At 38.0% G+C, this 144,179-nt stretch overlaps 3 protein-coding genes and 1 long non-coding RNA gene across 4 annotated transcripts; 2 read left to right on the forward strand and 2 right to left on the reverse strand.

Moving 5' to 3' along the window:
• Nucleotides 1-2,419: 2,419 nt before the first annotated feature.
• On the forward strand, nucleotides 2,420-40,119 carry tfpia (tissue factor pathway inhibitor a). Its single transcript, XM_053329266.1, has 7 exons — nucleotides 2,420-2,572; nucleotides 24,709-24,909; nucleotides 34,593-34,769; nucleotides 35,723-35,800; nucleotides 36,235-36,303; nucleotides 39,207-39,395; nucleotides 39,914-40,119. The coding sequence occupies exons 1-7, from the start codon at nucleotides 2,485-2,487 to the stop codon at nucleotides 39,976-39,978; spliced, it is 867 nt and encodes a 288-aa protein (XP_053185241.1). The 5' UTR covers nucleotides 2,420-2,484; the 3' UTR covers nucleotides 39,979-40,119.
• Nucleotides 40,120-43,676: 3,557 nt separating this feature from the next.
• On the forward strand, nucleotides 43,677-70,706 carry calcrla (calcitonin receptor-like a). Its single transcript, XM_053329261.1, has 13 exons — nucleotides 43,677-43,809; nucleotides 62,721-62,829; nucleotides 63,547-63,700; nucleotides 64,025-64,132; nucleotides 65,149-65,261; nucleotides 66,047-66,138; nucleotides 66,243-66,369; nucleotides 66,685-66,838; nucleotides 66,986-67,046; nucleotides 67,305-67,371; nucleotides 68,133-68,351; nucleotides 69,034-69,075; nucleotides 70,221-70,706. The coding sequence occupies exons 2-13, from the start codon at nucleotides 62,755-62,757 to the stop codon at nucleotides 70,440-70,442; spliced, it is 1,434 nt and encodes a 477-aa protein (XP_053185236.1). The 5' UTR covers nucleotides 43,677-43,809; nucleotides 62,721-62,754; the 3' UTR covers nucleotides 70,443-70,706.
• Nucleotides 70,707-115,100: 44,394 nt separating this feature from the next.
• On the reverse strand, nucleotides 115,101-117,441 carry LOC128368159 (uncharacterized). Its single transcript, XR_008321952.1, has 3 exons — nucleotides 117,407-117,441; nucleotides 116,514-116,539; nucleotides 115,101-115,394 (listed from the first exon to the last, which is right to left on the reverse strand). It is a non-coding gene; the product is annotated as an uncharacterized LOC128368159 (long non-coding RNA).
• A 3,752-nt stretch (nucleotides 117,442-121,193) lies between these two features.
• Nucleotides 121,194-133,878, reverse strand: LOC128368320 (protein FAM171B-like). The gene is made up of 8 exons (XM_053329110.1): nucleotides 133,698-133,878; nucleotides 128,547-128,780; nucleotides 127,362-127,454; nucleotides 127,019-127,177; nucleotides 125,436-125,606; nucleotides 124,090-124,206; nucleotides 123,631-123,754; nucleotides 121,194-122,263 (listed from the first exon to the last, which is right to left on the reverse strand). Exons 1-8 carry the CDS (start codon nucleotides 133,876-133,878, stop codon nucleotides 121,345-121,347), a joined length of 1,998 nt encoding a protein of 665 aa, XP_053185085.1. The 3' UTR covers nucleotides 121,194-121,344.
• Nucleotides 133,879-144,179: the final 10,301 nt, after the last annotated feature.

Here is a 144,179-nt window from a genome sequence, read left to right on the forward strand (position 1 = left end):
AACACTGAAGACAAATGCTTAAAATGGGAACTTCAGTCCAAATTTAAAATATTGGAGAAAAACCCTCCTCCCTGCCTCCTCCTCCTCCTCCTGAAGCTCAAAGCTCACGTGCGTTTTTTAGGTCAGATGAAATCTATCTCAGTTGATCCAGCTGTTTTGCTTGCTTCCATGGCTGCAGCATGCTGTGTTTCTGTGTCATTGTTTCATATCTGACAACCCGAAGTGTCGAACTGAGCAACAACCTGATCTCACAGGAATAAAACAATGACCTATAAACACCACTTTAGGGTGGTGGCCCACTGGCACATAACATATTAAAATGACTTGCCTGATCGTGGTGATCAAGTTGAATGGACAGTAGGCAGAAACAGGTAAAAACTAAAACAGACATTCAGCACTAGAATAGATATTTCAAAAGAGAACATAGTAGCTGTAGTATTATAATCACAGAAGCCAGTATTTAAATTTACCATGTTTCCTCAATCTCTGATCTTTATGAGGTAATACATTAAATATATTACACATTGTTCCTTTAAGAGCAATAGTATAAACAGTATTTGACAACAGCCAGCGTAGAGGTGTTCAGACATGTACAAACGAACCATTAACACTTAATCCGCACACTGAGCTAACTGAATTGGCACTGAAAGCACTGGCTGCTCTGCTATGATAGACAGCGTGTTACTTTTTGGCAAGAAGCTTCACTGACAGCTCGCTCAAGACATAGATTCAATCATGATGCATGAACTCAGGTGCAGTGTGGTGGTTCGTCTTTAACGGTGCTTCGCATAGTTTTGTACTGAACTGAAGGAAATAGTTTGAACCAGCAACACACTGAATATAGCCTGATACTGAACAGTCAGAAAATGGCAAAGTGCAGTGTAATACACAGAAAATGGGATTGCTTAAAAACTACTTTATGAACTACATAGTCTGACTTTTCCAAGGTGTTCAAAACAAGGCAGTGAACTTTATAATGAAGGTGTTTTCCTTTTCAGCCACAAGGGATGATTGATGTTGGCTGATTGGGCACTGATGTTGGATGATTTCCAAATGACCCCAATAATATTCGATAAGGTTGAGATTTGGGCTTATTTGCTTTTGTTCTGAGAATTGGATAAGGAGATTGATAGCACTTTCAATATTGTACAGTAAATATGAAGCCACAGCCAGCAGCAGGCTAACTAAGCTTAGCACATACATATTACTATTAAATATTACCATCAGCACCACTAAAGCTCAGTTATTAACACATTCAGTCCCATTAATTTAATCACCTCACAAACCTAACAGTAAAAAAGAAAATCATCTGTAACACTTTACAACCTCATATTTAGCATTTATATACAGTGTAGATGTAATACATTGTTTAAAACATACTATAATGTAGTTGTGAATAGATATTGTATTTGACTAGAACTCTTCCTATGGCCAAATATAAGTGGATATTGATTTCATAATAATTATGATAATAATAATAATAACATCAAATAACAAATGTCATATCAATACTTATTAAATCCAGTCAAGTTACTTATTTATATATTCTCAAATCACAAATTAGTCTCAGAGGAGTTTACAGTCAGTGCAGCGGATGACACCCATCTTCAGACTGATAAGGAAAAACTCCAATAACGTGGCTTTCATGACAGTAAATTAATGGATTTTTATTCTCAAATCCACCTGGGCACTACTGCAGTTAAAGTCTCTGTATTTAACATAGTGTGTTATGTGCTTTATTTAACACAATTTAATTCATTCATTTTTGTCTTGAAGGTGTTATAGGTGCAAAGGGGCTGGCAAATAATTTCATTCTATATTTACCAACTTGAAGTTCAATTACAGTATGTGTCACAACTTTAGACCTGAAGGAGTTGAAGGGCTTTTTTAAAACCCTATCCAAAGAAATTGACTACAATTTTCTTGAATGAAACATACAGCAGCGTCCTGAAAATGGGCTTCAGCCAGGCGACAATTTCTCCTCAAAGTGTTGTGGAGGGTTGAAAAGATGTATACTGGGGTCAGTTTTGCTACAGTCCATTGCGTCTCAACAGAGAGGAAGAAAGAGGGAGTGAACAGACTGTGTGTCTGTGAATCAAGTTTTCCACTGAGATGCTGCTATGAAAGTTGTACATAGTCTTATTATTTTTATTAGGCCATAGCATACACGTCATACACCTTACAGGCATGTGACAAAATGATATGAGGTGAAGACGGGTAATATGATAACATAATATAAATAAATAATTTACTGGTATTTATTTAAGATATGAGTCAGGAGGAGAAACGTTATATTTCCTTTTGTGGCCGTGTCCCTCCAGGAAATTACAGGGAATTTCAATTTCACAGTGCCTGCAGACTGGCACAGTGTTATCAGACGGAAGTACGCACCCACACATACAGTACACAACTTCAGCCCTTCAACTTGATGAAGTTTTCCTCTTAACTTTACATTCAGTGTGGATCAGCGCCCCGTTCAACAGCATGGCTCAAAGCAACAAGTGGTGGATTTTGTGCTCCGTTTCACTCGCCTGTGTCGCCACTTTTGGCTCTTGCAGCAGAGATAGAGAAGGTAAGATGCTTGAAAAAAAAATACAGGTATGTGAAGATTAATATTTTTTAACTGTGTTGACCGTGTTTTACAACCAGACTGAACTGTGCCACAGTTTATGGGAAAGTTTTCGTCCCGATACGCGTGCGTAACTGGAAGCTGAGTGTTAAGTTTGTCGCCTACATATTCACACTTATGGGGCTATTTATCTTCGCTTCACTTCATTTATGATATAACTTTAGATTTCTAGTGCAGTGCGTAATATTTTCATCATATTCAGCGTAACTGCGTTGCTATCTTTTTTTTCTTTTCTTTTTTTTTGCGTAAAAACATTTTCCAACTAAATATTTGCGCCTCAAAGTGACGCGTAAAACAGGCAAACACCTTTTAAAATAGTAAATACAGCATCGTGCATGGGTTGATAATGTGTAATACTCCACACACTGATAATACCGGACCCATATACTACTACTATATTCAGCTTTTACTGTAATCCTGTCCACAGCTGACCCACTATACTGTGCTCGTTTTGTTGTGTTGGAGGCCCTTTAAGTCCTTATTAGTGAGGGGGAGAGTTGTGGTGTCATGCAGGGCCAAAGTCCACACCGACAGCAGTTCTCACACCGGCCACGATCAACACCTGAACCGCTTGGCACCTCCTCCTGTCCTGTCATGTTCCAACAGCAGCTTCGCAGGCGAAAATGAGTCTGTTGGGATTGAATGTCTGAGACCCAACAGGCGGTGAGAGGCATAGGGGTCTGCTCCGGAGTGGATGAGAAACTATAATACTCTACTCCTCTACCATTCCTCCATCCCTGAGAGCAAATACTGAGCTGGTCTGACTTCACTAATGAAAGCTATGCTCTTAAAAGGAAAGTCTGGAAAGGCCATTGAAGTATGTTAGGTCAGATATTGGCTGAAGGCAATTGAGAGGTTGTAATATTCACTGTGTTGCTTTAATGTCAATGTCTGTAATTTTCTTATCTGTCAGTGAAATACAGCCTGTTTTACACTATGCATTTCCTTGAATGGAAGGACCATCGGCTTTCTATGAGGATAATTCATAACAGAGAATGAAGGCTTAAAATCTTTGGATTAAGAGAAAAAAACAACATTTTATTGTCATTTAAGAAATAAATAATCTTTTTGTGAGTATTGTTTTTAAATTACTTAATTACACTTAGTCCCCTATGAAGCCTTTTAGTGTATTTGTGTTAAAAGTACTGCTTTGTTAAGGTCCATTATGAGCAAAGACAGGTTGGTTTGCTCTTCATGCTTCATGCTTGGCTTCATGCTTGGTTAGATTGTGTTAGATTTGGTAGATTAACCCCTTAGTAAGGCCTGGGGCAAAACTGAGCTCTGGGTGGCCACATACTAGTTATTCATAAGTATATACATTCAAGTGCCCTTAATACAAGCTTTAAAACTTTGCACAAGCAGTCCTTCCTAACAAATCCCTATAGTCTCTGTGGTTCATACTATGACTTTGCTATTTAAGAAAAAAAGGACAAATGAGTTTTTAAAACTATTGAGTCACCACTTGGGTACCCTATTCTGTCTGCCAGAGGGTAACAGCTCATACTCAGAGTGGAAGGTTTTTTGTTTTCCGTTGTGCTTGCATAATGACAATAGAATTATTGACTCTTGACTCCGAGGACATGGGGTGCATCAGCTAATATTCTCTGCTCCTCTGAGCGTAGACTACTCGAATATAGATTGAAGGGAAGTGTTGTTCTTTTTTCTCTATGACCTTCATGGTGGTCTGAGCAAGACAGGCAAGGCTAGATTTTAACTGTACTGAAAGGTTACTATAACATGCCTCTGTCCCATACATGATTAGGCTCTCCAATTAGACTGAAGCCTGACGCATAGGCATGGGCTTACGAGATAAACATATCAATATGGACACCAAGATACTCATGAGAGACCATACCTGATTAATGGGAGTGTTGTTGATAATCACTGGGCTGTGGTCAACTACTACCTCAGGGTCAAACACCATCTATTCAGTTTTCTTCACCAGTGAACACAATTCTAGTTGTACCTGTAGTAGGCTGAAGTATCATTGGCACTGTACAATAAACAAAGGATAGCAGTCATCAGAGAATTTAAGTATGTATTTATCCTGTTGTATGCTTACACACTCATTTGTATATAATGTGAAAAGCACTGTAGCGCTCACACATCCCTGTAGGGCACCTGTGCTGATTGATTTGTGGTCAAAGTGGGTGTTGTTGACCTTTACACGTTTGATACATTCTGTCAGCAAAGAGATTATATCACCTGCTTCATTTTCTGAATCAATAGATGAGACTGAACAGTGTTAAAAGCAGACTAAAAACAACAAAAAGCAGGCTTGCATAAGTAAATAGTAAATGGATTGCATTTATATAAAGCCTTTCTTGTCTTTCGACCTCTCATTCACACACATAATTATACATTGATAGCAGAGGCTGCCATGCAAGGTGCCTACCTGCTCATCAGCAGGAGTTTTTAATGCTTATTCACAAACAATAGCACACTGGGAGCAATTTGGGGTTCAGTATCTTGCCCAAGGACACTTTGACATGCAGACTGGAGAAGCCGAATCGAACCACCGACCTTCTGATTAGTGGATGGCCTGCTACCTCTGGGCTACAGCTGTCCCCTAAGGAAAACCTGGCACCATGCTTGAGTCAACTCCTCTGCAGAAAAACAAAAAAATCCGCTTGTTGGCTTTCTGGACATCATCCGTGGTGATCAGGTGACTTTTGATTGGTTTCATGTTAATCATTTTGTTCTATCATGTCCTTTGCTGCCTCCGGACTCAAACAATTCATCAAGATCTTTTCGTACCATTTTTAAACTGCGTGTGGTCAGAATTTCTGCAAGCTGCCTCTTTCCTGTTGATACAGACCTTCACCTTTTTTTGCTATGTGTGGTTTGTTGTTGGAATACACAGTAATGTCTTTTTTTGATGACTATGCAATTTACACAAAGCTTGATATAACCAGTTAGCATCTCAGCAGCCTCATCTATGTTGTGAAAAATCTTCCTGTTAGTGCACATGAGGCATTCTTTCGGTATCTTTTTGCTATCTTTGGACCACACTGATATTGTTTTAACTTGTGGTTTGCTTTGTTTAAACATAGTCTTGTATGTTGGTATGAACTGTGTTATAGTCAGAGTTTCCCAGGGGTGGTTTGGGTTTTTAACATTCCCATAAAATCTTGTTGTCTCTTGTTTTACATGTTGATATTGATTAATACATCAAAACCAGGATGAGAAAGCTTGGGTTTGCAGTGGTTAAGGTCACCCAGAATTAAATAGGGGCCCCAGGTGTTCGATGCAGCTGATGGTGAATACAATCTGCTATGTGGGCTGCAGCTCTCACCACATTGCTGCTGGCTGGGTGGAACATGGACCACACAGAAGATAATGTTCCCAAACTCCCTCGGGAGGTAAAAGTGCGTCATACTTTAGAAGAAGAAATTTAACATCAGGGTTACAGACAGTTTTTCTAATTGTCTATTGTTTGCATCAGTTGTTACTAACAAACACACAGGCGCCTCCACCCATGTCCTTCCCTGGTGGTTTGTTTCAGTCTGAGAGAGAAACCCTCAAAACTTCAAGCAGGAACTAGGGGATATCCTTGTGGAGCTAGGTTTCTGTGACACTTGATTCACTTTACTTAAAACATGCCTTTCATGGATCGGGGGTTCCTCCATGTTGCTTCTGAATGAGAATGACCTTGCATTGCAGAGTATCATGGAGGGCAATAGAGGTGTGTTTCTCCGTTGTCTGAGCCGCTGTCTTATCCCCTCCTTGTCTGCTTCTTCTCCACTGATGTCTCCATCGTTCAGGCTACACTTTCACAGCTGCGGGTCCGTCTAGGGAGTTAATTTAACAGAGCAGAGCGACAGCAGTCTCTCTGGTGTACGAGACAGGTAGCTGAGGTAGCTGAGTCACCACGCATGCTACAACTGTTTGGCATGTTGTGGAGGAGAACTTGTGCTAAAGTTGCCATAAAGTAGTCGACCTAATGTTACTGCTCACAAACTCGAACAATTATTAAAACAATTAAAAAACGGCCAAATAAAATGAATAAAATGCAGTAGCACGTAAGCAAGCAGAGCCACCAGAAGATAATAACAGAATCTTTGAAACTAACATCAGTATCATTGGTGCATGGGGTTGGTAGACTTCACTAATCGTCTCACGGAGGCGTAAACATTGTGTCTCATTAATTTGTGGAGAAATTTAATTAGATGCTCACTTGCTGTTTGAAGTGGTCCTTTTATTAGGAAGCCTCGGGCCATAGACAGAAAGGATATTGTGCAGCATGTGCCATCTTAATTAGCATTTGCAGTAAGAAGTAGACTTCAGAAAAGTACTTTTCTAAACTGTCACTAAAAACCATTTGACTCCATTAGATAAATACACCTATAACTGGAAAATGTAGACACTCCTTTGCCTTGCCAATTATTAGTTGTTACCTAATGTTTTCTCCACTCATCAGCATGCAAACCTAGTTTCTTTAATGAGAAAATGTTGGTTTCCTCTCAATATGAATCTCACCCAGAAGCAATTTACACTGCAGCAAAAGGGGTTGCTCTATCTGGGGGCGATACCAGCGCTATAATACAGACTACTAATGAATCAAACTGTAGAAATTGTCTCCAAATGATGCAATTTTTTTATTCTCTGTCACTTCTCTGCATATACAAGCATACATCTATTCTCACTTTCTATTTGAGTTTAGTTTCTGAATTCTGTGCATGGTAGTTGTTCAATCTTGTTAGTTATTCCTCAGTTTAATTTATATTTTTGGGTTTTCTCATTCTTATTCATTTCATTATCTTTTTTAGTTAGTCGAGCTGTAGACTAAATTAGGACTTCGAACTCGACTTGCAAGTTAGACTTGGCTCCATTAATACTCAACTTATTTTGCGACTTGAAGAGAAAGAGCTGAAGAGATTTGACTCGATGACCCATAAATACTGAAAATGCTGCACTGTGCACAGCGTTTCCTGTTGGGCTGCTGCCAAACTGTCATGGATAATTAATAGCCTAAGCGTTGCACATGTCTCCATAACATAATATACACTTTCAGTTTCAGTTACTCACATCAGAATTAAATAGAGAAAACTAAATTAGAGAAAGGAGAGCAGACTGCAGTACTCTGTGAAAATATGAATACATATGAATAACATTTTAAAATATGAAGTTGTTTCAACATAAAAAATAAATGTGAGTTACCAATTCTGCCTTACTGTTAACTGAACTAATACTATCAGTTCTTAAAACATGGAGCGTCAACTTTACTCGCGTAAGTTGAAGAAACTGAAGAAAAATTTAATTCAGCAAACACCTGCTAATGCTGAACTGCTTGAGCCTCCAGTGAGGCTTGATTTCCATTTATGTTTAGTCTTTTTTCATTAGAGAAGCAGCTTTGAGAATGATTACCTCCTGAAGTATGCTGCTTAATCATTAAAGGTTTTACTAAAATGTAGACACAGATTTATTGAATTGAAAACTCAGGTAGTGTGAAATATAGAACTTTACAATGCTCCAAATGGACACAAAGTGATCATAATGCTTTTTTTACACCATTAAACATATTCAAGCCCTAGGCTTTCATCAGCGTTACTCAAAACACTGCAGTAACGTTGAGGAAAGCCTCGGGGCTGAAACACGTCCGTTTTCGTGCTGCAGTGCATCATTAAAGAAGTGATATACACTTATCTGTGAGTGCTGATAACTCCATTTGTTATCTTTGTGCTTTCGGTAGGCTGCATGGCTGAAATAATAGCAGTGGAATTGAGCAATTTGTTCCCTTTTTGTTTTCATTAATAGCAGCACTCAAAGTGGTCTTTGTTAGTTATTTCTTTAGTTTCCTGATCATTGGTGCATGTGGCCTAGTATTGACGTTCCCAGTGTGCTGCCTCTGTGGGTTATTGTACTACCCACATGCAAGGGGTTGAAAACTGCTTGAGGTGACTCCTCTAGCTACCACACTGGTAGTATAGTTGTTTTGTGTTTGGTGTATCATTATTTCAACACTTTGCAATTATATGGTGTTAAATTATCCTCAAAACAAACCTGTGCACATAAAAACCAGGCATGTGCATGTGATATGAGCAGACTGACCCTCTCTATGCACTCGCTATTGATCAACACTCACTCACTTGTCGAGTTGACTTTTGAGATTTTGGAACAGTCTGCTTTAATCAGGGACTTTGAATACCAACCATGGCCTTTGATTGGCTTGTTGTTTACTGCCAGACAGTCGCCTGAGAGAACACAGAGAAACATAAATAAAGATATTTAGTGGAAGAAAAGGCAGATTTCATGGATATCTCTTCATTTTGACTATATTAGACCATATCCAGATCAAAAACCACTATCCTTAGACTTGTCAAATCTGGACTAGATTCCCAAGAAGACTTTAGAGACTTATTAAAATATAGTTTCAGAATTGTGACACCTTTATTCTTATTTCACTGATCTTGCAGCTTGGAATTCAAAGCACAATTTCACGTCTCTCTATTTCATTTGTTATGGCTATGTGGAGCTCCACTTTCTTAAAAAGAAAGATAGAAAGTCTTATTTTTCACCCTTTGAAATACAATCACACACTATCTTTACAGAGTCAGTTTTCTAATCTGTCTAATGTGGAATACATTAAAACAGGGAAATATTGTTCAGTTTGGTTTACTGCTCCTAGATACTGTTTGTGTGCTCTTATCATGTGCACGGACCTGGTTTTATGTGCATGAGTCTTGACACTAATTAAACACCATACAGTAAGTTTACAGTATAGTATAAAATGATTACTCATACTGTATATGAGCACTAAACTGGATAAGGATGCCCCCCCCCCCCCATAGCTGAGTGGGAGGCATGGCTTCATTATGACACTTGTATTATGTAATCTAATTGACACAGAACAACTTGTGATTTTGCTCAACTATAGAGAGCCACAGCCTGTAGAGTTCAAAAGTCCATGCTGAATCATCTGCTGCGTAATATAAAATAAAGGGTAACTTGGTGTATAACAGCAGAAATTTGAGTTTAGGCTGCTTGTTAAGTTGAGTTTTCTGGGTACGAGGGAGTGTAATGAAACAAAGACAATACAAGAGAGATGACAATACCAATAAGTGAACTTCAATCTTTTTTGAATAAACCGTAACACAACGTATTCACATGTAGAACACCAATTCTCAAGAAGGCCTTGCTCCAGGGAAATTTGTTCAGAGCATCAAGCCTCCCACTTCCTGATAAAAGGGCGACTGCATTATAATATGGTGACGATGTGTCCTGTGTGAGAAAGTGGCTATCCACTCGGGCTTGGCACAGCAAGGGAGATGACGAATGCACTCAGAGGAGCATGAGTCGCAGGATAATCTGTGTATCTTGTGCTCCATCGCCTGTAGAAATTTGATTGGTCAAAAACAAGACACTTGAGGATCTCTCGTTGGGGTCTGGGAAACTGTGATAGACATTTTTCACTATTTTAAGTAAAAAAAATCTAAATGAACTGATAATGAAAATAATGGTAAGTTGCAGCTTTACAGTGCATGCCATGTCATCCTAGGAGGGAAGTGAAGCATGAATTATTAAAGTGCATTATCACTTAATCTTGCTTGTATTACTGATTGACATCAGCTGTTTTGTAATATGCAATCATTGGCTCATTCACAGTTTGTGTGGTCGGTAACATCATATTCATTCAAGTGTTCAGTATGGACATTATAACTTATCGTCTCTACTGTTCATGATAATGAAAGTGTAGTTTGTGGTCACATCACCCCAACCTCCTCATTGTGCAGTATTTTATATTGTAGCTTTAACTAAGATCATTTATGCTTATTATAGGAGAATTAACTCTTGTAATCAGAATAATCTGTCTGTATTCTTTGATAGCTCTCTCAAACACCAGAGCCTTTTCTACCAACTTGAAAACCATTTGCTATGAATGGTTCCCTTTATTTCAGTTGACAATGACTCCTTTTGATTTCAGTTTGAGCTGAGAGCATGCTGCACTTTGGTATAATATCCCATTATGAACACAGATCTTAAAGAATAAAACGATCACAGATTAGATTGATAAGAGCAGGTGAAAGGTCAAACTGTTTCACTCAAATTGAATCACTCAGACAGGAGTGGTACAGTCTCGATAAGACTAGAATAAATGATGGATGGATGCTGGGTCTGATGTAAGAATTTTTAATGTGTAAATTTACACTGATTGCTCTGATGGGAGTCAGATTACTTCAAATGAATTCTCACTTCTCTACTTTAATAAACTTAAAAACTTTGGTTTGTTAAAAATTGGCTCAAATAGTGATTGTATAACTTGAGGGAATGCTGTGTTTACTTTCTGGTTGGGGTGGTTTTAATTATTCCCGAAGCAAAAACAAAGTAAACCTTTTGTTCAAATGTTGCTTATTGACAGTCTGTGGACAGTGTGCAGCATCTTAAAGGACAGTGTGTGGACAGAGGAGTCTGCAGTGATGGATACAGTATTAGTGGATCTCTGTAGCTTACAAGAAGCTTCAATTTCTGAATTTTTGACATATGCCTGGATAAATATTTTACATTTTGTAAATTTTGCATTCATGGGTGAATGACACCAAAAGGGATACTAATTAGGGATGTAGTCCTGTCACATTGCCTTCATGACTCACACATTCATCAGAATATTTTCTGAGCCTGGGAACTATTTCCAAGACATTGGAACTGGCCGTCTGCTGATGGATAAGGGTATGGTAACATTTCCTGTATGAGTCGTACAGACGCTAACTGTACGCTTTATTTAAGGGTGGAGGTTTCAGGAAGTTATGAGTCTTACAGGATAACAAACTTGTGGAAGATAAGAGTTATGTTAAGTCAGTCTGGATGTACAGATGCTTAAAATGGGAATATGGCTTGAGATATGTAAAGGCGTTATTGTGTGTTACTTTGTTTTGAATATGTTTGGCAAGGAGTGTAAGAAATTGCAAAGCAAGTTTCAAGGTTATGTCAGCGCTGCCACAAAAAATCACTCGAGTAGATATTTGACATTACATGACAGAGAAAATTACCTCTCCTAAAAAGCAAAATGTAAGCTTTGTTCTCATACACAGCAGCAAATGCCAGTGTATACTAAAATTCTGAGGAATAAAAGAAAGGATGAAATGAAGTCACTTTCAGAGCAGAAGAACTTGCTCATAGTTCTTAAGAACTGGTGACATAACCCCCCTCCTCGCTTACTGTGTCCACACTGCAGGATCTGGGAGTGCCAATAATAATAATAATAATTCCATTTTGCAATTCTAAGAAATTCTAGGGAATGTTTTAGCTCCTATTTCAGGATAGGTACTTTCCCAACAAAAGAGGGAAACCTGAGTGGCATAAATATATGCTGAGTGGTCCAGACATACGTGTACTGTACATTGATTTTTTTTAAAAACATGTAAAACAAACACATAGTTTAAATTTTCACTTTTTCTTCCCAACTTCCAACATTATTATCACAAAGCCCACGAAACAAACAAACACAGCTCTGATCATGTTGGTTTCTTTCAATAGAGAACATTAATTCCTGCATATTGTACTTTTTTTTTTTTCCTCTGTAATTGTAACACTTCAGATATATAAAAAAAATGGCCTCTTTGTTCTCCTCTCATTTTAGACTGAATAAATTGCTGCTGCATCATTTATGAGACAAAACAACATTTCAGTCATTAAAATTGTATTTGCTGTGTTTTGACAAAAGGTTTTTGTTCTTGTTTTGTTAGTTTTAAATCAGTAACCTTTCTAGGCTTAAAATAGGCACTGTTTTCAGTATTCATCTCTTTCTACAAAACTGGTGACTCGTCCGTAATCTTTTCTGATGCAAATTCTACAATAATCGCAGGAACATGTGAAGATAAAAAAAAATCTCAGTTTAACTTGAGGTGTTTCATGTTTAATCATTTGCTTCCTACGTGTGAACCCATCAGCAACAAGGTTAATCCCTCACAGGAAAGCATGCTGTCAAACTAAACTCAGTCTCATTGAAACTTGCCAATTGCCAATGAAAGAAGCATTCCCCCCTTTTTTCTCGTTCGTATTCTTTGAATGATAACCTACATCACAGGAAAGGACTACAGTATTGATCCTCTCATCTAATCAAGAGTGCATCTACAGTACAACCGGTCGAGGATGACATTTGTACAGACGGGGAATGAGCCACTTGGTCTTGCTTTCTGTCTGTCCCATTGATTCAGCTGTGTAATCAGATCCACATCAAAGGAGAGAAGGCTAAGACACAAACATTCACGGCTGTAGCTGTAAAGTGATTGAAAGTCCATTAAAAATATGAAAAATGACAGCTTTATTGTATTTAGAGTATTGAAGATTTAGGGGGGGAAAAAACAGTCATGCAAAAACTCAACATGCGATGCTTGTAATTTAAAAAACAACAGGTTTTTATTATCTAATGGGTGATGATCTCAGTGGCTGCTCTTGAAAAACCTAATGTGTGGTCCTATCCTGCAGGAATCATGTGATTTCCTGCCAGTGACACGGCTTACACATTGCAATGGTGTGATGGTAGAGATGGGAAAAGGCTTATATTGAATTCATACTGAATTCATGGTATTACAGTGAGATAACACAATATCACATTATTGCAAAGACTGAAGTATGGATGTTTTAAGATTTGAAAAGTGAAACCCTGAAGAAAACGATTAGATTTCCCAGCAGATATGTAACAACACTCAAGGGCTAATATTGCGCCTTCATGTGAACAGTTTGTCATTGTTTGAATGAGTGGCCGAGAATAAATGAATGATATGAATCTGAATATGAATGAGTGGTAGAGGAAGGGTCCTGGGTGATAGTTTCTTCAAAGTATACTAAGATAAAATATCTTCTTGTTATAATTATTCAGCATAATTAAAATCTTAAATTACTCTTCTGGTCGCTCTTCATTGAAAATAATAGGAGTCAAAGATTATTCACCTCTCCAGGAACTCTATATGCAGTACAGTATGCATTTCCTTTATATCTTATTCAAGCTTTTATTGTTTGGTAGAACATTGATATCCCCTCAGTATAGACTAAGTAGAAGTCAAGCTACTTAAGACCAGAACATTACATTGGCCTAATGGCTGTGCAATATGTCTTCACTGCCACTTATGGATGCACTATTGAGAGTGAACTGGATGAGATTACTTTGCATGCTATGTGTGTGCTACATAGGCGACCCTTATGCATTGATTTAAAATGTGTTTGTGTGTATGCTGTAATTAGGATTGATCTACAGTGTGATGAACAGCAGCACAAGGTGACAAAAAGGACACTGTCCAACAGTGTAATGTAATAGCTGTGCCTGAAATGATATATATATATATATAATGACATATGGCTGGTTTCTACATAGCATTTCCATCTATTTCAGGTTGCAGTTAATTTGTTTGAACTTTGGCCTCTGTGCTGTCTGGTATGACATCATGATGACCAAGACCGCAACCCTGTGTTTTCCCACCGCTGCCTCTGAGTGCTGCTCTCTTGGAGAGAATCAGAGAGTTATGATCAGTCTGGTGGCTCCTGATGACAACAACACCACAGTACGTGAGAGTGAATAACCTACAATGGTGCAGGCTTGGCTGGTCTCCCATTTTTGTGGGTCAGTGTCTTAAACAAACAGTGTCAGAGGGCAGACGCCAGCACAGGTGCAGCCACTCATTATATTGGCCCTAAAAGGCTTTGAGATTGTCCCCTTTGGTGGTGTGGACTGTTATCTTTGATCATTCCAGTGTTGTCCTTCTTCCACAATGTGTTGGACAGAAGCCTCTGAAATTCTACTCCAGCTTAGTTTCATCCACTTTGAGTTGTAATTGCATGCAGGAAATTAGTGTACAATGAGATTTTCCTCACATCTCTGGTTGAGATAATCTAATATCCAACACAAATATAAAAAAGGAGCTTAGTGTGATTTAAGTCTTAAAGATCAGAGACAAATAAATCATTTGGTACATGAGCTGGATAAACAAACAGAGTTTATATACAGGAGATAGATATTCAGAAGCAGATGGCACTGGCACTGAAGCTCCATAGACATTCCACAGAGTAAACACAACTGAAACACTTAAATATTTTACTGTCAGGTCTAAAGTACTTGTTAAAAATTCACTCCCCCTTAATCATATTGTCCGGCTAGCCAAGGACTGATTTCCATTGAATCTTTTCTCTCTTCTGTTTCCTCTGTTCTCTGCTCCTTGAAGCACACTTGTAACAGATTTTCCAAGCATTTTAAATGAGTGGTTTGAACACCTCTGTTATTGTGAATCATTCGGTTGTTATTGCTAGGGATGCAATGAATAATTCACTCAATGTTTTATAATTGGGACTCCCTCAGTTTGGCAGATGGTGTCTTGGTACTTCTTCCCCCTTGAGGCCTGTGCGACTTATGGTAAACGTATGTCCACGTCATCATTTGCCATATGCTCCTTCTGGGCTGAGAAGTTGCCATCTTCTGTCAAGAAGAAGAAGAAGAAGAAGAAAGAGCTCAACACCATTTTGCTCCTACAGATGCATGCTTGATTTCTTTGCAAAGGCATGACCAGTTTGGGGATATCTGTCACCAACCTGCAGCTCAGCTAATCACACACCCCCCTTAGAGCGTAGTCCAGGAAATCCACTTTGTACAATTGATTGGCTGAAAACCAGCCGAGACAGACTCTTAATTGGCATTGAGTGGGATTGTTTGGTTGGGCAGCGCTTGGACTTTGCAAATGTCAAAGCACGGATTTGGCAGAATCACTGAAGCAAGAGGGATTTCTGGTTCTCACTATTGTTCTGTTATCGAGAGCAAGTGGGAAACAGGTAGGGGCTCAAGTAAGATATAGCAAGGAAAAGATAATGTCGTTGCAAAGGGAGGGTGTGTAAATTTCCACCACTGAGCTGACATTGGAGAAAAGAGAGTTGGATCTGATAAAAATGAAAAAAAACACCTTTTCCAGTTTGCAGCTGCTAGATACAGAAAAGTTCAAGCCATAAAAAAGCCAGACAGAAAGTTTTGATTTTTTTTCTGTCCAACAAAAGCAAGACAAAAACACCTTCAGAAGTTGTCGCTGGAAAAAAAGGCAAGCCGAGATGAAATCTGGCTTGGCACGGACAAATGGGTCTACAAAAGCTATCGAATTGTGGAGCAACAATTAATTCACTCAATGCATCCCTCCTCCCTCACCACCTGCCACACCAACACGCAGGCTCTGATTAAAAATGCATGGATCTCACAAGCCTTTTAGATAATTAAGAAGGTTTCCCTGCAGCACTACTAGGGTAAAACTGAGAGCACTGTCGCAATCTTTTTTAGCAGTACTTGATAAAATACATGATGGTTTGTACAGAGATCTGCAGGCCAAGTTTATGGTAAAAGATATTGTATGATCTTTCATATCATTGTACCATGAGTGCCAAGTTTTTCCATATGGGGTGTTTCTAGGAAGAATCCAACCACCGATCCTGCAGAGTTTGTGTCATGCTCTATGTACTGAGCCATACAGGACTAAGCTTGTTGCTGCCCTACCACAAGTAGGTGACTCAGTCTTCAGGGTAGCCCCCAATCCATCTCTCAACCACACAATGTGGGCTCTCAAAGCTTTATTGTTCATAGAAACAGCGACAGATTTCTCCTGGAGGCATGAGCATGTCCATGTTTCAGTGGGATTCCTTTGATATGCTGGAGAAAGTGCTTTGGATGGTACTTGAAACCCACTTTGATCTCCTCACATGAAGTGCCATGTAACTGCTGTATGCAAGATTACTGCGGGAATGAGGTCATCTTTCTATATAAGGGCTCAAAAGTCAATGTCGGGTTTGCTAGCAGTTTCTTTTTGGCTCGTCCGCTCTTTAGAAGCTTTGTAGTCACTCACACGACCGTGATATCTACCCCCTTACTTCTTTTTAGTGTTGTGACAAGATGTTCACTCTTCTTGTATTTCATCCAATTTCTCAGAATCCCCTATCGTAAAATCTAAAGTGAATCCACTGTTTCACAATACTTGCATATGTTAACGTCATGAACCACAGTGCTCACAAGTTTGACCCAACACAGCAGCCCCAGTTTTCTTTCTGAACTTTGTTGAACTGTGGAGTTTATGTGGTAAAAATGCGAGTAAAAGAGAAAAAAATAAGCCATTTATCATTATGACATGATTTTATATGCCATTTGAATAAATATAATAGTAGTATAATAGAGTTGTTTTTCTTCTCTGCATCTGTTCTATATAAAATGAAGTACTGGTAATGTTTTTTTTCGACTCAGAGGTCTGACTATCACATAGAGAATTGTTGGTGAAGGTGATTTTAAATAAACAACCAACATCTTTGAAATACAACATACTTGTACATAGCATATAATCTAGATTTAAATGACCTAGATTAGTAGAGATTTGGGAAAACAAGACATTTTGAAGGCACTTTAAACAAAAAAACAAGACACCAGATTTAATGTCTTGCAAATACAGTAGTCTATATACAGTAGATACATTCACAACAGTTTACCATCTCAACCAAAAGCAGCATTAACAAGCAGATGTTAGGTCATTTAAACTGGCTCTGGTTACAGGATCCTTGCATCTTACTGGGCAATGCGAAAGGATAACCTGAGATAGATATGGCAACCTATTGGTAAGTCATCATCCTTGAAGCCTTTTCCTTTGAAAAAATTAAACACCCACGTATGTTTTTGATGAGATGAGTAAGAGGCCTTCCTTTATTTATTCAGTTTTTCACACATACTCACTCTCCTGTCAAGCTCTTGGAAGCAGTCACTCTGCAAGCCAGGAAAATATCTTTGCCCCAACATTTTTCAGAATTCGTTTGGAGGCCAGCCTACAAGACATGACACATGACACACAGTGACACCGTATTACTTGGCCTCTTGACAGATGAATGTGTCTTGTCAATATCTTTGATAAATATGTTGGGAGACATTTGTCAGGAGCTGAGATGTGTCTGCCAACATATGGTCCTCAATTACAGCAAAAAAAATGAGACAGCACGATACTGTTGAATGATCAGCTGGATTTAATGGTCACTTTTGGTACTGCTAACTGTGGTCAGATGGACAGATAGAAGCTTGCTAGCCTAACAATATTTCGGTAAAATGTAACCCACAATGCAGCAGTCTACAGAACAAGAATTTTGTGTTTGTATGCAGAGTTTTTGCGTCAATACATTACTCTGTTCAGAGCTCTTTGTTGTCTTTTAAATAGAATGACAACCTTGAATCCCACATACAAAAATAAATGTAATACATGTTTTTAGAAAATGTCACACATACTAAGACACACAAATACATACACTCATAGTAGCCTCGTTTGTTCAGAGTTCAACTGTAAAACCTAGGGACAGGCTCTGACTCATCCTCAGCCCTTTGTCCGCTGGCCTTAGGGTATGGCTCTGGTAAACAATGATAATGGCTCTTACATTGAAAGACTATCTACACTGGCGCACTTGATGCACCCTTTGGGTTTCTTCACCAAAGCACACACGATCACACATCCCTCTAATTTAAAGGAATTTGTACTCTTCACTTCAAGAACCATTTAGCAAAGTGAGTCACTATAGAAAAGGGTGTTGACTAGCAACGGTGGTGACTAACTTGACTACTGATAGAGTTGACCTTAAGATTGTATACGTGTGTCGAATTCGAACAATGTTGTGTGATGATCACTTAAGTTGTGTTTACTTTTTTAATGTCAAAACCTGAATATGCTGCCTCTGGTTTTATCAAGTGTTTAAATGCATTGTATGTTCTCGTTATGTAACCAACTGAAAGTAATGGACTGTGATTTGGGACAATGCTGAGAATCCTTTGGCACACATTTTAATGACTGGTTAAACTAAAATAACAATTAAGAAAAGAAAACAGAATTCTTAACACATCCAGACTCTCATAGCTTCGCCGCAGAGGTTTTCGGTGCAGTTTGTTTGATATATCACATAATTCTAACTGGCAGCTAAATTGTTGTAGTGAAATCAAGTCAGTTTTGATTATATAACTAAATATCACATATTCGCCTCAGAGGTTTTTACAAACTGCTCAACATACAACAAGTTCTTCAACAAGTTGCTTCTTTTTGGAACATTTAGAAGAGGATTTAAGACAACAGCTGATGATGATTTTAGTAATGAAACTAATACCAGACTGAAAATCTGAGTTTCAGTGCTGTTTATTGCACCAGGATGTGTGCAACACCTATAAACAAAGCTACCTGTGACGTCACGGGGTACTAAAACTCCCTGGAGTACACTCATACATTACTGCAGCATGGTTACACGTTTAATCACCAGATATGAGTGGATGGAAGATTTTCAGATGGTGTAAAGTTGTACTTGATACCTACATGATAACACAGTAATCATGGATGTGACTCACTTTGAATTTACACGTCATCCTCACATAAACATTAATAATAATCAATCATTAATAATCTAAATTATTAGTCATGTATTTTAACGTGAATTTAGATCCAGATGCTGAAATGTGTTAAGAAATATGATATTATTGATATGATTAAATTACACGCTCCACTACTGTTAATATGAAGTATTTTGCAATCAGCACCATTATGTCTCTGATGTTACCATTTCTTGAAGGCAACATGTAACACCTATATGATTTATGGTCTAAATTCATCTACAATCCATTGAGAATTGGACTAGAAGTGGCCACATAACAAGTGAGACAAACTATGAAAACATGTAGTCTAGCATGCTCATGAAATGTTGAAAATTATATTCTATTAAGCTTTTTTTTTTTGACTAAAGTTTGACTAAAACTAATATCAATAATCAGGTTGCCAAATTAAAACAGCTGCTGGTATGTAGGCTCTCTTCAACAAAGAAAACACATCATAAGCTCACTACCAGCTGTTTCCAAGGGCTTTTTTCATAATATTCTTATTATGTATTGTATTGTTATTATTGTGTTATGTACAATATTCTTGCCTTTGTTACAGTGAGCTTTGTTTAGGTTGTTGTTTTTTTGGTTCAGGATTGTCACCATCCCTACTCAGTCTGTTGGGAGAAATGTAAAGTTTAAAGGCTGCAGAAGACTTAACAAATGGGAGCTGTCAACACAGTGGCACTGCTCTGCTCCTTTTTTTTCTATTTTCTTTCTCCATCTGTCTCACTTTCTTCAGCTCATCTTTTTAGGACATCGTACGTTACTGTCATCTTGATAACAGTGTGTGCTTTATGGTGTTTTATCTTTAACAGAATCATCCATGACTTGTTTGGCTTTTCTTTCTGTGTTTTTTTTTCTTCTTTTTTTACTTCATAGCTGTTGTGAAGTTGATGCTTAAGTCCGTTTCGCTAAAGGACATAGAAATGAAGATACAGGATAATCTTCTGGTACACTAAACAAGCTGGGACTGGGCCTCAAACTGATTCAACCTGCCCAGATTAGGAATTACAGGGGTGCTTGGCACAGTGCAGATATTGAGTAACTCAGATCTTTATCCAAGTGTATGTGCAAATCTTGGCTGAGCTGAGCCTGTCAGCAATACTCAGGAGACTACCTGCCAATGGAAATTTGACGCATCTAAAAGCTGTTTCCATATTCAGCATCGTCCATATTTCAAAGACCTGGTTGATTTGTTGGTTCTCTTCCAAGGTTTTTGCTGATGCATTGTTTGACTATATTTATTCACCTTGTGTGACTATATTTATTCTAGATGACAGATCTGGAGTTTTGGATGAATTTGGGGATTGCTCGGAAAGGTTTCTGCATTCAGAGCTGTCGTAAGAGATGTGCTAATACGTGCAAATCTGTAAATGCAAATGAGTTTATATTAAATCTATGTGTGTGTGTGTGTGTGTGTGTGTGTGTGTCTGTGTCTCTGTGTCTCTGTGTGTGTGTGTGCAGTACTGTGAAAAGATTGTAGGCACCAAAAGTAAATGCCATATAGTTTTTATTCATCAGATTATTAACTTCATACAAAGTAGGTTGTTCAAAGCATCTGGGATATTCTGTGGATTTTGGCATCTCAATTTGCTGCTGTCTCTTCATGAAATGTCAGACTGAATGTTGAGATCAGGTGTCTATGGGGGCGAGTCCATCTGTTGCAGGAGTCTTTGTTCTTCTTGCCGCCGAGGATAGTTCTTTATGCTGTATATTTGGGGTCATTGTCATGCTGCAGAATTGTGACCGATCAGACCGATCCTGTGTGATGGAGAAGAATCTATACATCTAAAGTGCCTAAAGGTTTTCTACAGTATTGTGTAAATAGGCTCATTCAATACAGTTGACTGACTGTACTGGTCAATGGACACTGCAACCTTCTACCTAGCTTCTATCTATCTTCTAAGTTTATTTACATTCCATTTAAAAGCATATTAATTTTATAAAGAGGTCTTTTTTTTAATGAATGAAATTTGTTACTGGTTAACTGAACTGACATGGTGCTGCTCCAAGCTGCAGTTCATAAGGTAATACAAAATCACATGCTTTTATATCACTGTATGAAACTACTGAGCAGCCTCATATGAGGGACTGCCTGATGACACCAAGAAAGTTCAATACAGGGATGGATTAAGCTTCAAATTTAGCTCATAATTAAATCTCAGACTATTCTACGGTCCAGTCAATACAGTGCATAGAGTATATATTAAGAGTAAGAGCAAGTCTGCTATGCATGAATGTGTCCATAAGGTGCACATTTGCATATCAATTTCTAGTTTCAGTGCAGATAAAATGATTTAATTTGGCCCTTAACATTGTCTCTGGTTGTTTCTTTTGACCCACAATGCCTTTTGTCTAGATATTGGACTCCAGTGATTGAAGAACACACGGCTATTGTACCTTTGTCTGTCTCAGAAAATAATAGTACAAATCAATATCAAATGATCCTTGGGCAGTGAAATTCTGGCTTATTTAACATTCCTATTTATGAGAGTCCAGTCTGTACTTTTGCCTCTCAAAAGAAATTATTCTGTTGCAGCCATGGTAGCTTCAGGCATCCAATCACAAAGAAAAGAGAAACAATCTCAACTTGTCATTATATCTCTGTAAAGTTTGTTCAGTGAGATTCAGCAATGAGGTATGTTTACATAACCAAAAAGACTCAGATGGCCTGTGTCGCTGTGTAATTTCTACCAAGCTAGACGACCCAATCTGCTACGGCTTATCAGCCTTGACAGGAAGAACGTAAATAAAAAATACAGCAAGTCTCTGCAGGGAAGCCATGCTGCCCTCACCTCACATCCCACATTCAATAGCAATACCACAGGTCTGGTGGAAAGAAGTAGATTGGGAGTATTTGATAGGTTTCCCCAATCCCTGGTTATAAATTGGAAGTGGACAGGAGGGCAAGTTGTAGTGGCGAGCTGCTGCTCTCATTACTTTGTCTGGCAGAGGGATTGTTTGGTGACTGCTGTGCTGAAAGGCCAGGGCAGGGTGCTTACCATTAAGGGATCTGTTTTGATGGAACTTTGTACCTTGCGGGAAAGATGATTTAATGTTTGCTTTCTAAGCTTTCCGGGCACTGTGGAAAAAACTGAATTGGATAATGATTAAATTACCTTAATGGTTCAAAATGACAAACATAAGCCATCAGGTTAGTGTTTAAAGAGAAGCCCAAATGCTCAGTCCAAAAACACTAAGGTTGTTTTCAGATCAGTTTGTTTGCTAGATTTGTTTTCAGATCGAAGCAAAAATGCAACAAAAATGCATTACTACAAGCCACGTGAGAAAGTTTACTCTGTTCATCTGAGTTGTGTCTGGACCAGTAGCATACATGTAAACACAGGAACAAGGTCCTGAAAAAGGTCCTCTGGCCAAAAAAAACATTCTTTATTGCGTCAGTCAATGTCCGACCTTGATTCATTCTCCCACTAGTTGCTAGAATAGAGGATCCGACATTGAATGCACCATGTGACCAGACAGAGACCATATCCAGATGTTGGCACTAGAGGAATTGTTAATATCAAAATTAAGACAGTTCATCCTCTGGCTACCATGGATAAGTGACAGAAATCATGGTGATCCATCCAGTAGTTGTCCAGACATTTCACTAAAAAACATGTCAACCTCATAGTGGTAAAAAAGTAAAATCAGTGGATACATCCTCTGAGGACCATAAAGCTCAATCTCAAATTTCACACGGAGAAAAAACTAAGCAAAAATGCAACAAAAATGCCAACTACATGACACGTGCGAAAGTTTACTCTGAGTTGTGTCTGGACCAGAAGCATAAATGTAAACACAGGAACAAGGTCCTGAAAAAGGTCCTCTGGCCAAAAATAACATTCTTTGTTGGGTCAGTCAGTGTCTGACCTTGATTCATTCTCCCACTAGTTGCTAGAAAATGTTGCTTTTGCTTATCTTCATCCCAGTATGCAAAGCGCACCTTAACTCAAACTCATAGGGTATGCCTAGTTGTTGGGTCAGATAGAGGATCCGACCATGAATGCACCATGTGACCAGACAGAGATCCTTAAAGGGTCTAGGTATAGTTGTTTTGGTCCAAAGTACGATTGCAGTGATTGCACTTAAAGGAAGAAAATGAACCGATGAGTCAGATTCCCGCAGGTCTGAAAATGCCCAAAGTCAATAGCTACCTTAGTGGATTTGTGAAGTGCAAACACTGAAATGTTTTGAGCTATTGGTCTATCAGCACAATAACATGCTTACATGCTGATGCTTTGCAGGTTTAATTTCACAATCTTAGTTTAGCTTTGTAAATCAAAACACTGGACAAAAAAAATATAATTTTGACCCGATGTTGGCACTAGAGGAAAAGTTACCATCAAAATTAAGACGGTTCATCCTCTGTCCACCATGTATATGTCACAGAAATCATGACGATCCATCCAAAAAAATGTCAACCCCATGGTAGCAAAAAAAATAAAATCAGTTGATGCTCTGTCCGCTGGGGACCATAGATCTCAATTTGAAATGTATTAGCACCCCATCAGCCAGTCAGTCTGAGCAAGAGTAATGGACAGACATGGCTAAAAATGATTATTGGCTTAGTGTTTAATAAAAGCACAACCCAAAACCTACATCCACATTCCAGCTTTCACTTTTCACTTCTCCTCTCTGTTATAATGTTTGGAAAAATGCAGTAAAAGTAGAAATCATTGAATAACAGATCATGTAACATCAAGGTTATTTAATGTTAGGAAATTCAGGAAAAAACTCTCTCAAATATTGGCAGTCAAGCTGCGGCCATCTGCAAATCCCTTTGGACAGACATCCCTCCCTTCTGACTGGGTGTTGAAGTAACCGTACTGGTGCAGGCGGTCCTAACAGAGACCTGACCTAAATACAGCAGGGACGAGACCAGAGAGAGCCGTCTCAAAGTAACTCGCTCAGATAGTGATTTAACATTTACAACAGTGATGAGTAGACCTCCAAGCATTTAATTTCACCTATTTCTTGGATCTGACAAAGCCAGCATTTATGATTGATGATGACAGTGGGGAAGTGTGTCTATGCAGGTCTAATTCATTGTCTACTAACTATCTATATCTAACTATATCTGATCTTGACAATTATGAGTAATGTGACCTTAGTCTCTGTCTAGCAGAGTCTTTGCCATGCCCCCTATTGATTTAACAGACTCTGCACAACAGGGCAGTTCATTTAAAACACAGTCTAATCTTCCAGGCTCTCAATATGGTCAATACACTGCTTATCTTCTGCTACTGTGCAAACTAATGCAATGTGCTGCATTCTGTGAGATTTCCACCATTTTCATTCCAGCTACCACCTGCACCTCCCTGGCCATACCTTATTCGCAATATGACAATAAAAATCACATTATATACCTGCATCTAAACCAGAATTTATTTTATTAAGGAAATATATACTTTAATTTAAGTATGTGGGTTAGTGGGTTCCCTGACTTTCAAGACATTTGCATGTTTTTAATTATTCAATCTAAATGTTCAGTCAGGTCACACAGCTTACCATGCTTTGCCATTTACAAACCCTTCACACAGTCTCACTCTTCAACCAAGTGTCTGAAAACATTAAGCTGTCAAACCATTTCGACTCAAGGCTTTTGGAAATTATACTAGCTTGCAACTTTACCTTATCTCAAAGCCTGAGGTTAGAGTTTGATGCTATGGCCTAATTTCTTTTCTTGGAAAAGCTGAGTGCTAAACGTTGTGTCTTCTTCCCACTTTGGCAGATGGAAGGAAACCCGAGCTCTTCATCTTCAATGAGCTGTGCGCCCTGAAGGATGATCAAGGGCCTTGCAAGGCCATTAAGGACAGGTTCTTTTTCAATGTTGACACCGGACACTGTGAGGGGTTTGAGTATGGAGGCTGTGGGGGAAATGCCAACAATTTCGGGACCTTGGAAGAATGCGAGGAGATGTGTGTTGTCTCAGGTGAGTCAAACTCTTTTGCTAATACTTTAGTCTACATTAACATCTCTGATATTTGGTGAAAAGATTTAACTAGAGATATACCAGTGTTACTGATATAAAGTTACAAAAGGATTGTTTTTCATTATCACAGTATACAGGACAGAGATGCATTGTAACTTTGCATTGTTATATTGTTAGGAAATGATCAGTTTTGTTTTCAAGGACTGTTTCATATTAGATTTTATTGCCACCTTGGGCATAAAATTCTATTAGAAAGTCATTTTGTTGGTGTGGCGTTAAAATGGAACATCGCCAGCACATTAATTTTGAACCGTTATGCTGGAGGCATCTGATTAATGGAGAGAATTAAGAGGCAGTCAGTACTGTATTATTTATAGGTTACACAGAATAAATTGATAAGAAATTGAAATTGAATTAATTGTTAATAACTAATAAGAGAGAGTTCAAACTCTGAACAATTGGATTTCCCAACTGTCATGTCAAAGAAGTCAACAACTCAGACTGAAAATGGATTTTGAATATTCTTTAATTTGCCAGAATGACAAAGAGTGAAACACCTGACAACAGATGCTGGACATGTGCAGCTATGAGGAAACAGTTATATTGTAAAATATGAAAGAGGCAAAGGCCAGCATTAATAACCATCTGTCCTGCTTAATTGTGAAAATAACCTTATCACTCACTGTAAAGTGACTTGCACAGTTACTGTTGCTATGCATTTCTGAATTTAAGTACAGCACAAATTAAGATTATATTGGCAGCTACGACAATTAAAATCTAAGGCAATTCTTGTAATAATGGGTCCTTGACTTTGTTGCTACCTTTGCTTTATCCAGCTGAAATGACACCTGTCACAAACGGCTTTTATCAGCTCCAGAGTTGAAAGGAAAATATTTTTACATCTAGAGTTTCTCTATAATCAAAGCTGGCTACTACTGTATTTGATGACTACACGAATGATATATCACAAAGATTATAGATAACATTTGAGGGTGTGACAGCACCCAAAACATACTTGGAGACGTATTATCATTATCAAATATATATCATATGTTTCACTTTTGCAATCAAGATATTATGCAATAGGATTTACCAATGAGTTTTGCAAATGTCTCATGTAAATCCCCTCAAATCCAATAAGATGCAGGACAAAGGCATTATCCTATTTGATTATATTAAATAGGCCTGGAGGAGCGTCTAGACAGTGGATGTTGCTGTATATGACAAAACATTATTGTGAGCAAATGTTGTGGTATCACTTAACAAAATGTACCAAAAGCACAATTTCATGTTACCAGGAATCTGTGTGCATCAACATATTTTGACACCTGTTAGTAAATGTTAAAAACATAATTACAGGCAATATAATATTTTATTATACAGCTAGATTAGATAAGAGTTATCACTGGGAGGTAACTGCCTCAACCAAGTGCGCAAACATAGCAATAAATATCAAGCAGGCAGGAGGGACGCGTACCTCGAATGAATCATTTGAGATACGTATAAATTACATAGTACATCGATAGTTCCATACAGTGTGTTTTGCATCTCTAATTGTGTGTGCGTGTGTGTGTGTGTCAGTATGTATGTGTCTGAGTCTGTTTCCTGCTTCCTCCATACAGAAAATAATGTGCCTTAAACTATGATTCACTAGAAAAGATCTTGATTTTTTTGGGGTGTTTTTTCAGTACAATTAGAGTGAAATGAGAAATGTAGCTGAAAATACTTTTCCCACTGGATTCTCAGTGGGTGGGAAAAATAACTATGGATGTGCTCCCAGGTAAGTGTGGAGTTCAAAATAGACATGAAAACACTGAGATATTTATAACAGGGTTTTAGTTTATTTTCACCCTAAAACATGCTGGGCCTAGATAATACAATTGGAAGAGACATTTATCATATTTATCAGTTATAATTTAATGTGTTGTTGTTGTGTTTTTAAATTTTGTTCATCAAAAATGCTCATTTGTGTTACTTAGGCGCAAAGCAGCTATCAAAGATATTTTTGTTTTGTCTAATGGAAAAATTTCCTCGACCATCATCATCGCTGTAGGTTTCCTTACATTCAAAACCACAGCTGAGTACCTCAAGTTCAAGCATGTTGAGTGACTACACATTGAATGTTAATCTGTGGTGTGGTGTGACTAGGTAAACGGATACATACCAAAAAAAAGCTAAATTACCATACTAGACCCTATTTTGTACTGACAATTTTAATGGGATGTTTTATAAGAATATAAGGTCACTGGACAAAAAGAATCCTTCTTTCATAAATAACTCTGTGTAGAGGGGTCAAATGTGGGCGTGTGTGAATAAAAGATAAAACCTTTATTTATTCAAGGTAATTTCACCAAAAGCAATAGTCCAATTTCCAATAAAGCCCTCATCACATTCACACAGTTACACATTCATACTTCCACATTCATACTGCCCAGTACAACCACAGTCTGATCTGCCAGCCACTGGAGCGGTTAGGGTTAGGGTTAGGCAACTCGGTGGTGGTGATGAGGTAGGGGCAGGCTCTGTTTTTCACATTCCCCGCCTGGGGATTGAACTAGCAACCCTTCGGTCACAAGCCACTGCTGCCTGATGGACTAAAATATCAACAGTCACAGAATCCTGATTGAACTTTGCTGCATCTTCCCTGATCAGTTAACAGTGGGAGCATGATGATACCTACTAAGTGCAGTCTTGACAGTACATTGTGTCACTACCCACCGCACTGCACTTAGCTTTTGTTGAGTGGGAAGTCAGTAATATATCATAGAACTGCTGCTCTTGAAAAGCAATCAAAGTTGCCACAATTACACCTTTCACATCTGGCAGTTGAATTTATCCACTGTAAGATTAGGTGTTCAGTACTGGCTGGGTTCAAAAGCACTTCAGCTGAGTGGAACAGTGCTGAGGTGTGTGTGTGTGTGTGTGTGTGTGTGTGTGTGTGTGTGTGTGTGTGTGTGTGTGTGTGTGTGTGTGTGTGTGTGTGTGTGTGTGTGTGTGTGTGTGTGTGTGTGTGTGTGTGTGTGTGTGTGTGTGTGTGTGTGTGTGTGTGTGGTGTGAAAAACCATTGCAAGTCCACAAAAGAAAACTGGGGAATGGTAAAAGCCCTTTGATGACAAACATTTTTTTCTACCGACCACAAGAGGATGTACAGGATATAATGGTATCTGTCATCTTCAGCTGGCAAACAGTACGCCTCCAATATTCTCTGATTTACATTAAATATGGCCTTGCATGCAAAGTCATAACACATTTATCAACGTATTTAGATGGCTTGTTATTCTTTAGTGTGGCAAAGTGCTTTCTTGCTGCGATAAAGAATAACCTTCACCTTCTTATTGCATGCCATGGGAGGCATTACCCAGTCAGACAAGAAAAATCACAGTTAAATTTGCATCCTACTGGCACTGCCAAATACAGTAGATGCCTTTATTTTATGTCCCTCTACACGCACACACATCTGCACTGTAAAAAAAATAAAAATGGTGTGGATATGCTACCTCCAGTTGATGCAAAGGTGTCATTAAATGAAAAGTCTCTAAGACGCTTGTATCTTTTTGATCATAAAGAAAATTACACTGCATAAAACAGAGCTATAAAAGTAATACATTTGTACCATGGCATTTAAAGGGCAGTTTTCATGGCTATATTCATTTCATTTCATTGCTTGAACAAGAAAGAGCCTTGCACAGCACATCATTACTGGCTCATTGTGGTTGTTTTTTATCCAAATAAAAGTCAGAGTTGCATGAGTGTGTCCATATTTGCCGGGCTGGGGGGGGGCGACCTTGGGTTAATGGTTAGTCAAAATAATAACTGAAAAAAAATGGGTTGTGTCTAAATTCAGTACCACGCATAAATACCTGAGTAGGCTTTGACAATCTAGTGTGTTTACCTGTGGAGTTTTTAGTACTTTAGTACATCAGACAGAGATGTGAGCACAAGGACAGCACATATTCCTGCCATTGTTTTTTTATGACATTCCCCTGATCAGCGTGCAGAGATGTAGCAATTAGCCCACAAAGGTAGAGAGGAAGACTATTAGTAAGCAAACATAGATGTAAGCAATGCTTGATTTGATATATCACTTTTTAAATGTTTTATGTGAAAGGAAATGCAACCCATTGTGTTTGTGAGAGCTCAAGGATAAACACACAAAAAACACTTCAACATAACATTAACATTTATTTATTTGTTGTTGTCTTTTTACAAGCAGACTCCACACACAGGGTACCATTAACACAAATTGTTGGCATGCACATTGGAAAACGCTTCATTTCTAAGTTAACACTTAATAAACATTTAGACACACAAGAAGACCTTGGAAAACAAAGAAAACCCTCAAAAATCTCTCATTTGTGGCGTTGAATTGGCAGTGGACACTCAGAGTTGTTTGTGTGAACGTGTCAGAATTGTATAATTTCCTGTAAATATAAAGCAAGATGATTTTTGTATATACTAATTACCAAAACAGTACAACCACAAAGATGTAAATACTGTGCAAGTCATATTTAGTAAGAAATGGGGACTCAGCTTTCTTTTAAAACAACAAACATGACTGTCATGATGCAAACAAATTAAGCCATTAATGAGAAAATAAGATGGCCTTGAGCTGCAGTAAAGTCAGTGTTAGCTGGCTAGTTAAATATTATTAAATGTATAAGTGCATTTATAAATTTAATGTTAACCTAAATTAAGAGCAAGCCTTTTCATTTACACTGATCAACACCCTTCATGAATACTCTGAGTATGCTCTTTAACACATATATTTGTTCTCGTTATTGCCTTACAGTATGCCGTTTCTTCTAAATTATTACAATATTTGAACCTTTCTTCATATAAATACATACATTAACTTATTAACTCTATGGCTGACACTTATAAGAGGAGGAGGCTAGGTTTCCATGACTGGTTTTATGTACAGTAACAGCTTCAGGCACGGCACGTCTAATTTACAGAAAGCAGATCTCAAGACATGCATGTTATGTTGTGCATCTTGTGCAGCAGGGCTGGTAATATTTAATCAGTGACATTTTAATCCCTACAAACATTACACACTACAGAAACTGAACACACGCTAATTTGAATTATTCAACCTACCCATTAGTCATGCATTTCCTTGTTTCTTACACAAGATGATACGTTCATGCCCAGATTTACAAGAATTTTCTTGTAAAGGTCACAAACCACTCTGACAAATGTTCTGGTTTCCTGTCTCTCTGGGGTACTTTTTTTTTTCTTTTTACCTCTACAGCATAACGAAGGCTCTGTAGCACTGATGTAATACTGAAACCCTAATGAGTCATAACCATGGTGTCACAAAGTGTCCCTGTGGTCCGCTGTTCCTCTACAGCTCTGTCTGAAGAGGTCAGAGACACAAACATTGTTTTTGTCTGTGACAGTTGCAGTTTTTTGGCTCACGGCTTTGACTCAAATCACAGATAAGTAGAAAAAAGTAAGTAAAGGAAAAAAGGGAGCACAACAGCTAACAGCACAAATAATATGATGTTGCTGGAGGTGGCAGAACTGGGTGTGAATGTTAAAGAAGCCTGAACTGGAATAATGTGAAAGTCTGCTTTGCTTAAATCACATAATCTTGAAAGTAATTCCAGCCCTTGTATTGTAGCAGTCTCTGCCAAGATAACGGGTGCACTCATGTTTACCTCCCTACAGAGCCAAGATTGCAAACATTGACCTTTAACCCTTTGTGCTTCAGTCTGACAAACTTGATTTATTCAGCACTTTACAACATGCATAATAAAGTAATCAGAACAATAATAATGATTTAAAAATGCTTATTTTTCCTGGAATATGGGTAGGTCATAAATGTTGTTAAAACCAGTGTTTTTCTGTGTGATTGGATTATGTTTGTCTCCATCCAGTGGTCACAGTTATTTTTACTCCTGTATTTGGCTTCGATTTATTTCCCATCAGGCTTCAGTTGCCTTTACCTTTTCTCACAGGAGGCTTGACCAAGACAGTCTCAGCACTTTTAGAAAAGAAAAACAAAGACCTTTCCTTTCAGAGTATGTTCAAATATATCAAAGGAATGTGAAGGGAGAGCATAAGGAGTGAGGGAACTGTTGAGCAAGTGAGGAGGAGTGATAGCAAGCATGCAAAGAGAAAATAAACTATGATAGCACAGCTCCAGCCTGGATCAGCATGGTGCCATTATTAATTTTCAATACACTGTCCTAAAAAAAACTACCCTGGTTATGCCACTCAAAGGAAGCCCAAAATGAAATAAAAACAAACATGAAAATGTTTTTTTGGTCCTAAACAACTCAGACTTCTTCTTAAAAATCATCTGAGCCTGTCATAAATGTTGAAGTCTGCTTTGCTGAAATATTGAGGTTCTCTTTGGAGGGCATCCAAAACTCTGCGGACCGTATGATTCACACCCAGTGCTTGAAAAAAGAGCTGACCGATAATTCCCCTCAAAACACAAATCACCTTTTCCACCTTCACAGCTTTAATAGAGAATTGTGTTTCTGAATTATTCATCACTGTATTGCTAGAGAGAGAGAGAGAGAGAGAGAGTGCCATACACCACCCTTTGACACGTCTCTATCCATGTGCTTTTAAGCCAAAGTCACCTCCTAACATGTATTTAAATGTTACAGCAAGAGCATTTTAATCACTTTCACCCTTCTGTCGAGTGTGGTTATTCAAAGACTTCACAGATAAACATAAACCAGACACAGTTTGTAGTTGTTGTCCAAGTTTTCAGAGGTCAAAAGTCCAAAGTCTCAACAAATTCTAATTAAGCTTCTAACAAGTGTGATTTATTTGGTGTTTTCTTTGCTTCGTAACCAGTTAATCACACTATTAGCTGGAAATTGTGGGGAAACTTGAGTCTGTTCAAAGGTGAAAAAATCCCTCATTAACACTTTGAATCATGTTTGTTTGATCCAAAAAAACAAACTGAAGTGTAAAAATGAGTTATTTCTGGTTAATGTGGCCAACTGTGTCTTGGCCAGGAGCAGTCATCACTAGCTCCTAATGTGTATTAGAAGATAGACCAGGCTAATCGTTTCCCTCTGTTTCCAGTCATTGTGCTAAGCTAAGCTAACTGGCCGCTAGCTCCAGGGTCACATTCACCTTACAGTCAGTGGTATGAATTTTCTCATCATGCAAGAAGGCAAATGTTTTTCCCCAAATGTTGAACTAATCCTTAAACATTAATGTGGATACTAGACCAGGGGTCTTCAACGTTTTCCAAGTCAAGGACCCCCAAACTGATAGAGAGATGGAGCGGGGACCCTTAAATAAAACAAACAAATAAAAAACCTGCTGTTTATCCCTGCAGGGCATTTACCTTGCTGATAAAAAATAAATCAACCATAACATACTTCTATTTCCATTACGTGATTGAAATAGTTGTAGTTACTAGATTTGTGATGTAGCACCAAACTATACAAGAGTTAAGGTTTCTACGTCTTTGTTTGTTTTTGGCCTTTTAGCCTCAAGACTTGGTCTGTGTTGCAAAATCAGGCCTTTATTAGGCTCCTTTTCAGATTATATATTACCACTGCATGTGTTAACTGACAATGTAGTGCCCTTTATTCATATTTAAATGTATTTAAATCCATGTTTCATATTTTATTTCCCCCTTAAGCAGCTTTAAAGTTACTAAAATCACTCCACTTTGTCTGCCAGTATCATAATGTGCACCATGTTGCTCCAGCTCTTTATTAAAGCTGTTTGATGTGAAATGATGTTTTAAATCCTAGACTCCCATGTTTTTTTATGGCTGCACCAATCCAACAAATGGAAACATTCTTAATATCTTTTGGCACTTTCCCCCCAAATTCAATCTGACATATTGGTTTGATATTTTTGGAAACTGATCCACCAACGGGGTCAGAGAGGCTTAAGATGTCAACTTATTTCACGGCCTCAACAATCTTTGGATGAAAATATCTCATCATTGTCATTTTAGATGTGAAGATGCGGCACATACATGTGCAATGACGGATGGAGTCACCTTCCAGCCTTGTTATTTTATTGCACACCACAGATATTTAAATTACTAAAAAGTCCAAAGTCTGAAATCATTATCCATCTGTGTGGTGGACTATCAACCACGAATGGATGCCGGCTCTATACTATGTTGTTCACAAGTGGTGATTAGTCAGCCGTGGCTTGTCGGCTTGCACCTGTCTTGGTTGACAATGCCAATAAAGTCAGCTGGAATCCGGGCCAGTCCACCAGCGTTTCACACCATGTTTGTGAATGTGTTACTGACTCAAATCAAGCATGAGCCTGTCACTAGCCTGTAAACTTTTTTTTATTGTTTTGTGATTGCTTGTCAAATACACAACAGGCTTCAGACAATCCTCCACAACTCCACAGTCTTTACTGTTGAGTGCTCCTCACTGCAGAAGAAACCGATAACACTGAAAGTTACAGACGAGTGTTCAGGAATAAAAAATGAAAAATGAAAAAAAGGAATAAAGGTTGGAATGAAAAATAGATCAGAATTACCATCAAGGAAAAGTAGACTAGAAATAAAACCTTTATGACAATGTATATGTTGTGTATATGACAATATGTATGACAATGTATATGACGATGTATACGTATATATCTATATATATAGATATATACATATATACAGAAAATCCAGAATTTAGGTGAACATTAAATTGAAGCACAGAGCTATAAGGCAATAAAATCAATACTCCTCGACTAGAGGATGGTAATGTATGCATCCTGCGCTAGGAAGTGAAACAGAGGGAAGAGGTAGAAGAGATATATGACAAGAGATAAAGAACAGAGAAAGAAGACATGGCAGAGGAAGTGAAATGGTTTAGTGGGAACCAGGGAACATAAGAAAACTCTTGCTGGAAACAAAGTACTGTTCAGCTTGTAGTGGGCGATTGGGAGTGTTTCTAAAACCTAGAGTGGAAATGTCACTGTACCGCTGGGGAGAGAGGAAGTGGGCTGGCTGTGACCAAGTGGCCAGTGATTGCAAAGTGGGTCATGGCCTGCAGTTCATTTAATGCTTCTTGAATTGTACACAGGCTATGAGCAGTTAAACCTTCCCTCCCTGGGTTTCCACTACTGTGTTTCTACACTTCTACCTGCTTGCTTTGGTTTTGGTTTCAGTGTGTTTTGTTTGTCATTCACTGCTCACGGCTTTGCATTAGATTTAAATTCCTAAAGTGAAACGTATCACTGGTTTTGTAGCGAGATATTTTACACTTTAAAAAGCAATTCATCAATCAGTACAGTTTAAATGCTTTCACAGCAAAAAAAAACACCCGGAAAATTCAATCCAGCCAGTGAAGTACGACTTGTGCTCTTTCAATTTGTTTTCATTCCACTTTCTCAAGGAGAGTCGATTTCAGAGCCAATGGAGCTTTGACTTCAAAACAAAAATGACAATAAATTGAAAAGTAGTTGATGCAAAAAAGTGAGGATGATATTGTATAATGCACAATGAAAAGGCCAGTTAGGCACCACTGCCTGACTCTTTCTTTCTTTCAGACCACAAAATAAATATTGAACTAAACTATGAACTATCATACAAATTGATGACAAGATAGAAACAAGGCCATTTCACTTATTCACTATTTACTTTATTATTTTATTCACTTCTGCAACATGGTAATTCAATTCCTTGATATTGTGTTTTTCTTAATTTCTTACACAGTGTTTCTCTCTCCTTCTTCCTTTCCTAGATCACAAGAACCCATGTCATCTACCTGAGGCTCCCGGTCCCTGTCGAGGGCTGATGTCTCGCTACTTCTTCGACACCGCAAGTCAACAGTGCATGCATTTCTTTTACGGCGGTTGCTTTGGCAATGCCAACAATTTCAGGACCATGGCGGGGTGCCAGGAGAAATGTCAGAACCCAGGTAGGCCAGGTTGAACTTTTGTCCTCTGACAGTAAATACTGGCCAACACCCAAGCTGTCAAGTGGCATTGTTAGGTTTTACTACAAACCACAAATACACAATCTGGAAAGCATGTTGTGATTTGGTGGAAATGGACTGTATCTTTAAAAAAAAGACTTTAAGAAGTCAGACTTCAGGAGAACAAAGGGGACCTGAGCACACTGATTAATTCTCAGCCTTTAATTGTGCAAACAGACATTTTTACCTTGTCTTTCTAATCTCTTCAATTAGAAATAAAATTATATTTTTTCTGCTTTTACCTCAAAGCAGTATGCAAGTATAATTTATAAACTTCTGGGTTCACAGTCAGCCGAGGCACAGCAGATCACAGTCTCTGCACAACAAATGAAAACTCATTTCAGAGTGGCAGCATAATCAAAATAGTCCTACCTCAGAAAATTAACTTTCTGATGAATTTTAGCTGACCATGAAATCACACTCCACCTTGATTTAGCATTTAAATCGTTCCAAAGTGACCAAAGCACACTCAATTATGCTCAACTTAGGCATGACTTAAAAGTCATTTAGATATTGAAATTGTCAAAGAAAATAACAAGCAAGTTACTCAACTGTGACCAATTCCACCAACAGCCCATGTTGTACTGAAAATCAATTGGAAAGGCCAGTGTAATTTTTTTTATTTTCTATGGATGACACATAGATAACTCTGTCTTGTTTCATTAGTACATGTTATGGAGACCAACAACCTGTCTAGCCTAATACTAATGAAATTAATCTTGCTTTAATTATGATTGATCACTGAGTTTTAATGAGATTTGTTCTAAATATAGGCTGATTTAAAACCCTGGATCACAATCAGTGGTTCCTTGGATGATTGTTATGTGGATATCAGTGGAGACACATCGTTCCAAATGTCACTTTTCTGGTTTCTTTTTGTGTTTTGGTTAAATTAGGAAAACCCACCAGGGCACCAGACGACCGAAGACATCCACCAAGAAAATCCAGTCCTGTGCAGCCAACCATCTCAACTGGTAAGACTGAATGCACATGACACACTACTGCAGGTGTGGTTTGTTAAAACCCTCCTGTTGTCCTCAATTTTGACTTGGGGGGAGAACAGGTGTCAAAAATGACATACAGTATTTCATTTAAATGAAGCCCATTGACCATAATTTCTCCCAAAAACTGTGTGTAAAACCTGTGGAATGAAATTTGGTAAAAAGCTGTAACACAGAATTGGGTGATAATTTATACCTTATGCTTTATAAACAGTCAGAACCAGAACAAAAGTTGCATGGTCGATGGGAAGACAACAGGATGGTTAATATTCAGTCCCCCAATTCTAGTTCTGTACTTACCAAACAGGATTTCCTCACCTCAGTCTCAGAAAGAAAGCATTTCCCAAAATATTGAGCTATTCCTCTAAGTGACTGATCCATTGACATATTATATGTTTGTTTCTCAGGGAATATGACTATAAGCGAACGCCAGGTGCAAGTGCAACCGAATAACACTAATCAAAGACACCCAAAAGGTAAGAAAGTATGATGTGTCCAGACAAAAATATTTTTAGATTAGATGTGATTCCATGTGAAATCATTGGAAATTCACCTGGAGTGGTTTGGCAGGAGTCCGCATGAGTTGAATAATGTTTCAATTTGAGAAAAAACATTGAGCTTATCCCAGGGTTTTGTGAATCTAGCATCCCTTGAAAGAGAGATTGGAAAAAAATTTGAAAAAAAACTGAAGTAAGTTGCTTGCTAGGTTATAAGTAACCTCTGTACAGTCGGTACATTAGTGGTTTGGGCCGTATTGGGATTCAGCGTTAACAAATGAATGCAAATAATGAGCGTTTTTCTTTGCTTTCTGTCATAACACAACAAGACAGCTGTTTTTCAGTCTCAATGACAACATCATAGTTTAGTCTACTGTGTTGAGGTTCAGATTTTAGTTCATTCACCTTAATCAATAAGGAAAATGAATTAACTTTTTTTTTCAAGATTAGAAAAAAAAGTCTTTATTGTCATCATATAAACACAGACATCAAGGCATTGCGTGCGGTGCAGCTTCATTACAGAAATCAGAGCAGCAGACATCACCAGGGACAGATTAACGGCTGTAAGGGGTAATTAAATCACTCATCATGTCCTCCGAGTAGGCAGTACTTGCTGAATTCTGAATTATGCTCAAACCTCAAAGTAAGCAAATCCTGATAATTTATTAAACCGGTGTGAGCTGCCAAAACTTTAGAAAAAAGTAATAAAAAATGTCAAGGTGCAGTGCTGCATAGACAGTAGACAGCTTGCAAAATTGCTTCTGTTGTGAAAGGCAAAGGGCAGAAACAGTGCATCAGTGTCTCCTTCTCACAGCCCATTTGTCACATATTCCCTCTTACTAATTTTCTGTGTGTTAGGAGTGTGGGGGGTAGGGGCATATATCACGGTCACTGTGCTCCAGCAAGAGACCCTGGCCTGTTTCCTTCGACTCTTTCAAAAAGTTATAATTTTAAGAATCCAATTTCACTCTTGTCAGAAAATATCGAGAAGGAAAGATTCAGGATGAGTTAGCCTCAATAGTTCTGCCTCCTTATCAGGGTTTTCTGTGTGTGCATGTGTGTGTGTGTGTGTGAGCGTGTGTGAGCGTGTGTGTGTGTGAGTGTGTGTCTGTGCGTGTATGTGTGCGTGTAATTCTCCTATGAGATTGACTCCAGTATGTGACAAAATATCTCTCAGAAACAATGTCGGCTTGAAAGTCAAACTTCTTGAAGTACTATAACAATGAATTATTCACGTCAGGGCATAATATTTGGTAATGACTCCTCTCAGTTGAAACATTTGAATCTCAAAGTCATAATAGCTGGGAAATTATTATAGAATTGGCATATATCCTGAGTATTATTATACAACTGATGTTACAACGTTGAAAACAAACACTGACATCTTGTGGTGATACCAAGAAGTGCAGCTTCATGTTACCCTGGGAAAAGCTGTGATATACTCTCCTGTGACTAAACAGAGGGACATAAAGTAAATTACAAAAACTAAAATAAACCAGCTGTGGTTTCAGGATCCTAAAAAAAACATCTGTTTGGAAATTGGCTTTGCAGGCGCTCTTACTATTTATCTACATCCAGCCATCCATAACATAGAATAATTTACTTCTGAGGGTTTTACTATTATGCAGTTTTGTATTTGATGGAGTCTGAGTTGTGGGCTTGTGCATTTTGGGTAATGGGACACCATAATTAAACTATTTTTTACAAGATTAATTTTTTAAAAAAGTATTAAGACAGTTGTCTCTACATACTCCACCAGTGTGATGTTCAGTGTCTGCTAAGTACTGAGGCCATCTTACAATTTTTACATACATTTATTTTATTTTTTTGATGTTGTAATATAAGTAAAAATCCACTCTCTTGCATTCAATAGCTTTCAACCACATCTCACAGCTTTCATTTGTGAATGGAGCTGGCTCAGGTGTTTTAAGTTCACCGTTGTGTATTTAATGAATAAATGGAAACAGTCCAATGATTGGCATGAACCCACATTGTTATAGAGGACAACAACTGGAGTACAATTAGTTTCACATCTGTCTCATGAAGTCATTCTGTTCAATGCTTTGTTGCTATTATGTCAATAATAATAATACTAATATCAATATTTACTCACATCTTTGTCATAATTAATCAATTCCCCACATTTTATTATTGTTAAAATTAAGTAATGATGAGGTCAATATTGGATGTTTCCCAATGGTTACTACAGTAAACCCACTATAGCACAACTAGTTCTGTGTACACCCACGAGGGATGTTACATAACACATGACAGATGATAACTTATACAGCCCTGTGGGAAGCCATGATAGCAACTCTCACTTGCTCAAATCTCTCAGTGTAAGTCTGAGAGCCGGCAGACACGTCACACTGAAGCTTATGTGTGAGGATATGAAGCCAAGAGGAGTTAAAAGCTGAGAGATGCTGAGAAAAAAAAAGAGACAGGAGTGATTCTTAATGCTCTGGAGGTGCTTTAGGACATCTTCCACACACTTCCTGAATCTGTAAACAAACTGGAATGAGTTATCCAAGCACATGATAGACTGTATCATTTCAAGGATCAATGGACACTTAAATAAAACAGAGTGATCATTAATGCTATTAATAAACTTCATGCTTTTCCTGCTCAAAGTGTCTGTTAAGGCTTATACTGTCATTTTGTCACTATGCTATTTGCTGGTTTGTTATAGTAGTAAATATCTTAAGGTTGTAAAATGTTTATCAGACATATAAATATGTTAACTTGGGTTAATTGTGATGGAAATTTGTCACTATATTCTGACATTTTATAGACCAAATGAATGAATAATGGTGAAAATATTGTTAGTTGCAGTCCCAATCAAGATATTTTGTCTCTTACTGTTACTGTTACTGTATTTACAGATTTTAAGCCAGCAGATTCATGCCTCAATCCTGTGGAGAGGGGAACCTGTGATGGCACAGAGAAGAGGTTTGCATACAACCCCAAGACCAAGAGGTGCCAGGTGTTTGAGTACAGCGGCTGTGGAGGAAACAAGAACAACTTCACTCATCGGAGACATTGCATTAGGAAGTGCATTAAAGGCATAAAGGGTATGACATTTACAATAAGATTATTCATTATTTAAAGGGGGCGTTATGCTTTTGTGATGTGAGATTAACATGTAGAGACGCTACCTGCAAGTCAAAATCCAGGGCTTCAACCTGCATTGAACACTTCATTTGCTTCTACATGATATCAGCTCGTCGCGCAATCGTACTACTATAGTTTGTTTCATGGTTTGTTTACGTATCCTCCAGAACCGGCAGCATTGTCCCAAAGGACAGATGCTGAACTGATGGACTCTATAAAGGGCCGGTATAAGATAAATAAGGAGTTTTTAAAAATGTAAATCATGCAAAGATATTCCAGTTGAGCCTGAGATGAAAAATATAGACCTGTAAATGAAGATGTAGATTTTTGGGGATTTTTAAAAGTAAATCATGAAATTAACTTGTATTATTCCTTTTGCTGCTACTGTTTAACAGACATAGAGATTTGTTCTAAAGGATGGTTTCAATCAACATTTTTTTCCATTAATTCGGAGGACCTGTCTTTTTTTCTCTCGCAGGTGGTGAGATGCAGATCCGAATAAGGAAGAAAAATATTGACAACATTCTGTCTCGCACTGTCTGAACACTTGGCTCTGCAGTATAGCCTTCGCTACTTTGGAGTCACCTGTATTTATGTCTTTTTTTTTTTACTTCACTCATATCTTATCTATCTTGTTTTGTAGTCCTACAATACTTGTTTAAAAGTTAAATCTAATGCACCTGACTCTCTTTGTAGTGACCACATCAATTATCTTTATTATTCACTTATCTTTATCATTTCATTATCTCATTGACAAAGAACATATTTGTTTTGTATGTATCTAATATAGCAACTCATTACACTGATGCTCTGTATATCTATGCTTTTGTCATTGAATATATTTGTTGTGTTTTTGTTTTTTTACACATTCAAGGCTCCATTATGATCATACTGATATACAGTTCTTACTGTAATTTTAATACCAGAATGAATGCTTTTATATGCATATACTGTACAGTGACTGATGTTTTTGTTTTTTTCCACAATGGCTGTGATATAACTCCACTATTTTTAATCAATGTGAACAACAGCATTAGCAGATTAAACTGCGGGAAAATCCTTATTCCAGGATCAGCGACAACAATATATTGATATGTTCTCAAGCAAACACATCAATCAAGATAACCGTGTCCTCACGGGGATAAATCAATGTGAATAATGCGATGACTGCTTTACTTTTGTCAGATTAAACATGTTTCCTCTTTTTTAATCAATAATATGCAGATTCATAAATCACTATTGCAGTCCTGCTTGTGGTGTTGGTTAGATAAAACAGAAGGGGGCAGTGTTGTGTAAAATATGTTTTCAGAGAGGCGCTCAGTACTGGATGCACTTGGCTGCACAGTATTTGCTTCAGTGTCTTGTTTTATAACCATGGCTGTAATGATTTGGACTTTATATAATAAATTTCAATTATCATATGCCTGTCTTTTGTTTTCTTACATTAATTTGTAAAATAACACAGAAACAGGCTGGTATACATTAAAACACCTAAATGAATGTGCTAACAGAAGACTCATGATGGCCTTTGATGTGATTTTAAAGGAGAGAAAATGAAATGAACATTTGGTTATGTCATGATCCTCGTTTTCTTTTTAAAATGTCTTTTATAAACCTAACTGCATGTTGTATAGGCCTATTGTCAACGTCTTGATGAGAACAGTGTTATGGCTTTGAAATGATGCAGTGGTTTAAAATGAAGTATTTACTATTTTGAGACAAGTATACCTGAAGTCACTGAACTATGCCCAACTGTGTCTAGCGACCTTTACTAGTTATCATAGTTGATTTTTCTTCAGCTGTAACTACCACAAAGGACAACTTTGGAGGTTTTAGTTCATTCTACAGATAGTCACTATTTCAGAAGGTGATTCCAGCAAGCACACTACTCCTTTCTGTGGCCAATAAACACACACAAAATGAAATAATTGAAATCAGTTCAACTTAAATTTGTTTATAGCCTAATCGGTACAACATACAGTACATCTGCCCCCTCGTGTTGAGTTTGTCCCTACTAATACTTACAGAAATACCTGTGTGGAAAAAGCGTTGCAACAGCATTTATATCTTCATGTTGGAGAATAAAAAAATAGTTAAACACAGCTGAAGCAGTTATCTGTGTAAAAATGTAAATATTTTAATATAGACATTATATTAATGCAATATGAAAGGGATCACAAGGGATTATCTTATTGTTTTGCCTTTATGGCTTGCAGCTTCTGCTGTTTTGGTTGATTCTCTTTGTTCTCTGTCCAATTTTTAGAACCACCACACAGCTGTTTGTGCCACCTGCCCAACACCAAACAGCAGACAGACAAGGTGAGAAACTAGCAGGAGAGCATAACAGACCATTTCACAGATATCGAGCAATTTTTCCTTCAGGGCTGGGTGGAGACCAAAACAGAGCTAAAAGGTGAAAAGGTGACGTCCAACTGTGCCTCGTGACCTTTAATAGTTATCTTGTTGTTTGCTTTTAGGCTCATTTTACAGCTAAATCTAGTCATTTTTAAAAAGGTGATTCCAGCAAGCACACTACTCCTTTCTATGGTCAATAAATACATTTACATACATATGACATATGAACCTCTGCCCTGTCAGCATTCAGGTTTTTCCTACCAGAACTTACAGTAATACCTGGCAATGTGGAGAAATCTCTGCAACATTATTTATATCTTCAAGTTGGGGAATAAAAGTCAAAAATGTAAATCTTTCACAGGGTTCCCACTCTTTTCTTGAAAAAATTCTCCAGGATTTTTCCAGGACATGTTTCAGCTGCTACAGTATGACAGATAACTAAAGACGCCACACACTAATAACTGTTTCCCACAGAATTTTGAGAGACTATGTTGGAGGGATCACAGTCCAACTCTCTAAGGGGGTGGGGGGGCACATTCCCCCAGAGAACAATCATCATTCTGGTAAACTCTGAGAGCATCATTACGAGAATTATCAATTACATTATACAATCACTTTCCAGGTTTTCCAGAATTCGTGGAAACCTTGTTTTAATATTGACAGTATATTAATGAAATATGAAAGGGATCTTTCATATGGAGCATTTTATCTTATTGTTTTGCCTTTATGGCCAGCAGCTTCTACTGTTTAGGTTGATTCTCTTTGTTCTCTGTCCAATTTTTAGAACCACCACACAGCTGTTTGTGCTACCTGCCCAACACCAGACAGCAGACACACAATGTTAGGAAATAGAAGGTGAACATAGTGGAGCATTTTGCAGCTACCGTGCCTCTTTTCCCTTTTGGTGGAGAACAAAACAGAGCCAAAAGGTGAATAAGTGATGCCCAACTGTATTTAACAATATTTAATAGTTATCTTTGTTGATATTACTTCGCGGCTGTAGCGACCATAAGCAACAGTATTGGGATTTTGAACTCAGTAGTAGTAGTAGAAGTAAATCTACTCAGAATTTACAGTAATACCTGGTAATGTGGAAAACGATCTGTAACAGCATTTATATCCTTATGTTGGGGGATAAAAAAAATAGATAAAACACAGCTGAAGCAGTTAACTGTTGACAGTATATTAATGCAATATGAAAGGGATCACTCATAATCACAAACCCACATAGCACTGTGATGCTGCAGTGCCCTTTCATATGGAGAGTTTTAGCTCTTTGTTTTGCCTTTATGGCCTGCATGCAGCTTTATGGCCTGCATGCAGCTTCTGCTGTTTTGATTGATTCTCTTTGTTGTTAGTCCAGTTTTTGAACCACCACACAGCCGTGTGTGCCCCCTGCCCAACACCAAAAAGCAGACAGAGAAGGTGAAGAACTAGCAGGTGAACACTGGAGCATTTGACATTTTTTCCTGGAGAACAAAACAGAGCTAAAAAGGTGAATATGGTGAGAAACGTCACTTGAAATTAATGTTGCTTTATTCTGCTGGATGTGCAACTATCTGCAAATAGTTGATAATATTATGATATTGTTGTGTAACAGCTTGTTGATTTAATTAATAAAATACAACAACATCCATGTAATTGAAATCAGCATTTGATGCCTTCTATCAGTATTTCCTGCTAAAGTAACCTTAAGCAAGACATGGAGTCTTGGGAGGGAGGGAGCTGTGCAGACTGTGGTGAGTGCTGCATTGGAGTTCAGTGGCACCTCATCATGCGCTGTGAAAAACTCGCCACAGCTCCCAGGCTCTCAGTTGTAGGATACAGTGTGATGTAACAGGAAGTAGTGGGTTGCCTTCCAACGTCAACCTGACAGCCACTTCAGTTGCGCTCACTGAGCGCCGGAGATCCACCGTATCTGCTGCTCTGCAACGAAGCCGAAGACAGAAGACGCTCCGGGGATTGCCTTGAGAGTTTATTCCCGCTCAGCCCTGCGTCGCTTTTGGATATAACTCTCCGGTAGGACGCCCTGAAAAAAGGGAGTACAAATCGTGCTCCACGCTGCTGTGTTTTCTGAGTCATTTGATTTGCAGTCACGTCGAACAGCGTTAATGCACAGCTGACAAGGCGATTCGTTCATCGTTATCTGTCTATGTCTCCATCGGGGTCATTTAAACTGTATCTCGATGGATTACAGAGCAGAGGCATGTGCATTAACAGAGTGTTGTTGTTGTGTCCTCAATCCAGAACAGAGCGAACAGCATCCATAGCCTGGTCCAGTTAATCTGCCTGTAAAATATGGATGTGATAGAAGGATGTCGTGTGTGTGAGGTTAAGACTAGTGTGCCATCCAAGCGCATCAATTAGGTCCATCTGGCTCACCTTTGTCTGCTTTACGTTGGTTTTTATACATCACTGTGTGTTACATTTGATGCCGATTGATGAGATGGTTCTTTGTGGTTTCACTCAGTCGTGTATTCCAGTTTTGAGGTAATGCGTAAAAACGTTTTTAAATGGAGCAAAATTACGCAGTTTACTCTCAAAACGCACACTGCGAGTTATACAGTTCTCACGTCGGCGTGCATGCGGGTGACTCAGTTATGGTTGACTTCAGCCACGGATTGCTCATGTGTACAGTGTACCTTACTAGACTGGACATCCATGCCAATGATTAAAGAATCACCATTCTAGTATACGGAGGAATGCGATGCATGCAGGGTTTTCAGAGTGATTGAACTGGAAAGCAACAGTGATTCTGCTCCATTCAGCACGGGGGCATTGATGTAAGCCGTGGTCATGGTTGCTAAATCATCTGCATGGTTACATAAGCAGCAGATTTGGACATGCTGGAAGTTTGTGGGCTGGACAGTGGAGGGAAGAGATGATGATGATGATGATGAATGATGGTGGTTGATGAGGATGATGATGTGTAGGAGGAGGAGGATATGATGACGGTGTTCACCATTGGCAGAGTTTACTGTGCTGAGAAAAGATGCACTGGAGTCATGATCAGGGAGGTGGCAGAGCAGAGGTAACTCCCAAGCTAAAGCCGATTGGTTAGTCACAGCCTAGTTTCGGGACATGTGTGAACTCATTTGTGTCAACACTTCAGATTTGATAGAGTACTGCTGCATGCTGCACACTTCTCACGGTTTTGCTATGATGAAACTGAGCAAGATAACCTTATTATGCACCATGAAGCAAATGTTTACATACACTTGTAAAAGGTTTTTTTCTGTGATTGCATGATTGTGGAAATGTGCATATTTGTCACTAAAACCTAAATATGATTATTTTAAATGTGTTGTGGGTCTTCTGTCAAAATAAAAATAATTGATGGATCAGTATAACACACACAGAAACTTGTAGGATATCATAAATGCTTGTGGCACAGAAGAGGAAGTTCTAAAATTGCATTTAACTAATGAGATTGTCTCCCTAAATCCTGCCAGTAATTATGATCTACTATTCTTAGTCTGTATAAATAGGGTTTGTTTGATCACACTCATTAGATTAAACCACAAATAAAATGATGGGAAAGTCCAAAGAGCCCAGTTCAGATTTTATAAGGAGTATTATCGTCAGCCAGGGACATCTTGACCTAAACAGATAAGAAAAAGGTTAAGTTCTGGAAATGACAGTAAAAGCACTCAGTTATGGAAAAATCATGGTTAAAACCTCTTAAAAGGCAGAAGATTAAAGCCCTTGAAAAGCTGATTTAAAAAGTACTTTTTTGATAACATTAAATATTAATGAACGAATAAGCACTCAATGTTAAAGTTTTGGGGGGAAAAACAGCTAGGAGTTATTTCTCCATTTTAAAAAAATTGAATAATCTCCTTCATCAGGACTGCGTGGGTGTGGTTTGACCAGATTTGATTCAGTGGATATATGAGCCAACAAGCTATATAAACAAGCAACCCATTGTCATCACATCGCATCGATTCAAATCTTACTTAATTTTGACTGGTGCACAGACATGTGTGACATCACCTCCGACTTCAAATAATTGAAGAGAAAACTGAAAAAAATCTGTCTAAGTAATTTGTGTTCATGTCTGTGGTTGAGAAAACATGTGTTCGGGTTTTTAAAACTCAGTCACGTCTACTTCTAGACTCCATCACTAGTACTAAAGGGATTTTCTTAAAAAAAAATCATCTTCAATATTCTTGAAGGGGTAAAATTATACACTAAAAAGATTTTAGAAGACAGAAACAGAATTTTGTGCAGAAGAAATATGTTTTTGTCTGCTTTTCCAATCTGTTAATCATCACTCAACCCTTCAGATTTATTTGTGTATACTTGTGGAAGTCCTGCCCCCACATTAGGAACGACTGCTCTACAGCTTACTGTCCATATCCCATGTAAAAAAAAGTAAATGATTTAATATGAATTGCTATTACGCATGATCATGATTTGTAAAGTTATATGACAGAACTACCAAAAACGTAAGCCTGGAAAAAATGAATTGAGAAATCAGGACCATTTCTCCTGCAAATGTGTCAAAGCTGCCAGTTGTCAGCACTGTCAATTGAGCCTGTGAGGCCTCGTTTCTTTTTTTTTGCTCTGACATCTACAAATGACCAACATTAACTACATGAGCATGATTGTGCAGTGGGAATGTCACGCCACTCATCAGATTCAACCCCCGAACTATCATGCTGAGTGTTTACTGCCTGAGTCCAAAAAGCAGCTATTAAATATGGGCGAGACAAAAGTCTTGGCAGCATAGCTTCCAAACTCTTGCAATCTCCATGGTGTGGTGACTGTAATACTGAAGCGATGGCATTTAAAAGCTGTGCCAGTGGAATCTCATTCACACTGTAGCTGAAGATTATACAGCAGCTCTGCTGTGGTGTATAAAGGTTGAATTAAGGATAATTTTCTTTTGCACTCACAAGCCACAAAGAAACAATTGTTATTCTGTATTTTAACTTAGAAGCTGCTGTTATACTAAAATGTCTTTGGTGACACTGTGTGACAATTTTCAGGCTGATTAATCCTTTTCCTTTGTGTGTATCTGTGAATCAATCTACATTATGTGTGTGCTCTTGCAAACGGTCTCCTCATCAGATGGGTGCAGAGGCCGCCCCATTCACAATCACTAGAGTGATGACAAGTCTAAGGAAACATAACCCTTTATAAATCATCCAGGCACAGAGGTCTTCTGCAGCCTGCTTTTTATTGATCCTCTGCTGTGTTCCTTATCCTCCTGTGGACACTATAGCCCTCACATACAGTATAAGGGATCTAAGGTTTAATAAGGGATCTCCCCTCAAACACATTCAAGTTGAACCATTATTGTGTTACAGCTCAGATCAAATCAGCAACCCTTTTATACATTATATGTCTTTTTCTGTCTGCTTACCTCAGCCTTAAGTGATCATATTACAAGCACAATGTACATATGCATCAGTCTCACAGTTCTCCCCTGAGGTTCTGGATTCAGTTTCAGGGATGTGAAACCTTTTGAGGGTAATTTTTCCGCTCATACATTATGGAGGGTCATTTTTTCCTAACCAGTTTAATTTCAGCGCTCAAGGTGCCTGACAAGACCTGTCACACTCTGATGTCTTCTGAAAAGCGACATCTGGGCAGCTTTGTCTGTACGCAGTGGTTGGCAGCGCGAAGCTGCAGTGCTTTATGGAGGAGAGAGGACAGTGGAAAAGAGGCTGTGCAGTTTCTAAGGGTGTTCCATGTTTGTGTGAGCTAAACAAACTGTCAGTGACACAGGCTTCCTGATTTACTGTGTGGGAGGGGGCCTCTGGCATACAAAATAGAGGAAATTGTCCCTGTGAAGCTCAGCGTGTCTGTCGTCCGAAGATGAACCTGCAGTACTGTATTTGACACTTGTTTTCAGGAACTGTAACCATTACTTCCCCATAACACAACATTACATTATTGTATTTTGGGGGAATTTGATGATGCATTTAAGAATTATTAAAAAGTGTTGACATATCTGGTTTTAAAGCAACCTTTCCAGTCAGTATTCACCACTTTGGACCCCTCCTCCACACTGCATTTTCTGCTGCTTTAAGCAAATGTCTTCAGCAGATATTTCTGTTGGATCTCCAATTAGTTAAGTTACTCTACTGTGAAAATGTGACTGTTATTATTGTTCAAGTCAGGCTGCCGTAAGCTATGCCAAATACCTCTTTATATTATTGCAGTTAATTGGTTTCCAAGATTTAAAAAAACTAACTTCCAAATTACTTTTGTTCCCCTTTAAAAAAGAAAAGTGTAGTTTTGTCCATATTCTTCATAGTGGTCATTATCACAACTCATAGTGTGACCTGAAGAAAACTCCATGTTCAACTGGCGTAAGGGTCTTTCTTTTGTTCTTTGTTTTCATTAAAACAAAATCCACGAGTAGATGATTATTTTTTGCAGACTGATGAGCTTTCAACACATAATATTCAGTTTAATATGTTTAATTTCATCGCACTCATTACACTGTAACATTATCTCGGCGGGTAATTCACATTTTATACAAAATCCCAAATATTGCATGCTATATACTCTGTTTCCATAGTAGCTCACTGTTGTAAGTGGCTAATTGTTTTTGTTACACAAACTCAGGATACAAAGCAACTTGAGCCTGTTAGTAATGACGTGAACAGCTCCCTTGGAGGTCAAGTCTAGGGCCTGCAGCAAGCACACAGAGGATATTCCTTGGCTTCCTTGGGGTTGTCTTAAAACAGCAGTGAATGTGACCAAGCTCCAGAGTTATTTCTGTCGTGGCAATACCAGTGGGGAATCTCTCATACCAGTTCTAGAAGACCCTGTATACACTGAAGACTACACTATATAGCATATACACTATATAGTATGCTGCATATACAGTCTGATCAGTATCTGTGTGAAAGTATGTCATGTGGTTTACCTTGGGGAGTTTGAGAATCCCTTTTACTAACATAGGATGTGAGTGCATTATGGCGCTTTGGGAAATGTCTAGATGGATTGATGGACACTTAACTTTGGGAAGATTAGTAAAGGATGCTCGACCTTCTTGCAGACAGATCTCAAAGGGCATCTTCCGGGGGTTTTATAATGTTTCCATCGCCAGGAGAAAAATAGCTGATAATTGAACTGAAGTATTCTTGATGAAACCCACAGATATAAACAACCATTTCCTTAACCCCCCCTCCAAAAAAAAAAAAAAAAAAAATCAGAGAGAATGTGTGAACACTCACAGTTTTCTGCCTGTAAATCCTCTCACGGCTGTATACCAGTTAATGACTACTAATCACTGCAACAAACACAGCCAGTAAAACCTGTGAAAACCCACAGTCTTGGATACAGGAATATCAACCAGAAAGGGGGGAAAAAACAGTTAAGAAATTGTGCAAGCCATTGTGTAAAGCTGTCAACCTGTCTCTAGCCAGCGCACATAAAGAACCTGACAAAGAAAATCAAGTGACCTGTAAAAATGTGGCTCCATGTAGTGGAAAGAATTGGTGGAATTAGCTTCACTTTCCCATCAGACTCACTGTACTGTTATGCCCCAGGTTAACCATGTGAGCACATACTCAGGTTAGGCTATTTTTAACACAGCTTAGAAGCCCTATAGTCACATCAAAACATTTATATTAACACCAAGGAGAACCACCAGCAGCTATGCAGGTGCAATGTACCATGGTGCCCGGTTTATTTTTAACCAGTGTATTTTTATCTAGGTATTTGTACTATTTTTTCATTTGCGTAGACGAGAGGCCCCTGGAATAAGATCTCTTTTCTTTGATACTTAGTACTCTTAACCCCCTTTTAAAGGTAACATAAGACCACCCCAGTGTTTGTTATGTTTTACTCATTTTTTTCATGTCACGCTTAAATAATGACAATAATATTACAAGAAATTAGATTTAAGATGTAGAGGGAAAATTTAAGCTACTAGCAGCATGTTCAGCATTGTTGAGTGTCGTCTTTTAATCAAATGGTTTGACGTCTTTGGAAAACACTTATTCGATTTCATGCCGAGAGTTAGATGAAAAGATTGGCACCGGTCTCGTGTTTGATGGGTAAAAAAATGTAGCTGTAGTCAGCAAGCTAAGTAAGAGTTAATGAAATCTCCTCTTTCAACGTCTGAGGCTTTGTTCCCATTTGTTTCTGAAATCAAATCTTGAAGACAAACTGTCCACATTTGCAAGTGATCACATTGGATTTGTGTGTCCAGACTCGCTAACATATCTGCACGGCTTGTTGTGGTAATGACGAAAGTGTCAGTAACTACATACGCTGTTGACGCGGCTTTCCAACGCAGAAGCAAGAGAAATGGAGATCCATCGTCCCCCACCCCCAAAGTGCCTGGAGACAATTTTGTATCCAAAAAAACACATTTGATCTGGCAGTCTGAACAAGGCCTAAAGCTCAGTAAGTGTAAACATGTAAAGTTGTAGTGTCCACAGGGTTTTTTACACTTTTTTATTTATCTCTTATCAGTTACGTTGTTTCACCCAGGGACTCCCATTGGTTTAATTTTTTGGATGATGGAACAATCCTAAGGGAACCGTACTCTCAGCAGTTGTTCACTTTTGGGAACATTGTTTTTCGTGATGTTGAGCAGTCGATGTTACAATAACACTGCCTCTATCTCTAATTGGTGCCCACTGTTCCTCTTTGATAATGCCGCTGTGTTTGGCAGTTGTCCAGGGTGTCCTTTCCTTTCTACGCGAGTTAGCTCTGGACCTTCGTGACTCATGTACCTGCTGTTGAATTCAGACACTGATTATCTGACATTGATTGAGCCCTGCTATCAGCTTTCTAATGTTTTCAAAGCTCACTTTAAACTGTCAGATCTTTTTTTTTTTTTTTTTAAACAATACATATTATTCATCTCAGTATGACTCACCTGTGTCACTGCCTTTCTTATGAATGCCTAAAAGTGCAGTTTAATGATAGTTATTTATCTCATGTGTATTGTAGAAATGTGAGATATACTGTACATGAAACATTGCACTCATGTTCATCTATAGAATCTCTACTGTGGTTTTCAGCTGTGTGTTCGTAACATTTTCAAAACACCTTTTCCTCCTACAGTGTTGCCCTAATTGCTACCAAACTTGGCAGGAACCCTTCATGGTCTAAAAACTCTCATTGAAAATCGTTGCCCCCGGCACCGCTGTGTGTTTTAGTGTCTTTTCACTCCTTGTTTTATTTTTCTGGCACTAAATTTGGCTTTCATCAACCTTGTTTCTAGCTAAAGCAGGCAACACTTTTCAGCAAAAAAGAAACTCCAATGAACCCACAGTTAGCAAATAACTGGAGCACACGGCACATTTAACAGCTAAGTAGATAGGAATTTGTCTCAGGAGTTAGTCACAGATCAAAACAGCATCAAAGAGAGAATATTGGACTCAGATTCATCAGACAGACAAAAAAAAATCAATGTCAGTTTTACCCCGTTTCTCTTTGATGTGAAAACTGTTTGCGAACATGTTAATCTTAACAACACCTTAAGGTGATAATGTGTCAGTGTTATGTTTCCAACTTGTTTCGCTGCCCTCAAGTGGACAAAAAATAAATAAATGTTGTTTTATAGTTAGAGCCAAAGGCAGTGACGCTGGTCTGGAGGCAGATGAATATACTGACTGTCACAATATTTTATGATTAATGTCCAAGCCACAAAAAAAAGCTATATTAGCGACAGTCAGACTCTTCTACCAGACAGAACAACCCCAGAGAGCTTTCATTATGCATGTAAATTATTATCTCTACAATAGCTGCTCATAGCTACTGCCACAGTGTGGTTAAAGATAAAAAGGCAAAAAAATATGTTTAAACCTGCATGAACAGATTGTTTTGGCCGCTTGGGGACAGCGGAAACAAGTACTTAACACAACATGACATAATCATTCATTAATATTTAAGCTCACGTGTTGCACTTGTTTTGTAAACAGTTGCTTATTTATGCATCCAGCAGTCACGGAGCAACATTATTATTCATTTGGAGTCATGTTTCTGTCCACGCGGTGAGTCTATGTTCAATATTCAATATTCTCTTAGCCTGTTTTTGCTCTCTACAGAACTCCTAAGGGAAATATCTGGCTCGTTAGCTGCTAAATGCTTCACTATGTTCACCAGCTGGCCGCTAACTGTCTCTGTCTGGTGTTTGGTGCTGAGCAGGTAGTGTATCGCAGGGGTTTTTTGAGCTTTTCTTCTAGAAACAGCTGCTCAAAGAAAAGTTGTACCTAGACAGATAAACAACAGTTGCTATAAAAGCTCCATAAACCTGAGGTGAGCTGTAGAATCAGGAGATAATGCTCTGTAGGTTCATCAATGTGAATGACCTCTCTTACATTAGACATTGTAATTTGATACACTGTTATAGAGAAAAATATTAGTTTATTTAAAGGACTGTTATAGTAATGGCAAGGCAACAGGAATGCTTGACTAAGGTTACAGAAAGGCTACTGGTACTGTTAACCAAGCAACCAATCAAGCCAACATTTTAATGCCATCAATCGATCCAGCCTCCACACACTTACTGTCCACCTTGTTATAAAAAGAGCTCACACATTATGTTCTGCTTTGGCACTGAACTTGGGATGTAAAATGAAATGGGATGTAAATCACGTGCAACAAAATCTTTTAAGGTTTGTAAATCCTCAGGATATTGGGCTTCATCATCTGCTCTTTGACCATACAGCCTCAAGCGGCTTGAATGACGATGGTGACTGACTGTGTCACTTTACATCTGACATCATCTACAGTAACAATATTCAGCACCAGTGTATGTGTGTCACTTTTCTAATTTCCCCATGAGCTGCATTAGTATCAGAATACAGTCTTTTCTTCTTTTCAGCACCACAGTTGTGAGTAGATCCATGTGCTTGCCTGGAGAACATTGGCATGTTGGCAATGAGGGCGTGAATGCGATGACATGAATACTCAGGCATCTGGGTTGTTGTCTGCAGTAACACCACTGGACCACTGGAACCTCCCTCTTGCCATGTAAATGCACAGAATATTGCGTGCATCGGGCGAACTAGGTTGATCGAGAGTTGAGGAGGTCTTTTCACGCAACAAAGACGACTCCTCCCTCACAGCTGTGTGGGATTGTTATTGTTTTCCTTGACATCTGGTGGTGCCCCTGGCAACTTGGAGACTCGCATGAGGTCTGCTCCCATGTCCTGGGCTCTGTAACATCAGCGGTTGAGATGTTCAAGAATGATTCAGGCATTATTCCAGTCATATGCAAGAGATTATCCAAATGTACAGCTGATCCCAGGGGGGGAAATGTCCACTAGCTATATTTGGTCATGTTGATTGAGAGAGGAAACTCTCAGGGGGGTGAGATTATCCAAATGTGCAGCTGATCCCAGGGCAAATGTCCACTAGCTATATATGTTGATTCAGTTATGTTGATTGAGAGATGAGGCCCTCAGAGAGAGTGTGCTACCATGCCCTTTTGAAAAGCTTTTCCTCCTGTGCCATTCACATACCTGCCATCTCTTTAAGAAATGTTAGAATTTCCTGCTTTGTAGACCCTCCGTCGAATCATCAGCTCTCATTGTGCCCACAAGATGACAGAAAACAGTGGGAGACCATGGTTGCTTGAAGCTGAGCCCATTCCTCCCTCCTTGTCCACATCAGGACTTTCAAAGAGATTTTATACAGATGGAGATGAGGTGATGATATACAGGTGGATGCTTTGTATCAGAGAATTAGTGCAAATGCAAATTATATGAGTAAAAAGATCATGGGAAGCCATGTTAACATTTGGCAGCCATTGGTGGAATCAAAGAGAGGCTATAAATAGTTTTAAATGATCTCATTTGCATTGTTGTGATTTTTAAAAGCAAACATTTATATGCACAGATAATTCAATCTGGATGCAGAAGATCATCTTGCTCATTAGTCTGGGGTGATGTACTTTGCTAACACCTGCACTCCTCAAGCTGTATCTCCACAAGCGTGTTTGATCTTAATGTAACCTAATCCTGTCTGATAAACACTGCGCCTTGAGCCATGTGTCGCACGTGGTGCGTGTAAAGAGAAACTGAGCTTGTCAACGTCTGAGGAAACAAGTCTGCAGTCTGTCTGTAGCCCACATCAGACTGACAGTGAATTTCAAAAGATAACATTTAGCAGAGTTTTCCATGAGCGTCGGCTGGCGGCCAAACAGACGACTACTCATTGAAGTCCAGCCGTCTTCTTTATTATATAGAGTCTAGTAAAATAGTTTTGATTAACAAGTTGCGATTAGTTACGTGTCTACATTTACGACAGCTAACCTCCGCTTCAAAACATTGCGAGTATGGTGATAGAGAAACGTGCCTGCCTGTCTGCCTATCTGTATCAGTCCCACCCCCACACGCTCTGTATGTCAGAGAGGTTGTGTCTTGCCAAGTAGACTGCAGAGGGTCCTCTACAGTGTTTGGACAAATATTAGCAAAATAATGGATTGCGCAGACAGGCTACTTTGGAAAGCACACTAACTATTAAAAAAAGGGTTAGGGTTAGGTTACATATGCCACACAGACGTTTATGGGCTTAATGAATGAATTAATACATTATCTTTATTTGCATTGCGTTTTTTACAGCAGGATTAGGGTTAGGGTTAAGATGCATTGTAAACACACTTAAACAGGCAGCATTGTCAAAGTAACAGGCCTGTGTCATATGAAGGAGGAAAATGTAGAATACCTCACACTGTCATTTTACAGTTTATAATGTCCCTGAACACTTTTTGTATTTTTTGCCATATATATGACATATGTTTTTTCACATGGTTATCCTGTCATTGAGTAATTTTCTCCTTATTTATTGAAGATAAAGATGACGAGAAGTTGATTCTGTAGATTCACAGGATGGGAGTGAAGTGTTATTTTAGAGTTATTTTGGGCATAGGCAAGGCAAGGCAGTTTTATTTATATAGCGCATTTCATACACACTGGCAACTCAATGTGCTTTTCATAGGCTTACTTTATATATAATTGATGATGTAAGCTAATATGTAGGCTAGATAAGTCGTCAGATTAAAATCATGTTTCCTCCATAACATACATATCCTTGTTTATTCTGGTTGAGTTAAAGTGCATTTATGTTTTCAGTAAAACAACAAATTCATTAAAACTGTCATTGTGGCATGTTTGGATAAGCCTTACAGCGAAGATGCCAACAAATAAATAATAAAGTCTATAGATTCTTAATTGTAAAAGTTCTGATCAGTCAGGAATACAGACTGTGTGACAGTACTTCACTACATGCTTACACGGGTAGGCAAACTCATTAAATTTGCATGAATTAAGATCAGTGTGTGTGTAATGGAATAGTGGCATTAGAAGGTGCCAGAGGCGACCAAATTTGGGCTTTTACAGCCATCCCCCTGGACCTGGACTGTTTTTCCCCCACTGGCTGTCTTCTCCATATCCTTCTGGAAAGCCCTGCTCAGAGATCTTTATGATGAGATGCAACACACACATGCAGATGATGTCGAAATCTCTCAGTGGGAGCGTATTGTGATATTGCCAAAGAGGTGGTGTATGCTCTTACATCAGTGCATTTTATTGAGTTGATTTTTTTCTTCTTCCATACATTTTGTTCAATATGTCACAGCGATTTGTTGTTATGAAAGAGTGACCTCCATCCTCAACATGTGCTTCAGCTGAACTTGTCAATATATTTATTCCATTGATCCATGAGCTGTAGCTGTAGCTTTAACCATTTGAACATGACAATAAAAAAGAAAAACAATGACTTGTAATTATCTGTTTAGACTTTTAAATTGTCAGTGTATGAGCGCACAGGCCGTGTCACGAACTCCAGTGAGATGGTGTTTGTTTGAGCCCATTGCATTCCCTTTTGCCCCAGCAGTAAACTAGGCTATTGTTCTCTTTGCTACCGCGAAATGGATTAAACAAGTCAGCCACATTGAACACATAACGTGGCATCAAACCACTGAGAGATATTGTGAGGAAGCATTAGATTTCTACACTGTGGATGGGAAAATCATTTGCTGACGTAAACGTTCTTTACTCAAGTGAGGCAGTGAGGCAGAGGCATTGTGTAAGAATGAAACATCAATTCTTCAACATAGCTTCGAATTAGGTGGAATTCATTGAAATGACACTGAGCAAATACAGTAAACAGATGGTTTTTAACCATGCTCGTGACGTGACTCTAGAGATGGAAATGTCCGTGTGTTGGTCGGTTGGTTGGTCCGATCATTTCACAACTTTTATGCAGACTGAAATAGGCTTGGGCGATTGGACTGAACACAGTGTTATACAAGCAGAATAGCCTCTTTAAGGGATAGTCCAGTGTGTAGATGGTTTGTGTAGTGATAGTGTAGCTGTAGTCAAGAGAGAAAGAGTGAGTGTGTGACATTGAGGCAGTATAGCTATGAACGTACTGTAACCCAGAAAAAGGAAACCTAGAATGTATCAGCAATTGCCTGTTGTTGGGCTGACAGTGGTCAGTAGATACTGTTTGAAAGCTGGATTGTCATGACATTTTGTACAGCTGTTCCACAGAGGCTAAATCCAACTGACTACTGACTACTCTACCACTACCAGCACTACCTGAAATGTCTTGAGAGCTATTAGTTAGATTGTGGTAGAATTGATTTAATTTGTCCTTATGTCTTACTGAAGGTATCTAGATATGAATTGAAGCTACAGTCCGTTCTGGACATTGAATATACTGTAAATGCTATGTGGTATAATTCTAAGCTTATGTAAATCTAACTGAGCTTGAAACTCAACCCTGCACCAGAGATTCCCTGACACCCACAGTTTGGTCAAAATGATACAAGACTGCAGGTCATTTGAAATTCGACACAGAAAGCACAACTGGGCTTTTTCCCTCTTTGGCTGTTTTCTTTTCTCTTGTTTATAAAGCAAGCACAAGATATTTACCAGTGGCCAGCTGTGTGTTGGCCTTTCAAAGACTGATAACATATTCAAGCAAACATTACGTTGATTGAGTATGGTATTTATGTTTGCATCAGAAAGCATACATTATCAATCGCCTTTAGCCCCCGTGAGCCTTGAGTCTAATAAGAAAACGCCTTTAATATTACATGGCTGGCACTAATGTGTTTCAGCTGGAAGCCTTCGTCAGGGGGGTTGACATAAAGTACAAACACAGAAGTAGCACAGGACATGACGCAAATGACTTGCAGGTGTAAGACACAAGCTACAGAATTCACACCAGAAATCAATGAAGAAACTGGTTTATTCCACCCAATATTTATTTTCTTGTTGCAGAACTAATGCTCTTTCAATAATCAGATTATCTTTATTTGGCTCAGATAGTAAATGTGCAGTCTCGGTGGCATTAGAAAGGACAAAATCTGACAAGTACATAGTTCACATATTGATTGTTAGTGCTTATGCTTGCAAGGACTTGATTAATTGTCATGGCTTCAGCCTCCGCTCTTGTTAAACCTGTATCCTGCTATAGAACCAGGCAGTAATGAAGTTAGAGGTCCTCACCAGTCTAATGGACATCCGAATGCCACTCAACAGAAACTCGGAGTGTGGGGCGCCAAACATCCTGTGAGGGCAGAAGGATGTTTACAGCACAGCACAACATCTCTGCAGACACAGTGGGAGTAGATAAGTACAGGCTGAGCTCTGGCTCTGGGCGACAAGACAACAGATGTTATGTATAGGCTGTTTTCCAGGTATCTTTTCGCAATGCTGGCGGATGCAATAGGTGATCAGCTCTTGTGCAAAGTGCGCATGACTAACCACTTCTGGGAAACACTGCGGATAATAGTGGACCACCCACAGTTTGCACTGATTTGTAGTTTGATTAAATGATATGATGATATAATCAATAATAACGTGTAATGCCTCCATGAAGGTTGATCTCTTAACCTTGAGCTGCAAGGCCAGGTTTAAAAAATATGTATTATGTGTAAGATTTTTAAATTGCCAACTCTCTTTTATTCATCTTTTATTTCATTCTTCCACTTTAGGCTTTGTGTTCTTTATCCCATTGCTGCTGTTGCTACATTGCTGCTCTTATAGTAGGAAAAACTCATTATTTTGATTATGACATTTTGATTATTATGAGTTTGTGGTTATTGATTTATGAGGTTTTTTATGACTGCTGTCAATGTACTACAGTAAAAAAAGCATTAAAAAAAAACTAAGTTGAGAACTCTCAGATTGTTCCACAGCTGTGTAAACTAACAGAAATAGGTGTGAAGATAACAAGTATTTCTAACCTTGTTTACTAAAATGTGAATGGTCACGCTTGTCCTTTTAGATTTTTTAATCCCAAAATTAATCTGTCTTGATTCCTATTTTTGCTACTTAATTTTTCACTTTCACCAGCAAAATGAACACAGTTTGTTACCCAGATTTTCATAGAAACCCATCCGGAGATAAAATGCCAGTGAATCACAGACATGTTATCCACTTATCCTCATGTGCATGCATCACTGATTGTTTGTAAACAGGAAACCTGTCTGTACTTAACCATCATCATCATTAAATGACCACGTATCTTTTGTGGCCTGCCACTTGCCAGTGACACTACATATTCAAAACATTTGTTTCCGTCATAAATAAGGTATTTATGTTGGAGAAACTAAAAGTATAATGCAAGGGGTTCTCACCATGTCAAATGGTTTATATTCAGATGGGAGTGGCCAGTTTTTTTTTTCCATTACCACGTTGAGGATCAGTTTTGTCAGTTTTTTCATATGACACAATGGCATTACTTACAAAAGCTACATCAAAGAAAACAGGATGCAAAATGCATCACAAGTTTCAAGAAAACAAGCTGTGAGTTGCATTCAAAAAGCTATTGCGAAATGACTGTGTGACGCGTGTTCTGGGTTGCCATCCACCGAGATATGTCCTCTGTATCAGTCTGCTAATGTATGAAAAATAGCCCTTGCCAAGAAACAGCTGGGGAACTTGGCAACGCGGTGGGCTGTGTGTGCATCTGTGTATGTGTCTGTGTGCATTTTTGTGTGTTTGCATGCACGCATGTGCGACAGAGCAGCTGATCTTTTCCTGGCTGTTTCTAATTTGCACATCACCATAATGTTTTACAATCCCACTTTCAGTAAAGCCCTCCCCCTCCTCTTCTCTCCCCGGTGCAGTGCTTTTTTAATTCTGAGCAGACTTCAGGAGGCACGGGGCCAGTCCCTCTGGTGATTGAACTGCAGGGAGACTTGTAAGAATCAACTGGGTCAAATCCCTCAGTGATGTACTGACTAATAGCCCTTTGTTTTACCTCCTTGTTTATTTATCAGTGTGTTGTAAGACTGTATGATTAGGTCTGTGAAAATTGGCTTTTTTCAGCAACTACACATATGAATATTAAACCTGCTTGTTGCATAATCTGGAGCACTAAACGTATGTTATTCAAATGTCAAAAAGTAATCTAATAATAGTCTATTTCCACTCACTTTCTTGAATTATTTCAGTATTTAATTGCAATTTTTCAACTAGTATTGCAACTACAATATGAATTAGAGTTATGTTCTATAAACGGCAGGCATTTGTGGTCGACACAGTTTAAAAAATATGTTTGTTCCAAGCATAACCACAAATATGTGTTAACAGAATCTGATATAATAACAGAGGTTTCTCATTAAACTTGGTTACTTATTGTACTTGACATTACTCAATAATGTTGATATTTAATCATGATGTTCAAATGTGGTATTATATTTGTTTATATCAGCTACATTGTATTGCTAATGACTGGTTAGCCATGATAATCCATGTTTGGCAGTGTATTTTATTGGATTGATAACATCTAATTGTGCTGATTAGCCTCACAGACTGCTCCACAGCTCTGAATGCTGCAGGTCCTGATGGATTTAAAAGTGTCAATGCTCTTTGTTTACACTTGGCAACAACTACCTATACTTAATAGTAACTGAAATTGACATAAAGAAATAATTTATATCATTACCTTGATTAACAAAATATAATGCCCACTCCTTGTTTGTTTTTTTTCAAACTTAAAATGCAGCATTTCTTCTACTACAAAAACATCTTTGATCAGTGAACTGTAAAAGAAACTGCAGTTCACCAGCCAAGATTTCTAACTGTTTTACCAACTCACACATTCATTAGTGACAGCCAAGTATTTGCCAGCACAAGCTTAAACTTTCTCAAACACTTCTCTCTCTGCAGTTAAGAGATTATTTTTGTTATGTAAGTGATAATTAAAACTGGGTTTCTTTCTTATCACACTTTCAATATAAAAACAATTCATATTTCTGCTCTATTCTATAAGCAGAATCATATTTTAAGCTGTCCCAAGCTGTTAAAAAAATGACCCCGTTTCTTGTAAGCTGTAATTTATCAGTGTAAAGTCCTTTGTTTAAAATCTTTTTGATGTTAATGGTAAGAAGATATTTTTGGGTTTATAGGCCCTGCTACTTGTGGATGCTCACTTTTTAAAGGCCAGTGTTTCACATATTGTAGTGTTGGTGTAATTGTTCCATCAAATTTAATTAGACTTCAGATGCTGTGAACACCAATGATGATCTGTTCTTGTGGGGTTTGAAAGATTTTATTAAATTTAGCTTCTGAATGAGCTGTAATCTAATCCTGTATGTAATGTGCCTACATGTATGTCATCCTGGGTTGAGGCTCTCTGCCCAATCCCCCACCCCCCCCCACCCCCACCTTCTTTTTTGTTCTTCAGCTGCTAGGAGAGAAAAAAATGCTTGTTATAGATGTTCACACTGAAAGCAATGCTGCCACCACACACAACCTGTTTTGTATGAGGTATTGTAAAACGTTAACAACTTGCTCCTGGTTATCTTGGGTGTCATTATACAGAAAAACCCATGACTTAGGCTGTTATATATTTATGGCAAAAATAAGAGACCAAAAAATAAAGGAAAACAAAAGAAGACATTTTAGTACAAGCTAGAGAGCAGCCAGACAAAAAGCCACAACATGGGCTTCAAAGACAAACCAAGAAAAAGCACTAAATGCTTTACTTTAAGTGGCAGCCTCTGGAGTCTGAACAAAAGGAACTAGAGCATTTGCTGACCTGCTAACTTTGATAGTGAAACAAAAGCGGTACCGGAGTACCCAGGATTCAGTACACCCACTGTTTTTCAAAGCCGATTTGTACAACCTGAGGGATATGTTTCCATTTGAATTTCATCTCATCTGCTGTGCAGCAGCCATGACGTGAAATCCCAGTGGCCTGCAGCAATGCTTCAAACAGTTTTCTGCCATTCTGCTTTGATGAGACGCCAGCATCACCTTCAATAATTGTACAAAGCAGACATGGCTCACAAAACACATATTGCAATAAGGACATGGGATTTAAAGTCAGTTGTACTTACATTACTTTTATCAAGGAACCTGAACTTTCTTAGATCTAAGAGGTTTTCTTTGGGCTGGACCCAACTGGTTATTTTGTCAGCTGTGGTGTTCTGTGATCACCAAGCCAAAATACTAACATTATGGGGACATTTAAGTCCGAATTGACCTACATGTACAGTCAGTGTTAGATTTTTGAGTCTGTTATAGTTACAGGTTGGGATTTCGACAGATCATATCTGGTTGAGTTAGACCCATATCCTATCAACCCCGAACCATAGGGTTTGTTGTGCTTAAAGGGGACATGTGCTGTTTGTGATGTTTTACGCTGTTTTGAAGTCAGATGCCTGCGTTAAGTAAGGTCATAGGTACAAAACATGAGGTGATTGTGAGTAAAAAATACTGCCAGCCTACTCTGAACGCTTCATTTGCAATGTTACTTCTACTTCCCCCTTGTGAAGACATCAGATAGTTCGAGCATGCCCAGAAAGGTTGTTCACATTGTCCTTTTAACAATAACAAAAAAGAAGTGAAATCCTACTACTACTGCTTGTTTACATAGCCTCCAGACCTGCCCAAAGTCCGAGATGCAGCACCTTGAAGCTGGCCAATCAGAATAGAAAGGAGCTCATGACGACGGGGGCTTTATAGAGGCAGGAACTGAAATGGCTTACTTCAGGCAGAGGTTTTGGAACACTAGATCATGTAAATATATACCAATGCAGCCTCAGACTATACATATTGACCTGGAAAAGTGCACATTACATGCCCTTAAACAACACTAATTCATTTTTCACATTCTGATCCAGTTGCTTATTGATTATTGTGAACATGTTAGATCCTTTGCAGCTTAAAACAAGAACATTGACGTCATAGTTGTGAGTGCAATAAAAAACCCTCCACTATAGAATGTATTATTTGGTAATCCAGACGTTAATGCAGAGGCACACCTCAGATAAAGGTCATTTCACTCCTTCAATGTTCTCTCTTCTTCCATGACATTACAAATCACTAACCAATAAGGATTTGGTTGTCCTCATGCCACTTCATCCATATGTGTCTTTTCTCTCCATTTTTTTCCTTTTTTGTTTTTTGCAAAATATATTTATCTGTTTTGCTTTTGTTGTCCATCATGGGTGTGTATTTCCACTGTAGTACAGTCCCATGTGATTTCATGCGGTTGCCTGGCAACATGACTTTAAAGTTAGTCTACCTGAGAATCAGTGTGTTGTCCACTGCATTTGATCAGTCATTGAGTATGAGGTTATATCTGACTGTCATGATGGAAATAAAACCAAAAAGATCTCCACACTGTCAACTATTCACTCACTTATACTAAAGTTATTAAAGGATGAGTTCTTCAAATCTGCCTTTAAAACAGCAGTCACAGTGAAATAGGGTTCATTTGTACAAGTGACTCTTTTCTGACTCCTTGAAAATGACAGGTCTTTATTCCTACACACTTGTCAGTTAGACTGAACAAATAAATCAGTGAAATAAGTGTTTATGTAGACAGTTAAGTGAAGGTTTCAATAATCGTACAGCCTGTCCTCGGGTTAAGTGACTGTGACAGTAACAATTTCTCACATGATTGAAGCCACTAATACTTTCATCAATATTATTTGTTCCATTTCAGAGAAATCTTTTCACTTAATAATTTATTCTCCATTCCAGATCTGCAGCTGGTAAGCCGTCAACCAGCTTTGACATGGCCAAAAGGAAGATGGATAGCATCGGGCGGAACGGGATGGTGGCACTTATGCTGCTGTGTAATCTAACAAAGGTAGGACAGCTTGTGGAGAACAACATTCACACAAGCAAAAATTGAAAACACACAAATGCTGCAGTCTAACCACTCAGCTTTTACTTTTTTTTTTGACCCACTTAGACTCATTCACTGTATGTCAGTTTCGGTTTTTGTTGGACATGTATTAAAGCTAGAAAAGGCTGTTTTAGGTTGGTATTAGATCTGTTCAAAAAGAACTAAAAACATTTGGTTGGCAATATTTCTTCATAGATGTCATGTTTTCCATTGAACGCAAATAGATTTAATGAAAGTCTGTTTATGTTGGACTCCCTTTCCTGCCATTATGAATAGCATATGTTGACTATTCTGTTTTAATCCCTATAGAGTCTGAATACACAGATGAAATTGGGTACAGACAAAAACTGGTATGTTTTTGTTTCTAAGGGGAAGCTAAGGATTGCTCCAAGAAAAACAGCCTGTTTACCTGTAAAAAAAATTCTCATAGGCAAGTCATTAGGGATTCTGATTTTAGGGTTGTCCTAGGTTACTTATTTTTAAATAGAAATGACACCACAATTACAAATTTCCAAGCCTGTACTAAACATAAACATCTAATGTGAAGCAATAATGATCATGTCTAATGTGGCCTCCGTGCGATATTGTCCAGAACTCCCGTTCACTAATCGGCCTTGGCTTAAATAAAACAAACAGTTGAGGATATTTACCATGTGTCTTTTCTCTCCTTCTTTGCAGACTTTTGTGAAGGCAAGCCTAGAGGTCAATGAAACCCAGCAGCAGCATCCCATCAACGTCTACCACGACATGGGACTCACCAGGAACAAGATAGTTACAGCACAGTTTGAGTGCTATCAAAAGATAATGAAGGACAATACTAACAACAGACAAGGTTGTTTTCTTAGTCACACATTTCTGAACTTCAAAGTAATCTAGGTCGAAAGGCAGAGAGCAAACACTAGCTGCAGATCTTAAGCTAATTAGGGCTTAGTGGTAATTTAATGATGCATATGTTGTTCAAATAGGGAAGACAGAAAAATATCAGTCTTAATTGTGAAAGTTTTGAAGTAAATAAAAAGTGTTTTCTGATATTTCTGTTATATATTTATAGCATTGTTACAGTCAAACTTAAATGTGTCTTCATGAAAACTTTCTACTGATTAAATCAAAAGATCATTGTAAGTTTTAAATAATAACATTTTCTCTTTGGTTTCAGAGCCCATGTGTAATCGCACATGGGATGGATGGCTGTGTTGGGACGACTCCAAGGCAGGTGTCTCAGAGCAGCACTGCCCAGACTACTTCCAAGATTTTGATCCTTCAGGTGAGATCCACGACTTACAGCAGATATAAAAATGCATTTACACCAGTAATTTTTTTACAACGGTTCTCCATGAGAAGTATAGGTCAAGCACTAAAAATAGCTGATCCTATCTTTTGTTAGATGCTCCCTGCCTGGTAAACACCAACATCTTTCAAATCACATTATCAGTTATTTTCAGTCTCAGTCTTGATAAAGGTCACAGAGGACATAATAAAAAACAGATCTACTCCTTGCAATTATTGAATTGATTGTCATGTGAAAATTGGTCCCTGTATCTTTGAGAGTCTCCAACCTTTATTTTGAAATACAGCGAAGTCTTTCCTTGACCCAAACTGTAGTGCAGTCTGTTAAGAATCTAGCATAATGAAAAGCAATTGTGAAACATAAGTTGTCATGGTTATGAGGAAGTGCTGACAGGAACATTTCTACGCGCTGTATTTATGAATGTTGTTTGAAGCGTCATAAACTGTCTATGATGCGGGTTTCTCAGGCTTTTATGAGCTTTCATTTAATTGTATTTTCATGTGTTTCCATGTGTGCAGGGATTTTTATCCATCAGTTTGTTTATTACATTAAATATGTTTTAATTTCTAGAAGACTCTGAGCTGAAACTTAAGAACAGCACATCCCTCAACAGGATGTTCAGATGTTTAATTGGATTCAGTCCCTCTACTCACTGCTCACAGTAGTGTCATGCATATTAATGGGTTTGTTTAATGGAGTTCTGTAACATAACTGAACTTTATAGGGCTCCAGGTAATAATCATCCAGACGACTTTTTAAAAGTCTTAAGGGGAATCTTTTCTTGACTTTAAGATGAAATGGACTTTCATATTTTATCGTTTACCTTATAGCTCCTAATTTTCCGGCGGCCTTGCTGTATAACACAGTTAATACCAAAACGCATCATGCAAGATTAACCCTACAGGATAATCCTTATTAATCAGTGTGCCAAAGCAACCAGTGTACATATGCAGTGCGTGTGTTGACTTTTTTCATATCATTTTCACCAGCAGAGATGGTAACGAAGATTTGCACTGACACTGGTCATTGGTTCCTGCATCCTGAGAGCAACAGAACATGGACCAACTACACCCGCTGCAATGAACACACCAATGAAGGCAGAGTGGTAGGCCACTTTCATGCATATGAAATATAATGACATATGTTAGGGTTAGCACTGACTGACTTTATATAGAAAAGCAGCCACTGTATATTTGCAGTGATAGTAAAAGATCACTATTGTGCGTATCACATGGTTTATTTTTTGTTGCTGCATACTGTTATTTTTTATATTATGTTTAACCGTGTCAAGTCTGTCCTGAGTGTGGCACGATAGAAGAGACAGTGGAGTCAGGGTTAGGGTCAGAGGATGAAATCAAATCAAAATGGTTCTTCCTCTGAGGAGCGTGCTCAGGAAGTTTCATGGCAATTTACCCACTTTTAGTAGACCTATGTCATATGTGTGTACATTTTGGCCTAAAGGTGATGCTAACAGAGAGGTCAAGAGGTTACAGCAAAATTCATCATCTGGGGAATAATTATACAAAGCAGGTTGAAGTTTGTCCATTATAGTATGCTGTTCCTTTAGGCGGATCTATTAAAGGAGAAATGCTTATCAGTGAGACAGTGCTGAGTGGTCACCAAAATCATCACACAACCTTCTCTGGGGACCAAGAATAACCAATCCAAAACCATTTCTCACACATTTCCTATTCAGAGCAACTATTTAACATTTAATCAAGTTAAAGTAAAATAAATTAATGATGTACTGTAGGAGTATAGGATACATGTTCTCTTTGACAGCGTTTTTTATTGAAACATCAAGCTGTACCCTGATAACAGATTGTGCACAATATGCATGTTCAGTTGGAGATCCAGATAATCTAATTTGTTTCTTTCGTTTCCTTCCAGACTGCAATGAATCTCTTCTACTTAGCCCTCATCGGACATGGACTGTCATTGACCTCCCTCTTCATCTCTCTCGGAATATTCTTCCATTTCAAGTGTGTCCACTTAAATCATTTGAGCGTGCTTTATAAACAGATGTTCGTCAGTCCTTTCATGAATTAATCGACCCTGATGTAATCTATACTTTCTCTTCCCGCAGGAGTTTAAGTTGCCAAAGGATCACTCTTCATAAAAACCTCTTCTTCTCTTTTGTCCTGAACTCTGTGATCACCATTATTTGGTTGACAGCAGTGGCAAACAACCAGGAACTGGTGCAGAGGAATCCAGTGAGTTTATTTATTGTTTTTACAATAATCACAGTCATTTCTTTTTACATTTATAGAATAGATTTCTCTACTGGTCCATTTTCAGTTATTCCCTTTCTTTTCCTAAATTCAGTCCTTAAACATAAATGAGACTAAAAGCTGCTCTAACAGCTGCACTCCTGGGGACTGGGGATTTAATTAATTTTTCAACACTATAATAGCTACATCGCTTTATTCATTGCGCAGAAATGTGAGAATACTGCACAAGGAAAATAACAGAAGCAGAGTAAAATATGCCACCATTCCTATTTATTATTCATGTTTTTTCTTCCTCAGACAAGCTGTAAAGTGTCCCAGTTCATTCATCTCTACCTGTTTGGCTGCAATTATTTCTGGATGTTGTGCGAGGGAATATATCTGCACACTCTCATCGTGGTGGCTGTGTTTGCTGAGAAGCAGCACCTGATGTGGTACTATCTTCTAGGCTGGGGTACGTGAGGAATAATCCCTGTCAACACATCATCAGTAAAACACAGTCGCGTATGTGTGTTTGTGTGTGTGTGTGTGTGTGTGTAGGGAACTGTGATACCTTACAGCTTAAGCTACAAGTGTAACTAATTAACTGTTGTTTTTGAAGGTTTCCCTCTTATTCCTGCTACCATACACGCCGTTGCTCGAAGTTACTACTACAATGACAAGTAAGCACTGAATTAAAAGGCACACAACAACTATAATAAATAATAAAAGTACATAAACACAATGCAGATGATTTGGCTCGTGTGATATTCTGTAAATATCCAAAAGATTGTTATAAATGATCAGCATCTCACACATTTTTTCACAAAGCGTTCAACCTAATGAATTCCTCAGGAAACCTATTGATTTGTATCTTGGCTCATGTAATGCATTAATACTGTAGTGTAAACGTTTCTCTGTTGTTCTCCCCTCTACTTTAGCTGTTGGATTAGCTCCAAAACATCGCTACTCTACATCATCCACGGTCCCATCTGTGCTGCTCTCTTGGTAAGAGGCTTCAGTCGTTTTCCCTGACACCAATCAATTACAGCAAAGTGAATCACATTTCTGTCCATGTATCTATTTGTGGACTGATTTTCATTGCGCAACGAGCAACAATAAGCTGCCTTTGTGGGGGGCCCTGCAGCAGGACACAGTTTCATAGCATGCATAATTATGTTTGTCTTGTGAAATCAATGCATCTGCCCCTCTAAAGATCCACCCACTGGTCCCCAGGCCCTTGTTGCATTGTAGGAATTCACCTAATCAGCACACAGAAAACTGGTGCCTTCAAGACTCTCCAAGGACTAAATGTTCTGCCTCAAACAACCTTTACTATGATTTGTTAAGTTTTCAGGACCCAAAAAAGTCCTCGGTGTTGTTTCTCATAATGGAGTCTTTGTTTAAATCTTACTCATAGTGTAGGGAAGAAATTATAAGGCAATTAACTTCTTCGTTTCCCTCCAACACTCTCTGGGTCTGTCACATGTAATAAATTTCACTGAAATGTTTGAATAGAGCATGTGGCTGAAACATTTACAGTGTTTATAGGGAATGTCATAAATATGATTTCCTGATTGCAGCCATAATGAAAAACCTTACTAATAATGCTTTTTGTATGGCTTTTACTGCCTGCTTGAGGTTTATTTCTGCAGTGAGCTCATTGGCACATATTTTTAAGGTTTAAATAAGGCAGAGTAATTACAGTCTTTAATCAAATAATACACAGAATCATTTACAGATTTTCTTTCTGTGCTTTTCCCGCTCAGGTCAACTTGTTCTTTTTACTCAACATCGTGCGAGTGCTTATCACCAAACTGAAGGTGACCCACCAAGCAGAGTCCAGTCTCTATATGAAGGCGGTGAGAGCCACCCTCATCCTGGTGCCTCTTCTGGGAATTCAGTATGTCCTACTTCCCTACAAGCCGGAGGGACGGGTTTCCTCTGAAATATACGACTACATCATGCACATACTAATGCATTACCAGGTGAGACATGTGGTCTGCATGTGGTAGAATTTGTGTTTTAAACTGTAGAGTTGATGGTCAATGTGAAAATTGTACATTGACAGCTGTATGTCATACCATTCTATCTAAATGCATTCCTGAAATATATTTTTAGAAAGGTATTCAAGGTCTACTGTCTGTTGCATGCACTACACAATCCCCAAGGACTGTTTGTGAGGTCTCCTTGTCCTTGCAATATGCATATCATTTTAAAAGAAACTCAATTACATGTAAGTTGCTCTCTCCTCAAATGCCAGCAAGCCCATTTACTGAATATGACGAATTCTGACATGAACTCCAACCGGGGCACAGACCTCATTATTGTTCTTAACTTTCCGTAAAAGCCAAGCATTCCCATCAGCCTAGATAGATACCTTTGTTTGTGTTGTAACTCTGGGGAGAACAGCAGGAAGGAAAGCATGAATTATCTGAGCTGAAAGGGGCTGAAATCGGTCGGCTGTTTGCTAGTTCTTATCTGATCATCCTGAACTGTCCTGATCACCTACTGAGCAACAGGCTCTAATCAACTCACAAAACAATGTGATCTCAGTGGTTCAGCACCTCAGGATGCCCGCTGAAGATTATTGATTGTTGATGTTTAGGACTAATTAGGAAGGTGTGTCTCATCCTTCTTTTTCATGTGTTTCATTTATGTGAATTTCAGGGTTTGCTGGTGGCCACCATCTTCTGCTTTTTCAACGGAGAAGTAGGATACTCTTTTTTATACGTTTTTATACACACACACACACACACACACACACACACACACATCCATACTTACCCTTAGAGATCAGGTATTGACAAGGCTCGTGGCAGGGTTAGTCCTTACGGGCTTTGTTGGAGACCAAAGGTTATTTACCTTTGGCAAGTAGCCATGGACTGTGCACTGATTACTATAAATTATTCAGGTGATTGATCTGTATACAAAGCACCTTATTGCCTGAACTGTTTTACAAGAGCCACTTAATAACTATCCTTTAAGCTAGAAAAAGGGATGTAGTGGAGCCTTACTGCTATTTTCTGCAATGGATCTTTTTATAATGATCTCAAGTTCATTACACTTACAGAAGACAGTTAATGTAATGTTGTGTCTATACAAAGGAATATAATTTATATTTATTCATTTAGAGCTTTGATCTAAATCTGTGTGTTGAGTAGCCAAACTTAGCATAAAAATAGAAGCATTGGAAACATCTGGCCTGCATCTGTCAAAAATATAAAAATGATGCCTACCGGCACTTCTAAAGCTCATCCTACTTACACAAAGTGTGTGTATATCTAAAGCTTGATATATCTTGTTCCTCTGTGCTCTGTGACCTTCATTTTTGTCTAAAAACTTTTTTTAAAAACATGCCAGCAATCCAAACCATTGCACAGGGTGCCAGATATCCTTGGTACTATTTTGATGTTACTGCATGCATACTGTGACAACATGACACTGGCAAGCTGCTGACAGTCACTCTACTTGTTTGCAGAGAAATGGTTGCAGCACAACACTCCCTCTAAAAGCCCAAATAGTTGTTTTTTTTCTCTTTTCGCGATGCATCACGTTAATTATTGAGCTTTAGAGGTGTTGGGAGGCTTTTTTTGTCTTAGAACTGTTAAAACTAGCCATTTCTCCCTCCTTTCAGTCATTATGCTGAATTAAATTAACCACATCCTGACTTCAGCTCCATAGTTAGTGCACAGACATGAAAATTGTATCATTTATATCAGATATCATGTAATTTAATTAAATAATAATACAATAAAGCTTTTTTGTAATCAATTTTCCTATAAATTGTGATTTAGTACCAACTAATGCTTCGTGAGCAGTCCCATTAATATCTGAAGTGTGGTTTCTTTGCTCAGGTCCAAGCGGTTCTGAGGAGGCACTGGAACCAGTATAATATCCAGTTCGGCAGCAGCGTTGGGAACCACTCAGACGCCATGCGCTCCGCCTCCTACACAGCTTCATCCATTACTGAGGTACAGGGCTGCTACAGCATTGACAGCCACACAGAACACATGAATGGCAAAGGCTTCCACGACGCAGACGCCTCCATCTTCAAATCAGACAACCCCTTCGCCTGAGGGCAGCACTCTTTCCAAGCTATGTCCAGCCCCCACACCCCTTCCCCCAACCCACAACCCCCCTTTTCCAAACTGCAGCATGTTTGGAGCTCCGTGGCAACCAGGACAACAGGGACTGAGAACTCATCCCCTCTTATAGATACGATGTGGGAAGCAATACTTAAGGAAAAGGATTGTTTACCCACCAGAAGGAAACTGACACCTCTCTGTCACACGACATATAGGCCCTTTAACAGTACTGTGAGGTGAGCTCGATACAACTATTCCTGCGCTGTTTCGTCTACAATTTAAAAAAACTGAACTGCTTCATGCGGACTGAGATGCATTCTGATAATCACAATATTGTTGCGATCTCTCTGCCTAGCAAAATTGTTTTTAAATGGATGAATATTAACTGTTTGACTGTCCTTCTGGGATCATGTCGTGCACAAAAAGCCTTTGGTTACACTGTAAATTCTTTTGACATGGTTAGTGCCAAACCAAGAAATCCTTGCCTGCCTCAGTTATCATTATTATTATTATCACTATGATTATTATTATTTCTTCATTACATGGCGGAGATAGGAAATAGGTCCATTTATAATATATTAAAGCTATGTTATATCTTTCAAATATTAAACTTAATTTATCTGAACATATTATTGTTGATAAAATGAACATTAGATAAATACCATACAGTATTTATTAAAGTTGACATGCTACATTTATTTTTTTTTCAACGTTAGCTAATTAAATACCCTTATTACTCGTTACCAGCTTCACATAAACTTTCAAAGCATTTATTGTTTGTTTCAGTATTTGTCTTTGTGTGCAGTTAGTTCTACCATTAGCCCACAGGCTACATTTTTTTTTACATGATTTCAATGTTTGAGTGTTTGAGTTTGAATGTTTAAGTGACAACAAAATAATCTTATCACCGAGTAGCCATCATGAAATCACATGTTCCCTGATATCTGCTCATTACACTTGAATGTAAGTTTAGAAACCTGGCCCTGCTCAATATGAATACGTCACATTCCCATTCACTGCTGTCTTTAGCCTTACTCCTCTCAAATGATTTAAATATAATACTCATCCATACACCCATTCCCAGGTGTTCAGACCGACAGCACTGCGTTAAAAAAGACGCTCAGGGCTGCATTGGTGGGGAAGTGTTGCTATAGATTAATGGCCAGTTTGAGTGATACATCTTTCAGCTTTAAAGTATAGCATCAAGTTTTATCAACATGCTAACGTATTTGTATGTTTTGAGAATTATTGGTCATTGCCATCATTCCTTCTGTTCATACTGGCCGTGAAGCTCTTCCCTCGTAGAGTGTGATGCTAATTTGAAGCTAATTACAGCTTCAGCATTTCTGAGTCATCCAAGTCAAGCTTGTAACTTCATGCTAGCACTTAAAATAAACCTGCTAGCTTCTAGTTATTTTTCCACTGTTTTGTCCAGGTGGCAAAGAAAGCTACATGCAGCTCACACAAGTCAGCAAAGAAACACAGTCCAGGGAGACAAAAAAAATGGAAATTTGTGCAACAAAGATGCTAACATTAGAGGGTGCCGACTCAATTTGGAGAACTCAGAATGCGTAGTTCAGCTTCAGCTAAACTTAGCACTGAATGACACATTATATTACGTTAGCATTAGCGTTAAAAGATAGCTTCACATTTCATACATGTATGGAGAGGGAGATTTATTACAGCAACCAATAACTCTGTTAACATATATGGATACATGGCATGTGAGTATTGTATTAAGATAAAATGTGAACCTATTCTTCACAGTTTATCAGATGCCAAAACACTAGAAAAATCAGGGACTTATAATACTGCTAGGATACATTTTACAACTTTGAAATCAGTTAAAAATGAAAACATGTTCAAATGTATGTATATAGCCTATATACTGTATATATTAAAACATCACAATAAAACAGCTATTTAAACACAGTGGCCTCTTAAGAATAACAGCCGCATCCCTCCATCACTACATTTCTGTGTTGTCAGATGGCAGGAAAAGGTTGAGGCAGATTTAACCTTTTTTTTTTTTTTTTTGTCTTTCCAGATGATTCTGCGTTTTTTGTTTTTTTTTCCCGCAACAACAAAAAATGCAGTCAGGGCTGCATTTTTTCATACAGTGCCAATGTCAGTCTGAACACAACCTTATTCAGAAGTACATGAGATGAATTTTCACATCTCATAATTTGTAAAGCATTTAGAGGCTGTATCCAGACCTTATCAATAATAATTGCACTTTTTTAAAAGTGATGCTGTCAATTCAACGACCCAAGTCCTTTTCGTCATTTTCAAAACATTTTTACCACATTGGTCCATAATGCTGGGAACATTACTCACTATCAGCCGATGTAAATATTTTTTGTAAATCTAGCATTTCTGAGAAGAGGACTAGTTGAACGTCTGAGTGTGTGTGAGCGTGTGAGTGAGTGCATGATTTATATATACAGTATTTATGAGTACATTATACTCAGAGGCATTCAACCATGAAGCGACCGTCTTATGTGACAGTGTGTGGGAAGTTGATAAAGAAGTTGTTTGTTCTAGTTCTGTGTTTTTTGAAAGGGAGGGCTGGGAAATTGGGCTGCAGTTACTAACTAGAGCTTTCAACAAGCTAGGTGATCTGTCTGCCTGTAGCCTATTATTTGCCATTGTGCTTGTTAGTTTCTGTCACCTTTCTATTTTGCCTGTGTTTTAGAAGTGAAGAAAGAAAAGTACCATCATCCGTGTACGTCACTCATGCCATATCAATCATCGGACAGACATTAATATGTTTCTCTAACCTTCCAAAGCGAGTGCATGTTTCTTTTACTATTTTAAAGAAGAGTATGAAAAACAAAAGTGTACATTATGTGTCACATTTTCCCCCCTGTGTGTCTTCATATACAGTAATTCTGTGTATGAATTGGTTAACATATGTGTGCAGATTTTTTAGATACATGGTCCAAAGTTACCACGTTCCAACAAAAAAGTAAAACATTTATTTTCGGTGTAGGAGTCACTTGTTACACTACTGGCTATTTATTTTATCGTTATAACTTCTGAATGTCTCCATTTATCGTAAATACAAATCTGGTAACCGCAGCGATAAGCACTTAATTTAAACACAACAGGGAAAGTGACATATTTTTTCAGAAACTATGTAAAGATAATCTTTGGCTGCCAGTGTTTGAGTGACAAAGGGATATATTCACTGTTATTCTAAGCAACAGGTATCATATGAGATCACATGTCAGATGAGCATGACGGTTTTTCCATTTAACCATAAACTATACAGCCTACATTTATGGCTGTCAGAGTACTTCTTTTTACAGCGAGTGATTTATGTACAATGACACCACTATGAAGTCTTCATAAATCAAGTAACTTACTGTGTAGTGCTGCATCATAATCATTTATTAAAATAATTTAATCACATGTGGTAAAAGCCAGAGGCGTTTGGCAAGTGTAGTAACTCCTGTGTACCATTTAAGTTGTGTATTTATGTGTGAATTATTTTCATATGACTCTCCAATGGGTTTGTGAAGTCCCCAGTGACACTTTGGTATCATTGTTGTAAAGTTGTATGACAAAGCATTGAGGACAATGTCTGTAGTTTTTTTTTGTTTTTTTTTGTTTATACTGTACTGTATTTAACTTTGATAGTCTTGACACATTGACTCCACACTGCTGTTTGAATGTAATTGGTTGTGTTTTATTCTCTGGATGTGAAAAACATATATATTTACGTACAATGTCTCTTTTTTTTAATTATGATTATTATTATTTCACTGAATTAGAAAATGTTGTTATTTTGTGTGTATCTGCATACTAATACAGTATAGCACAGCACAAGCACTCAGCTGTAGTTGTTTTTATTTTTATATTCCAGTTATGGTTTTATTTTTTTAAATGTTTGGTCTCTGTGAAAAAAAAAATCTTACTTTAGTGGCATCAAGGTGAACAACTGCTTTATTGCACTTTTAGTAATAAAGCAACAGGGACAGCACAACTTAGAATATCACTTGATTTAAAAATGTCATGTCCAATGCTGGTCAATTTATTAACATGCCTCCTCAGTCTTCAACCACACAAGTAGAGCTGCAACAATTAGTCAAGTAATCGACAAAAAAAAAAAAAAAAAAAAAAAAATCTTCAAATATTATGATAAACAATGAAGCCATTTAAGTCATTTTTTAGGCAAGAAATACTAAATGTTTGACTTTTCTTGCCTCTGAAATGGGAGAATTGGCTGCTTTTCCTTTTGGCTGACTGACATTATAGTAAATTAAGTATCTTGGGTTTGGGACTGTTCCTGCGACAAAACCAAGACATTTGATGACATCATTATCGTCTGATGTTTTATGGACTAAATATTTTATAAATGAATCAACGAAGTAATGGAAAGATTAATCAGTAATGAAAAATAAAGTAAATCATGTTTTAGATGATTTATATTTCTCACACCTGTGTACAGATAAAGTCAAGCCAAATCTTAAAAAGCACTATATAACTGATTTGACACCTCTGTGGCTTCGTGGTGGGGCGTTAATGAGAAACATCTGCTCTAAACATTGGCAAAGAGCTTCAACAGTAACTCTCCAAAAGAACACAACTTTCTTTTCAGGCTTTTTTATTCAAGGCCACAAAAAGCTTTTATTGTAAACAGTTTGAGAAAAGTCACATTATTGTTAACAAAATGCTGTCTAATCTATGAACAGGAGGTTATGAATCATACCAAATTAATACTACATATACAATCCAACCCCCACTTGTCAGCAGGCTGCATTTATGTGGATATAGTATAAGGGATAATGATCAGCTGATTAAACTGCACTAACATTTAGTGTACTGTATATAACTCCTTAAAGAGTTTTTACCAAAGAGGTTGGTGTCAAAGTCTTTATATTAATGTAATATTCCTTTTTAAGCCAGCAGAACAATGGAGTTTTTTGAGCACTTAAGAAACACCAATAATACTTAATCAATACAATAATACTGAAATAAATCATATACTGCTCTGAAATTATTCATTATCCATAGATTTGAAGTGAGAGTGGCCCTGGTGGAATATTCACCAGTGAAATATTATTTATGAGATTATGAAATGCACTGATGTAGAAGTACCCGACCATGCACCCATAGCAGAGTGTGTCACTGTGTTCATAACCAACACACTCCATCACAGAGCTCCGAACTCTGCTGTAACATATGTGTTTTAAAGCAGATACTGGGGAAAGGAGGGGGGAACAAAGAAATCCACCAGTACAGAGACAGAGACAGCAGAGCTCCAATTTAATGTTGTCTCCCTCTCAAAGACTGTTTGTACTGTTATTACACCAGCTGCTCTCTGGAGTTCAATAGTTCATTCACAACTCTAACTATTGTCTGTACTGTAACACAAAGCTAAAGACATATTTCCTCTGCCAGCACCCTCTGTATCTCACTTAGTCCAATTATAACTCCCTGCACCTCTCGTTTACTACCGCTCCACTGCCTCCAACCAGTCTGAGCTGACATACGGAATTTCTTATGACCCCTACTGAGTTTTTCAGCATGTGGCAATGATGGGGCGGTTAGATCTAAGTTATAACATGTCACCTTAGACAAAGTTTTAAAAAATGTAAGATTTTCACTCGGTGATGAAAATGGTTGAGGCATACATTTCCTTTAGTTCTATGTGAACAGGCATTTCATGTCTTTTCTCCTGCTGCTGGTGGCTTGTCTCCCTCTTGCGTGACCTGAATAAGTAAAGGCCGCACACCACTAGCTGGTAAATAGTGAGGAGAGGCTGCTGCAGGGCGCTGTCGCTTGCACTTAGCCTCAAAAGCAGTGATACATTTGTACGGTGCACAACATGCAACGTGGGGGCTATTCCATTGTTCTCACATTTACACTTTCTGACTGGGGTGAAATTGTATTTTTTCCAAGGAGAGACATACAGTAAATACAGTCTGGATGTGGATACAAGCTGAATAAATTATTGGCATACATAAAAATAAAAACATAAAACACACTGTGTGATACTTCAGGCGGTTTTTGGCCATGTACTTCAAAGGCATTTCAGTTATTTTAACTCTCAAGGTGTTTTCAGCCTGAACACAATGCAAATTTTCAACTTTGAGCCGTCTGTTTATTCACACCAAAAAGCTCATATTCCATCTGTACAGATGTTAGCTCTAACGTAGCCTATGCACTGAACATGTGTACCAAATGTGTTTGAGTAACTCTCCATTTTCCTCATCTTTACACTTATTAAAATTGAATTTATCCATGTATTCCACAATATTAACTGTCAAACAAAAATGTTTCTCCACCTTTTGGCTGATTTTTGACGCCTCAGGGCGGCTAAAGACTGGCTCTCAAATATGTTATTACTGCTGTGCTGAGCTTCATCTCAGTTACATTTGAAACTTGTTTTATTTGGTCCTCCATCAATGAATCAGGGGAGACTCAGCCAAGATAAGTGGATTTCCACGACCTGTTTTCTTCACTGCCAGTGGGCCAAGTGTGAAGCATTTCTTAAATCCAGAACCCCTCGAGACAGGCTTTTAATTCACAATCCAGCCCTGATTTTACAGCCTTTATATCTCCCACAGTACTAGACACTTCCACCTGCATGGACGCTTATCGGCTTAAACCGAGCTCTGTTGAAATCATCAATGAGTCAAGCAGATGCAGAGCAGACTGAGAAATGAATGCAGCGACTGGCTCGAGGAGTTGGAATTCTATTTCAGATAAGAAGAAAAGATCATATTTTTGCAACTGCCAGTATCTCAATGCAGTGCAGCAACATGACATGTTGCATTCCTTACAGTGCCTGGTTACAGTATTACTGCAACAGCTTCCCTTTGAGGTAGAAAGCCCCCCTCCCCCCTTACTCAGGAATTCAAATGTTTAATTCATTTCAACACAACAATGTAGTTTTAACCCACACTGCACCACACCAAAAAATCTCCCTAGGAGGAGAAGGCGCCGAGGCGTGTGTGTGGCTATCTAATCACCCCCATCCTGCACCCCTCCATGACAGAAGAGGAAATGGGGACGAAGGGAGGTCTCCAGTGTAATGAAAAGATTTACCCTGCCTCGTACTGATAGCTGCTGTTGTGTATATTTAGGAGAACAGCCAACTTTACTGGAAATACACTGAGCATGATTGTTTACCTTGCGGGAAATTACTATCTACAGGTCGGACAAGCAGGCTTTTAAAAATGTAGCCTGAGCTCAGGGCAGAAATGTGTCAGGAAATGAAGTTTAATTGTTACTCCATACATTATCAGTTATCTTGTCATACGAATGTTTCAGTGGCTTTTGTGTCAATGTCAAAACTTGCCTTTTTCTATGTTAATAGGCACAAATTAAGAGTTGTTTTGAGATCCAAAATGTGCATGTGTGAGCAGAACCGCTCCTACATTGATCTTAAATGCAGTTTATTGTGTTTTTCTACATCATGATATAGCAAATTAAACACAATTAATGGACAAAATCTGAAATATAAATTTTCAATCCATCCACTCCAATGAACCGAAACGCAGTTTATCATTTTTTGCTCCCATGTTTTGGTTTGGATTCAGTATTAGGTCTTTCTTTCCAACTCTTTCTCCATTTGTCTCCATCGCTCTGTTGCTTCCTTTTAGCGTTAGTCTTATCATCCGTTCCATCTATCTTTCCATCCATGTGTTTGTCAGCTAATCCAGATTTTTCAAGTCACTATCTCAGGTCAGGGTCACAGTGAAGACAGACCACAAAAGCAGCCCAAACATTCTTTTCCCCAGCAGCTTCCTCTATCTCTGTCTGTGGGATAACCTATTTTCATGTATTTTTTTAATCTATGTCTGACATGGTCCATTAATCATGTTTGAAAAGCAAAAAAGGCATCACATCATTATCCTACTTTAATTACTTAATGAATTTGGTCAATGGACACATGACACAAACATATCACTTTACAACTCAACACTTTTTTTTTTGTAACTTCATCATCTTGAGCTGTCTGGTCTGATGGTGTAAATTTATGTTGTAACTCAGGAGAATTTTTTCCTTTGTGCTGGGAAAGGGGTATTATCCTCTGTTTAATGGCCGTTTTGGGACATCTTCAGTCTCAACGAAGCATCAACAGTTTGTCAGCCTGAGTCAGAGGTTCGGCAGTGTTTTTCTTAGTTATATATTTCAAACAATCTAACTCTGTTAGATCTGTGTTTGTTGCTCTTAGCCTTGCTAGTAATGGGCCTCAAGGGACGTAAACATTGGCTGGTTGGTTTTTAATATATTCTATTTATTTAATCGCTTTTAGATTTCCATGACATCTGGTACAGACATGCATGATCCCCAGAGGATGGATGCTAATGATTTTGGTGACCCCCTTGACTTTCCCAAATTTTCTTTTAGCACTCCCATGCTGAGTCCTTAACTTTTGGATGGATTCCAAAAGTTAAGTACTGGTTGTAATAGCTTGGTGATGCCCTGACATACTGGTCACAATTTTAAATAGTTAGGTTCTTTGGTATTCATTTTTAATTTCTTTTATCGTATGATAAGAGAAATTAAATTAATTATTATGTTCTACTAATGCCAAATATCTAACTATGGATGGTCTTTGCACAGGAAGAAGTTTTTGGGACAAAAAAGATGTCCTCATATGGGGACAATTTTACCGCATAACACAATTAATTCACCAATGTATAAAACTATGTATTTCAATGCCTGAAACAAAATTGTAAACAACATTTGCACCCTTTTTGTAACTGTCTGAATTGTCCTTGCTCCATAATGTCATCTGAACAATTTGTGACACCTTTTGGCCTGTATGAAATGCTGCAAAACGGTTACGTTACAGGAACACATTACATGTTAAAGTTAATAAAACTGTTCATTGTTCATTGGCAGACACAAATTACCATCAACATATTAATGTTGCCATGCTGACCTTAGCCTTTTGCTTAAAACACCACCCGGTTGCTTGTGTGATGGCACCATTGTTTCAAAGTGATGTAAGTGTTTCTGTTAGGTCAGCCCAGTTTACAACAGTTCACTGTCACTGTCTGCCTATGAGATCTTATAATCGCTACTGATATCCATGGATCAACATCACTACATGTACATTTTATGACCTTATGTACAAAAATCTCAACTATAAATATAAACTGCGGGCTGACCTCTACTGGAAATGCTAGGTTGTGCTAATAGCAATGTTTGCTTTGGATTAACTTGTGTGGTTGTGCTCATGTGAGTAACAACAATAAAACTATAAGAGTATCATGTTCATCCCACTGTTTTCAATTTAAAGGTTTATTCCACAGTTGCTTTGAAGAACATGCTATCTGGGTCATTTGAGTTATTACTTGAGCAACATAATGTAATAGGAAATTGAGTCTGACTTTGTGTGACCTCCCTGCACTCTTTCTCTCCTCTCTGTCTATCTTTCCATCTTTCCATCTGAACCCTCACAAACTTTTCTTTACTCCACATCGTTTCCCAGCAGGGGCCTCCTTAGGATCACAGCTTAGACAGGTGCAGATATTTGAGAGTCTTGTGGTTACTTCTCTCTCTCCGACCGTGTGTGGGGCGAGTGGTTCACCAAGCGTTCCCCATTCCTTGGGAAACACCCAGGGGGCTTTGCACTGCCTCACCATATCATATCCTGTAAGCCACTGGGGTTTTTTCCCAAGGGGACTTAATACAGCAAATCATCATTAAAAAAACTAACAAAAGTAAATTAAGGACATAGAGAACATTACAGGAAAAATGATCTTTAATTTAAAAAAGAAAAAAAAAAAGAGCGACGGCGGTGGAATGGAAAAAACCGTGCTCCCACATGTCCAGAGCCTGCTGCTGGCTAGAGGGGAGGTCAGATAATGTGACCCTGTCGGTGGAGGAGACCAGTAAGGGAAGAAGAGGACATGTTACTGAGAACTGTGTCTTTGGTGAGAAGTAACTTGAACTGAATTCTTCTGTCAGAGGTGGGGTGGATGAGAGAGAGAGAGAGAGAGAGAGAGAGCAGGAGTAGGTGAGCAAACAAGCAGCAGAGCGTTTATTATTTTTTAGGATTTTGGAAGGTTGTGACAAAGAGGATAGTGTTGCAGTTGCTGAGATTTAAAGTGATAAATGCAGTGCAACCTGGGTGGGCTGAGGTGTGAAAAGGCTATCATCCAATATATAACACAGTGTCAGTAAAACCATAAGCCCACCGTCACTCGAGAAGCTTGTTGCTTTACAATATTTACAGAAACACTACACTTTGACAGCACTGTATACCCAAGTGCAAAAAGCTGAGATGCTCTGGTACTTGATCACTGACTGATCTGCTGTTAAACTTGCTGACTGCAATGCAATATTCCAGGAATGCAAACAAAGTAACTGTTTGTATGCGAGCTGATATATCAGTCTTTCACTCCACTGAATGAGTGATTTGTATTTTTATTTAATGTGTCTAAAAAAAAACAAGGTTGAAGATCACATCTCAACATATCCTCCATGCTCAAGGATCCTTTTTTTGTTTAAGGAAAGTCTCTGTCAGCAGCTGACATCTTTATGGGTCAATCTATGAAACTGTGTTATGTCTATGAGTCTATATCCAGCTTGAAGAGCTTCCAGGAAGCAGCTAATGGACATCAGCCAGAAAGCTGTTGGGGAGTGTGATGACAGGTGTACCGTAACAGTGGCACGGACTCGGCATAAAGTGAGAATAGAGGGATGAGCTGTGACAGAGCTTTTGGATGTGTAATAAGAGCTATGTGTGTCTTTCTACGAGTGTGTGTGTGTGTGTGTGTGTGTGTGTGTGTGTGTGTGTGTGTGCGCGTGTGTGTGTTCCAGCATGTTCTTTTTGTATTACTGAATCTTGTATGTCTGTGCAATGCAACACACTATTCATAATACATAACAATTAAAAAAATAATCCTTCCTTAAATTCAGTCCTAAAAAAGTGAATATAGTGCCATTTTGCAGCCTTTGCATGTTGTGCATTTGTGTCCATGGCAACAAACATACACTCACTACGTGATGTAACAGTCATACTTCCTGTGCCCTTGGATTTGACACCACAGGTCTGGGGATTTAACTCTCTGCTAAATCTGTCTCCTGGAACCCAGAAGGCATCAGCAGTGACGGTAATAATGTTAACACTAGTTTCAATTATGGGAGGATTAGGTCTTCTCCAAAATAGCTTTGTTTTTGTGTCTCGGTGTGAGACTATCGAATGAGTACTTTTTAATTAATTGTATTTTCTTGTGTCGATAAATGCAAATAATGTGGTTTAAAAGCAGAAAGTAGGCTTAGTAAGTCATGGATTGTTCTTTTACTGTTAAAATCAATGTTTATTAGGGGTGGGAATCACCAGAGGCTCCATGATATATTATAATGTTACTTGTGGTGTCAATACAATATTATTGCGATTTTAAATATATTGCTGAAGAAGGGAAAAAAACTTAAATTTTCATTTTCTATTCTTATAATAAAAGATCAATACTTGGTGTCTGTGTATTGATACAATATTACCTTGCAAAATATTGCAATACTATGCTGTATCGACTTTTTCCTCCAACTCTGTTTATATACTGTTACTGTTACAGTTGCATGTATTCATGTTTCCCAGTGGATGAGTTCTGAAGACTTGACATGAGCAAATGTCTTTTTTATTGATCAACACAAATAGGTCAATGTTTTCATTTGTCAAGCAAAATACGTCAATTTTCTTGATAAATTGGCACAGACTAAAGGGTATAATCTCTAAGCAACTATTGGATGGACAGTTTATAGCACCACTCAAAAGTGTGTCCAAATTCTTTAACTGTAACTATACATTCATGACCCCTTCAGGATCCATTATGTATTTTTCAGCTAGCACTGTCAGACTCTGTATTTTATGTTGTATTGTACACTTCCTGTTTTATTTTGAAAGTCTAGTCTTCCCCTGTGTTGACAGTTTTACTTCCCCTCTTTGTTCTTTTTCCCGCCTTAATTGATTACCTTTTTGTTTCACCTGTGTCTTGCCTCCCTGTGTATATAACTCCGCCCCACCTGGTCTTCCTTGCTGGATTTTCTTTGTTGCTCAGTGTACTTGCTTTCTCGCATTATTCCTGCTGTTCTTTGTGTAAGACCGGTTTGTTTTTGACCTTGGATTTTCTGCCTGCTCCTTGTCTGTTTTGTTTGCCTGATTCCTGCAAGCCATTTTTGTATATGACCACCTGCCTCCACTTGGATTAAATAACTTGCCTTACTGGACTTTGTACCTCTGCTTCGCTTCCCCTTCTTGCAACTGGGTCCACACTCACCAGCCTTCACAAGCACCATCATCAGGTCAAAATGTTATTTGTCCAATACTTACCATTAATTTATCACATTCCCACCATACTCAGCTGTATTTTGTGTGTTATGTACCGGTTATGATGGCACTGGGTTAGCAATTAGCTCAAAACATCACTATGCCCATTAAGTAGAGCCTCAGCAGGGTTAATGTGGTGAATATGATTGTTGCTTTACAATGGAGGTGAATAAGGCAAACTCAATGTCTCCGGTGATTATTGTTTATCTTATGCTTTTTGTTAATTATATGGATGTTTTTCTTTCAGAAACTAAACAATATATGTGATAGTCTAGTTTAATGGGTTGTTTGACAGTTTGTTCCTCCTGCTTCCCAAAGACAAAGTAAGGTTTCCTCAAGTTAAATATGTCATTCAGCAAGGAATGGGCAGGAAAGTTGAACAATTTACCCAAGTCCTCTCAGTTAAGTACATAAAAGGAGAAGAAGTGGCTTGTTTTTGGAGCCGACTAGTCAGGACGTCTGCTAACAAGACAAACTGCAGAGTCTAGCTTTGCTATCACACAAGGAAATGTCTGCCCAGGTTGCCCACTACTGAGAGGGCCATAAGTACTAAAGACCCTTCCTGCAATTGTGATAAATCCCTGCCTTAAGTCTGCGTATTTTGTTTGCTTGTAGTCATAAAGGTAGTTATGTTTCTCTATCCAAATGTAACATACCAGTGTGCAGTCCGGTAGTAATTTGAAGAAGAAAAACACATTAGGGAAAACCAAACATAAGTTTTAAAGTACTTCTAAGAGTTACTTAGAATACACATATTATAATTTTCTAAATTGCTAATATCACATTAAATATGTTTTAACTTTAAGTTCAATTAGTGCATTTATGTATAGCTTATGCATCAAATTATATGTTGAGTATTATAGGTGGTTATTGGAAATCCTGATCTTTACATTAAGTTACCTTGTTAGCTCATAATTCAAGTATTGTATGTCTGTAAAGCTATTCTTCTATATCTCTATTAGCCATACCTGTAGGTCAACAATACAACGAAGTATCAGAATCTGCAGTTGCCTCTTCAGCCTGGAAGATTCACCACGTCAACTTATAGCAGTTAGTCAACATGTATAATAGCTATAACAAAAATTAAATACATAACAGTTTAATACAGTCGTTGACATTTATGATTCTGGACTAACCTGCTGTCTGTGCTGCAGAGACTTCATGTAAACACCACACATCACTGAGTCATATTGCAAACATAATAGGAGGAGATGGCCCTCGGTAAATTATGAGCTGATCAGTAATAGCAAGATCAATGTGTCGCACTAAGCTTGTTGTGAAGCTCAATTATTCATATGAGTCATGCCTACAAGAGCAGGGATAAAAGCATGCATCCTGATAAAGCTCCCTCTTCTTCCACTCCAATTAACTAGAAGACAAGATACACAGCTGCAGAATGTAGAGCTCATGGGACACACACATATATATAATTAGTATAAGTGAATGCTATATGCTATATACAATTTACTCATAATTACAAAGAGTAATGAGAACACTGAACAATCTATTCCTTTCTTTGATATCTTTTATCACTCATTTTGAGACTAGTGGAGAGTGGAATAACACATGAACAAATTCAGTGTTGTATACTCAACAAGTCCTCCGAATTAAATGACAAAACACGTCACTGTCCTTATGAAGTCTGATGTGTTGTTGACACATCCATCAACCCCAACCTCCTGCTTACGTGGACTTTGTCACGCCACCTTTCCTCTCGGTATAATTAGAATGACTGCTAGAGAGATCATTCCAATGCAAACATCTGTTGTTTTGAGGCACTTGAAACTAATTATTCTAAAAGGAGAATCTCTGTAAACTTTGTCAGTAATCTCACAGATCAGATTTATTTAATTTGAATGACTAGCTGTCTATAATGGTTGCATAGTATTAGATATAGTTGTTCCAAAACACACAAACTCCAAAGGGTTATGAGGGGAACTTCAGCGACTCCAAATAAGATATGAGTTGTAAAAATGAGTTAACAGTAGCAGTACACTACAGAAAAGAATCAGCAGTGTAAGAGTGAAAGCAGAAGTCCAGTTACAGCAGCAGTGCCATTAGAGGTCAACTGACCACGCAGCACACTGTGTGCAGCAGCCAGTGATGCAAGAACCAGTGTAAGAACAGGTTATTTAAATAAACTGTTGTCATGATAATGTGATGGGTATGTATGCGGCAATAAGCTGTACGAGCACACAATGCTTATAATGTACAGTGTTAATGTATAGAGGTTCTCTTTCTAGTAAATTATCACAGTTTTTCCTGTACATGTTTCAGACAATGTATCACATGCTTTGGTTGCAAACACTTGGTAGCTAACCAAGTAAAAGGAAGTAAGTTCATAAAAGCAATGAATGTTTTTGGCTTGTGACCTTTGGTGAGGGGTGGGCAGTTAAACCAGACAGTGATGTCTTTTTCCCAGACTGTTTCGAGTTTTTTTTTTTTTTTTTTAGGCTTTTCAGTCCTGACAAAGTAAAACTCTACATGAGAGAAAAATAAATCAATTTGAGAAAAGCCAGAGAAAAGGTGGAGCAGTAGCAGTAATGTTTAGTTTTCCTCTTTTCTAGTTTATCATCTCACAGCCCCCTCAGATTTATCTTGCAACTGCCCAACCCCCGGATTGGGAAACAGGAAGAGAAATAGCTTTAATCAAATGTAAGTGCATGCCTTTCAGTTGAAAATACATTACAATACCCAGAAACAACATAAACATTAATAATCTTTTTTTTATTTAAATAGAAAAAGGGTGTTTATTCCTCTAGTACTGATCTCAATGTTTTATTGTGTTAAAAACTATGTTTTGCAAGTAATATTTATGATTTTACCAACTGGTTTCGAGGGTTGCATTGTTTTTTTTCCTTTTCTTGTCCCAAATAAAACAAATCTTCCTTTTGTTTAATCTCGGTCATTCCAAGAAAAGTCTACTTCTATAAACACAGGATGGACCGTTTATGAAATCTCATGTCCTCCTTGTACCCTTTTCTCGTAATTGAATGCAATTAAGGAAATGATATTGAATTATTGTTGACTTCAGTGTGGGAGTGTGGCCCGGCTTTGTATCAGAGGACAGACTAAAAAAACAATTAAGTTTATCTTCGCATTAACAAATAAGCAGTAGTCTTGGGCTGACTCACTTTGGTGATTATGCAGTGAGTACAAGCACACACTTACCATCTGTGACAAGAAATCTGCAAAATGAGATAAATTCTTCTAAATTTGCGACATGTGATGATAACTAGTGAAACAGGACGATGATTTTCCCTAACCCTTTGGTATTCTAGTCCAGTAAGCTAAATGATATGAAGCTTTCACATGTTAAATAGAAAAGTATAGGTGAAGTTAGAAAATTGACAAGAACATAACATAAACAAAACAAGGAACCTATTCATGTTACTTAGCAACCTAGTCAACTAAATATAACATACAGTACTAAATACCTGCTTTCATATCTGAAGTGCTTTGCAGTGCTGTATTTACCTTATAAAGCACTGTGTTAATGATGATTGCCAGAGTAGCTTTCATCCTAAGTGGTCCTCCCCTCTCTGGATCTCACGTTTAAACATCTTGTTTACATCAGAAGGACACAGGGTTACATTAGATATTTTTTCTGCAGTGCAAACTTCATGAACGTGCAGGTTTAGGTCTCTAATTAAATGTAATACATTATTGGTTATGGGTGGAAACAGTTAAATGACGTTATTGAGAAAATAAACCTGCCACATTCTGCATAATGAGTGTGTTTGACTTTCTTTGAACTGATATCAAGTTAGTTTAAATCATTAAGAGATCAAATAATTAATTTGATAACTACAATCAAATAAGATTTCTCATGGATAAAAGTTCATTCTTGACTTTGGAATTAGTAGTTTAAGAAAACAAGCTCCATTCAAGGTACACAGCTTTCAACCATATCGCATTGCCCTCAGTGGATGGGGTGTCTGCAGTTGTCATGGAGATGGTTCTGGTAACATACAAACTTGGTACTGCAGATGTAGATGGTGAACAGATCCATTGCTGTAACTCTGGGATCATAGCAATGGAAAAGCTCAGCTGGGATTGTTTTGTCCAGATTTGTCACATTTGTCATAAAAACAAGGATTTCTACATTTAAACAATTGCACTGAATGGATGCTTCATGTTTTTGGGCTGCTCAGCCTCAGTGTTAAACTTCACTGTAGATGATCTCAAAAATAGATGTGTACTGTAGTGTTCATAGAAATAAACTCTGTATCTGACGCAGAGTTCTTGTCTTTGTTGGTTCCAGCACTGCAGTATGAATGACTCATCATAACAATGACTAACATGACCTGTGAGCCCACTTCAAGTGACAGTCAACTCATGGAAAATAGAATTTGCTCTCACGTTGTTGCATTATGAAAAAAAAGGCAACACAGCCCACCCACGACTTCAAGTACTCGACACACAGGTTTTTGATAGGTTTCAGGAATAGTCCAGCCACCCCCATTCAACACTCGGGCACCTTGAATGCCCATGTGCATAAAAGAGAGTCTGAACATTTAATTTTGGTCTTTTTAATCAATACACCATATGTGGTAAATATGAAATGATATACAAATCAAACAAGTACGTAGGTAATTTGATCATACAGTCCAGAACGACAAATACGTTTTCTAATCAGGTGCTTCTATCAGCAGTAATCATTTGTCAAATAGTTGTTAAAAATAATGATTTTTGATGATGAGAAATTAAATTATTACTTGAAACAGGGTGTGGGTCAATGTCTACTTCCTTTAAATTAGGAAATCTTTGTCATCATGGAAACAGCAACCATCATGACAATCGCAGCTAGTTTTTTATATACTGCCCTGCTTGGAAAAAGGAAGTGAACAGTGCAGCAAAGTTCACCAAGTTCACTTTTTACAAATTGCAAAGTGGCAAGAACTTTGATGCCGTCATCTGACATCTCTGGGTCATAATTACTACGGCCACTAGATGGCGTTTGTCACTCAACCGTAACTATAGGTTGTTACTGACATTATGACATTGTGTTGTTTTTCTTGCGAAGACTATCTAATTTCTATGGCCGACACCCAACAGCAGTGTTATCCAATCGGAATAAAATAAAAGTTGTCTTCAGGAAAATAAGTCTCATTATTGACTGTTGGACAGCTGGACAAGTGATGATTAGCAAGCCACACTGTGATCATATTGTTTCAACAAGTGAGTGGGAAAAATTATCCACTAGAGGAGAAAGCATGAATTTCAGCACCCAGGGGGCCCTTGAGTTTTCAAAGATTGTTCCATGCTTTGTATAAATAAATATAAATGAGTTATTGATCAGTGAGTTCCTGCTGTGATAAACAGAAGCATGTGTTTTCTGCATTCAAATATATTTGCATACATTTGCAATGAATCATTACCTTAGTCATAATCACTCTCCAACAGCTTTACAAACAATAGAAAATTAGTGAAGCTGTAAAAGCAAAAACAATGTTAGAATCATAAAAGTCAAAACTAAATTCTAAAAGTAAAGTCCTTTTTAAAAGTCTATAAAACTGAACGGTAAAAAAGAACAGATTAAGCCAGAACGAGCTCATCATGCAAGTTGTTTGAAAGTTGACAAACCCTAATGGCAAAGGCCAGATCATTTGTTTTTAATCTACAGCCAGAAAAACAGCTAATAAAAAACTGCCGGAGGACCTGAGGCATGCTCATCTGGAGTTTAACCAGCTGCCTCATCACATTACACTTTTGTAGAAAAGGAAGTGCTCTCTCTGCAGAGCCGGTCTGGCCGCAGGGCATGGGTGTATTAAGTGGCTGCTTCGTGCCACTCAGCCAGCAGAGGGCCAAAAACAGATTATAAAATCTGAACTCCGAGGAGCTGTGTTCAAATTTAGTAATAATTTAACTGGTAAAATTTGGGGCTCTACATTCTCTGTTTTAATAGTATTTTATATTTTACTGAGAAGCGACCTCTTGCAGTTGTTGCAAAAAATAAATATCAGTTTCAAAGGTGAAAGTAACATCACTTTGTTAGAAACTTCAGAAAACCCCATTTTCAAAAACCAATCCTTCCCCTAACCTTAATTGTAACCAAGGTCTTACATTGGTATTTAAATTAGCTTTTTTAAAATCTCAACCATATCTTAAGAATGCTGATTTGTGGCCACTTGGGGGCAGTGGGAAGAGGTTGTAAACACAACACTAAGAAATCATCATATTTTCAATTGATATGGTGAATGTTTTAGCAAACTGCTTATTTCCACATCCAGTACACAAGGGCATTCATTGAGTCGTGCTTCAGATGACTGAACACACTCCAACTCTCCTTTAAGCTCTGTTTTGATCTCCACCTACTCCCGAGCGATTCTTATATTGGCATCTTTAGCTGTTAAATACTCCTCAAGTTCACCAGCTAGTGATGGAAATATGACATTTATTTTTGTTGTATATATTCAATTCAATGAACATTACTGTGTCCTCATCGGTCTACACAGATGAGAAGTCAGTCAATCGATACACCAACTTTCCCACCTCAGCCATGCCTTACAACATTTATTTCACAGTATGTCATTTTTTTAAATGCGCTAATAGAAAATGATGGATGGAAACATACAAATGGGAAAGGCTATACATTCCCCCTCATCCCATTCTGGTATCAGCGGTGTGCAGCACGTTCATCTTAACAGAGTTTAGATGAGCGTGCATTGTCTCATATAAAAGACAATGAGCCTATTCATGCCTTGTTTTCTCTTACAAACAATACTCATGATAAGACTTACAATAACTTTCATTGTGTTTGTCACAATCTGTTTCCTGTCTCTATGTGCTGATACTGTGACAATCCTGATCTGACAGCTTCAGTAAATATGTTACATTTGAATGTGCTCCATGTGGTTGACTGAATGTTGGAGGTGTTTCGACTTCTTCTAGTGATTGTAAATGGTTCTGCATGAGCACATCATCAAAGTGTTACAATTTATGTATTTTTTTATTTAATGTTATGTCATATGTATGTTTATCTCAGGTTTATATGAGAGCTATATCACCTATCCCAAAGTTATCAATACATTTGCATCACATCTTACTATATTGATTCCATTCTTAGGCAGTATAAACATATTCAAAGGTGAAAATTAAAGTTCTGAACAATAAAACTACAAAAACTGTAAACTGTAGACTCTCTTTAATGATCCCCTCCAGACACGTATTAAGACATATAAAAATACTCTGCTAAGAACAATAACTTATCTCTGGTGTGCTTTCCCCCCAACAAAGTATAATTACCATAAAATTCCTTAAAATGACATTAGCTCTTTCTCTCTCATTAAAAAATGAATAAATCAAGAATCTATGAACATGCAAATGTATTTCATTTCAGCTATTTAACAGTCCATTCTCAATGTTTGTGTACTGGAGGCTTCAAGCTTCCACATCACACTTGTGTAAATTGCACATTAGACCATGAAACTAGTTGTGATGTCACAAATCCTGTTTGTAATGATTTTAATGAGCACAGTGAACATTTCCAGCAGATGAATGTGAAAACAGCCTTCTAGTGTCAAACTTTAGAAATATACAATTCTGCACAGTGAAGCTCAAACATTCAACTATAAGAACTACAAGAAAAACTTTTTTTTTGAGTGGAGGCGTACTTTACTCATTTACATCTCTACAGTAAATCATTTTTGTATCCACCTGCTACAATGCCTATTTTATCTGTACTATGTCACTCTGGATGTATTGAAAGTTTATGTAATGCTATTTGATCTCCAAATAGCAGTGCAGGTAAAAGCAACAAAATAAAAAATGTAAAGGATAACCATGTTTCTGAATGACATGCTTTTAGGTCCAAGGACTGTCTCGAAGGGTGGCCTCTGCTACTCATCTCTGCCTCACACTGCAGAACTTACTTATGAACTTACTTTATGAATCAAATAAGGGATTATTATGACCATGTCTTTTTTTCAAGCTTTCCTTTTTAAAATCCTTTTTTTTTACCACTACAGAATTAATTTGCCTCTGTCTTAGAGCGAGAAGATTTTCTCATAAAATAATCCCTCTGCTTGTGTCCTTTCAAGGGTGAAAACCTGGAGGAAGTCATAGAATTGTGAACTGGATGGCTCTAAAATAGTGATGAGGGTCTGAGCCTGAAATGGAAAATATGAATATGGGTTGCAACACATCCACTCTTGAAAGACAAATACACTTTGGCTGTGAAGTGTAGGTGTGGCGAGTGAAGATGAGAACGTACTGTCTCCTCAAAGCTCTTTGAACAGCGGGCAGAAAGGATGAGGTGGAGCTAAGACAAACTGAGAGACACTGACACAGAGAGGAGTTAGCAGTATACTAAAATCTGTGTGAGAACTAAAAAAACATATTTCTTAACCAGCTTGTTGTTTCATACAGTGTGTAAGTGTTGTGAAATGCATTAGGTTTTTCACTATGTGAGCTAAGATAGTGATAGGCTTTGAGTGACACAACAAACTCCTCCTATGACTGTCTAAACTTCAAAGCACTTACAGTATGCATTCAACATGCCAGTACACTGTCTGGTCCACACATACCTCTTCTCTAACCCCCTCTCATTCAACTTTGAAACAAAATGTTCTGATATCTTCCAATCTACCAGTTTCTAGGGCTTTTGCGCAACATCTACCCCCAGAGCTTAACTGCATCCCAAAGTGCTCATAGAGTGGTAATGGAGTGTCATGTGAAACAAGATACAGTGAACCAACCCAACCTCTAAAACAAACTCACAGCAACTGTTGAAAGGAAATGGGAGTTGGTGGTGGTATTAAACAGAATTAGCAGTGGCGAGCCTGCACTGGGGATGGCCTGTGGAAACTTTCTGCATGTGCTTAAAAAGAAAGCACCCATGCCCTTGATTTGGACCTGGATTGGAAATTCATTGATCTTCTGTTTTGGAAGCCAGTGATGTTTAACAGCAATAACAGTGGAAAAAAACATATTTTTATTCTGGGGTTTTGTTGGGAAATCTTTGCATGATTTGTGGTTAAAAATAACTTTGATTTATCTTGATAGATGCTGTCAATCCCTTAAATGTTTCCTTTGTTGTGAATAAAAGCAGGAACATTGCAGGGTATGCATGTGAATGGGTTACGTCCATCTGAGAAAAGATGCTTTCAAGTGGAGCGAACAAACCAATCATAAAACTTGACATGTGGGTGACATTCTGCGAGTTGGGTGGTGATTGGTTTTGGCTCATTTGTTTTCAACATGGCAGCTGCTTTACAAATGTTCTTATATTACAGCTAAAGACTACAGTAAAATATGTTCAGTTCAACCTCTGACTGAAACAGGCCATTTTGGTGCATCCTGATGCCAAGCTTACCTGAATGCATCAATAGGCCTATTTTGTGGATGTAGTAAAATCCAGTAGTATTGAATTTAAAGGTGAAGTAAACGATAATAATCCAATAAAATTCAATACATTTTTTGTCAAAATCACCACCTAACTGCGCGCTGAAAAAAAAGTCTGGTTTCAAAAATATGTGGATCGGAGCCATAGACTGTATCGGAGCGAACCAACGCAACAATGCTCCAGCCAATCAGAGACAGGGAGCGTTCATGCGCGTTCACGGACAGACAAAGGGGGGAGGTTACGTAGTGTACACACAGTCGGAGCGAGAAACGTCTGGTTCAAACATAGTGGAGACGGAGAGGTGACCAAGAAATATCCAGAGAGGAGAAAGTTAGACGAACAAAACATATGAAAGTAGGACTTTGACCAGACAAGGACCCGCGGAAACATCAGTGTGGTTTTCTAATTGCGCAGGGACCGACAGAGACATGGTGGAGGAGCGGAGAGTGAAGGAGGACGCTGATCTGCCGGACAGGTGAGTAACATAAGCTCTGCTTCACATAAACTGTAACGTTACCTGCTGACATCCAGCTCACTGTCTAGTTAGTCAGGATGATGATGTTGTTGTGATGTTATCTGTAAAGTAACAGAATTATTACTACAGCTGTTTGACCCTCTGCACGTTAGCTTCGCAGCTAACGTTAGCAGCGTGCTAAGGTAACCTGCAACATAGCTGCTGTGTTGTTGCTTGCTGTGTATCTGGTGTTTGTTCACTGCATTCAAAGTGTTTAAAGTCATGAAGACAAACACAGGTTTGCTATCACAATAATCTCACATGAGATTGAGATGCGGTCTGGTGTTAGCCACCTGTACTATCAGAGCAATCAATGCTGCTATCAAATTGAAGCTTGCGCAGTGGTTATGTCCGTTACCATGACAATGCGAGTCCAGACAACAACTTTTCTCCTCGTTTTCCCCCCTCATCGCTTACTATATCTTTTTTTTTAAATGAATAAATTGCTGCTCTAACTACACTATATAATTTTGGAAACATCAGGGTTTTTTTAAATCAAACTTCTGATCAACTTCTCATGCACACACAGTCATGGCTTATTGCCAAAGTGGATGGGTCTGAATGCACATTAGGAGGAAAGCATAGCTCCCTTTGTACTATAACTGCAGTTGATAGGATACTGTTTCAGCTTTGTTTTATTGAGAATGTATTTTACCACTAGTCTAATTATCTAACTGTCAACAATGAACAAGGTATATTTTCCCAATGACTTTATTCTACAGACATCCAGGAGTTAAACTAAGCAGTGCTTTAAAAACATAACTATAGACATGTGCTGAGAAGTAAAGCAGAGTTTGTTTGACTCTGCGTGCAGCTCTGCTCTGTTGGACCTCTCTTCTTTTAGTTTCCATGAGTTTCATTCCAGTGTTCATACAGTATGGACATACATAAACCATGTCTTAGGTTGTGTAATATTCAATCATCATAGATAAAAAGCTCTTCAAATTCTCATGTATTCTTTTATTCTAAGAAAAGTAGGTCAATTTTCCAGCCAATGAGTGGGATGAGAGTTATACAGATGTGGGGAATTAATTTGTGCCAGAGCTGTAATGTGCACCAAAATTATCTGTGCATATGAACCTGCCAGAAGAGGGTGAGAAAGGTTCTGACAGGGTGATGATATTACCATTTTATGTTCATCTTTGTTGTGCAGGAATTCCCACTTCACAAGACATGAAGTGACTTCCTGTGGGAGAGGTATTGCATAACACACAGTTACTGTTTCCAGACCATCCTGACCTGCTCTCAGCTGTGCAGTGTCTTTGTCTGCACTCACTGGCCAACTTTAAACATCACTGCTTTTCCCTTTAAGCCGTGAGTCTATAATTCACAGCTCTGCAATTAATGAGTCACCAGTTTAAAAATGGGGTCAACAAAGTTAATCGCTTGTCACATTTCTAATTTCACGTGTCACAGTTTTAATTATTTCTCATTTGCAAAGAAGGATAGAAATATACGATGTATGGACAGTTTAAAGGGCAGTAGCTTAATGCCAGATGATTTCATGGATTCTCCAGGCCTATAATTACCACACATTAAGCATAAATACATCTGCCATGTGGTGTGCTATATGCCACATAATGGATTATTAAAAATCAATTGAGAGTTAAACATATTGTGGATTAATGTTTATCAAACACAATCCAAATAAAAAAAAACATGGGACAAATGTCTGTCAGTAGATTAATCTACAGATAACAGATAACTTAATATTGGTTGTTTTCAGAGCTAATATTTGGATTTCCTTCAACTGTTACTGTGACTTCATTGAGTATTACTATTTTCTCATAGTGGCTGAATGAAAAGTATTGAAACTACAAACTTGTGTTTGTCTCCTGAGTAATGAGCCTATTGCACTTGTTGTGCAATAGGCTGTGTTTGACGCAGCTTACACCCAATTCTACTAAACCATCTTCAACCTAAAATATTACCTTTTTAATAATTTAAAATGTCAACTTTTCAATTTTTTCTTTGTTGCACCTGAGAAAGCTTTAATTCCCTAGCTTTTGGGCTGGCCTGCACACTCTGTGACCTCCACAGATGTCTGCACTTGGCTCATCTCAGTTCTTGTAGAGCAGTGAACTCTCAGTGCCCTGAGAGTGAGATTTATGACACATGTCAAAACTGCATCATGAGCAGCTCCAACATTTCTTACAGCTGTTATTGTTTTGTTGAGCCATCACGACTAATTTCACATGGCCGTGTCCAATAATGAATTGATTCTTTCGGTCAAGACATGTTGCAGCACGTTGTTGTGACGCAATTTACATTACATCTTGAATTACAGTATTTTAAATCATAATTGATGATGCATAAAGCAAATTTGTTTTAACAAACAAACAACAGCATGTGCAATATAAGAATAGCAATGATATGAGTGAATTAATTGTGCAGGATACACATTAATATGCAGTACTAAAAGTTCTTGCAAAAGTAAGATTCATTAAGACTAAGTTGTTTGCATGATGAAAAGGAACTGGCATGAGTACACAAACTGCAGTTGTAATAATAACTATAAAGGCAGTTTTGTTCAGGCATAACATGAGGAAATGAAACGTCTATAATGACTTCATTTATCATGCATAATGCTGCCGCCCCCATTTGTCCATCTGCTTTTGTCTAAAGGCTAAATTGATTCTGATATCATCATGTTTTCCTGACACAAGCTGTCAAAAATAGAAAGCAATTTTCCCAAAGGCAAAGTGTTCCATTGATTTAGGAAACATCTCAGAGGAAATCACTGTCGCTCATATTATCAACATCCCTGTGCTCTGTTGTCAATGTCTGCAATGTCTTTACAAAGCTAACTTCCTCAGACAAATGCTGGACACCAACAGGTGCATCCACTGTCAGTCAAAACACAGATATTAATGGGAATACTGTGGAACAGAAAACTCAAGTCCTAAAATATAATATTTCAGTCCTGAAAGGAAACTCTAAACATAGCCAGGCAGATACTGTCGCCGTGTTAGGCTGGTTTAATTTAGGAAAAATGTTTCCACTGCTCTGCTGTGTATGCTGGAACCTGAAAGCAAATCATATCCGGTATAATTTCTGATTTCTTTATGCTAAAGAGCAGAAAAATCGATCTCCCCTAAAGACGGCATCATTTCAGTCTGCTGCAGGCTGAAACTGTAACCCTTTAATTTATTGAGCAAATTCACACCTGTTTGCATGAGTTTGACTTCTTAACAATTTGTCTTTATTTGCTGATCAGCTGTAAGATAGCTACGGATAGACAGGCTGTGTCAGTAGGAGTGTTTTTTTGTTTGTGTTCAGTTCAGCCTCTGACTGAACTCAGAACTCACCAGAGACTCTGGTTCTGTCTTTTATTTCTCCCCAGCCTCTCTTCTTTCTTCCTCCTGTCACTCTGCATTTATGAATCAGATTCATAAAGCCCAGAAATACACACAAAGTATTCACTCAAATTGAAACCTTTTCAACCTGCACAGATGTGCATTTGCATTAATTGGAGCCATGTAGGTGAATTTGCATCTATCACATCTTTGCATTGACTTTGTATTTAATCGTGCCACGTCTAAAGTTCACTTTGTGTTTTGCACACACAGTTCGTGACTATTTGATGTTTGTGAGGAATGAAAGTTGAGGAGCTAATAACTAATGTGCCAGTCAGGAACTATTGTTAGTCAGTCACAACAGCTGTCGGAGTTAGCTAGCTTAAAGAACCTAGGGATGTAGGATTTAGTGGCCTCTAGCGGTGAGGTTGAAGATGGCAGCCAACTGAATAACCCCCCTTCCAAGCATGTAGAAGAACTTACAGTAAACTCGCAAAAATCATGAAAGGCCCTCTCTAGAACCAGTATTTGGTTTGTCCATTGTGGGCTACTGTAGAAACATAGCAAGCTCCAAGGAAAGGACCAGCTCCCTATGTGGAGACAAAGGGCTATTTTTTTAAGTTAACAAAGACACAAAGATTTTTATTTGCAGGTGATTATACATTAATTAAAACATACTTATGAATATTATATTCCATTTCTGCAAATATTTCCCACTAATTCCTACAAACTGGTTCTTTAAATGTCACAGCCTAACTAACTTGGACTAAGTTATATGTTTTGGAGAGGGGTTGGAATTTGAGCTGTATGTAAAAGACTTCTCCTAGAGATAGAAAACTGGCTAACTTGATATCATCATAGTGTAAAATTCAGAGAGCACATTAAGGGAAGGACATTCAATCCCAATGATGTAGAGAAACAAAAAATAAGGCATAAAGACCCCAAAACCGTTTAAAATTAAATTGACCCTCCTAATTCTTACTAACCCATAAACATTTAATCATTCTTATCCTTAAAGACAGGGCAGAAGGTGCTGTGAGCGCTCAGAATGATGCTTGTATTATGGATGATCTGTCCCCAACCAGCCAAAGGGGAAAACAAGACAAAACAATAGAAATAGAAGTATGAAAGTGGGAGTTCTTCCTGTTCTTCTTTTGCCCCTTCCTTGAGTGAGAGAGTGTTTGAGAGACAGACTCTGGGTGTGTCTGTTTATTAAAGGCATTGGTGGGAGGGGTTGAAGACCCTCACTGTCCTTTTGAGAACACAGGAAACTTAGAGAAACAGAAGGAAATGGTCTCACATTTTTGTGGTGATGCTAACAAGACACTGTCGGCTCAGACTAAGATTCAGCATGTTTTCCACTTTGAAGGTGGATAGACAAAATGGCATTGTTGATGTTGCAGACCACATCAGTCAGGAGAGTGAAGAAAGAGAAGGAGTCAATAGAGGAAGGAAGTCTTAATGGTGCCTGCTGTCTGCTGACTGACTCACAAAGCAAGAGATACTTTGTCAAACTGGGTGGAGAATAGGCTTCCAGGCTTTTAGTTATTTATTTATTTTTCTGTAATTACATTGAGTAATCAAATTTGCCCAATGATTGACCATATCATCATTCTGCCAATTTTTTACCAGTGGGATTAAATTACAAAACAATCTTATTCGTTCAGCCCTAAACCATTTCAGTCAAATTACACATTTAGATAAGTGGTATTTTCAAAGGTTATTGTGTTATTGTGTATCATCCACATTTTCTGACTTGAAGACATTATTGCCACATAATGATCGAGTGAATGGCGTAACTTTCTTACAATACAAATCCAATTAGTTCAAACAAAAAAATGTAAGTGTCCTTCCTCTGCCTTGTATTCTACATTTTGGGGAAATACCCTTATTCTCTTTTCTTGCTGCGAGTTAAATGGGAAGAGCAATACACTCCAGAATGATCAAATCTGCTCACTAGCATCTCTAAATCTCACAAAACCAGGAACTGTTAACTATCTAACACATAACCCGCCATACATCAACATGTTTTAGTTTTTTTTCACAATTAATTAATAACACAATTTCAATGTGTTAACTTTGGAGGTCGTAGATGGATTCATTACCAGGCACTCATCTCCACCTTTGTGATATGCTAAGCTAAACAGCTGCAGCTGCTTGTACAAACATGAGAGTGGCATCAATCTTCTTATCTAACTCTCAGCAGCAAGCAAATAAGCATACTTCCTTTAAGCTCAGTACAAATATCTGAATCTACACAATCAAATGCTAAATATTTCCAGACATTTCGTGCGTGATAGTTATTTAAAGTTTGAACATTTGTCAAATTGCTTACAGTACATGTAAAAAAATTGTGTGCCTGCGAATGTCTGACATATAGCTTAATCCCACTACAGTACAAAATAGTTCCCATCTTTCAAGGATTTGATCTCTCACCAGACAATTTGCCCTTCAACTCTCGCTCTACAGTAAAGGGACAGCAGGTCCTGCCTGGAAACCAAGCTCCGTGAAATGAGATCCAGATGTTGCCACAGAAATTTCTCACGGTAGAGAATGTATATATATGCACATCTGAAGGAGAAGAGAACTACACCATATGAGGATATATTCCATAACAGATATATCCTTGTGGGTAAAACATGAGAAAATACTGAAGAAGAAGATGATGGATTTTTTTACATTTTTATTTTAAGTGTAGTGAAAATAGAGAAATGGTTTGATACTATGTCAAACAGTGATAGCACAGCTGCAAAATATCAGTAGTTCAAGTGCTGAGTGTCAAATTCAAAATGCTCAATTCTTCTCAACCATTTTCTAAAAATAAAATTCAGATAAACATCATGCAAGTAAATGTCAGCACCTGAAAACTGGACAGCTTGAAAGCACAGCTCATGGACTTGGCCTCAGAGCAAAGTTACCAGGACAACTGATGACCTGCTCACATATGTTAGTTGAACCTTTGTCATGCCTCTTCCTGTTAGGCCTTTGGGTTGGGGAGGGTGGAGGAACATATTACATGCTGCATGCTCTGAGTGGTCTGCACAATATTAAGAACAAAAGGGTACTTCACAGAATTCAAGAAGGGTTATGAACTGCTTTCAAGAGAGGATATGTGCATATTTCACAGTGATTATAAACATTCAAAGCATGTTTACAAGTTCACATATGGACAAAAAAAACTAGACTCTCACAGTGAATGATTTATATATCATGAGAAATTCAGATGAAAGTACAAAAATCAAAAGAAATCCTAACAAACTAAACCAGTGATTCTGTCATTTACTGAACTGAAGGGATTCATTTATTGGTCAGTCCTGCCTTGAGAGTTGCTAATGAATATTACTGTCTTTTCAGTTAGAACATATTTACAGTTTGGATTTTTTTTAAATAAGTGAAATGGCAAATATATTTCTTAGCAAAGTGCTTTGGACAGACAAAATGCTTTGGGATATCACCAAACGTCCAAGTTATTGTGTGCTAGCTGCACCTGAACCATATCAATTTCTCCTTACGCCATGTCAATTTGTGGTCTATGTTTCAGAGATCTCTGCTGGCTCTGTGGTTAAGCCCTGTTCTTGGTCAGTTTCCCTGTTAGATTACAAGGTCATGAGTCTGATAACAGTTCAGGGCAGTGCTCCTGGCAACACATGTCTGACTCACACTTTAAGCAATAGCACTTAAAGTTTTTTTTGTTGTTTCTGCCTCAAAGCAACAACAGAACGCTTCAATTGACTCCAAACTCTTTTGTAAAAGCACACATGTGAGGATGATAATCTGTGACTTCTCAATTGTGTTTAACTTGATCAATAGAAACTAAACATGCACAGGAAGTTGTTCTAATACTCCTGACTGACACATTTTAGCAACACAGTCTATAGCTTGTGAGTTTTTATGTATTCTTTGTTAAGTTCCTCAGCAGGTCTCTCTGTGAATTTTCCATTTCTACCTAACAGTAAAAGCATTTGCAGGTCAAATACAAACAGAAACTCATGGCTGATCCCAATCAGAGCTTCAGGCCCTATTTACTATGCAAGTCTGTCAGTGAAAACTTGATCATAATGATTTTTCTGCTCAAAGTCATGATAGCTCAGGTTTTACACTGCTTTCTTTCAAGAATAGGTAAAGCTACATATTCAATCCTGCCTGCAGGCAACTCTTTCAAAATTGCATTTTTTAGTCTGCAAGTTCTTATTTCTCATCCTGTACGTTTTTTTGGACCTTTTCAACTGCTGCATACTTTGCTCCAGAAACTGTCAAACTATGCAGCTCATTTCGCAGATGTATGCTATTACTTTTCTAAATTAAAGCATATTTCCAGTGATTTTTCATGACACTCATTTTTAAACATGAAAATCGACACACATCAGCCACAACATTAAAACCACTGACAGGTGAAGTGAATAACATCTCGATACAATGGCACCTGTCAAGTGGTGGGATATATTATGCAGTTGTTAAAGTTGATGTACTGGAAGCAGAAAAAATGGGTAATTGTAAGGATCTGAGTGACTTTGACAAGAGCCAGATGTGATATCCATATGATTTTTTATTTTATTGTTTTGTTAAACCTGGATGCACATTAAAGACTTGAGAAAGGGATTTTACTGTTTGGGTCAAAGGTCATTCTGTCTCCTTAAACTATTGTAGAGACATTGACACTTCTACACTGCCAAGCTGGTTGCTTACAGGAAAATGCTTTTAACCTGCATTATTTGTAATGGCCAGCAGGGGGAAACTTGACTAGTTGCAAAATGAATCAGATAGCATGGAAGTTTTTGAGAAAATGATGTTACTTCTCACTTGATTTATTACCTCAGTGAACAGTTTCCTCATGTGTTTACGGTTTCAGTCGCTAGTTTCAAGTCTTCTTCAATACAGTATGATGTTCATTTGGTAAATTATTGTCCCACTTAGAGTGAAATAGATGATGAAGCAGGGTATGCTTTAGTGTGTGGAAACCTTTTGATTGACCCTGTGTGGAGGGCTGTTCAGTTTTGTGGGTTTTTTACATTTTGTTTTAATGGTTTTGAGCCTTAGCATTGTTTTGTATTAACTAAGCTAGCAGATAGTGATAGGGTCAACTCCACCCTTTCATCCAAATATCGTCATATCATCAAAGATGGTGACATGATATAAATGCTGCAGCAGATATTTTACAGTGAACTCTAAAAAAAGGTTAAATATTTGTATGGAGTCTGGTGAGAGTTCTTAAAGGATTAGTGAGGCTGCAGATGAATAAAAACAGAATCAAAAGAGGATTTTCTATGTAAATCAGTAAAAACATACGAACAGTCTGGAGGCTGAAGGACAGCTGGATGGATGGATAGAAGTTTGACAAACTGTGGGTGTAATCTGATCAACCATGATACCTTTTGTACTTTTGGAGCAATGTAAGTCCAAAGTGAGAGCTTTTACAGCAGCTCTCAGATCTCATCAGTGCATGACATCATCAGGCACAGGGAAGAGTAGAGGTATTTTTAGACCAGACAAAAAATATAAACATATCTCACTCCCACATTTTTAACTCTCCAAGGACATATACCTCAAAATGTTTCCACAAGCCCACTTTTCAAAATGTAAATACCTTTCCCATAGGAAATGACCATATTTCTTATAGTTTTTGAGATCTAAACCTTAATTATAGTGAACACACTGTATAGCTCTCATTGACTGCAGCACAAACTGGTTGTAGAGATATACAGTATCCTTATCCATCGCTAACCCTGCTGCTACTATTGATGTAAAAATCTCTGTGCTACAAGCTTTAGTCTGAAGCAGATCAATGTCTCTTCAACAAAACTGGCTCAGTTGTTTAATCACTGCTCTCATGGTCAGCATCACTATGAGATTACAAGGTTGTGGGTTTTATTCAAGCTCCTGGCAACCTTGCTCTTTTTAAGGAAATGTAGACACAGCTGGTTGCAGTCAGCTGATTGAGACCTGTCTCTCTCTCTCTTTCTCTCTCTCTCCCTCTATCGCCCTCTGTCTGTCTCTGTCTCTGTCTCTCTCTCTCTCTCTCTCTCTCTCTCTCTCTCTCTCTCTCTCTCTCTCTCTTCCACACACACACACACACACACACAGACAGAGACGGAGAGGGAGACAGACAGGAGGTCAGATTAAATAGAAAACCCATATATAATGTTGTATCATATAGTAATTACAGTATTATATTTACAGTGGATTTTCACAATAGATTAAATCAGTGATTCTATAACTGTATTTGTGAGGTTGTGACATGATGAAAACACTTTTCACATAGTCTCATCCAACATAACACCACCACATTCTCAAAAATGACCGGCTATCTGAGTCAACACACAAGCCACTGAAGTAGATATATCTTCCTTCATTGCATCTGTCTGCTAGTTCAAAAAGATGATATTGATGAATATGTATTGTAAAAGGTCTTTGGTGCTTGGACTCCGGAGTGATATTTTGAATCAAAGGATTTCAGTCCTGAGCAGCAGCAAGGTAGACCACCCCCCCCCCCCAAGTCAAAACACTGGTGGTGGTGGCTGATGACTTCTGTTGAGACTGATCAGGCTGATGAGGTTGATGAAGTGATGCTGACTGAAAGCACTAAGGCAGAGAGAGAGCAAAAACACATTTAAAAGGACAACTGCAATATGATGACAATGAAGGTGTGTCACTGTGCTATTGGTTAGATGTGAACAGGTGATGTGAACAGCTGACGTCTTAATTGATGCCTGAGAAATGACAGCAAGGAAAGTAAGAGCTGTAAGAGGAATGAAAAATAAAGGGAATGAGAAATAAAGCTATAGATGTAAGCATGTAAAAAGAACTTTCGCTAAGCCTCATTCCTGCAATCTGCTGCACCAAATGCATTATCTAGTTATTTTGAAGTATTTGTAGGCTTCTTTTTTTTTTTTTATAGATTTTAACTTCTTTTCTCTCCGTTTTTCAGCTGCATTGTTTTCTTTTGTTATTCATGTAAGCTAACACTAACACTTCTTGCTCAGTCAATATGTGTTAAAACTTTGCTTCAAGATATTTCCACAGACCAGGACCCTGCCAGGTAACTAAATGAATTCAGTTGGGGAGTGGTGCAGACGTTAGGGAGATCATGACAGTAACTACAGAGAGCCGTGCAGATCACTCAACAAAGCCAAGGTACAGCTCAGATCTGTTTTTTGTGTTTTTTCTCTATGTGTGTTTTTTGTTTGTTTTTTTGCTTTTTCGTGCATCTCAGTGCTTCAGCCCAAATTTTGTTGCGGTCCACTGAGACATGTCCCCGTACTCCTGATAGCCGCTCCACCCTTGAATGTACAAGAGTTCCAAGTTGGAACCAAAGTCTCTTAACTCCATAAACTTGACGTAAATTGCTTGCTTTTATCTGGTGAACCTGTGAGATTTGATCATAAGCGTAATTGACTACACAAAATCACAAAAGGCTTTCGATTCCACTCACTTTCTTCACTGTAGTTATATATTATTATTTTTGTTGATTTCAGCACTTCATGTATATTTAAATTTGAAAATGTATTTAAATTAAGAAACAAGTTGGAGAAAGGTAGACTCTCTGTACATGGCAATATGACCAAGTGGTTGTTATATGAGGCTCCAATGTCTTACATATTTTTTCCTGGCTTGATTCATGACATATGACTTTTTGCACTATGATCACTGGAGCTGCAATCAGTGTTAGACACACTACTCCATTCAACAAAAAACAAACAAGTATTGTGCATACTTCAGTGCCAACAGCATAAAAAGTTATTATGGGCAAGATTTGTCTCCATTACACAATATTTAGCAGTCGAAGTTTAGGAAAAGCTGTATGTGGATTTCAGTGACACATTGTTCCATATATTTTAGGATATGTGCAATGTCGTATTGGGTATTTTCTTCTAAATCCTGCAGGGAGAAATGATCTATATTTTGAGAAGAGAGAAACATTAGTGTTTTTTGATGGATCATTGCCATCATTAGGGACATAGAGCATAACAAACTACCTTGGTGCTTTCTATTCACTAGAGAAGAATCTCGTTAGAAAAGGTCTCTGGTGGCCTACTACTCCACTGCCAGCAGAACATAATTTACAGTCTGGTGGTCTTTACACCTGCATGTCCAACACCTACACTTAACTATACCTCCCACACACTACCAGACCACCAGCAAACCCCCGAGGAAGAGCTGAAATTAAATTTGCTTGCCACTCTGAGCAAGCTCAAAAACTTTTTCATATTTGTCATAAGCAAAACTTTATAAGAGAAGATTGTTAATACAGATTATCATAAGAAAGAGGTCTAAAGTAAGTAATCTGTCTTCTGATGTTCCAAATCATTGGTAAGATGTTTCAATTTCTGGCAATTTTCCAAAGGTTCCATCTGGATGATACCTCATTTAGTGCAATTGCAAATGTTTCACTATTAGTGTAGTATCATTAGTATTAGTGTAGTAACATCTAATCTGATCTTGTCACACACAGTGAATTGCATAATGTTGATTAGATTTACATAATTTGTAATGCATATTCGAAGTGTCCAAAGTGTTTTTTAACAAAGACACAAACACACACTGCATATATTGATGACCAGCTGACAGCTTAAGTCTGTACAGCTGGTATAATGGCTGCCTGGGGTGTAGAAATGGACTGAAAATATACAACAGTGTATTTATTTCACATTCAGTCTGAACATACAGTGAATAAGTTAATCAGTACAATGTTAGCATACAGACTTCTGAATATAAATCAATTTAAATTCAAAGGCAAGGTGTATTATTTTAATGGGAAACAGGTTTTTGAGAGATGAACATTTTTAAAATTACAATCAATTCCTGTCTTTGTGTTGTGGAAAAGTAGTTGTGTATGTATCCTCTGCACAAAGATGGCTGGGTTATTTCAAAATATTAACAGTAACTGAAATTTGTATTATTAATGACAAATGTCCCAAGTGAGCCATTTTTTTAAAAGCTTCAAATCTACAAATGGCAGTTGTGTTGACACTGGGTATGACTGTATTTGAACACAGTGATAGGGTCAGATTTTAGTGTTGGAGTTGTGTAATTCTTCCCCTCTCTGCTTTGATAAATTCAGAACAACACTGTGACAACACTAAACATCTCTTCATCAAGCTGATTGCTGCATTATGTCCCAAATCCACAGGGGCTCCTGTGAGACAGTTGTGGCTATTCCAGAGGAAAATTGGCTTTGGCAGGGAAACAAGAGCCAAAGGGCAGTAAAAATGCTCAACTTGAGCTTTCCTCATACTCAGATTGTATCTTTTTCCCCCCTTCCAGCAACCCCCTGCTGTCTGGAGATAACAGTGAAACAGTTCAGTTTTTGAGACGGCAATGTCACCGGAACAGGGGGAGGTGAGGGAGACAGAGAAGAGAGAAAAAAAATCCAGGATTGCAAACTTCACTACAGTCAGCATGTCTATCAGTGGCTATTTTGTCTGAACAATATATATGTGTGTGTGTGTGTGTGTGTGTGTGTGTGTGTGTGTGTGTGTGTCAGGCCAAGTCACTCCTTTTGAAATTCTGGGTACTTTCAGTGACACTGCATTGAAGCTGCATTGAGAAAAAGGCTGGATGAGATCATTAGGAGGCTGACATGCTTTATGACCATGGACAATTGGCTAACGTTACAGTTACATAAGAACAACCATTTCTACACCAAGTGTTTCAATGATGACACCAGACAGGACAGGAGAGGGGAGTCAGATTGTGAAACGAGCGAGGAAGCCAGGCCAACAACTCACGACATCACCTCTTGTCATTGGGGAACAAAACATTTGGGAAAGGGGTGGAGGGGTAGAGAGGGGACTTACAAACAATGTACACTTTTTTTTTTTTTTTTTTTTTTACTTGCCGCATCACATTCAGTTCCATACAGAGATTGTGTCAAGTGCCATTATTGCCTCCAGCCTTGTAACATAAATGGACTGCGCTTTTGGTGCTCATGCTCGATTCAAGGGCTTCTACTTTAGACATCCATTACACACACACACACACACACACACACACACACACACACACACACACACACACAGATGTCTTTTCCAAGTAATCTCACTTCGAAATAAATACAAAATATGACATTAAAAAGCTACATGCACTTCCTATATGAGCAATGGGTTTCAACATGAATGGTGCCACTGAATGAAGAGATACTGTAGTTTGAATAAACTCTACATTTAGCAACCTGGACAACTTGAATGTTCATCTTCATGGTTTGTGTGCTAAACTTGCAGGACAGCAGGCTGCTATGTCAAAAGTGCACTGTACTCATTTATTATGTAGAAAACTATTCAGTATTAAATGTCTCAGATAGGCACATGTATATATAAAATAAGAGAATCTTGTGTTTTCCAGCATCTCATAATACTTACAGACCTATGAATATACCATGTCCTCAAAAGGAAAAATACCTTGAAATTGTTATAATGATACAGTGTCAATTCAGGAAAGTAAAAAAAAAACACAGTATAATCAATCCTGAGATGCACATGCTACGATCATTAAACATAATTTTTAGTGCCTTAAGACCCAAATGATTGCATAAGTCAACTGAACCTGCATGCTCCACGATTAATCAGAGACCAATCTACATTAAATGAGGAGAAACAGACACAGTCCTGCAGAGGAGGACCATGCACTTGATCCACAAATTGAAATGATGGCCATCTAACATTATTTCTGCCCTGTGGCCTCATACAGTACATCAAAAGGTCAATACTCTACTGTACAAGTGAGGTCACCAATAAAGCATTTAATCTTATCCCATCCTCCACATGGGCATATTGCTATAGATAGCCTCATCTTCCTGACCGCTCAGTGCAACCCCTAACAACATTTGGCTCAATTAAACTGACATTTGAAACTTTGCCCCAGTCTCATATTATCCCATTTTGAGCCAGTGCTGCACGTACACACAATCATCTGTGTGCAGCCACCAATTTGCAATTTAGCCCCTTTTCTGTAGCTAGAAGGAATGATTTATTTTCATCATTTTCAAAGCCAAATGCTGCCTGTCTGCTTATTGTTTTGCTGATAAAACAGGGCTGGCTTGTCCTCAAAAGACTGTTTAATGTTCAAGCAATTTTATTTAAGCTTTAATCATTGGTGCTATATCATTTCTGTCTATCGTTACAGAAAGAGTCATAAAGCAGATGTGTGAAGAGTTTACATCCAGGAACCAAGCACGGTTCATATTATCAAACCCTCTTCTTCTCTGAGCCTTATCTTACTCCATACAGGTGTCAGACCACAAACATGGCAACTCAAACACATTATTCCAGCATGGAACCTGCTTCCTTTTATTTGTACAGCTGAAGCTTTCGTCGCCTTGCTTGAAAGGCATTGATGATGCACTTGCATTACCAAACAGACCTTTGCAGCCAGACAACCATGAGAAAGTCTAGTAAAATAAACATGTGTGTCCTTGGCCTGACCTGTTTTGTTTTTCTGCTATTATATCTCTTACAAAGAGCTCTGGACTGTTTGACTTTCAGGCTCTGCTCATGATGCCCACACATACAGTAACATTTCCCATGACTCAAAAGACACCTGTCTCAGAGTAAGTTGATTTTTCTTTTTTTTTTTTGTCAAGCAGCCAAGAACTTGAACAACAAAAACATTTTTTTTTTGCAAAAGGACATATCATTATTAAAATGAAATAAAATTATATGTGCAAACAAGTGGTCAAAGAAATTCAAAAATTAAAATTCACTTCTCCAACAAACATATTTTACCTTTGGTTATAGATTTGAGATCATGTTTTTTGGGTGCCTCTATCTAACATTCAAAGACGATCAGGCACACAAATAAACACACAGTCATCAGCCATCTGTCAAATGTGTGACTGAAACGACGCGGGACATGAAAAACAAGTGAATGTCAAGAAACATCCTCATCATCAAAGCTAATCTCACATAACAGAAGGTCTGTGAAGCATTAAACCACAACAGACCACAGACTGAGTGAAACCCTGGATCCTTACTGAGCAGTTCTTGTGACATACATTGGACCCAGAACAGCATGAGAAACAGCTGCTCTGCATTTGTTCCCCAACCCGGAAAAATATTGAAAGACATTCCAGCTAAACTTTATAAGCAACGCTGGCGTTCTCTTCGCACAAGGGCGAGTGTTTGTATGCAATTTAGTCCGTTGTAACAGGCTGAAACAGAAAGTTCCCGGTCATAAATCAATTTGTCGCTTTTTGAGGCTTTGAAACTATCAACAGCCACCTTTGATCTACCCAGTCTGCAGAGCACATGTCTTTTTCTTTGTTCACATCAAATCCTAATCCCTTTGTCTTTTGAAATTAGGATGTTTAAAACAGCTCTTATGAAAACAAGAGTTGTGCAATTACATAAATATTTAATTGTTATAGATGTTCTGTCATGCTGTACACGTTTTCAGCCATGCTAGAAGTGGATGTCTTGGGAACGCACTGTCGGTTAAAATCTGGTACAAAATCTGGACGGACATTCATGTTTTTCACAGGATGTGTTGTAATAGCTTTGATCCCTTAACCTTTTGTCACAAATTTAAATGTTCTACCAAGTACCTGCAGAATAATTACACTTCAGCCTAATGTGTGAGGTGCTTCCACTGTGCTGAACTAAGATGGTGAACACTGCAAATGTCACCTGCTAAACACAAGCGTGTTAGCCCTGTGACTGTAAGCACGTCAGCATGCTGATGCTAGTTTTTAACTGTGCTAAAGAGCAACCCCATTAAAGCTTGTTTCTTGGCTGTAGACTGATAGTCTTATTCAAATGTTTGGTTTTTATTGTGAGCTAAGAACAAAACATCTATTTTGAGGGGCTCTAGCAATGAGGAGCTTATACAATATGTGTTATGACTATTGTCTTCCTGAAGTATAGAAAACACAACCTTTGTGTAGGAGAAGAGAAATGTGGGTCAAATATTTTTAATATAACACTCCAGCTATCCAACAGATGTCTTCTTGGATCTGGTGAACTTGGTTTTTGATAATGAAAGTACTTTTTCATACTGTTGCTTTTTGCTTCTTGGGAGTTTGAGATTTTTCTTTATCGGTTGCTGCAGAGTTTGTCAGGGTGCTCCCTATATTTGGCCTGACTTCCGGCACATGTTAGTCACTGGACTGTCTTCGAGACAGCGACCTCAGATTCCAGCATCTTGACCCCAAACCCTTATCACACATTAAACTAAGCCAACTGTAGCAGAAAGTGTGCTGAATAACATCCAACAAGTTGATCTTTTTCCTGATAAGATTTATTTACTGTGTGCAATGAGGTTTCTTTTTTCCTGATAATATATTCTTAATGTAAAAAAGTCAAAAAAATAAATAAAATTACTGCTTGGTTTTATATTATGAAAAGGTTTCAGGTTTGATCCTACAGTACGACTGCTTACATTTCATTTATGTCTGTGCAGGAAGGCATGAGCAGAAATTGTGATTCAGTACAACACTGCACGACTGAAGAGAACACGTCTGACCTTCCTCTACAAATATGTAAAATAAGGATAACCCATTTCATCTCTTACTGTACAGAGATACACACTTCTGTCAGTGTACAGGAAAGTTTTGAGATTATTACATTAACAAATATACAAGAACTTGGCTTAGATGGATTTTCAGCCCTTTTCATTTACTTTCCATGCTTAAACATACAGTCCTGAGGTTATTGTTGCAGGGGAAAGAAATCACAGCACATACAGACACATGCAGCAACAGTTTATGGACCTGACTGTGAGAAAAATGAGAACCTATAGGTATATACAGTATGTGTTCAACATGTATGTGTGACACTAACAAAATGTAGGAAGTGAGATGACACTTGACACCGAGCAATCTCTCAGGGTATCCATGTCTACCCCTTTTTAACTCCAGGCTATTTCTGAACCCATTTACGCTAAGCGCTGCTATTTTGGGCGACTGGGGGACAGTTGTGCAAAGGGAGGGGGGGGGGGGTTGTGTTAGGGTGAAAAAACAAGGTGCTCCAGAGTAAATGAGAAAATGCTCTTTTTAACTGCCCTCTAGATTGAAATATAGGATGTTGGAATGTATTTAAGCTTCTGCACCGTGGCATATTTTCCAGTAAAACAGAGTACAGTGACAAGAGGGATTCACGTCATAGTCTTTAAGTGTGTGTGTGGCTTTGTGAATAAAGCGCAATGCAGAGCAGGAGAGGATGTTGGCCTCCACACACACTTCCCTTACCTGCTGTTAGATCAAGATGGGAAGGACTGAGGATAAATTAATGAATTAACCACATTCTTTAGGAAATGAAAACTGATATCCAAGCACACTCCTCCCCCTGTGATAGCCATTACAACATACAAGTGATCAAGTGTGGTTCCATATGATGGATGCATTTAGCTTGTCACTAGTTTCTAAAAATGACTGCGCCCAGCTTTTTTTAAAGAAGTTATATACTGTATTTAGAACTTATTTTTTAAGATTTACATCTTCAGTATCTTTAATAGGAACAACCTTTGGTCTCAGTGTTAAGACAGGATTGGGATAGGGAAAGCATTGAGCAAACTCATGAAAGGTGGAAACATTATTAATACAATTTAATATTTGACAAAGTGTGTACGACAAAATGTTCTCAAAATCATAAAATATTTTCTACGGCCCTGAGGCTCAGTGATGTATGAATGAAATTAAACAGAAGTTGAGATCAGCAAGCACAAAAATATGGCATAATCATGGCTGTAATGCAGGTGTGTTAATAATACTACAGACAACCTTTAATAAAAGTTCATAACCTGACGTTCTGAGCTTGTCTAAAATTACTACCGATGTTATGACTTATGACCTTTGTGCGTGTGTGTGTGCGTGTGGGTGTACGCACAAGCTTGGGTTTGAGTAAGGTTAGTGTTGGGTATTGGCAGTGGTGGTTATGATACCTGCAAGCGTTAACATAACATTGACATATCATCTTATAAAGGTCATTGAGTGAAGGAGTTAGCAAACAGTTGCTTATTGACACATCAGGAAGGCACAGAACAATATCAGAGTCAAACCTGTGTCCACCTGATAAATGTAGCTCCAGTACTCACCTTTCTTTTAGCTCTGCTTGGTGATATCTGTCTAATCAGCAGTTCTGCTAAATGCACCAGCTAGTTGTGTGCAGTGGGTTTATCAGAGCGTTATGTCTGAAAGTAGCAACCAAAGCAATAAACATACTTGCAACGTCATTGTGTGTGTATAGAAAATACCCCATACCTTACTAAAAGACAGGCTAACTTTTAACCCTCATCCTACCAGTATATTTAACATAAAAGGACTACCACCTGGTGTCCCTGGGGATCCCAATACATTGGTATTTTTAACTACTCACTAATTAAAACAATGATAAAAAGTCATTAGGAACACATTGATTGACAACGTTATAAAAATGGCACTGCTAAAATAAATGCCTATGACAAGAAATATGTCTCCAGGGTAGATTTAATTTCACTAATCCAAAGTGTCAGGACAAACTGCAGCTCACTTGTAAATGCCAAAACATTCATTCTGACATTCAACAATTTGAATAGCGACTTTCTCTTTCCAAAAGGCCTGTGGCTTCTCACCTTAACACAAGACACCTAGTTTGTCAGTGACTGTACTAACAGTAGTAACACACTTTTATCAGTATGCTTCTTCCTACACTTGAAGACATCAAACAAGGTTTTACGTTTACATGAAAATGTCTAAACACTTTTACCATGCCTCTCAGCACTGTGAGCTTCCGTCTTGATACTATTACAGTCTGAATGAATTGAAAATCCAACTCTATCTCTACTACATTGGAAGATTTTCGACATGACTGGAAAACCTTGTACAAAACACAAGACAAGTATGCCTGCTAAAAGCCTGCTGTTAAAACAAATAGCATTGAGCTGGCCTCTTGCCTGTTGTAACAGATACCCCCTTTTCATCGAGGGGTTGCATTCAATGTCTGGCCTGGCGAGGGTTCACGTTTCGAAAGCTTGGCAGTGCAGCGGCATGTGAAAAATGTCCCCCATGTTGTGATGGCAGGAGAAAAGTAGAACAATAGGGCATGCTAATGTATTCTGATGTTTGGTGCTGTGTTATCCAGCCTGTAATGCCATGGATTTCCATCAGCACATCATGACAGAGTGCTTCATCCATCAGTAGGTTGACAGATTATTGAAACACATTGTGGTAGTTTTTTAGAGTGTCATCTGAAATCCACATTTGTGTGTATAATGTAAGACAGTACAGTTATTGTACTCTCTTAATCTTAAAGGCTACTCAAGACAGCCTTTAGTACATCTTTAAAAACATGTTTTCTTCTCGATATTCATCTGTCTATCTATCTTGTGATATTTCTTCATGTCAGATGATAAAGTGCTGTCAGTAAATATAAACCTAAACCCGAAGCCTTGTTGTTACTTTACATGTGTTTTGTGTCATTTTTGATAAATTCAGGACTCGCAAAGCTTGATATAATTATGCCCCAGACACTGTAAATTCTTCATGTATTAAACTCAAGTCTCATAACATAGACAGTGTACAAATGAAACCAAAAAAAAAAAAACCCCAAAAGACTGAATCACTGTACCACGTTTGGACGCAGGCAACATACCAAGGTACTTAAAAAAGCAGTTTTCCATGTGAATCTACTACAGCTCCCCCAACAAATATTTCACAGTTGGGTGATTTTGCACAGTTGGTTGATCCATAAAAATGCTGGAGAGATATATGGAAGTTAAGCAATCACACATTTCACTTCAGAAGAGGTGTAAGAATGTATTTGTCATTCACTGTCCCCCATAGACCAGCGTTAATCCTGCTGGCGTTTTATGATCTACCAAGTGCGTCAGACTGTTTCCATTCTGAACGTATCCTACGGCCACTTTACTTCTGCACTCTTACTCCACACATCCAAAGTTCCTTGGTCCAAAGCCAGGTACCCAAGGCCACATCCTAGGGTAGACAGCCAAGGGTGTTACTGCGAGTAAGTCAAGATTCATATTCACCTGCTAGTATTTCACTGTACCATCGTAGAGCACTTACATCTCATCACAATGAATGGTCATCCATTGTGAGTGCAAATCAACTCAGTTTTATTTGTATAACGTAATATCACAAATCACAAGTGTGCTTTAATATCTGTACAGCAATACAACAAGCAATACTTATCCTTAGACCCAGTGATTAGTCAATTAACTGTATGGAAACTGAAGGCTTTCATTGGGTAATCTGACCCTGGTGGACCGGTGTTCAATTAAAGGTGATGACAGCTAATTTTTCCAATGCAATCTAATATCCACACTTTTTTTCTCTTCTTTTTTTTACATTCAATATTTTCAAGTCCATCATAATTAAAACATGTAGCACATGTCTTCTCCAGTACACCACGCTTTAGTCACCAAATGTGTTTGGCTTTCTCACCTTCATCAGGTTGGTGACTTATAGGCCGTTTCCTTAAACTACTAGTTGGAATACAGAATTATGTTGACTGAACTAGGCAATAAATATGTCTAAGTATAAGTATATTTATTGGATAATAGTTACTTGAGTACTTTGATACATCTAACTTTGTCTAAATCATCAACATTTCTCTTAGAATCATTGTGTCAAATTTATATATATGACAATTTTGAAGAAGTGACTGATTGTTGTGTTTTATGTGGTACTTTTAGTGATTTATTGGTCATGAGAAATCACCAATATATAGAGATGGGAAATTAAAGTGGTCTTGATTACCACCCTGATGAAGGTAATATAGCTATGGTGAACTGAAAGACTGCAGGATTTTCAGCTTTTTCATCTTCATTCTTCTGATTAAGTTTTAAAACATTTTTTTCTTTCTGTTGCTCAGATAAAGGGATATAATATCTGTGCTAAAGCTAAGCTAATGGCCACCAGCAACATTTGAAAACAATGACTTTGTTCGACAACTATTCGGAAACTTGATCTCTCGTTCAACTTTCCCATTCAGGATCAGACTCTGGTTCATATCTTATATCTCCAGTGGCAACCATTTATTCAGGTAAACATGTCGAGTAAGGCTGAATGATGGTCTGACTCTCTTTCACTGATGGTTCACAGAAGTTTATTTGACCTTTTCCTTGTTCCTTTTTTTCACATGAACACAACGTGAACACACTGCAAGATGCAGGGGAATCAGGGCTGTAAGGAAACAACCTAAAAATAAATAAATAAAATATCACAGATATGTTTAAAATATACTCTATAAACTACATAATACTGCATTAATAGAAATTAGTCAAAAAGGCCATAATGTCAGATCATTAAAACAGAAAATTATCAAATGTAAGTTTTGGAGAAAGACAACAAAATATAAAATGGTGGATATCTTGAGGAACTGGTGGCCAGATCATCTGAAACTAAACGACCAGCATGCATTAAAACTTTAATGAACATTTGAGTGGTGGGGTTTCAACCGAGGTTAGTCATTCAGTTATCTCTGCCCCCATAGTCAATAGTCTGTCAATCAACGTGTTAGTTCAGACTGTCATGCTACATAGAATAAAACATTTCAAGCATACACTGTTGAATACTGCATTGCCAGTTACAACTCTGGCAAACCAACAATTAGAAACAAAACTTGGACAATTATGACCTCTAGTGGTTGGACCTAATTAGTGATGTGTGCAGAAGCTCATTCCAGTGGTCACCAACCCCCTGCTCCTAGTGCCCTGCATGTTTAGGTATCTCCCCACCCTTACACACCAGATTCTAATAATTAACTCATTATCAAGCCCATTGACAAGCTTCAGCTGCTTGAAACTAAACTCATAATGAGAATCTGGTGTGTTAGAGTGGGGGTTAGGGTCCAGGAGCAGGGTTGGTGACCACTGTTCTAATCCATTGGTTTAGGAATTTGACAGATGTGGCCTATTTTACCAAGCTGTTCAATTAGAAAATTGGGTTTTTTCCTTTATTTCCATAATTGATACCACACATACATATGAAGACAATTCATTCATTAAATGTTTTAATCAGTGTTCTGGACCAAGCACTGAGGTAATGAGGAGACAGGAGTGTAGGTTAGAAATAGAGTTTTATATACTCAAGAGAAAGGGAACTTTTACAAAACCAAGAACTTAATAACTAGGTCTATAAAAGAAGTCTTCCTCAACCCGGAAGAGTTCTCCCCAAACCACAAAGACAATGAAATGTATTATTAATATAACAGTATAACAGAACATTTTGCAGAACCCCACTTTTTTTTTTTTTTTTTAAATGTGTGCACATTTATGTTGCTCATGGCCAATTCTTTGTAATTTCTATTAGCATTGGGAAGGTTTTGAGAACATCAGGCTTTCTGAGAACCTCAAGAAACTGAGAGCAGGACTTTTCACCGTTATCAAGCATGTGATCGATCAGGTCGATAATACTTTCTTCTGACTGTGATATTTCCATTAGTTTATTATATTTTCTCTTGGTGATGACTTCTTCTTGTTGCATATGCTGAAGGATGTGGCTACGATCTGCCATCAGGCAATTTGTGATTTTCACTTTGTGCTCAGTGATCATTTTCTCAGCAGGACCCTGCAAGAGAGGAGCAAGTTCTGTTCATCAAACACTAATGAACAGTTTATTTCTCTTTTTATTTACTTGGGAGTTAATTCATGTTTCAATTTCTGGATTAAGCTCACAGTGGAGCATCATTTCATACTGCCAAAATAAATTTAAGAAAAGCATTAGTGAGTTTGTTCCACTTTGGGTAATAAGAAACGTTCTTGAAGAAGGAGGACAGCACACAGACCTGCTTGTTTCATACAATTCTTCTTTAGTCAAACAGCATTATGCTAAATTCAAGTCCAACATTTCAGTTTACACCAATAATGGGTGGAAAACCACAAATGTGTTTTTTTTCAAATGTCACACAAGGCCTCCTGAAGGATAATAAAACCATGCAGTAATCGAACCATCATCGTGTCGTTTGTATTGTTACTGTCAACTTTACACATGTTATACTTAAATTAAAACACATCAATGCAGCCAAAGAGAACAATAAATAAATAAATACAAATAAATCAAATTCCAGTTCAAATTAAGTTTGAGAGCTAACACTTTAAGAATTTCCTCACAAGTGTAACTGTTATTATTTAGTCTTGAAACAATATTTATATATATCAATATAAGGGAATTGGACCTTTTGCTTGTTTTCTTTTTTTTAAATTCAACCACAAGATGGAGCTATAGTTTAAAGCAAACAAAGGTGACACCGATGATAGTTTGATTACTGAATCATGTAATTGTGATGAATACAGATGGTGTAAGCTGAAATGTCATGCTTTAATTCAGCATATTGCTTTTTGAATAAGGAAGTTAATGGAAAAAGTAACAGCTGGTAAGAGTTTGAAAGCTACAAGCACCAGTGTAAGTTTTGTGGTCAAGGTGCCATTTCATTTAATGAAAAAAAACCTTTAAAGATTGACTCATAGATGCAGTTTTCATCTAAATTGGAGAGGGTTAATTCATTTTTCAACTATAGGGTATATCTCACAGTTCAACATAATTTCCAACTGAAAAAAATAAACTTAAAAAATGGTTTGTTCCCCTCTGGTTAATGATAAAAAAATAACTAACCTATCAATGTGCATCTTACTGTCTGATGATTTCTGCCACTATTGTGTGTGTGCGTACTGTATGTATGTACTGTACCTGAGGCAGTGCATCTTCTGTTGTCCCTGGAAGAAAAGCAGTGTTAAGATTAGCTGTTTCCAGACAAAACTGTGTCTTTTAAAAGCGCAGTTAAACATATTCACTTCCTTGCAGAGAGTTACAGTAGATGGGAGAACTCTTGTCTGTTTTTTTTTATTATTAATATTTATCTTTGTTTTGCTGTGATTTCTTATACTGCATAAACTGTGACGTCCACTGTGGTGATAACACAAACGGCTGTCTGTTCTGTAGTCTTTGTTGCTAAAGTTGTTCCATGAGTTGTTTTCATTATCCACACACATATGTTGGACTGGATTTCGTTGGGTTTTAAATGTGTTTGAGAAGTTTCCAGTTTAAACAGAGTGGGTTCATTGGGATGCAGGCCTTCAAAAGACAACAGCTAAAACTGTCTGTTTCAGACAGAGGCTAAATTGAAGCCAGCATAAAGAGCCAGCCAATACATGTGTACATGTCAGATATTGCAGTAGAGCCCATGAATATGACTATAGTCCTGGACATGTGCGCGATATGACCCCCTCAAACAAATGACATATAATGTGTAACTGTGTGGCCATTTAAGGTGCTGGTAGGGAGATTTTGTTACCTTCAGACAAAACTTAGCTAATTGTTTCCTCCTCCTTTCAATGCTAATGTTAGAAACTAAGCTAACTGGTTACTTTAATATGGTCCAATTCCATATTACGCTAATTAATATGGAGGTATCAATCTTCTCATCTAGCTCTTGACAAGCAGGCAAATATGGGAATTTTCAAAAATGTTGAATTGTTCCTTTGATGTTAAAATCTTTGCTACATGACTGAGTGAAGCAATCACAAAGTAATGATATTCAAATGTATAAACAGATCACCAATAAGAAGTTGACATAATGTTACCTGCAGATGGTGATCCCAAAGACGCTGTATAAGTTATGCCATCATCAAATTCAGAATTAGTTATTTGGTCAGCTCTTAGTATGGTTCCGTCCACTGCGACCAAATCTGCTCGGGGAATCTGTCTATCATTGATCCCTGAACAAAAAGAAGAAAAACAAGAACAAATAAGACACAGAGAGGTCAAGCTGTTGAGCTTTTACTGTCGGCTTGTCCTGTGTTGTCGTCCCGGGTGATAGCGGCTGTGTACTGACAACAGTCACAGCAGTAGGTGTAACATCAGTGTCGGCTATCACAAAAATTTGCATTTGTATGTTGTCTACCACATAACAAATACATTAATAATGTTGAATTGGTATGCAGGCTGACTGAAAAATAAGATATTGTCAGTATTTTAGAGACCCCCAAAAATTTCACAAATCATGTTTTCAAGGGAGCTCATGTCTTATTATGGAGAGTCTGACTCCCCTTGTAGTTTGCACCCTGCATTCAACCCTAAACAAAATAATCTTAAAGTAATGACAACAGTCATTTCATTTCCTGAAAGCCAGCAATTCATTTTACACCTTTTATTTCATAATTTTCTTCTACACAGAATACTTACAATAATAATAGAAATAATAATGCTTACCAGAAGCACTTCCTGGTTGCCCCTTAATGTCCATGTGGAGGGATTTTGCTTTTACATTGTTAAATGTCACGACGCTGACAATACTGTTACCACTTGCAAACACTGTTTTAGTGGACGACCCTGCAAAGATGAATGACAATCAATATGTTATAGTGTCTTTCTGAAACTTTCATAACAAGCTGTAATAAAGGGTTAGGTCAAGACTTGTACCTCAGGCCAAAGGTCAAGGTACAGTTCATGGAATATAGACAATAGCTGATTTGAAACCCTGTTGCAGTGATGGATAATGTGCTTGATGCTCCATCAGAATTTCACTGAAGCGCTCAGTTGCATCTTATCCACTGCACTACTTTGCTTTTCTATCTCTCTGAATTAATTCCTGGATAAAATATCCTCACTCTTATCAAGGATGAAATCAGTGTCACTTGAAAGCCACATACCAATGTTGTTTTCTTCTGACAACTCCTGGTCCATGGTCTGAAATGAAACAGCAAATAATGACAGTCAACAGAGACTCAAGTTGTTTTCAAAGTTCAAGGCCATGACAAGAGTCTATGCTGTGGATTTGTAAAAGGACAAGTTCACAGTTTTTCAAGTGTGTCTTCAGTCAGGTGCTCTTATTAACATTGAAAAGAGGTTTTCTTCCCTGTAATCATTCCTCCTGCTCATACTGGCTATTAAAAGACTGTCAAATGTGCTTTCAGTGTAGTTGATAGGATCCAAGTATGAAATGAGAGTAAAAGAAATGGGAACTAATATGGGAACTCTCTCTTTAGAGATTAGAAAAGGGTGAGACAGTGGAGCTATCGGATATTAAACAAAGCAAAGATTTGAGTCCTAAGGAGGAATTGTTTAGCGGAAATATGTTTGTCTTAAAATGATATGTTAACATTTTTCAGGTCTGACCTAAAATAACAGTCCATTTTGAACCATGTCAACAGTGAAGGCATAATCATTCATCCTGTTCATACTGACTATTAAAAAATCCCCTTCAAATGTTCTTTCAATGTAAATGATGGGGAGCAAAATACAATGTGTCCACACAGTGAGTCATTTAAAAGTAGTTGTGAGGCTTATGTGAGGCTTCAGCAGTCTGAGTTAGTCATATCAAGTGGATATCTGACACATTTACAGACTTTTTAGCATCAAATGTTCTCATTGTGTTTTCTCAGACAGTCCCTGTGCTGGAAGTAAAGTAACAAAGAGAGGAACTTCCTGTTAAAAATACTTCCTGTAATGCTTTCATTTTCACCTGTGCCAACGCTTCTATGTAGCTTGTAGATGGTTGTCATATGTGCACAAGACATACTATTTGACGGTCCAAATCTTTTTAACAGAATCAGCTTAAAGCCAATAAGCCCACCACATTACTACCTGATACTTTAGGTTTTCCATTACCCATTAAAATGGAGTCTATTCAAGATACAGTTCATCAGAGATTAAAAGAAAAGTAGCAGATCAAATGAGAAATTTTTAAAAATCATTTGAATTATCACTTTTACCACTTCTGGCATAAATGCACTGCCTCAAAATGCTCTTTAGTCACTAAACACGTTTAACACAGTATAAAAGCTTTACATTTACTCATGCACATGCAAGCACCAATGTCCAGTAAACTGAAACCAACATCTGCAAGAGAGAGAGAGAGAGAGAGAGAGAGAGGCAAAAAAAAGGCGCCTAAGGGTTTTTAACTACAAACCAATAGTGCACAACACTTACCTTTTTATGTGGTGTGACTTATCGTAGAAATGAAGGTTAAAGTTTATTTTAAAAGGAGAGAAAAAAAGCGAGACACCAAGTGTACTTATTGACTCCGCGAAGTTAATTTAAACTTCCTCATTCACTGCTCTCTCTCTCTCTCTCTCTCTCTCTCCCTCTCTCTCTCTCTCCTCCCCTCCCCCCCTCCCTGTGTGGACAGACTGTGCGTTACATTCTGTCCTTATCAGTGCGCTGTCCATATTTGGTCATAGCACAGATGTGTCTTTCACTGAAACTTGAACTTGAACGTACTCTTGCACTGCTGGCTCAAATTACACACAGCAACATATAGTACAATATAGCCTCAGTGCATTATTACTGTAAGCACTGAATCCCAACCTAAGGGTCGGGACCTCGCAAAGGGTGGAAATATCTGACAGGTCTCTAGGTGATTAACAATTCAAAAACATTTCAGCTTTTTCTTAAAACATTCAGGTCCCCTAATGAACATGTAAACAGGTTGTTCTTGTCACACTTAAAAAAAATGGTTCCCCTTATTTGTATTGATAGTTTATGCTCAGAATAGAGATCCATACTTTACACATTTGGATATCTGTGTGTATGTGTGTTTGCTACATCATGTATGACAAAACATTAATGCAAACTGTTCTGCCCTACACACAGAAACATGAAATCACAACTGTTCATTATGTATACTATCAGTGTGTTGTTGGTGCTTTGTGTCCTTATTCATATGATGGTTAGTGTGCACAGTATTGATGCAAAAACACATTTTTGAAAAGATTTAGTGTTTCTCCCCTCATTTCTTATCATCTCTCTACTATCATTATTCAATAATGATAGTTATTAGACAATTACCTACAAGTAAAGATACCCTAGCTGCCTGGGAATATCAATAGTAAAAACAATTAATCAAATTGTGTTTAAATTAGTTGACTAAAATACATAAAGGTAGATTTATAGTCTTATTATGTATGTTCTTCTGCATTTTGACTGCAACAATAAACAAGGTAATAATAATATAACATAGTTTCATGTACTGTACTACAAGCTAATAAAACATTGACCAAACCAAAGTCAGTTTTTGTAATAAAATGTAATGAAATTATTTACTTCATGACAAACAAATATGTACAATCCAAATCAAACATTTTTAATATAACATAGATATTCAGTCATGATAAGTTAGTCGTGGTAATGTGTCCATAACTCTTGAGAAAACGACATAATGCTGTCTTTGTAACATTAGAAGAGGAAAAATAGGGCAACTGCAACGACTGGAGAAAATTTAAATGTTTTTGGACAATGTTGCAAAATGTGTTATATGTGTTATATTTCTGCATTAATAGAGCAGTGAGGAAAGGAATAACAGGTAAGACAGGCTGTAATAAGCAAAGTCAATATGAGCCAGATTTGGCTTGTAATGTTAAAGTCACAATCAGCGACTGCATGCATGTTGTAAACTTTCCACATGCACAACAGCTGGATAACATTTGAGAAACAAGGTGAATAAGTCATCATTAGTCACAGATAGAACAGATGCTGGTGTTTCATCAACTTCTGTTGGACATGGAGGCAGTCAAAGACTTTACTACAAAGGTGCATGTTTGCTTTTGATAAAAGTAGCATTGCGCTCCAGTGTTACAACCCTCCTTCCAGATGTCTGGTTCAGCTCACTCATATCCACACCCGAATCTAAACTGGTCTCTCGACTCTCAACTGGCCTTCGTCTCCTCTGCTGCTCTGACACACTGTAATGGATCTCAGCTGCGGGTTTACCCTCCAATGAGACAAACCAGGCCCGAGGAGGCTGAGGTGAGGGGATTTTAGAAAGTTCTGCCAAGGCATGCATAGAGTGTCTGTTCCCCCTTATTTTATTTAGTGTTCCTGGGACGGACGCAGACTCTGGGAGACCATATTGACTTCTGGATGTGTTGGAGGTTGATGCCCGACAGTCCTCTAAAACTCCAAGCTGGTCTTCAGTTTCTACTGCCTGGTTCTGGGTGGCAGAAGGACTTTTGGGCACAGTCTGGGTGAAGTTGTTTTTACCCTGCGGCTCTGTGGCAGCACTGTTTGAAACCCCTGCTCGAGGCAGAGTGGCTGACTTGCTCCACTGTGGCTGCTCTAGTTGCTCTTCCAAATGAAAGAATGCTGGGGCATGAAGAATGGCGACAGGTTGATTGTAAAAAAACAAATTCTCTGCCAGAGATGCTGGAACTCTCATTTGCTCTGTAGTAAAATCATTAGGATCAGTGTTGAGGTCCAGCTCGGCACACTCAAGCGCAATGGCCACAGCACTGGGATTGGCAATTACATTTCCATCATATATGGAAACAGCGGCATTGTGTTGGTTATCCCCTCGTTCTATAAATGATCGATTCAGTCCATCCTGTGAATGAAAGGTGTCGCCTGAAGATACATCAAAGACTTCGTTGTCACATGTGGAGGTGGTTTGGTCTTTTGTTGTCACCGGAAGGATCATCTTCGCCTTACTTTTACTTGGGGTACTTCTGTGATGGACAAGACAGAAGATTTGCCTCAGTCAGTGAATAGCAGTATGACAGATGATTCATTTGTCTGAAAGCTCATCCTGCACAGACTACATGATTAAAGAGTGAAAATAATTAACACATTCATTTCACCAAGTAATGCATTTGCCTTTGTAATCATTGATGCTTTATACAATTTTTAACTACTTGATTAATAAAGCAGTATTTAAAAGGATACTACACTGAAAATTGTCCAATTATCATGCTTGGAAAGTGGCTCTGGAAAGTTTGTAGCTTGCTCAGAGGGCAGTTTTAGATTGATTCATTACACACAAAAAACACTCAAATCACTGAATATACTACTTCTAGTGAAGCTTGAGATCTGTTATATATGATAGGCAGATCAACAGCTCGTTCAGATCTACCATAAAGGCTCTTAATCAAAAAGGGACCCTCCACGATGGGACATTAAAAACAATCTTCTTTTTCTTCATTTTTTGTTTCTTTTTTTGTTGTTGGTCAGGCTCTACAGAAATAGACACACTCTCTTGACGATAATTATTCATGCTGTCATGTGAAGAAAATCAAGTCTCATGATCAACTGTCTCATTTCTCAGTTTGATGGCTGGGCAAGTGATGATAGGTCAGCAGGTCCGATGCGCTGTGGTTAGTTTGAATCAACTGGTGTGCAGGAAAAATGACCACTTAGCAGAAAATGGACAGTGCCGGCTGTAATCAAAAGCCCAGTGGAGAAGCCAAAAGAACTAATATTATACTAATATTACCATTGTCTTGAACCATGCAATGGATGAAATTATTTAATCCATTGTATCCTTGTCTTGTGATTTGTGATTGAAATGGCAGTATCAGCACTTGGTTTATTGTGTACAGGCTGACCTGCTCCCAGCTCAGCTCAAAATAATTAAGGTGAATTTTAATGGCCAGGATGGGTAATATCGGATGGACGTGATTTGTGAGACGAGATGGTGTGGGGGGGGGGGTCCATGAGTGGCTGGAGGTCCCTGGGGATATTAATCCAGCCTTGATCAACAGTGAAGAGCAGCATTATGATGCAGGACAATGCCACAAATGTTTAAGAGCCGCCTTTCAAATTTACAAGGCATGAGTATTTGGATACTTTTTTCAGTGGAAGATTTTTACTGGAATATCCTTTTAAGTAATTAACAAATAATACTAAATAGGAACTACAATCTTCAGTTACATATTAATATAAATGTTAAAGACATTTTAATTTGATATTCTGAGATATAGGTTGAAACAAAACCAGAGAGTGTATCTTTAGCTGTTATTCTGAGTGTTATTTTGAGCAGCCATATCAACATCCCCCCAACTTTTTAGACTTACGTCTGAGATTAAAGTCTCATTACCTGCAATAAGTCAATAATACAACCATAAGACTGATGACAATAAAAAGCACTCCTCCAATGAACACCATCAGGAAAGATGAGTGGCGTGAGATGAAGTCAATGAGGATGCCAAGTCCAAAGAAACCTAAAGAAGAAAATGTTAGAGAATTAAAGCAAAACATGGATGCTTTCAAAATTTCAAGTCAATTTTGTATTTAAAAAAGAATAATTAACACATGATGATGGTTTTTTTCACTCAATATAAGCCAAGAACTGTACACATCAAATCTAACAGATTGTTTTTTATTGTCACTTCATTTTTTTTTCTATTGGTCTTGTGCAATTGATTTTTTAACCTTCAACGTGAACATAACAAAATCAATGTCTCTCACTTATGAAACTGCAATTGTAAAATGTTTTATTGATTAATGTAACATAGATATTTGAATGTATTGTATTTATCTTATCTTGAGCACTTGCCTCTGGTGGACGGCAAAGGTGCTGCAATCCAGTAACCAAGGTGAGGAGCTGTAAACGTCCATCTGAGCTTTCCATCAACCAACAACACCGTCCCTAGTCCTTTTCTCATCCATCCACCTAGATTTAACAAACAACAAAACAAACAAACAATTGCTGTGCTTATCGCCTCCCAAAGTCAGTCAAGGTTAATGAGAAGGTTTCTAAACCCTATAAAATGCTTTATGAGATTTTTAAAAAGTCAGTTACCCTCATCTATCTCCCTTTGTTTGTTTTGACAGTTTTCTGAACCCAAAATGACCAAAAACCCACTGTTGAACGTATGAATCAGCTCAACTCAACTGTGACCTATTTAGACTTAAAATTGAATTATACACCATTATAAGCAGATGCTGAAACCTGTTCTTCTTGAAGCATTGTAGCCCTGCAATAAATCCTAACTATATGACATGTATCACGTTGTTTGTTGAGACTATGTCAGATAAGAGTTAATTAATTCCCAGTTTACAGGAGGGGACAGTTGCTTGCTCATTTCTTATCATGCTGCTAGAATATTGTCTCAATCTACTTAATAAAGTATGACACAGGAACCAAAGTTGGGGAGTTCCTGAGAGCATAGTCATAGGAGGTCACTGGCTTGTCTTTGTAGTCATTAAACTACCAAGAGAGAATTAAAGGTTGCATCATGAACCAAACAAGGTTGTCAGCTTCCTTATCAGGGCTGAACAGAAGAGGCCCTATAATACAGCCTTCCCTCAGAGGCAGTTAAATGAGAAGATCATGACACTAATAAGACATCGCCCTAAACTCTACATTTAGGTCAAAATCTGCCCTGCAGAGCCAAGACATGCCTCTCTCTCTCTCTCCATATATATTTTTTTAATTTAACATTTACTATAATAATATGACTTGATGTTCATGGCTGAAATGAGCCACTTGGGTATGAATGCTGAACAGGCGGTCTCCTTTAATTAAATGAGTGAGGATTATTATAAATCAGAGAGTGTCAGATTATTTTCATCTGACATGGCTGACTTTTAAAATACAAATAGTCATTGACCCTCCTGTGATAAGGGTCAATGACTATTTGCATTTTAAGCCTTTACATCATGTGCAATGATCATTCACAGCCTTTCTGATTCATATTGTGACCTTTTTTTAGATGTCACACCATAGGCAATAAGCTAGTTTGTAAATGGGTTTACAGCTATGTCATAATCATTCACTTTTTTTTTCAAATTGAAAGTTTCAGCGAGAAGCCATACAATCATTATTACTTTCTGTCCTTACTCCCTGGCTGCTAAAAGACGTGGTGTTTTAGTGTATGTATGAACACGATTTCCACTCACCAGTAGTGCTGTTATATAACCATGCGGGAACAATGTTTAAAGTCTGAAGTCCACAGTTGTCAGGAAGAGTGAGGCTGATCTGTATGGGTCCAGTGACATTTAACTCTACGTCTCGGTAGAAGAGTTGCACACTGACAGCCGCCACTGGACTCAACTCCACACTGACGTACCCTTGAAAAACAGGAGATTAATGCATCAGAGAAGCCTAATAATGTGTGCCCTGGGCAAATTCAAAATAAACACAGTTTTACCTTTTCATGAATTAAATTTTCATATATAAACACCCCAGCCATACAGTATGATAACCTCTGGTGAAACTGAAATTGTAGTTTGCAAGACAATGTTGAGTTATATTTGGAAAGTCTGGTCAAATGTGCTTACATCAGTTATTATAGCAACTATGTGTGTACTGTATGTGGTACTGCAGCAAAACGTTTTAGGCACCTTAGGTTTAGATTCTTATACATAATGCAATACAATTAGGGAAGCATCAGATCGGTCCCACATTTATTCTGCTGCAGTAAAATGACACCAAACATACAGAACTATCTTCATTGACAAAAAGAACAAGAGGTCCTGCAATAGATGGTAAAGCCCCCACACAGCCCTGATTTGAACATATGGAGCCAGTGTAGAATTATATACAGACAGAAGCAAAATGCAAAAACAACCAGCCCATCAAATGCCCTAAAAAATTGTGAACAGGTATACTGAGGAGAACTGTTGCTGTTTTAAAGGCGAAGCTTTACACACCGAATACAGAAAGCACCACAACAAGGAAAAAGATAGGTTTGGTGTTTGAGAGATAGGAAGTATAAAAAGAGGCCAAAGGATAACTAGGAACTAGACACCAATATGGCGCCCTCTGCTTCTCCTCAGCCAGCTCCAGTTTGCTGTCTTCCAACTCCTCTCTGGCCTCTAGAAGAGATTCAGAGGCTGGAAGGAGCCTAATTCAACATAATTATGAATAGACACAACAGAGACTCATCTGTTCTGCATATTTCCGCTAATGGTATATTTATTTTGTTGTCTATAGTTACATGCCCATTGCCGTCTTTACACCACATTGCCAAATTAGCTTGGCTGTTATCTCCTTATTGTAATATATATGAAGTAAGACTAAAAGAGTTCAACACAAATGACTAAATAAACCTCATTACTTGATGTATAACTGAGTAAATGCTGTAGTTGAAATCTGCTTTCAGTTTGCCATTTGTTGTAGGCATGCATAGTTTGGAGGGCGTGGGCTAAGGAAACAAGATGGGAGGAATGAGAGAGGAGTAGCAGTTTAAGCTTAGATTGTTTGCTTTTCTTCTAGTAGTCGGAAACATTGGTTAGTTAATTTAAAGTGACAGAATACTTTGCTCTCTATATGCAGAATCTACATGATCTTATTTTACTCATAGAAACTAAGAACTAGAATGTGTAATGAAACTGCTTCCAAATTTCAGACAGACTGTAGAAGAATGTATATTGTGCAATACCCATTTTGTGGAAGTACTACTCCCTGTTTTCATGATATAATATGTGCTATGACCTAAGGTGACTAATTGACTTGAAGACAGCTGCCAGTATAAACACACCTGATTTACTGCTCATGATGCCCACAGTGTTGAGAAAGCCATCCTCCTCTGACGGGAGCGTGGGTATGGTCAGGTAAGCCTTAAAAGAGGAGATATCACTGCTGTCTGTCAGATTCAGCAGGCTCTTGGGGAACTTGACAACTGGCTGGAATGGAGCATCTACTAACAAAGCAAAACATGATAAATAAGTCAAAATATGCAGTATAATGGTAAAATAAACATATTTAATCTATAGTCTTTTTTCTAAATAAATGCATGTGCCTCATACAGTTGATTAGAGACAAAAAACAAGAAAGAAAGCAAGAAAGAAATAGTTGTTAACATAACAAAAAAAGTACAATACCAGATGTTTTTCCAGTGATGAGGAGAGAATCTTCAAACAGCCAGATGTTCCCTTGATTCAGACCAAGTAGTGTCACAGTAACTGATGAAAATACTACAGCAATGATAAAACAGGCAGGAGAAACATGCAAAATTAGCTTGAAGTGTTTCATTAAAAAATGTCACTATTATTCCACTAGATGGCAGTGTGACTACATGTTTTGTCAGATCTGGTATTTTACCCACAACTGAGACAAGAAGTAGGATAATTCACTGGAAGGAGCTTATCTAAACTTCCACCACAATGATGTCTCAAGATTTAAGATTCAGTACATTATAATCAGTTTGAGTTTATAAGTGGCAGATGAGCTACAGAGTCAGAAGAAGACACATACTTCAGATGTGGGGTTTTAAGTGATGCCACATAGTTTTGTTTGGGTGTTGTCACCTTTGACACAAAACCATGTGAAATACAGTAAGGGGGGACTCAAATTTGGCCTTGCAGGGCAATCTAGAAAAAAAACACTTCAGTATATGAAGCACAACATTGTCAATGAATGTACCCTGTCTGTGCAGATGTATTATCTTACTTCCTAACTCATTTTCTTTGTATTTATCTATTTTAAGTCTCTCCTCTTTTCTATTTCAAATTATTAAGCACAGCTGAAGTTTGTCAATGCAGCATACGATATAAATAGGGTCCCTATTACTATTCTTATTTCTGTGAATGTGTGGAAATACTGACAGCATGTGGCTCAAAGAAAATTGTAGTTATAAAAATAATCTCAGTGGTTAAAATAATGTCAGTGGTTGAGTTAAACCTCCCAGGACAGAAGCACAGAGCAGCATTTTCTGACCTGACAAAAAGGGTTCAGATGAAGTCTAGCGCTCTTGCCACTCAATTTAAAAAAAAAAAAACAAAACTTTTCAAGACTTGAATGATGCAACCATTTTTAAGTGGTGAATCATGTTCAAATCAATAAATATATATGATACTAAAATTGCTTTTGAGCAATAACAAGCCTACGAACAGTCTATACTCGCTGACCTTTCCATAACCATAGGAATCAATGAAGAATAAATAATGACACTGCCTGTGTTGTCTTTATTAATTTGATAAAGGTAATTAACTGTGGTCGACTGGTGATTCAGCTAAACAATGTCTATATCCAGCACATACTATTTACACATTAAATGGCCCTCTTACTTGGCATTCTGCTGATTTTACAAGGCAGCAGTGTGTGAATGTAGCCGTTCTTGCTGGCTGCAAGTGTGACAGGCAGACCAGTTTGGTAAGGTACATGAAGCAAGACACCACCATCCTCCCCAGTAAGAGCTGTGTTGGTCCTGGTATAGTTGATGTAGACCTCCACCACTGCCTGGCTCAGGTACTGACGACTCAGCATGTCAATGACCTGGACCTTCAGTTTAAAGGCAGAACCTGGGGAAAAATGCAAAGCAAATGATTCACCAATCTGATCCATCGGAGCCAATTGGGTAGCCATATTTGACTGATCCACCTTCAAAATGATATTTTCTGGACTTTGTATCAGTGAGTCAACAGCACGCATAAACAATATATGTGTAGAAAAACTCAATAAAGGAGACCAGTTTGGAAAATGAAGACTGATTACATCTGTCTGTTACATCTAATTAATGACAAACCTTCAGCAAGTGGGGTAAATAACATTAAAAAAAACACTGCAGTGGAGCTGCCTTATCATGGTTTTGGTTTATGAAAAAAACAAGAAAAACAGCAAGGCTTTCATCAGTATTCGTTATCAGCTAATATCCAGAGAAAACAATCATATCAGCCATTTCTAATTAAGTTGATGAAATGGAGATTTAGAGCTGATTTTGTGTGTGTTTATCCATCTAATTTACAAGGAATGGTCAAGACAAACAATCAATATTATGCTAATGACACTACAACACAATACACATTTTCAAAAAAATATACCTCTCTGACACACTCTCAACAAAAAGTAATATTATAAGTGCCACAAAATGAATGTTTGTTGCTGGCTGGATTACATTATAAAGTTTCTTAAGGCGTTTCTGTTATTTGGCCAGTCTGTTTATGCAATACAGCCAAGCACTTTAATGCTTTAACAGGATGGAGGTGGCTGCAGATCCAATTAACCCAGGCAGGGACCCATTAACAACACAACAGGGAAACTAATTTACAGAATCTCTCAAGGATATCAATCAGTTAATCCCAGCAGATTTTTAAAAAAAGGTGGCCATAAATACAAATGGTAAAGCTGAGCAATTAGTACAGCAAAGCATGCATTCAGGACAACATTATGCTACATCAGCATGCAGATAGCTAAGTACAGTAACCATGTGATTCTCTTGAGGGGGACTTACTCATTACATGTTTTCTACCAGAGAATCTAATTTAAGACCTAATGATGATGTGAAACCCTATCCACAATCCCAATTAGCCACTATCACACTGTGCACCAATGCTAAATAGTAAGTACATGACAACAAGAGTTGTAGAGGTATAGAATTGCATAACAATGAACATCATTACTTGCCTATATGAATAAGTGGCGGTCAAGCACATTCCACCAAGAATCAATACTTAACACAACAATTCATTAAAGCTGCATTAATTAACATTTTTATAGAAACAATTATTTGAATGACTGTGTTTGATTTGGAAAGGTGTCAGTAGTGATTACCTCAGTGGAAATTATAACCCAACACAGCAGTTCTGCCCAACTCTACAGCATGCCTTAGCCTTTTTTAGCCAATTATTTTGTTTTTTAGGCTGCAACTTCAATGTTTGTTTTAGGGCATGAATCAGTAAATTTGCTCAGTTGAACGTTCACTCCACTCATTGGTCAGATGTGTCTTCCTTGCAACCTAGCAACCTTCTCTGTTGCACTAGTCCAAGTGCTACCAACTTCTGATTTCACTCAGCTGCATCTCATTATGCAAATGTAACCTGGCTGTAAGAAGACTTTAACTCAAACTCATAGAGTACACCTCGACGTGGGGTCAAATCATGTTGCCACCACAAAAGAACCTCTGCAGGGTTTGTGTAGGACAGGGCTGGGACCACCTCATCAAAAGGGTTTCAGTTCTATTAATCCACACCTGTGTGCAATTACTATGTTCAGATCTAACCATATAAATCACACCAAGGAGGAAAACAAACCAGAGTCTGATTCAATGAGACTAAAAAGCACATCCTAAGTCTCACCGGTCAAATCAAGACTCTTTCTAGCTGTAGCAGGAAGCTGGCTTAAGTAAACAAGCTTGGATAATGTGACTGCAGTCATTCAACTTTTATACGGTGATAATATATTAATGTTGTTTGGTTACAGCTCATTTTGGTCCAAAATGGACTAAACTAATTTAATTTAGCTTTTAATGGTGAGATTTTCAAATTGTAGTTCAAACCTCCAGCATCAACTGGATAAATATTTGTCAATGTCTTGCTATGAACAGCCAATGATGAATGTTGCTTTAGGTCACAATGGAATACTTAAGACAGAAATAAATCAAATGCATGACTCCACAGACCAGTTAGAAACCTGTGAGCACAAGTGTCCCATAATAAAGTGTAATAAAGCCACTGAACAATGTTTCAAATATGCCCCAAGTGTACTATGTACTACTGCAAAACTCAGCTAGAATTGGGCAGCTGAAAGTATCTTCCTTTACCTATTGATCTGCTATAAATACTCTCAATTTTAGTGCGCTATTCCTGTACAGACTGGGCCGGAAAGTGAGTTTTGCAAGCCATGAATCTCAGCAGCTGGCTTATTAACCCTCCATTTTTGCAGTATATCATAGTAATTTAGTGCCATGAGGTCATAAAAAAGGTCTGTCTTGCATTTTTTATAAGTAACTAAATGCTTGCAATCTCACCAGTGATTATGTCATTTTTCCCAAATGGGGACTGACAGAAGCAGTGGTTGAATTTGCAAGTGTGATCTCTCAAAATCCTGCTGCTAAAAGATCTGCCAAAGCTTTACTGAAAACTCATAAAGCCATGCCTCACGGAACCAGGTTCATACAACATTTCAGCAATTGCCAAAGCCAGATCATCCCATATCAGTTCCCCTAACAATTCCATTGATCAGAGGGAGACGCATGCCTGGAGCTCCCAGGAATGCCTTTTAGCCATAATGTGAAACAAACATCTTTGGCAGTAGCAGCAGCCTTGTTCAACCCACTGGGATACATACACCAGTGCAAGTGGACAAGTGGATGCTTGTTTGGAGGAGGAAGCCTGTTAATGTGTGTTCTGCCATAGTGGCCAATACAACAGAAGGGGGTCACTATATCTGAAGTGGAGGTGTTTCATGCCAGATTACTATAATCTCCCCCATTTGGCGAACTGAAGGATGCTACAAAGAGGTTTATGAAGTGGATTGAAATGGGCCATCTGAGGCCACTGAGGCAGATGAGAAATAGATCCCATGGTGTGTGTGATGTGGCTTGAATACTGTTATTATCACAAACACTAACAGAAAGAATGAATTTTCATCATTGGAGTGTCATCCTAAAGCTTTCTATATAGTGCACTTCTGTCTCTTTAAAATATATTTTTTATTCATAACACAAGCAAGATATTTATCCTGATCAAACAAATTTGCCCTAGAAATGAAGAGAGTAATTTTTTATAATGGCACCATATTATTATTGAAAACACCACATCTGTGGCTGAATGGATTTAAATTTGCTTGTGCTGACCCATCAGGCATCTGTAGCTTTTCATCATCATCATCATTTCACCAAATACCACAATGTTGCTTTATGTTTATTAAACCATGTTAGCTGGAGGACAGCAGATAACACAGTCTGACATGGCAAACAAGATGGAACACAAACATGGTGATCGGTCAGTTTCTGCAAGACCACCGAGCAGCATTAACAGATGGTCCAACAGCGACTTATCTCTCGTAACCCCACCCACCCACTCACCCTTCTTAAAAGAGCCGTGGGCATGCTTTTTGTATGTATGTGTGTGTGTGTTGGATCTAGGCCATACATTCCACCAATGGAGGAAAGCACACATGCAGCCTTTGATATGTGGGCCAAATCTGTCTCAAGCGTAGGTCAGCAATATCATATTGAACTGAGATTCATAACAAAAGATGCAAACAACCACCAGCTGTGCTGTCAAAAAACTACAATCCTCCCCAGGGCCATATGATTAAATCTTTAAATCTATTGGCTCTAACATGCTGAAGGGGAAACAATGAAGATATTAATATCCGAATAAGAGAAGTGACCATCTTATTCAAGAAATGAGTTGACTCTATGCATTTCTGTTTCTATGTTTTTCTCTTTTTATGTGGTAGAATTGGAAAGTGGGCAGTCATTCCCCTTGAGAGTTCACGCTGCACTGAAAGGACAGGAAGGCTGAGACACAGAGGAGGTTTGGCAGGACACAGCACACGCGAGCTCGGAGGGAATGGGGGCGGTGGGGGGATGGGGGGGACTGCACGACACCACGCTTGGGTACATTTCCAAGTGTTTGAGTCGACAGCGCAGACTGGAGGATCATGTGAAGACAAAATGGTAATGTACTCCTACAGCAGCATGAATTAGTCATGAATCAGTTGATAAGTGAACAGGGTCACAAACTCCCCCTTTCAGCTGCTCTCCACTGCTCTGCTGTAAACAAGCAGACTGATATGAAAACTGCCTGTGTCTCTGTGAAAGTTAGACAGACACACAAGGCAAGAGAGCATAGTTATACTCAGAAAATTAAATCAACCAGCTGGACACTTAATTGATATTAAAAAAAAGGAATGTGCTGTAATTTGAGTGATGATTTTGGATGAGATTATAATGCAGAGTGAGTGATATTAAAGGCCTTCTGAGCAGCCACATGGATAATTAACGCTGGCATATTTTTCTTCTTCACAATCACTTTAAAATCTTTATATATTGTCATAATATTATAAATAATAAACATACACAATGACAAGTAGCTGCCTTGTTGGTTGTGATGCAGTAAACAGGGACAGATGGAGACAGGGTTACTCATGAGGCGACAGCAGCAAGCTCTCTCATCACTTATTACTCATGATCAGTAGATTTGTGTGCAAATCCTAATACAGATGGTCTGGCTTGACTGAATTAGGGCATCTTAGTCTAAAAGCTGTTAGAAAAACCCTACAATATGATGGCAGAAATTAAAAGAAGTGTCAAAAAATACTGATATTAATCTTTATTATCCAGCTTCGACGTCAATATTAGACTTTAACAAAGCTTAATAATAGCCTACTGACATTTTTATGTTTTAGATTTTTAGGCATCAAACATAATAACGTGGCTGACATGAAGTGCTGCTGAAGTTCTGCGATACAGTGTTGAAGTCTATACAAACCTGGCAGAGGTTGGAGGATTTGCTGTTGGTGCTGAAAAGGCTCTTGTTTCATGTGATCCCGGTTTGGAAAGTTCCCGTCATCGACATGCAGAGAGTGTTCAGTCGGAGTGAACTCTCCTCCAGTCGCTTTGGCATTCTTGCATAAAATCAGTGCAGATAGCAGACAGATCAACAGGCGCATGACTTCACAGGAGATGCTGATCGGTGACCGGAGTGTCACTTTGAAAACCGAATCACAGTTTCAATTTTACCATCTACAAGTTGAACTCGGTCATGGAAGCGCACTCCATCCCCATCGTAAATGCTGTCAGAGCACTCTTCAAACTGCGCAGCAAACTCCTCCCCTTTAAGCTACTCCAGGGGGCCTACAGACGCTTCGTCCCACAGACGCTTCGTCCAACCGTTCATCCATCTACAGCAGTAGCTCTTAGTTTTGTATACGGAAATATCTATCTATCTATCTATTTATCTATCTATCTATCTATCTATCTATCTATCTCTAAGTAGCCTATTACTGTAAACGTAGCTGTTAGCTTTGTGTATGGCAGTATATATTTATTTACTATTTCGATCTATCAATCTTTATGTAGTAATAGTAGCAATAATGATAACAACAACAACAATAATAATAATAATAATAATAATAATAATATCGATATTAATATTAATAATAATGATAATAACAACATAATAATCATCAACAACAACAACAACAACAACAACAATAATAATAAGTATTATAATTTCATGAAAATACATTTCTGGGTGTGATACTAGACCACAAAGTCTGCTTGAAACCTTAGTAGTATCCATAAATGTGTATATGGCAGTACAGCAGCACCAATACTCTTGGTATAAGTAGACTACTCAGTATGCATTAACCATAAATAACATGAATATTTCAAAACAGGATTTTAAATTCTAAAAATATTTTAAAAGGAAATTAATCATGTAAAAATGTGACAAATTTTCCTGTTATCAGTTCATTCTATTATAGCAGGGCTGACATAGTTTCTCATTGGATGGTCCTGCAAAACTTGAGTGAAATCACTTGCATCAATCTCGTTCCACCACTAGATGGCGATAATGCAATACCAGTTGACCAAAAGAAACACAAAACTTTCAGTTAGCCATCATTAATCACGTTATTTTCTTAACAACGGTGTTAATAATACCCAATGTTTAACCTCAAAGTTGATTCTCAAGGAGTATGACTTGTATATTACACTTATATGATGTGCAGTGGCAGTAATAATGAAGAGAGTAGGTAGTAGAGTAGCCGCAGCATTGGGAGCCAAAGTAGTAAAGTAGTATAGAAGTAGAATAGTAGTAGAAGCAGTGGCAGTAGAAGCATGATTGTATATTATATTAATTTGGTCAGTAACAGTAGTACTGGTTTTGCAACTATGTTGGTCTCTTTATTGCATTATTTATTTGATGTCAAAGATTAGTTGGGCATTTCAAATATGCTCATTAAACATGAATTATGTTTCTTTTTTTTAATCCTCTCTTTTTACATGTTTTAATCAGCGACTCTCAGAATTCACCCACCCACAGTCTTCATGTTTGCATGCGAGTAAAGAGCTACCACCAACTGAGCTTTGAGGGAAACAACACTTCCTCAGTCAGCCCTCTTTTTTTCTATTTGTTGGTTTGCAGTGTATAAATCCGGTGGGATTATGAATGGGCACATAAACAATGTTGTCTCTACAGATACCCTTTATACTGAAAGCTAGAATGTCCTTCGCACCTGCTACCTCTAAAATAAGTTATCGGTTTTTCTCCATATGGCTTTATTTAGTTTTTAATATAGCTTCCAACATTTACAAGATGCTCAAAAATAAACCTTCACCTTCTTCTGCACCCTGCTCAATACCATTAGAAAGATAAATACACCCTGCTGAAAGTAAATCTCCCATAAATACTCAGTTGGGTTTTTGAGGGCCATAGCATTCACATCATCATCACACTCATCAAACCAACCAGTGAAGTATCTGCAGTAATTTATTTATTTATTGTTATTCATTCAGGAATTCCTTTTAATTTATCACCCGCACACATATTGCTTACACTGCATCAACTCTAAGTGTAAAAATGTATCATGCACACACATCACCTGTAGGATAACCTGGTGGATGACCCCAAAATCCCTGGTGGCTCAAAGAGCGTTGACTTCATTCCTCTCTGCAACCACACTGCAAATTCAGCTGAGCCCTTTGGTTTGACACCATGGAAAGCTGAATAACTCATTAGATGTGTGAGCAACATGTGTGGAGAATTCCTGCATTGGAGTGAGCCATGTGTGTAGTTGATGCCCTCTACTGACAAAACCCAGACATACATTTTATTAGAGATAGTGATATGTCTGATTGACTTGTTTGTTATTCAATATTTCTTCTCTATCCTCTAAAAGATTGCTTCCTGTGTTGTCTCTTTGCCAACTAATAACCTAACCAACACATTATCTACTGCACTTTCCTTTTTATTAAGCTGTAAGTTTATTATACCTTTCAGGTTGGTTTCTTCATGGTGATGTCCACCTGAGGAGCTTTTCTGTTGCCAAAACACGAGTGAATCTTTCCTCGGCTGACTTCTTTAACATCATAGCTCTTCTGTGAGAGGGCTCTCAGAGAGGCATTGAGCTGACACATCCATCCTCCCAGCACTATTCCCCACTGACAAAGTATAAATCAGAATCCAAACACACAAGCGGGATGATGGATGACAGCCGGAGTCTCCAGGATCAATTTGCCACAAATTAGATACAGTAATGGTTAATTTCTCCACATAAATAGTTGCATCTACAGGGACTATTTTGGAAATCTGCTCTTTTTCACGGTGGAAATCTTTGCCTGCTCTCTGCTCACCCATGGCTGCTGTCTTCTATCAATCTTATCATAGCACAGATAGACTTTTGTCAGTCCTAGTTTATAAAAAAATGTTAAAAAAGTAAATAAATTATTCTGTTATAATGTTTAGAATTTTTCTGCTCATTCAGGTCAATTATTGCTCTAGGCATTGTTTCAGTGGCGATCAAAATGAAATTGACCTGCCTGCTCTTTCCTAAACAGGCTGAATGCTAATGCATGTTAGAAATAATTTAATGATTTTCAATATCAAATGAATATGCTCTCATAAAGAAAACTCATGCAGAAAAGCACTTGATAAAGTACAGACCTCTGCCATGTTCGCTCTGATGCCTTTCACTTGGAGAGATCATGATATGTTTTTTCCTCTTACATCATTGTGATTTCGACATTTCCTGCCAGATGAGCCGTTACTGATCGAAATCTATTGGTCAGACAGGTGGAAAAAATATCATATTTTCTTCATGTAAATAGTATCGACATCAGTGCAGGCATTCAAAGTCCCATACAGGTTAAACATAACTCAGTGCGGTTAGGGGTGTCATGATGTTCCAGTAGTGAAAATAGCTGTGATATTTTAAAAATGGAATATTGATATTGTGTTAATAATGATAATATTGTGTAAATAATCCAGTACCTTTTTAAATCATTTGTTTCTTTAGGTTCTCACTTTGTCTCACTTCCTCAATGCCAAACCCACACACCCATACACCCATACACACCCATACACACACACTCACACACTCACACATACACTTTTGTGAATCTTTTGTTTTCATCTGGCTAACTTTTCACAATCCATTGCGTGTAATTTATTTTTTTTGAATGATTACATGGTGATTTGAATGGTTACAGATTCTCTCTACACCTCCATACACTCATATTTTGAGTGTAATTAATTTTCCTGGAAAGGAGACAAAACACACAATAAACAAAGATTGAATTAAGAAGAATGATTGCATCGTTTTTCAAATCTTTTATAGATACCATGTTAATATCGCCCAAATCTGATATCCTGACAGCCATAAGTGCCATAAAACATAGTAAAAGGTTATACATGTTGCTAACCAGTTATTTGACAAAATATTCTCACCACAAAGATGTATAGTCTCTCATAAATTCCTTTTTTCAGCTGCACCTCAAATATAATATTAGACATGATCGTAATTAATTAATGAATCAATCTAAAACTAGTATAGCAAATATTCTGCTAGCTGGTCTGAGTCATTTTGGAAGAGATAACAGCTTGCCAGGTGATGACTTCCGCGGGTGGAACGGATTAAATGTGAGGCTTTGCAGCTGTGCTCACGTTCAAAATACCAGAGATGGACCAGAGGCATGGAGCTGATGTGAGGGTATAAGACAGGAAACATGACAAAGTGATAGACAATGTCACACGGTGAACAAGTCCTTGCCCGGAGAGACAGGTGCATGGCTTACCATTAATAATGATAACATCAGCAAAGCTTTTTAGAGTATACGGACATGCCGTGGAATCTGATTGGAGGATAATAAAGAATTAAGGAAACATTTATACGGTTGGGAAGAAAAGTAGTGATTGTGGTGACTCTATATGGAGGAGATATTGCAGGACATTACATCAGGAATCTGTTAAACTTAAGACATTAAAGAACAATTCAAATGCTTTCTGCAATAGATCCACAGTTCTTCACATGAGTTTTAGCTTTAGGTTTTGTTTAAAAGTTATCTGTTGCAAAGCTACTGGATTTTATTAAAGTCCAGTTTTAAAAAAAAGAAAGTTTAGTATTAAGCTGTAGGATAGTACCTCATACAACTTGTGCAAGTCCTGTGGCTTTGACTGTAATTGAGAACAAAATACTGGGAGGAATAAGTGCTTTTCTTCTTTTCATTGTAATAATGTGTAGGTACCAATACTTCTTAGACATGAAGATTTTTTTGAATTTCTCTTCTTGTAACTATTTGAGCTGAGTAGATCCAACTTGGTCCAGAATAACTAAATGAACATTTAATGGATTGTCTTGAAATGTTGATATGTATGTGTATTATTTAAGTTGTAGTGGATGGCGTTGGTGTACTGGAGTGAATTATATTGAAAAAAATGTTCCTAATATTTCACCACTCATGTACAGAACCAATCAACCAGACGGTACTATATGTTAACAGAGTGGACAAAATATTAGGAACATTATTCAATTGAATAAATAACATAAAGTAGAATTATCACATAATTCTTACATTGTCAGCAAAAAAATCTTGCGTGTTAGCTTTGTGAAAGTATAATTTATGGCAGAGCAGTTGTATTGGATTGGTTTTCAAACACCTCTTTATCATTAGGCTTCAGATATATTGGAGCTTTCAGAAACATTGGAGGTTCCTAGTCTTAATTACAGCTTAGATGTTGGCATCGATGCTGTTTACAAGTCAGAATCTGGTCATTATAAAAAACTCCAATATGTGGATAGGTATAGTCTCACAGAGCTGCTTGCTGTGCTGCAGTCTCATTTTATATTATACTTTTATATTATATTTTATTCATGGCAGTACCAAAGAGAGTCAATGTACAGTACTATGCATTTACTGTTTACCTATTTGCTCAGGTGAGTTGAAAGTCTCCAGAACTGTCTGTTTGTCCTCTATGACTCAACATCCTGAACTCCACCCCAAACAGTGGTCTTACATGAAAAGAAGGTTCCCCTGACTCCCATTAATTAAACTGCCAAATCACTGGTGTTACCCTGCATTAAAAATATGGAACCCTGCCAGCAATAACTACCATATCATCACTTCCTATTGGGTAACACAAGCATACGACATGATTTTTTTAACCCGTGGCTGTCTGGCGTGAGACAGGAAAGGATGTGCCTCTTCCTCCTCCTTACTTCATTTGTGGGTCGATATATAAATTATGGAACCAGTGCGGAAAAGATGTAAGCATTTTTCTTAGAGAAAAGTAATGTTCTGCATGGTGGGTGTGTTGCAAAAAAAAAAAATGTGAATGTGTGTTTGAATTAGCAGAATTTAAACAGCACAGCATAAAAATGAATGGATCTCTCTATCCTGCAGGATATTGAGAATTATGTGCAAAAAGTTCATTATAGATACTCAGCATCCCTTGTTACAATAATACTGTGGCTGCAATCTCAAATAGTGGGCAAATTGCATTGGGCTTCAGTGGGGCTTTGTGTATTAAGATTGACCCTTTCTCAAATATGAAACCAATCCCCCAAAAAAGGTCTTTGCTGATTAAAATGCTTGTTGACAGTTTGATAAACAACATTATTTCTCTCTCAGAATAGATGAATACTAAAATCTTTTGCACATTGTCTTCTGAAATAAATGGATTCGGAGGTTTAAGGAGAGAAGATGAGGACAAGCAGAGTAGCATGATAATTGATGCAGTTTCTCCTTGTGATGTCAATGCTGCTGCTTCTCTAACAGTGCATTTACATCAGCGTTCCTACTGACCCCATGCTCAGCTAGCAAAACAACAGGGTTTACAGCATTTGTTTTCTGAATGATTGATAGAGTTGGTGTGGAGAGCATCAGCTGTGATACTCCAGATTGGTATAATGCATCAGCAGACTCTCAGAGCTTACTTCCCAAGAGCAGAACCACAGTCTCATCCAATTTCATTATCGAGGACAGCTGCACTTTTTTACATAAAACCTTTAAGAGGATGTCAGTGCCTGTTTTGCTGTTTTGTTTTAATCTTTAACTACCCAATAACTGAACTTGCTTTCATTCATGCAGTCCTTTCTTTATACATCTATCATTGAGGTAACAATCTCTTTTTAGACATTAATGTCAGACATTAGATTCACATTAAAGAAAGTTCTTACACATCTTTTCAATTCTTCAGCTGCCAAGGCAACTGTTTTCACTTCCATTCATATTATAATTTGTCTATTCTTATGATTATTATACTGTAGAAAATGAATGCATTGGTATGAAACAATATTATATTCATTTCTGTTGGATGTTAGGTGAATTCATCTATCAAAATACAATTGTTATTCTGTTTCCTGTGCAGTTCACTAAGTTCACGAAGCCCCTCACTTACTGTTACTACACCAGTGAACCTTTCATTCTCACACAGCACGGATGCAGTTTAAAATAATAATACTTTTAGCCATATTTTAAATAACTGGCTCTTGATTTTCAGAGAGTTGCACAAAAGCCTCTCATTTTTAGCTTGTGATTGAAATGACAACTGTCGCTGACAGATTTGATTGCACTTCTGGAGCAAAAAGTCCAAATCCTCTATTGATGTAGAAGACCTGGAAAAAAAGAATAAAAGAATATGTAAAATCAAGCTGCAAGTATTTTCACTCTAATGTTACTCTGTTTGGCTGCTTACCTGTTCCCATTTGTATATTTTCACTTTTACTGTTACAAGAGAAATTTTTGAGGATGTCAAAAACAATGTCCCATGTGACAATGATGGTATTCCCCAAATTCAGAAAAGAGCCAAAGGTGCTGACTTTACCTTCAAAATGCTTTTAGCATTCAGGACCGGCTTCCACACACTGGGGAGACACTACAGTGAGGATAGTGCTAGGTGCTAAGTCCCTGGTCTTGTAAGTAATGCTGAATTACTACTGTAGGTGGTAGTGTTAAACTAGCCAGACATGCTAACATTTGCATCTTATCTTAAAGCAGGGGGAGGAAAGCAGACTGCTAAATTCATTCTTTACATTTATCCTCTTGTGTTTTCGGTTTCAGACAGGCTAATAAAAATGCATCATCTGCCAAGCTCTTAAGATGCAGAGTACCGCTCTCATTGGAGCCCTGTGCGTAACGCTTCAGCTTATTAAGAAATCCAAAAGTTGACAGGCCTGCCCTGACTAGTGATGTTTGCTGAGAAGTGAGTGGAAAATCAATTTTTGAGGGAGGCGTTTGTCAAAGAGCGATATGTAATATACTTCTTGTGGACATATTTTTTGCCAAGTCTTAACAAAAAACATGGACAGTTAGTTTCACCCAGGTAAGGAGAAGAAAACAGAGAAATATAAGAGAAAAAGTTGAATTCTTTCAAAGTCATTATGATTCTTTATGGACTAAGAGTCTGTCTGTGCAGCTGTAGGACACACACACACATACACACCCACACACACACACATACCCACCCACGCACACACACACAATGACCTCTGAACTAAAGGCATGAGGGTGTCAAGGAAACATTGGACAGGACTGAAGACCTGTGCTTTCCTCCACCAGCCACAGGAGGAAAAAATGACGGTTGGAAATAATGACTTTGTTTTTCTTTTCAGATACAAAAAGGAGACACCAACTGATGCCCTCTCCCTCACTCCACACACAACCTGCATGAACTACTCCCCACTCACTCCCTTCCTTCTCTTAAGTCGTAAATCTGAGAGAAGTCACACTCCTCCCTAACCCTAACCCTAACCCTTGTTTCATGCATCACAACTGTCTGAATTGGTGGGAAATGCCAAAAAAAACATGTGTAAAAATAAGTATCTGGACTTATCCAACCAATATTTGCTCATAATGTCTTTTGAACAATTGATTTAATTCATTCAAAACCTTCAAACTTTCAAACTCTGCTTCAAAATCTGTTATTACATTTGATTTATTTGATATCGGCCAGTGTAAGTGTATTATTCAGCTATGGTTTGATTGCTAAGATAATGCTTTCTTAACAGATTTAATTACAGATTAGGAAATGAAGATTTATAGATTTTATTTAGTGTTTGATTTACATAATCAATATTACAATTTGTAATCGTTTCTAACTGTTTCTCATGACATGTCAGCACTGATGACAGAATGAGTGAGTATTTAATTTCCGCTTATAGTCTTTACATATTTTAGAGGAATAGAATTATTTTCTCTTTTTCTCTCCACATAAAGAAAATAAATAGTATAAATGTCGTCCCTCAAAAGTGTGTCAAGGATCCTATTTCTTCCAAAAAGAAATGTATAGACTATAAAAACATATAAAACTGCTCTGCTTTTTACTCTTAGCTTCACTTTTTCAGGGGTTGTTCATAATCTCCTGTTTTCATAGTGTAGTTTAACTTTTTAAAATACTTTTTCAAGGGCTCTTCTGATTAGTTTAGAGCTTCAGGCATCCAACTCTGGAGCCTGCGACTGAATGTACCAAGACTGAGAAGCCTCCCTGCTGTGTGTGTCCACTACACAGCCTCATCTAGTCTGAGACTGAATTCATCCTCCTGAGAAGCAGTGAACCAAACATGTTTTACTGAACCTACTGCAATTTTCATCTGGCTTTCACTCTGGCGACCCGAGGATAACTGCGTCTGCTTTGACTTTGCGGGAGTTCGCCCATCATCACAGCTTTCATCATCACAGACACAGTAGGAGAACCATCCACCATGCTTCTGTCTCGGACGCAAGCGCTATTCAAAATTTAAATTGTTATTGGCTGAATCTTTTGATAATACTCATTCATTAATTTATTAATTTTGTCTGCAATAATGTGTTATATTATTGCAATTTAATTTAACTATTCATACATATACGCATCCATTCACTGACTATACTATGTGCTTGGTGTTTTCCATTCATCTCCCTTCATAGTTAAATAAACATACAGATTTATTGCTTTATTTGCTTTAGATGCAGGTCACTGTATTCAGATATTTCATGACTTTAAGTTATGAGACTCATACATCATTCATTTATCAATCAATCTAGGTGGTGCCCCTTGGTGTCAACTTTACACATGCTTAATATTAATTTCAAGTGTAGCATTATTCCTGCAACCAGCTATACTGCTGTGTGAGTGCACAGCATATAATTTCACAATATTATCCAGGGCTACATGAAAACTGAGCAATATTAGTAAGGATGAATTAAATACCTCCTTGTAAAGAGTCTCTGGTGTAGCTGATCTTGTGGGAATTAGCAGTCATGGCTGATGCCTAATATGCAGCTTATAGCTCATGTGTACCTCTCTCTCCACCATGTAAGGTCCCAATGCTTCTGTTCTGACCAACTCCTTTATTTAAGTTTATGTGCAGCCTCCTAGCACATAAGATCATGCATGTGTCTGAGATAAATGAAGTTAAGAGTGTGCCTGGTGAAGAGTAACCTGGATGTTGTTTACTGTACCAAATCAGGATGGAAATACTACTTAATTTTAGACACATTACTTGTATTACTCACACTGCTAAAAGTGACAACAAGACTAGGTTTTCTTTTGGCATCCCCTGTAACTGAGCACAATAGTTTCAGAGTTAATCAAAACTGACATTATAGCCATGACACTACACCTTTGTTGTCTGTCATCCATCAGATTCTCAGGACACTTAGCAGTGAGGAATGTAATGTGTGGGAGTTTCACTAGATGCTGTTTTGCTCTGTGCAGGCAATCCAATCAACCAGAAGGAGCTGCAGGTGTAGCACCACAAGATGTGAGCTGGAAGAAATTGAACCCAGGTTCTCATTTGAGCTCAGTATGACAATCTATTGATTTAGTGACATTTGACCTTTTCTGTAGCTCCACATTTAGCCCAGACTTCAAATATTTTGCATTCATACGGAAAAAACTTCAATTTTAACTTCAGCTTCAACTTTCTTACTAGCCTGAAGGAAATTTGGTCTACAGCAGGCATCAGACACGCCAGAAACATATAAACACTGA

The sequence above is a fragment of the Scomber japonicus genome, chromosome 11 (genome assembly GCF_027409825.1).
Source record: "Scomber japonicus isolate fScoJap1 chromosome 11, fScoJap1.pri, whole genome shotgun sequence".
Lineage (NCBI taxonomy): Eukaryota > Metazoa > Chordata > Actinopteri > Scombriformes > Scombridae > Scomber > Scomber japonicus.

Excerpts from the sequence above, each read along its gene's own strand:
- LOC128368320 (XM_053329110.1), bottom strand. The coding sequence starts at position 133,878 with ATGCGCCTGTTGATCTGTCTGCTATCTGCACTGATTTTATGCAAGAAT. Across the intron at positions 123,755-124,089 it reads ACCTTTGCCGTCCACCAGAG|GTTTCTTTGGACTTGGCATC; the intron begins GCAAGTGCTCAA and ends TTTCTTCTTTAG. Across the intron at positions 122,264-123,630 it reads GTATTATTGACTTATTGCAG|AAGTACCCCAAGTAAAAGTA; the intron begins GTAATGAGACTT and ends TGTCCATCACAG.
- calcrla (XM_053329261.1), top strand. The coding sequence starts at position 62,755 with ATGGCCAAAAGGAAGATGGATAGCATCGGGCGGAACGGGATGGTGGCA. Across the intron at positions 67,047-67,304 it reads AGTTACTACTACAATGACAA|CTGTTGGATTAGCTCCAAAA; the intron begins GTAAGCACTGAA and ends CCTCTACTTTAG. Across the intron at positions 67,372-68,132 it reads CCATCTGTGCTGCTCTCTTG|GTCAACTTGTTCTTTTTACT; the intron begins GTAAGAGGCTTC and ends TTTCCCGCTCAG.
- tfpia (XM_053329266.1), top strand. The coding sequence starts at position 2,485 with ATGGCTCAAAGCAACAAGTGGTGGATTTTGTGCTCCGTTTCACTCGCC. Across the intron at positions 35,801-36,234 it reads GCAGCCAACCATCTCAACTG|GGAATATGACTATAAGCGAA; the intron begins GTAAGACTGAAT and ends TTTGTTTCTCAG. Across the intron at positions 36,304-39,206 it reads TAATCAAAGACACCCAAAAG|ATTTTAAGCCAGCAGATTCA; the intron begins GTAAGAAAGTAT and ends CTGTATTTACAG.